Source organism: Larimichthys crocea, chromosome I (genome assembly GCF_000972845.2).
Source record: "Larimichthys crocea isolate SSNF chromosome I, L_crocea_2.0, whole genome shotgun sequence".
Lineage (NCBI taxonomy): Eukaryota > Metazoa > Chordata > Actinopteri > Sciaenidae > Larimichthys > Larimichthys crocea.
This window is the reverse complement of record NC_040011.1, coordinates 11400820-11520314: the sequence shown is the minus strand read 5'-3', so window position 1 is coordinate 11520314 and position 119495 is coordinate 11400820. Positions and strand designations below refer to the sequence as shown.

General features: G+C 43.0%; 2 protein-coding genes and 1 long non-coding RNA gene across 8 annotated transcripts; 2 read left to right on the top strand and 1 right to left on the bottom strand.

Moving 5' to 3' along the window:
• The first annotated feature begins 2448 nt into the window (after positions 1-2448).
• Positions 2449-9554, top strand: g3bp1 (GTPase activating protein (SH3 domain) binding protein 1). Its single transcript, XM_019260972.2, has 12 exons — positions 2449-2608; positions 4928-5044; positions 5152-5233; positions 5496-5669; positions 5758-5848; positions 6023-6116; positions 6256-6502; positions 6591-6695; positions 7028-7145; positions 7498-7623; positions 8005-8114; positions 8298-9554. Exons 2-12 carry the CDS (start codon positions 4950-4952, stop codon positions 8547-8549), a joined length of 1494 nt encoding a protein of 497 aa, XP_019116517.2. The 5' UTR covers positions 2449-2608; positions 4928-4949; the 3' UTR covers positions 8550-9554.
• Positions 9555-19985: 10431 nt separating this feature from the next.
• On the bottom strand, positions 19986-117393 carry glra1 (glycine receptor, alpha 1). 6 transcript variants are annotated; one of them, XM_019260948.2, is made up of 11 exons: positions 117325-117393; positions 94601-94725; positions 94299-94310; positions 85659-85697; positions 66721-66788; positions 55895-56118; positions 50770-50852; positions 50064-50201; positions 39016-39230; positions 35442-35588; positions 19986-22634 (listed from the first exon to the last, which is right to left on the bottom strand). In XM_019260948.2, the coding sequence occupies exons 1-11, from the start codon at positions 117378-117380 to the stop codon at positions 22326-22328; spliced, it is 1416 nt and encodes a 471-aa protein (XP_019116493.1). In that variant the 5' UTR covers positions 117381-117393; the 3' UTR covers positions 19986-22325. The 6 variants fall into 6 exon arrangements, with proteins under 6 accessions (XP_019116493.1, XP_019116494.1, XP_027141159.1 ...); XM_019260949.2 differs by having other exon boundaries at positions 19986-22610; XM_027285358.1 differs by lacking the exon at positions 94299-94310.
• On the top strand, positions 106407-112544 carry LOC113747094 (uncharacterized). Its single transcript, XR_003463334.1, has 3 exons — positions 106407-106527; positions 111981-112126; positions 112470-112544. It is a non-coding gene; the product is annotated as an uncharacterized LOC113747094 (long non-coding RNA).
• Positions 117394-119495: the final 2102 nt, after the last annotated feature.

Genomic DNA, 119495 nt, shown 5'->3' with positions numbered 1-119495 from the left:
ACAAATCATCAGCAGCGTTCAACTCAACCTTCTGCTGTAGCCGTCTCCAGGCTGCAGAGGGCGACATGATGACAGAATTTAAAGTCACAGTTCAGATAGTTTGACAGAGCTGGACTCTGTGCACCGAGGAATCACTTATTGTCCACATTCACTGACTTTTTATGCATTCATACATTGCAGTGTATGAGCAACAACCTCATGTGCAATAATTGTGTATTTGCTTTTACCATTTGCTGTGCAAACACAAGCAGGATGCAGCATTCACTTCTTACGAATACCCCCTGTTTTCTTTGTGTAGCATCTATATTTTGTTTTTGCATTTGTACTTATATTGTGGTTTTATCTTTGTCTATACTGATGCTATGCTATACTTTTACCTATATTAGGAGCAGCACCTCAATGAAACCCCCTGTAATTTGTTTGTGCTTACAGTATGTCCTCTCTCTCTGTCTCTGTCTCTGTCTGTCTCTTTCAGGGTTATGCCTAGTCAAGCATGGTATTGGTTGAAGATGAAGTCACATCTCCCTTTACTGAAATCTCTCTCTCTCTCTCCATCTGTAAACATTCATGTCTCATTAATCATGTTACTAACTAAACTTGTTCCCTGGAGTTTCTGTCTCTGTCGTCCAGCAGGTTCTCGTGGATCGTGGCTGCTGCTGTGGTCCTGCATGACGTCCACTACACATATTACTACTGTCATTATTGCTGCCATATCTCCATCACAGTTTATAGTTAGATGATGATTTGCTGCTGCTGAGCATCTGTGTCTCTCTATCTCTATCACAGGTTCCACTGCTACTGTAATCATTTTATCATTCATTGTAATTCATTGTCATTTTATCAGTCATTGTAATTCATTGTCATTTTATCAGTCATTATAATTCATTGTCATTTTATCATTCATTGTAATTCATTGTCATTTTATCAGTCATTGTAATTGTCGATATGTTTGTGTTGATTTGTTCTGTTCACGTGACATCTATTGCACGTCTGTCCGTCCTGGGAGAGGGATCCCTCCTCTGTGGCTCTTCCTGAGGTTTCTTCCACCTTTTTTCCCTGTTAAAGTAGGTTTTTTGTGGGCAAGTTTTTCCTCACTGGAACGGGTTCTTAAGGCGTGGTCTTAACCTTGTTGGACGGTACTGAACCCCCCAGTTTCATTATGCTATCATCATTCACCGCAACCCTTCTTAGTAAAAAAATAAAATATGATTTTTTTACTGGTGGCACAAAAATGAAAACCTTGCATTAACATCACCCCTTGTTCAAATAACATGTCATTTTTCACACAAAGTCTGTTTCCTTTTCTTAGTGTTTTTATGTCCAGCATCCTCGTGCTCACAAAGATATGTTGTTAAGAATGGTAAAAAATCCAGGGGCTGAGGCTCCACGACCCCTGGACCCGACTCACACGAACCCAGGTAAGAACCACGGTCTAAGGACAGAGGGTGTCACTCCCTGTACAGATTGGAAAGCCTCAGAGGAAAATGGACTTGTGACTTTGGAATATACAAATAAAATCTGATCTATTTGATTAAAAGCTTTCTATTCTCACAATATCTTCTAAAAACGAAGGAGCTGTAGTGCAGCCTAGAAAAGATAGTAAGTGGTCCTTGAGTTGTGATTATTTTGAACATTAGTAGCTTTAATAGTTTATTTTTCTTTAGGTAGTGGGTTTTTCTATAATTTAAAGTTGACAGTATAATAATAATAATAATAATAATATAATATATATTATAATTATATAATAATAAAACAATAACTACACTATTACTACTATATACTACTAATAATATAATAATAATATAACACTACTACTACTCTACTACTAACTACTACTACTAACTACACTACTAACTACTAAATACTAAATAAATAATACAATAACAACACTACTACTACTACGACTACTACTACTACTAATAATAATAATAATAAGTAATAATAATATCTAATAATAATAAATAACAATAACAGATATAATAACTATATCATAATGATGATAATAATAATAATAATAATAATAATAATAATAAAATAATAATAAGAATAATAATGATGATGAGGATAATAATAATAATAATAATAATAATCAATAATAATAATATAAATGATGTGGAGAGTGTTGGGGGACACTAAGTCTGTTAATTTGCATAATCTGATGAGTCACGCGCTCTAATTAAATCACTTTACAGTTCTGTGCCGCCCCCCAGCGCGAGCGAGGCTCCGGTGCAGGTGACAAACAAACCGGCAGACGCCGGCCGGTGAAACCATCGCGCCTTCAGCCGCTTGCTGCGACGTGATTGGCTGCGTGGAGAAGTCCAGGTAGCGGGCACGAGCCCATCGGGATTGGCTGAGCATTTAATTGGACGGTGCTCGCTCGCTCTCGGTGCTTCGACGTGATTGGACGTGCTCGCTCTCGGTGCTTCGACGTGATTGGACGGCTCGCTCCTAAGGGGGAGGAGTGAGGGGCGGGTCGTCAAGTTCGGTTGCGGTAGCTGAAACCGGTAACCGAGCAGTCTCGCGCACGTTGTGAAGCCGCTCGAGGTGATTCAGAGAAATCACTTGATTCTGAAATCAGCGATTTTTTTTTTTGATCGTTGACCCGCAGGTAAGTTAAAATCACGTCAGTCACCGGTTCGAGAAGAATCCGTTACCCGTGTGTGTGTGCGTCATGTTCGGTTGGAGTAACTGGGTCGGCTCCGTCTACGTCCCGGCGCGGCCGTTAGCAGCAGTTAGCCGTTAGCGCCGGAAAAACGTGAATTTAACGTGAATTTAACCGGTTTAAAAGTCTTAATGTGTTAGATATAAACACCGGATGATGTCCCAGGTGTTATTTTGTTGAATTAATTCGGTTTTATTTATTTTCAGCCGCCTGGTTTCAGCTCCAGGAGTTAGCCACCGCCCGTGTTACTCCGTCCCTCGCCTCCTTTCCTCTTTAACCGTCTCCGCTTTTTTTTTCTCCTTGTCTCCTTCCCGCCTTTCCGCGTCGTTTTCCCGAACCGAACCGAGCCAACTTAGCCCGACAGGAGGTGAAACATGTGGCCGTGTGGGGGGGCACCGGCTCGGCCGGGACACGTGTTGTCGCGGCTGCAGCCCGTGTGTGTCCTACTTTGGAGGAGGAGGAGGAGGCCCGGACCGGGTGTGCTCGGTCCAGCTGGCACGGTTCTTAGCCCAGGTTGCCATTTCTAGCCCGGGTTAAATCTGGATGAAACCACACCGACGTGCCGCGGGGCCGCCATGCCCGGTGGGGACGTGCAGGCCGGTCAGGCTCCGTCACTGCGGGGCACGGCGTGGCCTTTGTCTGCGTGCCATGCGTGCTCTCCGCAGTGTAGCATGCCCTTATATGTACTTCTGCTCCGGATGAAGCCGGGCTGAGAGCTCCGTGCCCGGCTACACCTTTTGGAGGTCGGTGGTGGGGGTGGAAGGTGGAGGAGGTGGGGGTGCTCCTCATGTTTGCTGGTTGCTAAGTGTGTGCAAGAACAACAGATGGCTTCAGGTTGTGTGTGTGTGTGTGTGTGTGTGTGTGGACAGGTGTGTCAGACAGCTCGTGCCTCTCTGGTTGCCAGGTGACCATCGTGGTGGATTTGCATGTTTTTAGCTCCACCACCCAGCAACACCTGCCAGAAGAAACTTGGGCGCCCAACTTGTTGCAAGAACGAACCGAGCCCCTTTCCGAATATTCCTGTCCCGTGTAAAGATTCATGTCTTTATACTTGGAGTGCCACAGACAGGCTGGGACAGAGTGAGACGGGCTGGGACAGAGTGAGACAGGCTAGGACGGAGTGAGACAGGCTTGTCGACAGAAGCACAAACGTAAAATATCTCCAGCCTTATCCTTAAATTACTTTTTCCTACGCTCCACACAGTCGTCAGCTTTAATTCAGGTCGGCGTAGTTTTGAGAATCGGACCTGAAACTCGGAGCTGTTAATGTTTTAATGTCCGCACAGGCACGAGGCTGCAGCCACTACATAGAAACATACAGGAAACGAAGAAGGTGGCTGTGTTGGAGCATGCCTGCATACTGATGTGAACACAGTGTTCTCTGCTATAGATAACCTTTCGTGATTGTCCGACCCGACTGTATTGAAACGGACACCGATGTCTGCCTGCAGAGAAACCTGTGAAGAGATCAGACGACAGGACTTTAGATCAGACGACAGGACTTTAGATCAGCTGGAGCTGTTTCAGATGTTTGAAGGACTAAAGGTGTCTAACTCCTGCTGCTCTCGGTGTTTAATGCGTCCTCCTTTCTTTTTCAAAGTGCTCCGGTTCATTTGTGAAGAAGAAAGAGGCGGCCGAGGGCTCAGAGTTGTTGAAGTGGCATTAGAGTGCAGTGACTGTGCAATTCGGGATTTCTGTCCACTCGATATGAAAACAAAACGGCCAGACGTCTGCCGGGTTTGTTTTTCCGAGCCCTGGGCGGGAAGTTTTCACGCCGGTGCACCCAGATGGGTCAGAATCAGCCAGGATCAAAGGCGCCGTCAACACGGGGCCAGATAGAGGAATCCAAACGGAGCCTGTGACGAGAGTCTGATGTTGCGTGCTGATGTGAAATCAGGGAAGGGGGGGGGGCGGTCACGTTTACAGAACCTGATTTACAGCCTGAGCCGTCGGTGTGATTGGATCTGATAAGTTGGATGGATGAGTCATCACAGGAGTGTTCTGGCTTCTGTGAGATGCACGTCGCTGCATGAACGTGTGATATCAGGAGACAGAGACGCATAAAGACAGACTGTGATCCAGCTCGTCGTCACAGCGTCATGAAGCTCGACACGTCGACTGATTATTTAAAATCTAAACAAAACCAGATTCAGAACCGAGCCTGAGCTGAACGCCTCTCTCCGTTATTAGGACAGTCAAGTTACGTAACTTTGTGTTAATGAGGGCACCAGTTTATCTAACCGCTCCCTCCTCCTCCCTCTGCAGAGATTTCCAGTTGACCAAAGAAATGGTGATGGAGAAGCCAAGTGCCCAGCTGGTCGGGCGAGAGTTTGTCCGACAGTATTACACACTCCTGAACCAGGCCCCCGACTACCTGCACAGGTACGACCGTCCTCTGTCCTGATGAATGATTGTTGTGATCTCTGCAGGTGAACGGTTTGAGTCTTTTACATGCTTTTAATATGCAAATGAACCTTTGTTGTGCTCAGGTTCTACGGAAAGAACTCGTCCTACGTGCACGGCGGCCTGGACAACAACGGCAAACCAGTCGAGGCTGTTTATGGACAGTCTGTAAGTATGCTTCACGCAGCTGATAACGGCTCTTCAGAGGTTATTTCCACAGAGCGGCGCTGCACTTAACTCCCACGTACAAACAGAGCATTAAAAAAAAACTACAGAGCTGAGAGGGAACAACTCGTCTCTGTTCTCTGAACTATAACGAGCTTCTAAGACAGAGATGATGAGTTTCTTGGACAAAGCAGGGAACTCCACATGTTTGTGACTGACAGATGATGGTCGGGGATAAACGAAAACTTTGTCTGATCCCCTGCAGGAGATCCATAAGAGGGTGATGGCCCTGAGTTTCCGTGACTGTCACACCAAGATCAGGCACGTGGACGCCCACGCCACCCTGAACGAGGGCGTGGTGGTGCAGGTGATGGGCGAGCTGTCCAACAACATGCAGCCCATGAGGAAGTTCATGCAGACCTTCGTGCTGGCGCCCGAGGTTTGTAGTTCACTCCGCTCGAACCTCTTTAGATTCCTCGTGCGTGTCGGAGGCTCGGTCATTAAAATCTGTTTTGTTTTTCCTCCAGGGTACCGTCGCAAACAAATTCTACGTCCACAACGACGTGTTTCGTTACCAGGATGAGGTGTTCGGTGACTCTGACTCGGAGCCTCCAGAAGGTGAGAAGATGATTGTTGCTTCAGCTTTTCATCTTCAGCTTTCTTTTTATTTCTGAGAGTCGAAGCTGCCGAACGAGCTTTAGGAACCGTTATCATGTTTGGAGGCGCATGAAGATGATGCAGCAGGTGGATGGGATGTTCCATGTCAACATGTTTTTGTTCCTGTGCTTTCAGAGTCCGAGGATGAGGTGGAGGAGCTCGAGGAGAGGGTCACCTCCCCTGACGTGGCTGCTGAGGAGTCCGCTCCCTTCTACGACCCGGTGGCCTGGTAAGGATCACGGCTTTATGTAAATCCTCACCGACCAGCCTGCAACAAATATTTTGAGTTCTTGGTTCAAGTCAAGACGTGGTTTGACACGATGGGATGGAGCGACAGATCCGTGTGTAACGGTCCCGTTCTCTTCCAGTTCAGAGCCGACGGTTCCCGGTGACGATGAGGAAGTTGCAGCGAGTCCAGAACCAGAGCCGGAGGTCGACAAGGAGGTGGAGGCTGCAGTCGTGGAGCTGAAGCAGGAGACGATGCTGGAGACGCAAGCAGACACACACACAGCCGACGACCAGACAGAGAAAAGCCCCACCGCCGCCCCACCCACCGCAGAACCCACCGCCCCGTCCACCGCAGAACCCGCCCCCAGCGCTCCAGAAGAAAACAGGGTATGAACATGAGATGCAGCGTTATGACAGATTAATGGTGAACATGTTGTCCATCAGGCCTAAGTGTCTCCTGCTTCTTGTCCCACAGCCGTTCTCCTGGGCGTCAGTCACCAGTAAGAACCTCCCTCCCAGCGGGGCTGTCCCAGTCTCAGGAATCCCCCCACACGTCGTCAAAGTCACCCCCACAGCACCGGTACGTCTGATACATACGTTAGAGTTTGGTATGACCAGAGTCTGAAGACAAACAAACTAAAGGTGGTGCAGTGGATCTGTTGTTGTGATCGCTCCGCTCTGTTCTCCGTCTCTGTTTAAAGCAGCAGCGAACACGTCTGTTGTTGCTCTTTGCAAAGATGAAGCAGGTGGTGTGAAGTGGAGCCGGCTCTGTAAACTTGGTTTGTTTCCGAGTGCAGATGAAAGTGGCGGGACACAAACACCCCCTGCTGGCTGAACCTGAGCGATGATTAAAGCTGTTTGTTTGAAGTTTCAAACCGGCTCCTCACAAAAACGTGTTGTTGACTCTTTCAGCCCAGAGTGGAGGTGAAGCCCGAGTCCCAGACAACAACACAGAGGCCACAGAGAGACCAGAGGCCGAGGGAACAGAGGCCTGGAGGTCCTCCGCCGGTACACAGAGGACCCAGACCAGGTACACACACAAACTGAGCTAAAACCAAAGACCTGCTGTGACTGCAGGTGTGTTCACGTCTTTGGAAGTGTAGCGTGTGAAGTCACAAACCTCGAGGATGCATCCAGCTTCACTTTGAAGTTCAGATGTTCTGTGAGGTCACAGCAACTGCATTTTAAATCCAGAGCTGGCAGAGATGGAGCTGGAACATGCAGCGGGTGATGTAGTTAGAAATGCCCTGAAGGACGTCCTCAAAGATTCAACGTAACGTCACAGGAGCTGATATTTCTGAATGACGGAGCTTCTGCAAAGTTTGGAAAATGCTTAAGCTGGAACTTTTTTCAAGGTTTGGAATGTTTCTTGTTTGTTTCAGTTCGAGAGGGCGAGCAGGGAGAGTCGGAGGGTCGCAGGGTGGTCAGGTACCCCGACGCTCAGCAGCTCTTCGTGGGCAACGTCCCTCACGATGTGGACAAGACGGAGCTCAAGGAGTTCTTTGAACGTAAGTCGGATCAAACATGGATACAACATTTCTATTTTTAAAAAGGCCAAACTCACAAACCAACAATCTGTGAAGCAGACGTCACGCAATATGTTGAACAGCATTCAAAGACAGATGGAGAGAGTTTGATAAGTCGTGGGTGAATTATATTTAAAATAAGTATAAATGGATTCTGAACAGCTTGAGTGTTAAATTCCGTCTTTAACAGGAAGTGGTTTCTGAAGCTTTGACAGACTTTATTTAAAGAAATCCACGAAGCCGAACACGTCCAAACAATTCAGAACCTGACTGACTACACAGAAGCATACACACCCAAACATTTAGTGCTGTTACCATGGTGCTAAAACGTGTGTTTACTAACGTGTCTCTGTCCATCCGCAGAGTATGGGACAGTCCTGGAGCTGAGGATCAACAGCGGCGGGAAGCTACCAAACTTTGGTTTCGTGGTGTTTGACGACTCTGAACCCGTACAGAAGATCCTCAGCAACAGGGTAACGCAACTTTCCACGTTTCTGTCCGTACGCTGCAACTTTTCTTTGTTCAGAACCAGTTTGCATTTTTAAAATACTCGAGGCAGCTGCTGTTGGACAAACTGATTCTGATGCTTCTGAGTTTCTTGGATTTAATGTGGAAAAGTAACTTTTATTAACGAGTTTTAATCTTTGTCTCTCCAGCCCATCAAGTTCCGAGGAGACGTCCGCCTGAACGTGGAGGAGAAGAAGACCCGGTCGGCCAGGGAGGGCGACAGGCGGGACATGAGGCCACGGGGTCCGGGAGGTCCCGGCGGTCCCAGGGAGCGAATAGGAGGCGGCGGAGGCGGACCCCGAGGTCCCCCCACCCGCGGAGGCATGGCACAGAAACCCAGCTTTGGCTCCGGGCGTGGCGCCGGGCCCAGCGAAGGCCGCTACTCCGCCCAGCGCCAGTGAGGCAGGGGGCGGGCCCACGGCGCTCCAAACCTGAGTTAGATTACTATTCGGATTCAACGTCTGAGTGATTTTTGATTTACCGCAGCAGGAACCAATTGGACAAACCCAAAAATGTAACAAAAGACCCTTCTTCACGTAGCACGTAGGAGCAAACAATCTGTAGGAATGATAAAATTAAAGTCAGAATCTGGGTCGCTGCACGTCCGCGGCCCGATTCCCGACTCCTTCCTCCTCGTTCTTTCTCCATGCGAGCGTACAAAGTGTCTGGAAGGGGTTTCTGTTAGTAACTGATGCAGGTTTGGTCGAGAGATTTCACCGTCGAGTCACGCCAGCTCCTGCTGAATTCAACATCTGTGTCTCATGAAGATGGCTGCCTCCTCTTCCTCCCCTCCCTCCCTTCTTTCTCACCTGCTGCTTTTCGTTTCCCTCTGAGGAATCCAGAATGTCACTCCTTTTTTTTTGTTCTTCCTCCATCTCTTCTTCGTCTCCTCCTCCACCACCACCACCACATGTATTATCTGGACTTTTTATTTTTGTCATTTTTTTTTTTGTTCTCGTTTCGTTTTTCATGCTGAACTTGAATTTATTAAGAAACAAAATCGAAACACGCAAACACATGAAAAAAAAAAGGGTAAATACTACTTGAATTGGGGATTAAAAAACCCAGAGGTTAGGTTTTTTTTCGCGTTCTCTCTCCCTGTTTCTTAAAGGAACGTGTACTTTACTGCTTGGGCAATCCTGTGTATTGCTGCCACCGTTGTATCTAGCGATGGATCTGTCTTATCTTTTTATTCTATCAGGTCAAGAGCTGAACTGTAGTGGTTTTATTTGAGTAATGTTGGCTTGTAATATGTGGATTCACGGACGCGTCTGAATGGAGCATGTATCAAATCATGTTATCAAAAATCCTGTTAGGCTTCTTCTACCGATGCACTTCATTTGTCATCATGTTTAGAATGAACTCACCTGCCGATGAGAGAACTAAATTAAAAGTGATTTACTGTTTTAAACCTTTTGGTCTGTTTCATCTGTTTTTATTCAGTTTTAAGTTTATTAGTGTCACAGTTTATGCCTGTTGACAATTTCAGAGGTTCAAGAGTGGAGAACACAAACACCTTGAGTCATTGGCTGTGAAATGAAGCCAACCACATGAAGTACCAACAAACTGCAGTTCCTCTAACGTCCACCTGAGGCTGGCTCCAGAAGTGAGTCAGTCTCCATAAGTCCCCATGTCCAAATGTCCAACTTCACAGCAGAAATAAACATGTTTACAGCCTGGTACAAAAAACAGTTTTGGTCTCTGTAGCTAATTTCCCCGTTCATGACAACTGTACTGAGGGTGAATTTATATACAACTCACCTGTTCACATTATATTAAGGCTTAAAGTTATGCAGGGTTAAGAGCATGGACGTCTTTGACTGACAGGTGGGTGGATTGTTTGACCAGCCATGCTCCACCTCTTTGCCTATTTTTAGAGCCACCACCCTGAGCACAGCAACAGTTCTTCAGAGACCTGTGGGTGGTGTCATGGATACTACGTCTTAACAAAAACTGAACATTAACAATGTTAGGTGGTGTACTGCAGGTCCACGTTGACTTGTGTGTGGCTGCTTCAGTTTGAGGGTTGTGGTACTGCGTGTTGCATTCACTGACCGTATCATAAGTGGACGAAGCTGCATTCTTTCTAAAGGTCAGCAGGGGGCAGCGCCTTTGGCTGCAACAAGAAGGTAATACATTAAGAGCAGTTTGACTCCAAGCTCAGTGAGATTGGACCTCAGTGAACAGGTTCCTCATGAGTCTGCTTCCAAACAGAATGATGTTCATTTTGTAAATTATGATTCCATTCATAGAAACCTTTAAGTGAGTCTGTCCAGCTCATGAAACCTGGAACAAACTGTTTTCTTCCATCTTAAACTCATTCCTCTTTATAACGGGTCATTCTGTACAAACCGCCCTCTCACAGCGCATCAGAACCGTCCACTTCACAAACTCCTCTGATTGAGATTCAGCAGGTCACGGCTGAGGTCGCTGTCCTGTAACTGAAGCTGACCTTTGACCTCTCTGCCTGAAGGCAGCCAAGAGAGAGAGAGAGAGAGAGAAGACAGATTCCTCCCTGGAGGATCGATACCGGACCAGAAAAGAGACGAATGGCTTCAATAAATCACAAAGCCAGTTTTAATGTGATGGTGTTTCTGCAGAGGCTGCCAGATTACAGAGTGAAGTCGCTTTGCTCCGAGCTGTGGAATCAAAGAAAGAAGAAACGTCTTCTGTCATACACGGAGTTCAGAGAGACATCTCTGGTTACAAAGAGTCTCCAAAGGTTAGAGGAGCTTTTGAAGCACAGTTAGAAAAATACAATGTACGTACATAAATGACTAAATAAAGACATTTCCCTCCTAACGATATTTAGCATTTAATTCTGCTCTAAAGGCCATGTGCTGTGAAATTAACTTGATACTTCAGCTGTTATATTTAAATTTCGTCTTTAAAGAGCTAAAGGGTGCCAACTGTTGCTCAGAGATTAAATATTGAGATGACCAGGCTGTAAACATGTTTATTTCGGCTGTGAAGTTGGACATTTGAACATGGACTGACTCACTTCTGGAGCCAGCCTCAAGTTTGAGGAACGAGCTCCCCACTGACACGAGAAACCACAAATAAAACCATCAAAGTTCAGTCTGAACAGGTGAAGGTGTCCTTGCATGATTCATGTCCTTGTACCTGGTCATATTCAGACTCAGGAGTTCAGCATTTGCCTGTTCGGCATCTTTAATCCCGGCCTGGAGTCTGTAAGAACCAGATTAGAAACGATATTTCTGAACATCTTTTTGGTTTTATTGATTGAGTCTTCTGTATTTGACACATCCTTTTAGATAAGACGTCTCAGATTTAAAGCCGTCTGTCCATCACGTCTCTGCTTTCAGCCGCCTAATGAATGAAAAGCGACTCACAAAGCTCTCAGTAGGTGCATCACATACAGTGCGACATGAATAATGTCTTACTGTGAGCTGAATAACGATCAGCGCTCAGCCCCGTTAGTAAAGCAGCCACGTCTCAGCATGTAGCAGCCACTAAAATCCTGATTTCCCTGACTTAATAGCCCTTCAGGGCATGTTTAAGTTGTACCTCTTCATAGGAAAGCCGCACCTCGAGTAATCATGACAGCCAATGAATACACAATCAGCCCGGCCAAAGTCTGTTTAAATACTGCCACGGATAACAGATATTTACAATGGAAGCTGAGACTTTTCATCCTCGTCACGGCGGAGGGGCTGGAGATGTATGAAAAGAAGCATCCTCACCTGTCACCTCACCAAAACTGATCTGAGATGAGGATTCACGTGAACGATTCAAAGCGAAGGCTTCAGATTATTATAATTCATATTCACACACCAACTCTCCCGTTTGAATTTCAGAGACTTTGTTTGCTGCATTCGGATGAATTCTTCTTTCCAATATGCTCGAGTATTTCTCGAAGGGAGATGATTACAGTCAACTTTGAGTTTCACAGTCAGGGTGATGAATTAATAAACCTATAGATCATTAAAACTGTGTGTGTGTGTGTGTGTGTGTGTGTGTGTGTGTGTGTGTTCGGGTGTTTTCACTGATTACATGAGGTCACCAATTTCCATGAACCAGTAAAAGATAACACAGCAAAACAAACCTAATAGAAAGGCCAGGGAATAAAGTACTAGTGATGGGAAGTTCAGTTCTTTTTAGTGAGCCGGATCATTTGACTCACCAAGAAGAGTCGATTCTTTCGGCTCCTAAGCCTCCTCTTTATGTTACCACTTATACCTTTTATAATCAGCCAAATTTACTGCTGTTATGATCACTTAACTTATTCAATACATCCATGTATCCAATTGTTTTCATTGCGTTTCACTGGGTCTGTTTTCTATCACACTCGTCTATGATCGCTGCTATATCGGACCCTGCTTGGTGGTATGTTTCTCACGTGACTGGTTGCACGGCACGCTCGTGACATTGAGTCACTGCATGCATGGAGCAACCGAAACAAACAATCAAAAACGACTCATGGACGGGAGCTGGCTCTTTGAACCGGCTCGTTCGCTACCGTCACATCACTATCAACCCTGTCATGTCATAAACATTAAGTATGATGCACACCACCACACTCTGCTTTCTGTTTCACTGGAAGTTTTAAAGCTGCATTCTTTCATTTTTTGGCTCGTCCATCTACTGCACATGAACAGACATTAGTTCCACCTGCATCACCAGCTGCTCTCACTGGTCTGCTGTTAGTGTGCAGCGGGCTTATGAGCTAAGACTCATGTTACAGTTATTTGATTCATTGTTAATACATAACACTTTGTGTATGTGGGCGAGGCGATCAGAGCTCTGCTGAGTTCAGGTGTTTGTGTATCAGTGTTGCAATGATGGCTAAGATGAAGTTCAGTGGGTAAAATAATAATAAATAAAAGTCAGATAGCCAACTTTACAGTGTTACATTGCATAGTTTCATTTGGTTTTCCAGACATGAACTGAACATACTGTACAGCAGGGGTTTCCAAACTACAGCCCGCGGGCCACATCCGGCCCGCCTAAACAACTGGAGCGGCCCACTTAACGATCCCAAACAATCCCTCTAAACATGGCCTATTTTTCAAAACTGCATTTTCCTATTATAAAATATCCACACTTAATGGTTAAGCTTGGCATTCGGATTAAAATCTACCTTATTTACGAACTATTTACAGTACCAGCTAATTTTCATCCCCTCACACAATGGTATATTCCGACGTGACTTTGCTCGTGATCAAATTCCGCGCAGTCTGCCCGGGGGATTCGACTCGGTGGGTCAGGGACGGCTGCACGGTGCGGGAGGATCCCCTCGTGGGACCTCGCCCCAGCGCTGGCTGGCCTCCACATGGAAAGGCTCGGGGGCTAAGGTGGCTCACAGCTCCGGCCGCGAGCTTTACAGCGCCCTCCTGCCTGGACCTCGCCACTCCCCGGGCCCGTGGACTTAGTGCTCGCTGCGCCCTCTCCGTGACTGTCGAATCGCAACTTATCGCAACTTTCACTTCCTCCCGCAACAAAATCGCAACAACTTTCACTGCAATTTTTTTGAAAACCTCATGCAACATCAGGGATTTTAGGCCACAACCATTTCAAAAAAGGCCACAAAATCCTGGTGGGACCGATATCATTTCCGGTTATAGACTGACCCCGGACCCCCATCACAGAAAGGCAAGTTGATGTGGCCCGCACCGAAAAAAAGTTTGGGGACCCCTGCTGTACAGTATAATCCGCGACTGCTTTTGTTGACACCTGCTTGATATTTGAATTTGGTCTGGTTGGTCCCAATTCTTTAACAGCCAGTTTATGAACATCACTTCGACGACTGGACGGTGACTCAATGAAATGATGGAGGTGCGGTTGATAGCCGTGGCTGCCATGTTGATCCTGTACGTATGTATCAGTGCGTATGACAAAATCACGCCCATAGAAATGAACTGTAGGATCCAAAATTTAAAAAAAATCAAATAAAATCTCAACATGTCTATGAGAGCGCGTGGGGCGATTTTCAAGCTGACTGATGTCACCCCAAGGGGGCGGGGGAAGTGACATTCAGGCTGCTGATTGGACAATAATATTAAGACTTAGACCAGCAAAATAAACCCATTTTCCATGTGGCTTAAGGAAGGTGGTGCACCATTGCCGCCCCTGGTGTGTGTATATATATATATGTGTGTGTGTGTTTAAGGGTGAGTGTCTCACGCGTCCTCTCAGGATTTAGATTTTCTCGGCTTCACGTGAACTCGGCATGAACTGAAAGTGTGAGGACAGAGCCTGGAGCTTGCTCAAGGAGTCTCAGGAGTGTGTGCAAACACACCATCTGATATTAATGAATACAAACGGTTTGATTTGGACTTAAAGGAACAGAGCAGGTTAAATATGAAACTGAAAAACTGAATTTTGGAGTTCTAGAAATATTTCACATGCATCTTGTGTTCTTAGAGCCGATTAACAGACAGATTCAGCAGCGTGTGATGGACTGGTTTTAACCTGTGATGTAATAGACACACACACACACACACACACACACACACACACACACACAGTAATTCTTGTGTGTTATCAGTATTCAGGAGCGGTGCAGCCCTCCTGCTGTGAACAGACATGTTATTAGTATTCGTGGACCAACATGGCTTCCAGCATGTTCTGGTCCAGCTGGCAGCAAGACCCCAAGCACAGTGTACACACACACACACACACACACACACACACACACACACACACACACTTTTGTACTGTACATGTGAGGAGCCTTATTAAATATGCTGCTCACCTTATCACACGTACAGGTCTGGATATCTTTATGTAACACCACGCAGGCACAGGGCAGAGTCAACAGTCAAAGTATCTTATCATCACTCTCTCATAGTGTACATGCATGTGTTTGATATAAACTCCTTCTGGACACACACACACACACACACACACACACAGAGAGATCTACTTTTGGATTTTGGTTAAACTGGATCATATTTTAATGGAGAAAATCTGTAGCTGCTGTCCAGGTAATGTTAGCTCAGTTTGGTAGCCGGACTGTGAGTGTTGCCAGAGTCTATGGACATAATGTCAGAGGAGGAGAGAGCGAAGAGGACGTTGATGGAGGAAGCTAAGAAGAGTAGATGTGGGACTGACTTGAGCTCGGTGGAATAAAGAGACGGCGAGCTGATCATCAGTAATAAACTCAGGACACATCAGGACCATCGCTGCCCTCTACTGGCTTCAACGCGTCATTTAGATCTTAACTCAAACGTTTCCTTCAGTAAGTCTGTCCTCGTGTACTTGAGTATTAGTATTGATTAGTACAGAGTATGCCGTTTGTCTCTTGATCCCAGAAAGTGATTTAATGTGATGCCGATGTAGAACACGGCCTGCATCTTCATGAGGACACAACACTGTTTAATATTTGTTGCCACAGTCGCTTGTAATTCTGTGTTACTCTGCACTTTTAATATTATTCAGCATCTTGTTAACTCTGCTCCATCAGGATGCTCTGCAGGTAAACCACGCTCACCCTCTGACCACTAACTAACTCAGCAAACCTCCGAGGACTCCTGTTTGTTTTTGATCGTGGTTTTCAACCTGCCTCATAACTACAACAAAAAAACAACATCCATTAAATATGTATAAGAGCGGTCTGCGTGCCTGAGGATGGCTTTTGAGTGAGTGTGTGTGTAATGAATGGCAAAACACGGAAAAACTAACGAAGCTCGGCAAAATAACAAAAGAAAGGGCAAAAAGTTGCAGGAGGTCGGCGCTCAGTGCAGGAAAGAGTGAGCAGAGAGCCGAGCGGCCTCAGGTCTCTTAATGACTTGCACACAGGTGATCCTGATCAGATGATTGACTCCTGATCAAGAACCACAGCACTTTGAGTTAACACTGGATGTAAATGAGACTGCAGTTTTAACTCGATTAACTCTTATGGGGCTCATGTTGTTGTCAGTCCGTAATGTTTTATTGATGGAGCTGAAACAAGTTTAATGACGAGGAAACAAACAGTTCTAACAGTGCAACATGAAGTAAAACTAAAATATTAAAGATGTGACATTCACTTTCAATCTTTTTAATCACAGAAAGAAAAGAGATTCATTCTGAAAATCAAAGCTAAAATCTTTGCTGAGTAAGACGTCATATTTATGCACCTTTATTTAAATTCACAGATTATCTAAAAATGCTGCAAAACCTGGAACGATGCTGGCACCAAAACTTGATTATTCTAACTTAAATCATGTCGGACCTTGACCCTGGAGCCCTGTTCATGCTAAAGGTTGGACCAGATTTGATGAGCTCGGAGTAGCATAGAACCTCTGATGAACACAGACTGTATTTTATCTGCTTGGCACCAAATGACTGAAAGATAAAGTTAGTATCTTCGTTTGCAGCTAAAGAGATAAAGAGTTTTCTCAGGAACTGGTGGAGACCAAAACCGGAGCTAAAAGAAGAGTGCATGCTGGATCAGGTGAGACTCAAGTCGGGAAGGGAAAGATTTTTACGATTCCGATTCCATCATCGATTCTGCTTAACGATTCGATTCTTTATCGATTCTCATTTGGGAAAAAAAAGGAGAACAAACAGTTTGATCAGCATCAACTTTGTTTAGTTAGAAGTATCACGACCTTAGAAAGCCAACAGCGAGGTCAAAAGAGGCCACAGCCTGGATAATAGTAACGATGTGTAACTGTGGCAGGGAGCACATGGCGCTAACATTGTAGGCAGTGTGTTATTTACCTTCTGTAGTAACCGCAGAGCTGCTCATAGCCTGGCTGAGGTTGAGATTCATCTCTCGCCCTGTTGACGTCTTTTTTTGGTAAAATGCAGCCAAACTTTGGAGCGTTTGAACCAAGTGGGTGACATTGTTTACTACTGATTGCACTGCACGTGCAAAACTTGCCTAAGTTACGTGGCGTAATTAGTCGTGCTTGCTGGAATCGAGTGTGCGTAACTTCTTGCAGAAGTTACGTGACGTAATTCCTGCTTTCTGGAACCGATAAGCGAATCGTTAGATAAACTGCCAAACGATTCCATGGAATTGAAACACATTGAATCGGTTCTCGATTCCCATCCCTGGACTCCAGTCGAGATGAAATGTTGCTTTATGGTCTGCTGGATGTGTAAACAGGAAACTGTTTGCCAGTGTGTGTTAACAGTCGGTTTTGAAATGACTTAAAACAGGTGGAAGAAACTGAAACAGAAGATTCAGTGAAGTGGTGCGACTCTTCTCTTGAACAAATGGAGATGGCACACCTGTCAGGGATGTCAGAGAATAAAGACACCCTACAGCGAAGATTTATTTGCAATTTTTAATACTTTTTCTTTAATGATTACACAGATCCTTGAGTCGAGTAACAGAAAGCAGAAGATCCAACTCCAACAACCTTGACAATGTTCAAAAACAGGTAAAGAGATTTTTGTTCAGAAAACCTTTAATCGTTAATAGAATTAGTAGTATGACATATTTCAATAAATATTTAGATATATACAGATACAGCAGAAACGGTACATTCTTTTTTTCTCTTCAAATTGCTTCACATTTTTTTGTACAAGCCAAAATATCTGCCATTGTATTTATATTCATGCAAAATATTGTTTCTCAGATTAATGAAAAATAAAAAGGATTTGCTGAACTTTTCATATATATTTTTTTTCAATCCTGCTTTGATGTGCACTCTCCGATTATAAGCATCATAATGAGCATTTGTAATTTTTGCAAATCAAACAGGGTGCACTTTGTGCCAATACACAATAGAAGCAAGTAAAGCAAAATTAAGGCCATTCCAACTTTGTGCAAAGAAAATAAATAAATAAATAGAATAATCATAATCATAATAATAATAATAATGTTTTCCTTTAGTTCACAGCAGTTCAGGAGTCACTGTATTTTTCCCTCATCCCCCTCAGGGCATCAGATTGTACAATACATACAATAAAATACAAGAGAATCAAACAAAACCCCCCAAAAACCAAGAGAATCATTAATCATCGACAAATCAAACCATGCTACTTTAAAATCCAGTTCAGAACCTAAAGGATTTAGAAACTTCCAAAAGACATCCTTCACTGTTCAGTCCGTATACGCGTCACATCGCACCGTAATGCAATATAAACCCACTATCTATCTCATGTTATGAATCCCTCCCTCCCCCAACCCCCATACAGTATAACAATGATTAATACAATGACGTGAGGCCTATGACAAAGCTCTAAAATGACTATGATACACACAAAACCCACGCCTGAGGAAAAGGGCATGACTCATGTAAGATGGTAGTTGAATGAATGCATGATATGCTTTATAGGTCCTCGTTTTTTTTTGTTTTGTTTTGTTTTTTTTTGCATATTCAACCCCCGTATGGCACGTGAAGATATGTATGTATGGATGACTGCTGTTGGCAAAGACGCTGATGGACCGACTTGTTCCACGTCGCGGTGTCTATGGCACGGAGAGGAAAAAAAAAAGAATCATCATCCTGTAATAATTGGACCGAGCCTGCTCGACAGTCCGGCCATGATCAGAGAGGAGGCGCGGCTACAAACACAGAGACAAAGGTGTTTTTAATCATTACTGCAGCTCTGAAGGGACTCTAGATGTTTGCAATTCTAAAATCTATATTAATTTATTTTGGCATGTCTCTATACCTCTTTAGCATCCACTAAGCTATTAATTATTTATGTTTTAATTGGTCTGTACGGAGACCCTGGAGTCCCAAAAGGATATTTTTACTCGTTGTACGGAGACCCTGGAGTCCCAAAAGGATATTTTTACTCGTATGCACAATTATGAATGACATAAAATGAATTAAAATGTCTAAAAAATCATATTAGTTTGGCCACACTGTCGCTACTCTTTTGCTCTATTTTGCTGCAACATGAGCTTCACGTGTTGGTGGTAGCATGGAAGAAAGGCCACGCAGGAACGCTGTGATCGGGTCAAAAAGTTGCACACAGATTTCCTATAAAGCAAGTTAAAGAGCGTGTTTTGAATCAGTTCACAGTATCACGTCTTGATGCATTATTTATGCAAATGTAGGCAAACGAGTTGGCATCGCTCACTAATTTTTCTCAGAACTTTAACGTAGAAATGTCACCTGGAAAATCTTTAGTCAGTAAAGTTAATTATTATTTGGACTCCATTAAGCTAACGGCTATTAGAAACATTGCAATCTAGAGTTTGATTAAGTCTGTTTGCAGCTGCCTAATTAGTTTTAGCTGGCTAACCTACTCAGAGGGGATAATTATCAGATTTATATAGATTTAGTTATAGATTCCTCTTATCTTATGTCCCTCCAGGCTTTAGCATCCTAAATGTCAGCTGTACATTTAGTAACTGCTGAAACAAACCATGAAACAATCAAACAAAGCATCCTGGGTGATCATGGCGTGTCTGTATCTGGAGTTACTGAATTTGATGCATAGTTTTTGGGACAAAACTCATTTTATGGCACTTTCACTGAAACACGTGTAAAACATGTTGGAATGTGAACAGAAACATGTATGTGCGTGGCATAGCCCTTCGGATCAGTCTTACACACACTGGAGGTCATGAGATGTACTGTTGACTTTGACTGATGGAATGAAACGAATGGAAATTATCTCCTCACGTAAGACACACGGTAAGAACGAGCTCTTCTCGTTTCTACGAGAATAACGAGGTCAGAAAAGTCTCACGTGTCTGTTTTTAAGTTGGTATAAAGGGGATAGGGAGGTGACATCAAATAAAAATAACCAGTTCTCTTTAAAAAATGAGAATATAAGAATGTCGAGGGGAAATGCAGACATATTTCATACCAAAATATGCCTCTCTCTATATATATATATATATTATAATTTTATTTATATATCTTAAGTTAATCTGGCAAACCCAATACTGCATCCGGCAATCATATTAAAAAGACAGACTGAATATAATATCACATCCTTACACTTAGCTCACAACAGCAGCGAAAGGCAATGAGAACTACGACAAACATGACGAATACAAAAATCATATCTTTGGTTTTGCTTCAAAACCAAGTTGGACTGGGACTGACTTCAACATTGTGATGGGAAGAAACTTTCTCTTAAATGATATTTTCATTGAAATCAACAGTTGATTCAGACTGGTACCATGGTAACCATGTTTGTCAAAATAAAACAATTTGAATACTTTTAAATTCACCGGGGTCTTCCAGGACTGCGAGCACTGACTCCACACGATCAACTGAACATGGAATTTGTCTGAGGAGTGAAACATTTCCAACTTTGTCTGAGGCGATTAGTCTTAGTTTTAGTAAAGTGGCTCTCTTTACATTACAACAGCCAGCATGGATCTCTCCATCTTTCATTAATATGCCAAGCTACAGCTTTTGAGTCACTGATACGAGATGATGGAGGGAAAATATGAAATTTCTGCAAAAAAAACAGTTTCCACTTGAATTTCTCTCAAAGTTGTGACTGGCTCAGAGGTTTGGCTCAAACTGTTTGCTGATGATGTACTATAAAACATTTGTCTGTACAGGTTTATCACTTTACCTTCTCCATTCCCTCCATATTCACCAATAAGCTTGAAAGACACTTTAGCAGAGAGGCGAACATTTATGAGATGGACTTGCTAAAAAAGGAGAAAAGAAAAAATCAGAATTGCATAGAGAAGCCTGGCGCAAAGTAAAAGAGACAAAAAGTCACGTGACGTTGTTGATGATCAAATCCCATCCAACATGGCTATGGCAAAATAAATCCTTCTGTTACGCTCCGTGTGCATGGCGACGTTTGCAGCTACAGCTGGTGCATGTGAATGAGATGGAAACAGTTAATTAAGGTGTAACAGGTGCTATAATCTGTATAATTGACTACATACGTCCTCTCAGCTGGGGGGACGGGACAGGTGGGGGTGTTACATTAAGGCGGGGTCAAAAGCATGGAAGCACTAATCAGATGTAAACATATCTGCGGTTCAGTCCCGACGAACAACGAGGAAAAGCAAAAACGAGGATCTACATTTATTTTATTTATTTTTTACTCGTCCTGAATCGATTTGCTCTTTTTCCAGTCGATGAAAACAAACGAATATCTCAGGGATTTAAAAAAAACCCAGAAGAACCCGTCAGATCGATACGACGACTGACGTGGAGCCGCTTCCCTTCCTCGGAGCTGCAGAGCGACATGTTTACTTGGCACGTGAATAAAACCAATAAAAAAACAACAACAGATGCAATATGAAAGAAATCAACGACAGGTAGAGGAACACGTCGACCACAGATAAATGAGACATTTTGTCTCATGATCTTCAGCACTGCTCGTCCAGTGTTTCTTTATTTTTTTTAGATTTTTTAGATTTTTTTGTCCAGTCGTGTGATTGACAGCGGCAGCAGCAAACCTCACGTGTCTCTGCAGTTCAAGGTTTCGTGGTGTTTGGCGGCAGGGTGGGGAGGAGAAAAGCGCTTGAGGAGTGCTCGCAATACACGTTTGAAGCAAATCTAGATATATAGAATGCATGATCCTTGCATCGCTTTATTCAATGGAAGCACCGATCCGCCATCCTTCCTTTATTTATTTCACCTCATCTCCAGATGCCCACCTTTGGAAACAAAGTTCTTTTTTATCCCCCGTTTATGATAGATATATGAGTATATTACACTGCTGTATGCTCCTCACACATCCCCCACCCCGTCCCGACATCACTTTTTCATATAGAATTATATTTCTGTCTTCACACACAAAAAAAAAAGAACCGAAAATCAAATACAAGACTCCCTCGACGTCTTCTTTCTTTCCAGTCCGTCCACTCCCACACAGTTCCTTGGGTGTGCCGGCGAAAGTCTGTGTATACTTTTTCATTTTTCATCTTTTCATTAATATATTGCCACATTCATATATCATGCATTTTACTGCATTGCTATTGCACTGGTCCGGATTATTCAGGAGGTGTAAAGAGACGGGTTGGGGTCGGGGTTTTGAGGGGCGGGAGAGGAGAAGAAAGGGAAAAGAAAGCAATAAATATCTCAAATAATGTTCGAGTAGGTGTGAGGTGGAGTTGAGACGGGGAACGACTGCCACAAAAAGCAACTCATCCTCGACCGAAAGAGGAAGAGGATGAAGAATGAGGACGAGGAAAGGAGGCGTGGTTGGCGTGAAAAAACTGGCAATGATATCTCCTATTGAAGTCATCTCTCCGTTTCCTTCTCTCTGTTTTGTTTCTCTGCATCCTCCTCTTCCCACTGTTCTCGCCCTCCTCTTCCTCCTCCTCCTCCTCTGCCTCTCGACTACTGCTTGTGGATGTCCTCGCTGCGGATGATCTTGTAAGTGATCCAGTAGAAAATGTTAAAAATGAGGAAGACGAGCGGGAAGGCCACGCGGGACACCGTGTCGATGCGCTTGGCCCGGCCGATGAACAGCTTCTTCATCTCCTCGATGCTCTTCTCGGGCGCGGCCGAGGCCGGGGCGTTGTTGTTGTTGCCCTTGATGGCCATGCCGTCTTTGGCCTGCAGGCAGGCGGGGCCCATGCCGTAGCCGGGGAAGCTGAAGCGCCCCTCGCCTGTCTCATCCTCCTGCAACACAGGCCAAGACTCAGGCTGTTAGGAACCAGAGAAAGACGTTACTGTTGGAGGTGTGTGTGTTTGTGAATGAGTGTGTGTGAATGTAAGTGTGAAGGTGTTGGAGGTGTGTGTGTGTGTGTGTGTGTGTGTGAGGTCATTTCAGTTCAGTTAATTACAAAGACATGATGACATGACGTGAAGATGAAACGTGAGAAAAGAACTCGTTTCATTACATGTTTAGTTTCAGGTTAAATTCGCTTCAGCTTCACTTCCTATGAATTAAACAGCACTTAGAAGAATAAGAGCTTAAATCCAATAAATCTTTAATATGAAGCTGGACGCCGAAACATCTCATGTTAGCAGATGGAACATGGACTAAACCAAAAATAATACAGAGCAGGTCTACACCGTACTCAACCATCCCACCATGAACACTAGGCGACAGTGGTGAGGAGAAGCAGCGGCAGAAACCTCGAGCAGAGCCCGGCTCATGCTGGAGTTTATTTTTCTGATGGGTTTGGTTTAATGACTGATTTAATGCTGTAAAAAGGGTTTCACGTCATGATTGACAGCTTGTGACTTTGGCTCCAAATGAAGTCACCAGTGCAACATGGCAATATGTTCTATACAGTCTGTGTTTCCAGCTGGTTCAGTTGTCTTCCACAAGTTGCACCTTTGTTGTACCAACATGCTCAGGAATCACTGGGTCGGATGGGTCAACTCATTAAATCAAAGTGTCCTTAAATGTTCTGTTTCTGTTGAATACATGATACAGCAGCTGTAGATCAGACATGTGAGGAGCTGCAGGGAAGCAGTTTGATGGAGCCGAGTTGTTGTTTAATACAAATAAATCCAAATTTATTTCTAAAATGAATTCTGCTCGAGGTTTCTGCCTGTTCAAATGTTTTCCTCGTGGTCTCTGTAAATAATACTGAGAGGATGGAGAGTGAACTGGACCTGCGAGGACTACGATCTGAAAAACATAAAACATGTTTGTCTTTTCATTCCCGTTAAACCACATTTGAATACTGGACAACGTAAAAGAAAAACTAAAGTGCAGCTTTCCTGTGTCGACATCATAATGTCTACAGTGCTGCTGGTCAAACTCAGCTTTCCAATGGTCAGTTGCAGCTGATTGATTGATTGATTGATTGGTTGGTTTATGGATCTGCAGCAGTTCATCGGATTTATCCACGAGTAACAAACGAGCTTTGAGCGGAGTTATCCGTCGTTTCCCCGGAGCTGAGGCTGATGTTCCTCATCGTTAAACCTGCAGCAAGCGTTCAAACATTTACACTTCCTGCAGACATGAGGAGACTCACAGAGAACCTGAACGACAGATTCAGAAATTATGAGCCGAGCATTGATCACACGGCCGATACCTCCGCTCTGTGAAAGTCATCAATACGAGCTGAAGCCCAAACACAGAGAGTGTTTATCTCACTCCCACATGTCGAGGAGAGTGAGAGAGTGACACGTACCCAAGGTTACGACGAGCACGTGGTGAAATATTGAAAATCCTATCTGCACCGTCACCCTGCCTTTTCATTACGGGAGGCACAATGACTTCCTTATCTGGTGCAGAGACTCCAACACAAACACCGCGATGGGCTGAAAGACACTGAGTGTGTGTGTGTGTGTGTGTGTGTGTGTGTGTGTGTGTGTGAAGGAAAATAACAAAGTGCCCTTCAAAGTTACACCCATGAAATTAGAAATGATCAGACAAAAAGCCCTCCGATGATTCGGCGTCATCTTTTGTTTGGATTCACGTTTTTGATGAAAGATTCACACACACACACACACACACACACACACACACACACGAACGCGACGTGTGTTTTCCCTCCGGGCCGCTGTGGGGAAACCGTATCAGCAGGGGGAATCTTTGCAGTGCATTGTGGGTAAGAAAAAAAAAGGATTTTCAGAGCGATGAACGCAGCGCGGAGCCGGAGGAAGTGTTGGCAGCAGGAGAACTTAACGACTGACGCAAAACCTCTGCAGCAACAACAAATCAAGACTCTGTGCTGTCAGAGCAGCTTCGGCTCACAGCAGAGGGGCAGAATAAATAATCAATACACCAAATTAATCAATAAAGGGACAGAAAAGAAGATTAAACTGGTGTATGTAGCATTCATGTGTGTGTGTGTGTGTGCATGTATGTCAGCCTGTGTGTCAGACCACCAGGTAGCGATCCATTTTTAGCCCCATGTCCCCGTTCTGTCCTTGCATCCACACCAACCCATCTATTACTGTTAATACATGTACACACACACACACACACACACACACACACACACACACACACGGGGTGCCCACACATTAGCCGCGATGCTAGCCGACCTCTGCCCGTCCTTCAGTGACGCTGCTAAACTATTACAGATGCTCTGCTTTATTCTGCCTGCCATGTGATTAATGTGGAGGGCGGAGGGACGTGAGGAGGAGGCGCAATGAGGAGCACAATGGAGGGAGGAGGAGGAGGAGGAGGAGGAGGAGACGTGATGAGGAAAGGAAAGAGAGGAGGAGGAGGAGGAAGGAGGAAGCCCTGCAGCCGGACAGACGCCGCTCAGGGCAAAGAATAAAAAAAACAAATGTACGTCCTTGGATCGGCCACGTGATTCATTACACTCAGGCCTAATTAGAAATTTCCATCTCCATTAACGCGGCAAGGACTGAGTTTGTAGGATGGATGGATGGATGGATGGGTGGTGGATGGATGGATGGATGGATGGATGGATGGGTGGATGGATGGTGGATGGTGGATGGATGGATGGATGGTGGAGAGACAAAGGAGAAAACAGTTTGCCCTTTGCATCAGGCCACATATTTGATCAACACGGCTCAGTTTGACAGTTTGATCTGAGTCTGATGAGCTGAACCGACTCACTGTGAAGGACTTCACCTGACATCGTCATCAACATCTCGCTGTTTGGAAGAAGACCATGAACTCGTGAGGAAAGCGTTTACAGATAAATCAACGAGAAGTCGCTCAGACTCAATCTGACCCGCTGGCCTTTAGAAAGCGTTCAGGTTTAAAACACACTAACTCACTAACTGATGACGACAACACGACCACAGAATAACTTCATTGTTCATGTCTTCCAGCAGGTGGTGCACTAAACTTCAGGTACGTGTTCATAAAGATACAGACGCCACACAGAGGCCATGCATCAACCTGTGATGCTACCTGAGGAAGCAGAAAGCATCTCAGTTCTATTCAGACCTGAAGAGTTGAAAGTTAGTGAGTTCTGTAGACAGAACATGTTTCCCATCACAAGGTAAACATGGAAGATATATTAATAAATGGAAGATTTTACAGTATTTCTTTGGCCAGAGCTGCAGAGGTTTGGACCCTGTCACTGAGACATGGTTCATCTACACTTCCAACATGGATTCAAGCCGGTTCAAAATCGTCCCGTCTCTTTTGTCACGCCAAACGTTGGCGAAATAACCGAGCGGATTGTCTTTGAGGCAGGTAAATGTGGAAACTTTAAAACAGGTGAGAAGAAACTGGAAGAAAGAGAAGTGAGAGAAGACAGGAGGTCAAATAGAAGAGAAAGACAAAGCTGGAAATCCAGAAGGAAAGCAACTAAAAAAAAACATGATGGGAGAGAAGTGTGTGAAAAAATGTGGAGCGAGAAAAATCATCAGAGCGACGGAGGGAGGGAAAGAGATGGAAGGCCGAGAAGAGAGGAAGAGGAAGAGAGGAAGAGGACCTCTTAGCTCGCTCATCCATCACGCTTCCCTCTGACTGAAGCGTTTCTATCTCTGTGATTAATCGAGCAGATTAGCAGGAAGCAGGAAGCAAACTGCGTCAGGTCCGCTGTCCTCCGTCATCTCCTCTGCAAATATTACCCCTGCTTACTTGTTTTGAGCGACCCGCATTTACATAAAACACAATTCAGGAAAGGTGTCAGCCTCAACTAACGCCAGCATCGGTCTCCTCCTGACGGAGGCCGGTAGCAGGAATTCCTCGGCTCGCGTTCCGCTTTATGATTTTCCCCCCCAGAAGCAATTCCAGCCGAGCTGTGGGGAAGGAAATATATTAGAAATTTTCCTCTGCTGATCCATTTTCTGTTGGATTCATCTCAAACAGCCCTCCACGCTTCCCCCCCCTCCGGTTCTGCCCTCTGCCTCTCGCCTCGATTAGGCCATTCGAGGCTTTTTAGGATCTTTCAGTATCAATATGTCAGCGGTGAGTGAGAGGAATGTCTGAGCGGATGCGAGTTCTTTTTCTGCTGTACGGCTGTATCTATAAAGATTTTTGTTGGACGATACTTCACACACGATTCATCCAGAGTGAGCACTCGTGACCGGTTTCATCTGAGTTTATTTCATCTGTGCGGCAGCTGAAGAAAATCACGTGTGCCGAGGAGTCGTGCAGCGAAGAGGACGGAGGAGGCTGCTCTGCTGTCGCGTGACAGAAGCAGATCAGCTGTAACCGGAGGTTATGAAGAAGGTGGTCCACAAAAACATTTGTGTTGACTGCACCATAAAGATGGACGACACTTCTCAGCTTGTGCTCGTGACGTCGTTTGAAACGATCAGACGGTTTCGAGGACCAACACACACACCCGACGACTCCATCAACAACTTATTTCTAGCATCTTCACATATATCAGAGAGGTAGAGTCGCAGAGATGTTGCTGTCTTTATGTTTTTGGTTCTCCATCCAATGCTTCTCTCTCCATTTGTTTCCTCTGGAGCCCCTGGTGGCATTAAAGCATGCTGTGTTAATGTCTCTTGCTCATCAAGCCGCTGACCTGGAATGATTATCCACATGATCTGCTGCACTCTTCCTCTCTCTCTCTCTCTCGCTCTCTCTCTCTTCTCTTTCACTTGCAGCATTTGATCTGAATAACATTTCCGGGGAATCCTCGACACCTTTAGCTTCATGCCTTAAAACCTGACACTTAAATGTCACTCAGGGTTCACTTCAGCCCAGTGTACGGTTAAATTTAGCCTCCACGGAAACACCCCAAAGCATTGCTTTGATTGAGAGTTTGTGAAATAGTGTCACATTCACATTTAAAAGGATAAGCCTGGTGATATTCTGATCGTCAACAAATCCCATTATTTATTATTTATTTGGATATACAGTGTTTGTTAGAATAAATTCACTGGATTTGTTTTCTGTCCTTCAAGGTTATATGTGACATTTAAACCTGTTTACTATGTGAAGACAGCGACTCAAACATCAGTGACCAAACCGGTGGAAACCTGTTTTCAAACTGTTTTTGTCGATGGAGTCTGGTGGGAGCGAGATCGATGTATCAGCTACAGATCTTACTCTGTAACAAAAAGTTGATCTCTGTCGGACACCATTGCAGCTCAATCTGGGAACATTTTTACATCTAACTATTAAAAATAAGTCTGTTTTTTATTTTTCTATATATATAAATATGTTATTTTATTATTACTTTTAGTTTTGTCAAATTACTCTGCACATATTTAACTTCTTTGCACAGGTTTAATTAAAATGCATATCTATCTATCTACTTGTTTGTTTGGGTCTTAGATGCTGGTGCTCTGATGTGACATCTACATAATAAAACCTTTAAACGTACAGTAAAGCTCGAGATGGTTTAGTTTTCTCCTGCATGCATCGTAACGCGACGCTGCACCTCCAGGATCGAGTAGAACGCAGCGTAAACACGAGCGAGTCCTTGAGTGTGAAGGGTCGACCCTCGTCTTGTACAAACACGAACAGCCTGATGCGAATTCATGTTTTAATAACTAATCCGGTAGCTTTTAAGAGCTTAATAAGAGGAAGAGGTCGAAGCATTTCCTCAGCCAACACATCCATAAATATGGATATTAACATAAATATCTGGAAGGTGAGTGATGGAAACATGGAGGGCTTCCTCCGTCTTTCTAATCAGGAACCATCGCGTGTGTTTAGCACGACACTTCACAGCCGACCTGTCGATCTGAAGGTTGAGTTCACCGATCGCTTCTCCAGGCCTCCTAATCCCCGCGCTCTCTTATCTGCCTTTGTTCTCCGAGCTGCCGCACAGCCTGCGAGATCAAGCAGCATGTAGAGCCAACCCCCCTGCCGAAAGACGCCTAATCACAGCTAATGAGCTGATTATAGCCGATCAATCAGGAAGTCGCTTCCCCTAATAAGGCACTGCTGTTGTTAAACAGCGGGACGGCGTCTGCCCCTCAGGACACTTCTACAACTGTACATCCATCCTCCCAGAAGGCCGAGCGTGCCAAAAACAGAACCGGCTGCGGGGGGGAGGAGGCGACTGAAGGCCCGGCGGTCCAGCTTCCTTCATTCCTCGTGTTGTTGAGGTGAAAGAGAAGCCGGGCTTTAGGGAGACAGGAGCCATCACACTCCACAACACATCGTTCCTCACAGATGATTTATTCTAATGAAACCCTTTTTTACTCCTTTGCATCCTGAGCTCCTGGACTCAAGAAGCAGCGCTGGAGACGAGAGGCGGCAACGTTCGACTTTGATTTCTAAAAGAGCCTCTCTCTCTTTTTTCAGTCTGGAGAGCTCGTCTGTGTTAAACAAGCGAGCTGCTGCCAGGCGGGCCTATCCTTCAAGGATGAGTGGCGCTATTGATCCGAGCCCCTCTGCAGTTGTTTGGCTCCCCCAGCAGGGGGGGGTGTCACTCTGCTCTGCCTCTGCTCCCTCTCGCGGGGCTGCAGCATCCATCTGCCTCCCTGCTCGCTCGCTCCGTCTTTCTAATTAGACAGCCTTCTGAAGCAGGTAGCCTCAGTCCGATTGCTCCCGCTCCTTCCCCTCCTCTGTCTCATTCTCTCCGGACTATCAGTGTCACTAACGAATCAATAAAGCATCAGGGTAGAAACCACAGAAATCAGCACAACTGGGACTAACACAACTGCTGCTGCAGCTATACCTGCACTGCAACGACTCAACCTCGACTCCAGCACAGAGAGAGGAGGCCCGAGTGCAGCACTGTGTTCATGTCAGTGCTGCAGTGACTCTGAATTACATATCAGCAGATTTCATCCGAGCGCTCGGATCGATCAGACGCTTTGCGACTATGTTGAAATCCTTGAAAAGCTTCCAGGAAAATCTCAGGGGCGATTCTCCTGCCTTCCTATAAGTCTCATATATGTGCCCTCGCCGCTTGGATGCTCTTAAAGCGGCGCACAAACATCGTAATCGTTGCATAAAAAGCCGTAAAACCCTCGAGGACATTCTTCACTCAGATCACAGAGACTTCTAACTGTACTCAGCTGCGGCTCGTAGCCATTCATCACTGCTGCAGCCACAATCAGAGGAAACAAATGCCTCCAGGGTCGTCTTGCTCTAATCCAATACATCCTTCCATCCTAACGAGGCACTGTGGGCAAAACCATCGTGCGCATACGCTCAATTTTCAGATTTTGCTTCCATGCCAAACAACTAAAGAAGTCAGAATCTGTCACCTGCATGTTTAGTGTTGCACCTGCAGCCGTGTGTCAGGTACAACTGCTCCTCCATCTACTCTGCCTTTCATTGAACGTTGCTTGTATCTTCCGTGATTAGGAACACAAGATTTTTACTAATTGACATGACACATCAGTGTGTAACACGCATCGCTACAACCTCCACACTCCTCTTACTTTCATTCTGGTACACTACTTCTTGCGTTGACACTATATACAGTCTCACATAACCAGATCTCCACAGCACTGTGTCAGCAGCGGAGAAAGGTTGGCTGCATCCATCATCATTCTTGCTATACGGGGGGGGAAAAAATAAAACTTTTTGGCTTGTTTGCATTTCTTTAAACCAATCACGATTGTCTTAGAGCAGGATGCAGCGACGGTGTCCTGACATTTAAACGCCTGCATAAGAGAAGCATTCATGCTGTTAGTGACAAGCCCAGGGTTAGGGTAGGGTAGGTTGCTAGCGTGGAGGTTATCGTGTCCTGTAGTGACATGGATTTTAAAAACGCCAGCAGGCAGATAGAAGGGAGGAATAATGTAGTGCCAGACATGCCTCCACTACCTTTTCCTCTGTTTCCAGAAAGAGGAAGGAGGTGAGCCGGCTGCCTCTGTAGGGTAGTTTACATGTGCTAAAGGCCAGCGGTGACAGTTTCCTCTGCAGCCAGCTGAAACCTGACGGATAGCCCCCTCAGAGCCGTAATGGCGGGCTGTGGATCACATTAGAAGGACCGGCCAGAGAGGTTAATTAAGAACGTGTGACGCCCCGAGGACTGCCTCTCTCCTCTTTCTCGCTGCGTGTCAGCGGGGTTTCACCATCTGCCGGATTTATTTCACAGCGGTGTGAGATTAATGGTGATGATCTCATTGAGGGTGCTCATCGTTTTAATAATGAATTTTATTCTTCTATATTTTATTGTGCTTGAAATAAAGTAGAAAAAAGGACCTGGGGAGCTCGTTTTTAAAACTGCTTTACACTTTTTTAAAATCTTCCCGACATTTATGCAGCAAAATCCTGCTTCAGATGCAAACACCTCCAATTCCTCTCTGTGTTTTCTAAAAGTCCTGCCGAGATCTCCACCGGAAAAAAGAAAGAACGTGTCGCGATGAGACAAGTAACTACATTTAAGCAAGCTTCCAGGTACTTAGTTACTAGTTCCTCCATTTCAGAGGGAAGTGATGAGAAAACATGTGATGAGATTATGAAATGTTCTGGATTATTGTAGATTAAACTACAACAGTCTGTAAAGTCAAATCATCTCCAACTCAACATGTGAATCCACTAACGAAGCGTACACACAGGTAATAATGAATCAGAGTGTGACATTTAAGAGCAGAAATGGAATATAACATTCACAACGTTTTCAGTTGGTTGCAATCCACAACTTCACCACTAGATGCCACCACTAGATGTTTTTACATTGATTAACAATACATTTTAATTAAATCCATTTCTGTGCATTTAAAGACACAGTTTAGTATTTGTTCCTTTAAGTCTTGCCTAACTATAATCAAAGTTTTAAGCATCCAACCTTAAAATGCCCGACACCAAAGCAAACCGTCCTGTGATTAAAAACTTTCCATATCGACTGCTGTATTTTTTAATCATCATATATTTGACACTCTGGATCATATTCTCCCGAGGTCGAGTTTAAACTGTTGTCATTAAATCCTCATGCTTCATTAGGTGTTTCAGCAACATCTCTGTCATCTGAGTGACGCTTACATCAAACCGCCTGACAGCAGCCACATTCATTTTTTAACATGTGTGGCTCCGGTGTGAAAAAGGCAGAAGTAACCGGCTAAGTGTGCGTTCACATACATTTCCTTTCTGCTTCATGTTTTGGATAGAAAAATCCCTGATAAATAAATCATGCAGCGTGACTGCGGAGTCGCCTGACTTCACCTCGAGACAGAAAACACATGTAATGAAGAAATCAAACATAAAACACAGCTCGGGCTTTAGCCCTAAATTCACCTTCAGTTACACAACACGACAAAAAAAACAACCTCCCTGTCAAAAACAAATCATGTTATGTAAGAAAATCTGAGCAGGAATTCACTTATTTCTGTGTTAGCTATAAAAACATTGATAAGGATTCCTCAGTAACAAAAATGCCGTCAGCAGTGAGTCAACTTCATCACATTACGTAACAGGTTGACTAAATTCACCTCCTGCTTTCATCATATGAGCAGAAATAAGAGGAAAAAAAAACTATGTAAAAGGTTCGGCGTGCCAGATGTGGGTCAATCCGGAGCCTGCGGTCCTCCCACTCTCTCTCTCCTCCTGATGTTCAGGCTGAGCGAGCGAGCGAGGAAGGTGGTCGAGGTTAGCGTCTGATTCACCTGAAAGTGCGGCTGCAGCTGGACCTTAATCTGCCTGTTCACCTGCCTCTGCAGCTCAGGGGATTGGGGGATTACAACAAAAGGATTTAAGGTTTATACTTTTTTTATTTTTAGATAGATTCTCTCCACCTCCACTCCGTGATTCCTCTTTTCTGCTTTTATTTACCGCGCCTGATGCAGCAGCAGGTTGTGATTGGTTCTTCTAAATTTTGTTTTCATTTGGATCGTCCAGGTAACGACGATGTTTGTATGAAATGTGGTTCTCAACCCGGGGACGAGTGGTCAAATGATAAATCATCATGAAAGTTATGAAAGAAAACTTTCATGACTTTTTTCAAATCTTTGGTCAATCGAGGTCTATTTAGTAGTTGCTCTGGAGCTTTTGATCACACAACATGATCTTCACACGTCGTTGATGTTGGCTTAAAAGTTGCCGTTCAAACGTGTATGAGGGCCAGACATGAAAGGAAGATTTTAATTAGCATTTTATGATTAAAGTTGTGTCTCCTAAATTGATTTTATGGACTAGACGAGTTGGATTTATTCTTGATATTTTGACTTCCACAATAAATAATCCTCTGATTTATATCTGCGACTAATACTGAAGGTTCAACTTTATTTTTCGACATTACAACTTTATTCTCAAAATGCAAAACACATAAAAAATCTTCTGCATCTCATTTTTTTCCACCTCTTTGGCCTGGCACTAACACATCAGTATTAAATATAAAGTTTTGCTTTGCTGGGTCTCAAATATTCAGATTTCCTGTTTTTCCCATTATGAATAAAACATCTTTGAGTTTGGAAAAGACAAAATAAAAGATGACCTGCAGCCCAAACTCCAACCTAAACCTGCTCTCGGCTCCATCCATCACTCCATCCAAACTGAACCAGTCTAATCCTGGACCGGGCCTTCTGGCACGGCGTCCTCACCTCGCAGCACCTGTCACCTCACTATCCTTGAGAGGACACGATGTCCTCATAAATACAGAAACACACGTTACGTGTTCACACACACAAAAAAACGTGTCAGACTCAATCAAGCAGCTCGGTCCGCGGCGGCAGACACGAACACATGCCCTGCAACGCCCAAATGCACGACAGCGCCCGCGAATGCACTCATGCATGTTCACCGGCTGCAGAGACACAATCTCACCCTGCTCTGACACACACACACACACACACACACACACACACACACACACTGCAGGCTCATTGTAGCATTTCTTGTGGGTGTTTGTGTTTTCTTGCCCTCCACCCACACACAAACACACAAACACACAATCCACCAGCGCTTCAATATTCCCCGCAGGCCTGACAGCTTTACTCCTTATTCAATACGGCAGCCTGGGACGGACAAATCCAAGCAGACAGAATGAATTGATTGATTAAATGCTTCAAAGACAAAGCCAACTAAAGGAAGTATAGACGGGGAATAAAATCCTGATATATCTCTAAATCCTCCGGAGAAATAAAGACGTCATGCTTTGTCATTTTTAGTAAATACATCCACAGAAACTAAACAGAGTGACGTAGTTTCAGGTCTCTACTCTCTCTTCGTTTCTTCAAAAGCACTTTTCTTATGCTGGAGGACAGTTAATAAAAAAACACAAGTTGGTTTTGAGGTGGATATTTTTCTTTTGGACCTCAAAGAGATGCCAAAATAAAGACGGACACAGTTTGTCGATGTTTGAACGCTGCTGAGTGATCAAATTAACGAGTTAAAGGATTTTAATATAGCAGACACCAACACATTCACAATCCATCAGACATCCAGTAATATCAGACTCCATTGAGAAAAACATCAATTTTCTGGCATATGTATGTTAAGACTGTGTCCTTTGGTGGCTTTGAATATAGCGATGCAACAAAACCAAAAAGAAACACTTTCCATAATGTTGTCAGACATTTTAGAACAATCTGAAAACACACTTTTAGTAGAAGGATTACCCGTACTAGACCAGTTTCAAAAACTGTCGTCCCCATTTGTCACTTAGACATGAAACCAACAAAACAAATCTCATCACAATCCATTTAACAGCTTTTCTGTTTCCGAGGTCGAGAACGAACTCTGAACCTTCATCATGTGCTCTGATCGAGAGCTCCTGAACACTCAGATATGACGCTTTTCTTTAAAAGCTCAAGTGCCTTTTGAAAATGTTGCTTGTCTGACAGGTTGTTCAAAAATACATTAAAGACTCGCAGCACACTGATCATGTTACGGGGGCGTAAGAAAAAACAGGTTTCAGTCCTGCTCAGACACACACACACACACACACACCCCCGTGAAAAAGACTCTAACACTCTCGCTGCTGTTTCCTGTAAATGATGCATTTCCACAAACAAAAGTTTTGTAGCGCAGGGCAGAAAGTTCTTTGTTTTTCCTCCTCTTCTACATTGTGAATTCATTATGAGGCTTCGTCTCAGCCTTTAATCATGCTCAATGCTCCTCCCATCAAACATTGATGCCCCGTGTTCCTGCCTGGTGATGAGCGCCGCACGAAGCTAATATCAAACAGGGGGAATGTTTTCCTGAGGGTGGAGGAGAGCGGGTTTTAATCCGAGCTGCATTTGTGTTTACAGAGCCGAACATCACCAGAACCGGAACGACGACCCGGCAAGCTGAAATGTTTTATTCTGTTAAAAGCACGAGGAGCTTCTTCGAATATATTGAAGTGTTTGGGTTTGACCATTGGAAAACAGAGTTTGTCTGGTTACTCCAGGTGTTTCATCACATGTCTAATGCTACATGTCACCTAAAAAGGCATTTTTTGGTGTTTACATGTGTTCTGTCAGGCCCAGCATGCCAGGAGCCAAACCTGGCAACAAGACCGTCTCTGTGCTGGATTCCCTGTTGTCAAACTGGCCCCGGTTGGTCTTCGTTGCCGAGTTTAGTCCCCGGTTGACTGCTGTACAGTCAATGGGGCTTCTATTGCTGCATGGTGGTCGGGCCGTGACGCACACTGCTGTAAATACCAAACACTATCCACGCCAAGCCCCTCCCTCGCTGCCTAGCTGTGAAACATGTAAACAGAAGTGATGGAAAGATGCAGGTGTTTGATTCCATCGCAGGCGCGATGCGAGAGTATTCACCTTCATGTGTCGTCGCCTCCGTCTGAAGCGCAGCAGCTCCTTGTGTTGGCGGGCGATGAAGTTGACGGCGGCGTACTCCAGCAGGGCCGAGAACACAAACAGCAGACACACGGCCATCCAGATATCGATGGCTTTTACGTAGGACACCTGCGAGAGAGAGGTGAGAAAGTGTCAGTGATGAGCCGTGTGGAGGCTTCGCTGCTGCATCCTGACTTCATCATTTGCTTAATCGTCACAGAAGATCCTAATTTGATTCTCAACAAAGCGACTCTAACGAGCAAAGTAATGATGGGAAGAAAATGAAACTGTTTCTCATCACGTCCTCAACTTTTATGATTTCATTCCTTCAGGTTTTGACTGATATAGTTATAGACAGATATATGATCGCTCAGTTGAGGGTTACTGCAGGTTTGAAGGGAAACACTGAGAGGAGAAAAGCTTTACAATTAAAACACTCATTAAAAAGAGCTCCTGACACTTCACCTGGACAGAGTCAGATGTCAAACCACCGCGTTCACAAACACGTGTAACTTTACCTGAAGTTCTAATCACGTTAAGTTTAGATCACAGATTTTAAGACGCGTTGCAGGCAGATGGACAAAAGAGCGTGGTGTGCTGCGAGACGGACAGGGTGAGGACTGTCCACATAACAAGGGCTAAATGAAGTCTGCTTGGATCATTGTCTGATTGCTATCTGCCCGCCAAGCACCATTATTCAAGTGCATTCACCCCGGCCCGTCATTACAGCTCTGCATCCCCGCACGGCCTGACAGGGGCTGGGAGGGATCCCTGTTCTGTCACGGAGAGAGAAAACCCACAATCAGCCGCTTAAGGTCTAATTAAACTCTGACTTTAGATCACTTTCACAAACACGCGCAGTGCTTATCATCGCCGCTCGGCCTGATTGTGATTCAAGCTCGTTTGGCACCGCTTATGAAAACATTTATCTCCTCCCGCCCGCCCCCCCGCAGAGCTGCTGAGAGCCACTGAGGCCGAAACGGTCAACTGGTTCAGTTGGTTTGATGGTCATCCAGGCAGAGAGAGAAGAACACGAAGAGGATTCCTCAGCCCAGTTTACAGATGACAGGCCTCTTTAAAGGCGTTTTGAAGCCGGGGCATTCTTCCATCCTGTGAAATGCTAAAATGGATTTTTAAAGATTTTGCACGCAGAAAACTTCTTTTACCCCCCAACTATCATTTACCTTGAAATGAAACCTTTCTATACAAGCAGAGATTTGCTTTGGAGGTGCTTACAGCCGGGCTGCAGGCCGCCCTCTGCTCTCAAACTGTACTTTTCTTTTTCTTTTTTCTGTTTGTGTTATTTTGGAGTTGTTCGGATCAAAATCAGACGCAGAAAAGAAAATGAGGCAAATGCATTCCAATGATTTCTATGAATCGATTTTAAAGGCCGCCTTTCCTTCCTGGAAACTAAAACCAAACACACCCTCCCTCTGAAAGCTGATTGAAAAGCATTCTGGGAGAGTGAACCACTAAATGAAGTAAATGAAGCAGACGCGCGTTTGGACCCGGTGTCTGTAAACACTTTATTTCCCGGTGTCCTTTATAACTCAGAGACGAGCTGAAACAAGCTTTTGTCTTATTTTGCTCATTCAATTCTTCTTTTATTTTTAAATTTACACAGTCGTAAAAGTCAAAAACAGAGGGAGAAAAAAGCCTGGCGTGATGTGTGATGGGAGGGAGGTGGATGACTCCATCCGCACTGAAAGGTAGACGGCTTCAGGACAGGCTGAGCTCAAACGACCCGAGCCTCAGTCTGCTGGGCCGGGTTCTCCGTTCGCCCGGGTCCTGTGTGAGGCTGAGAGCTTCTGACAGACAAACTGACCAGCGGCGGCCTGCTGAACTGCAGATTCGGTGCCGTTGCTGAGCTCACGCTTCACAGAGCAACGTTCAAAGAAACAGTGGAGGATGCAGCAGCAATACAAGACTGAGCCCAAACTGCTGGTGAGGGGGACTCGACCACATTCCCTCTCTGATACAGCAATAATGTGTCTCTGTGTCTAGGTTTATATTAGGAGCTGTGCAGTACTAACCATCGTCCACACATGTGTCTTCGTTATATTAAATGGCATCGTAAAAGTCTTAAATATACCAGAAATAAGTTTTATTAAAGGACCAGTGTGTCTGCAGATATAAAACACACTGATTCTTGTTATTTCTACCACATTCTCTTAAATAGCGCCCCCTAAATGTGACACACTGCACTAATATTACTTTATGACTTCAACATCTCAAATCTTTCCTCTCCTCTCTCCGTCCTCGTCTCTGTTCTTGCCTCGCCTGACACGGTCCAGCCGTCCTCTGTGGCATGTGAAAAGAGCTGTGTGTGTGTGTGTCTGCTATCAATCACACACATTCAGATGGAGGTGTGTGTGTGTGTGTGTGTGTGTGTGTGAGCAGCATGCCCACCTAAGCTCAGCTGTGCTGTGTGATCATTATTGTGACAGCTGAACTGCGCAGGAATCACGGTTCACTTGTTCAATTTTTAGAGCGCATGAAGCACCACCTAATGTCAACAAACACAGTGTGTGTGTGTGTGTGTGTGTGTGTGTGTGTGTTGGGGATTACAGCTTCCCTGGACATAATTATACAATCCTCCTGGCTCACGCAAAGTCTGACCGTTTTTTTCTGACTTAATCTGAAAATCCCTCACGGCCAAAGATTCCTCTCGGTTTTTAAGTTGTTTGTTCTCATCTTTGTTTCTTTGAACTTCCTCTGTGGACTGTCTCTTCTTCCTGCCCTCCATTCTTTCTGTCTCATCCCTCCATCTGTCTGCCTCCTTTCTGCATTTTCCCTCCACTCTAACATCTAAAATTTGTGAATGAATCTTCTGTCGTGAGCCTTTTCTCTCTGCTCCATTTCTCTCTCTTCTTTTCTGTGTTCATATTTTCAATTTCTTTCTTTGTGTTTTGAACATGAAATGTTAACAATAGGGGTACTGATCATAGATTTAATAAATGCTTCACTGACACAAGATGTAATGCATTAATTAAACAAGATGAATGCTGTATTTGTTCATCGGTTCGCACTAATCTTGATTTATCAAACTCTATGTAAATGTTTTATCTGATGACCGGTTCGATTCAAACCAAAGCTTCATATATTTCTGTGAGAACAGTTTCTGTTCTGCTTTCAGAGGAGTTGAAGTCTGAAATAAACTTTTATGTGAGTGGAATCCAGCGAATCTGATAAATCATATCAGTTCATGTATGAAGTGAGTGTGAAACGATCCCACAAACATTCTCGATACATCCTTCACGTTTAACTAAATCATCATCACCCAAACATCGGCCATCCATGGACTTCATATTTTTCAGACTGTGTGCTTCTCTGCTGTACCTTTGTAGTTTTTAACATTTTGTTGACATTTAAAGAAAGAAAGAATTCATTAAAACTCAGCCAAGTCATCCATGGAATAAAGTTTAACTTCTCCTGAAAGGTTGACACGGTGTTGTTCAGTAGATTTAATAAAGCGCTGACAGAAACACTGTCCAAACACAAATACATAAACTGTATAACAGTTAGATCCAGTCATAGGATCTGACTTTGTGCTCACCTTCGGCAGGGAGGCTCTGGACCCGGAGCTCTGTGTGGTCATGGTCAGCACAGTGGTGATGCCCAGACCCACTCGGGCGGGCGCGGCGTCCATGTTGATCCAGAAGGAAACCCAGGACAGAATGACGATGAGCAGCGAGGGGATGTACATCTGGATCAGGTAGTAGCCCATCTGACGCTCCAGGTGGAAACGAGCCTCGATACAGGTGAATTTACCTGGAGGAGGAGGAGGAGAAGAAGGAGGGGAGAGGAAGGAGATCATTTATTCAACAGGTAACTCAGGAGTTCAGACACAGAAGAAGCCGTGAGAGTAAGAGCCGGTGTTGTCTTTAAGATTCACTGTATGCTTTAAAAAGTTAAATCAGGGTTCACGATGATGTCCTCATTTCATTTTTATTTAAATCTCTTCTGATGTTTAGCAACACAGAGAGTTGGAGGTTATTATTCAGAGATATTCACCGCCCTGTTATATATTCATGGAGCAAATCATTTTGACTCAGTAGGTGTTCTGTTTTTCAACACGCATGTCTCATTTGGTAATGATTGCATTTGCAGCACGAGGTCGATTCCAGGAAAAAGAAATAATAATAATAATAATAATAACGACGTTTAAACTACTTAAAAGCAAAAATGTTCTTTTGTCAGTTTGCCTGAGGCGCTGCAGCTGCATTAGCAGTGAGGAGTGTTTCTGAATTCCCCATTATCTTCATCTGAACAATCACATTTTCTAAACACTGACACGGTCGTGTCCTGTGGGAGAAACTGGTGGAAATGATGAGGAGAACGGTATTCAGGGTCTCGTCTGGGAATCTGGTTGGAAAATGTTGGTACTGAAGTTTTCAGAATGGAGTTCAGAGGTCACTAAAGCCTCAAGGGCGAGCGCTATAGGCTTTAAAGCCAATGTGACAAACTGTGTAATGACAACAAAAGAGTCCGTCACATGACACACACTGGCCAAAAAACAAATTTGACTCGTTTCATTATCAGAACTGGATCCATTCAGTTCGATAACATTTAGAAACTCAAAAAGAGTCTCACCGTTAACTAACCAGAAGTTAGTGCGATGCAGAAGAATACCCAGAAGATGGAAATCAAACTTTTTTTTAGCTTCATGCACCACTGAGCAGCTTCCATAAGAATGAACAGTCTTGTCTCCAGCACTGTAAGTACGACATACATTTTCTATACTGTTGAAGATCAGTGATCAAGATTTTAGATTAAAATAATGTTTTATCTACATTTCAGAATCATAGCACCATTACAGCTTTGAAGGTGATAAATAATTTAACCATATTATCCTTAAACAGAGTTGGTTGGTTCTCAAACAGTGTGTCAAGTTTGATGGTCAGTGCTCTGACCGTCTGTTTGCAGTGGTGTCCCACAGGGCTCCGTGTTTGGCCCACTTCTTTTTACTAATCTTATAAATAATTAGACTAATGCTGATGATACAGCTTAGTCGCTTGCAAAAATCCCAGTTGAGGAAGCTTTTCACATTTTCTTCATGGTCTTTTGTCTTTGTTTTGTCATATGAGGATAAAAAACGCTCTCACAGGAATGATTTGTCCTGGGTATGCTCTCTCCATGCAGGAGATTTGCCTCCATTTTTTATTTCTCTCCATTAAAAAAACAGCAATAACCAACCCCATAGTGTGTGACTACCAACCCCATGCTGAGGATGCTTGTCTGTGTTTTCTGAACAGAATAAGCTTAAGGAGAGGAAGGTCACTCCATTCCTACCATTACACACTGAAAGGGAATCTATTAAGGAAGAACTGAAAGGAAAAAAAGTGTAACAAGCTCGTTCACCTCTAAATAAAATTTAAAAAACGATCCAGAGAGACGAGGAGAGAGCGTAGGGAGGAAGGGGGATCAGAGAAGGGAAGAGCTGCTGGACTGGAAGTGAAAAGGAGGATAAGCCGCACATATGCACCGAAGACAGACTTGACAGCTTTGAGACAACATGTCATCTTCCTTCAGCTCTAAGCCAAAAGTGTAAATCGTGAGCGGAAAATCAGAGAGACACAAATGCTCGGCTTTGCTGAATATCAAACAGAAGCAAACATTTTAAATATTTGGAAACAAACACAGGAGGTGTTTGGGGGATTTATTCTGCCAGTTACTTGTTGCATTAACAGCCCGACGCAGAGGACGGTGCACGAGAGCGATGACACAACAGAAAACGGTGAAATTATCGCTTCATTCTTCTCCGTGGTGCTGCTAAAATATTAATGAGCAAATTCTTTATTTGCATCTTTAAAAATTTTACTGCTGGCACAAGTTTTGTTTTTTGGCTGGCAGGCTGACATTGCTGCATTGCTGCCACATATATTACTGTATAATCACTCGGGGACAGCACATGTAAATTAGCACTGCCCTATACCTCGTGCATATTTATTGTACGCTGCCCCTGTTTTAAATAAACCAATAAAATACTGATTTTTTCTACAATCTACACATAAATTTTAATCTTAGATGAGGTAGGTCACACAAAGACTTCAAACCAGATCTTATTCTGTACGTATAAAAGTCTCACTGTAAGGTAATAATTATTATTACTCATCAAAACAGAGAATTTCAGGCCCCTGAATCAGTACAGAAGCCCTGAACGGACAAACCAAACACTAGCTCTATATGTGGCCTTTGGTGGCCGCCGTAGATTCTCCTAGTAGGTGAAGGTGATGCGATGCCACTAAATCCTTTAAATCACGACGCACGTTCAATTTAAACAAAACTCAAGCGATGAAACCTCGACAGTCTGTGATGACGTGACATTTACAGACTGGCCCCACGTTTTATGGCCGAATGAGGATGATACTCGGCCCTTGACATCGTGCGGTTCGATAATAACCCGAACATTCAGCTCTGCAAACATCGGCGTGTTTAACTGGAAATGTTCCGTCAGAGTCGTGTTTGCCTCTCTCTGGGTTTCAGGGTTTGCTTTTGGTGAAGAACGAAGCTTCAAGCTGAAGAATTTGATTTGTTTAAACTGTGTCAACAGTCCTCGTGCTCAGGTAGAGACAGACTGACATCACTGCTCCAGCACCATCCAGGCTTTGGTGGATGAGATTTCTCCACTCAAACAATCAAGCCTTTCATATCAGCATCTGTTCATGCTTGAACTTGATGTTTTCACCCTGCTGGTGTCGCCACATCTTTAACTTGAATGTTTTGTTTTCTTCATGCCAGCACAGGCTGTGTGTGTAGCAGCTGAAGGTTTGGTGATGTACAGCTGCCTGTTGTCGGCTGCCAGGAGTGCTGTTAGTCCTTGTGAAGGGATGTTTACGCTCGCAGCATGCTGCTTTAAAAAGGAGCAGAGAGATTAGGAGGGATGGAGTCAGACGCCTCCTCCTCCTCCTCCTCATCTCTCTGCTCCTCTCTGCTGTTCTACAACAATATGCTGTATATATATATATACAGTGGCAAAGAGCCAGTCTTTTAAATGTATTTCAGTCTCTGTTTTAGGTGATAACCTGTCACTGCTTTTGGCCAACCCAAACATTGTGTTGTCTGCCCTGTTAGATGTTTTGTGTCAGAGTTTCTGTAGGTGGCGCTCTTTTTATATTCTTTTTATCCAGTAATCTCTCAGTGCTAATGGGAAACACATGCTTTGTTTTGGTTTGACAGATTTTAAAATCAATATTTGGGATGAAAATAAAAATTTAAATATAGAAAATGCTGTAAAAATAGTGTACAGTGTGTGTAACACACACACACAAAACAAAGAGAAAATCTGCAACACAGATAATTTAATTAACACACACAGTGGTGCAGTGGTCTTATTTACATTGCAGTAACAAATGTCCCTGCTTCCCTCTCTGTAATGTAATGAGAGCGCCGGGTTTCATAATAAACCACCAGAGAGCCAGAGAGCGAGATGGCTGACGATCCATTTAATCAAAGAAGATCAATGAAGGCGGCCTCATCAATTAGAGTTAACCCTAAAAGACTGGAGAGGAGAGGAGGAGAGAGGAGAGGAGAGAGAGGAGGAGAGGAGGAGAGAGAGAGAGGAGAGGAGGAGCGAGAGGAGGGGAAGAGGGAGAGAGAGAGAGAGGAGGAGGAGAGGGCAGGGGAAGGAGGAGAGAGAGGAGAGGCGAGAAGGAGAGAGAGAGAGGGGAGAGAGAGAGAGGAGAGAGAGGAGGAGGGAGGGAGAGAGAGAAGGAGAGAAGAGAGAGAGGACGAGGAGGAGGAGACGGGAGAGGAGAGGAGAGGGAGAGGAGAGGAGGAAGGAGAGAGAGGAGAGGAGGGAGAGGAGCGGAGAGAGAGGAGGGAGAGGAGAGGGGAGAGGAGGAGAGGGAGGGAGAGAGAGGGAGAGGAAAGAGAAGAGGAAGGGATGAGAGGAGAGGAGGAGAGAGAGAGTAGGAGGAGGAGAGAGAGAGGAGAGGAGAGCGAGAGGAGCGGAAGGAGCGCGGAGAGCGGTGAGGCGCGCGAGATTGAGGAGAGAGGAGGCGGGCGGATAGAAGAGGGAGAGGAAGAGGAGGACCGGAGCAGAGGACGAGAGTAGGAGGAGAGTGGAGAGAGAGGAGAGAGGAGGAGGAGAGGGAGGAGAGCGGAGCGAGAGAGACGGATAGCGGGAGAGAGAAGAGGAGGTAGAGAGAGAGGAGGAGGGAGAGAGAGAGAGGGGAGAGAGAGCGAGGATGTGAGGGGCGACAAAAGAGGAGAGAGGAGCGAGCGGAATTCGGAGGAAAGGAAAGAAGAGGACGAGGAGCGAGGAGTGCGAGGAGAGTAGGAGAAGGAGAGAGAGGGGAGAGCGAGGAGAGATGAGGAGAGGCGAGGAGAGGAGTGAAGGGGGAGGGGAGAGAGAGCTGAGAGTAGGAGCGGAGAGAGAGGAGAGGAGAGAGAGAGGAGAGGAGAGAGAGGAGAGGAGAGGAGAGGAGAGAGATAAATTTGATGTTAGAGTGGGAGGAGAGAGGGATGAGGAGGAAAAAATAAGAAGACTGGAAGAGGGAGGGAAGAAGCAGGAGGAGGAGGAGGAGGGAGAGAGGAAGAGGAGGAGGAGGAGAGGAAGAGGAGGAGGGAGAGAGGAAGAGGAGGAGGAGGGAGAGAGGAAGAGGAGGAGAGGAAGAGGAGGAGGGAGAGAGGAAGAGGAGGAGGAGAGTCGATGAAGTTGACTTGATTTATAGCTGCGATACACTTCAGAGCTTTTAAGTGCTGTCCATATTTTCCATCTGATAAGAAGATTGAAATTATTCAGCCGGGCCCCTATCTCACTGTGTGTGTGTGTGTGTGTGTGTGTGTGTGTGTGTGCTGTATTTAACACTACACACTCTCTTTCTGGCGTGTACTGAATGGTTTCCAGTCTTACGTGTGTGAGTGCTGTATGTCACACTGAAGTGTCCTTTAAATCCTGTGTGTGTGTGTGTGTGTGTGTGTGTGTCTGGATGGACCGGCCTCTTCTACTCAGCTCTATGTGAAGGTCTAACATAATTTCTGTGATGTTGTTATGGTGAAAACACATTTTAACGTGTCATCTAATATCCCACCTAACCTTGCTGCTGCAGAGGCAGACGAGTCTTAGCCTACAAACTGCATGTTCACAAGGAACCCGTCAATTTTCAAAATAAAATATCCTGTACAGCAAAAAACAAATCTGAGCAAGTTACCAAAGTCTGGAGCCCTGTGGAGATCGATCCAAAACAACATCCTGGACTCAACGTCACAGAGCCAGTGGAGTCAAGGCATAACATGTTAAACTACATGTTAAATAACATGACATAATGTAATAACATAACATAACATGTTAGAGGCTTTGTAATCAGATCCGATTGTGTCCAGACATCACCAGGCTCCCTGCACGGCTTACTGTGGTACGACATTGGTGCCAGTAACTACGTATGCTGATGACACGTCTTTATATCGCAGACAACTTATTTCAGCGCCTGTCCGCGGTCTGTTCAATCTGGTGATGATGTTGTTGTTGTTGTTGTGTTGAGGTTTGAAAAACTTTGAACCTTGCATCTGTAGAAAATCGACTGGAATCGCATTTTGAAACCACCTAAAAATGTAGCTTCACATTTAATTTTTTGCTGTCCAGACTTGCTTACATCAATCTGGATCCAATCTGGATCCGATCTGGATATACCAAAGATCAGTTTTTGGGCAGTCTGTTATGATAATGTTGTTTCAGACACCGGTGGGATGATAAAAACACAACGCAGTCCAGTCTGAGTAATCGATCCGTCAGTCTGAAGGCTCCTCAGACACTCAAATGTTGCACGAAGGTTTATAACACCTAACACTAGCTTCAGGTTCAGGTTAATGTCACGCTGAAGGCTGGGATGGTGTGTGTCTGGGTGTAAACACGCTACAAACATATCAGCAGCCAGAAAACAAGAGCGCGCTGCAATGCAGCAGAAAGCATAATTAGTATTTCACACGGGGCTTTTTCTGCGTGCGTGTCGGGTGGATGGAGGGATGAAAAGAAATGAAAAAGACAACAGTAAGTGAGAAAGAGGAGGAGAGAGAGAGAAATGCTCCCTCTCTCTCTCTTTTGGAGTCACAATAGACTGCAGCTAATAAATCTGAAGAAAAACGACACCTTAATTCCCTCTTAATGCTTGATTGGGAAGCAGTGAGGCGTGTGCACACTCAAACACACACACACACACACACACACACACACACACACACACACACACAGTCACAGAGGAGCATGGCTGCAGAGTAATAGGCCGGAGATGAGAAAGAGGCAGAAAGAGAACGTGATGGAGTTTGGGGGTAAATCGTCCTTGAAGAATCGTGGAGGAAACAAAGAGCCGAGCGAGGTTTGAACTCGCTTTGTCCAGCAGAGGTCGCTGGACTCTGTGGAGCCTTTCAGCCTCTTTTAGCTCATTGTTTTGGTTTGGTTCAGTGTTAACTCACACACTAGCTCTCATTCAGTCAGATTAATGTCAATATTCTGTTCAACCTCATCTACAATATGAACCACCTGATCACAAAGTGCCTTCAACAAAAATAGAAACACAACTCCTTTCACGAGACGAAGGCAAAGCTCTCTCAGATGTTGTTGTGTCTTTCCTCTGCCGACAATAATCCATCCGCCTGACAGATGTGGTGTATCAACAGCATGACTGCGACGATAACAGGCCACTCTGAATGTTTCACACGAGGCTACAGATACCGAGGTCAAACTCTTCAACTCGTCACAAAACCAAAGTGAAAATAGATTAGATTCAACTTTGTCATTACACACGTACAAGTACAGGGTAACGAAATGCAGTTAGCATCTAACCAGAAGTATATGCAGAGTATTAATGTATATATATGTGATGTATGAATTTTTACAGTATATACAGTGTTGTTATGTAAATAGAATATAAACTTACTTTAGCAGAGTCTCTACAACACGCAGCTAATAAATGGACGTTAATAGTTTTCCCTCGTCGCTGTTGACCGGACTAAGAAAGCTGGTTATGTTTAGGTTGTCTTGTGGTTTCCTGTTTTATTTTGTAATTTCCCCCCGCCCTGATTGTTTCCACCTGTTTTGTCCTTTGTACCTGAGAACCAGCTCCTTGCTTCAGCCCGGTCAAGTTCTTTTCTCGTGCTCGTGTCTTGTCAGGTTTTGTATTTTGCTTCGTTACTTTGTCTAGACTTTGTATTTAATAGAGTTTTCCCTCGTAAGAGTGGTTTTTCGTTTGTTATCTTTTTTTAAATCTTCTTGTTAGTAGGTTTTCCCTCTCTGGAGCGGTTTAATAAATAAAATAATAAAAGATTTGTTTATTTTACACTTTGTCTCCCGAGTCATGTGATTGGGTTCAAGCTATTGTTCTAGCCGTGACAACTGTCATGGGGACTGTTGGGTTTCTTCTCTGTACTTATTTTTTGACAACAAATTGATCAATCAGATGATCCACGCATCGTTTATGTTTTTTTTCTATTATTCAGACAGGAAACGCCATAAAAGGAGTCCTGCATGACGTGAGTGAAAACAGACTTCCATGTATTTATACAGCAAAGCTGCAGATTATCACTGTGTCTGATGTGTGTGTGTGTGTGTGTGTATGCAAACATACATGTGTGAGCATGAGGATACAGATGTGTGTATTTATAATGTGTGTGTGTGTGTGTGTGTGTGTGTGGTGCTGAGTCGTGTCAAGGCTTTGCGTCTGGAGGTGGATCGTTCATCTCCTCAGCGGTGACAGCAGACGTCAACCACTGTGTGAGTGATGGCTCTGGATCTGAACTAATCAGCCTGCTGCGCACACACACACACACACACACACACACACACACACACACACACACACACACACACACACACACACACACACACACTCTATGACCAGTGTTTAGAAGATGGATTGAAGCTGTCGTTCTTAGATTTTTTTTCGTTTCCTTGAAAGTTTGTTTGGTGATGGATCGATCTGCTTATGATGTTTAATCTTTGGTTTCATTTCACCTTATAAATACTCTGAGAGTGTCGCTTCCTGTTGGGTGGATGCCGGACGGGACAAAATGCAGGTAAGTGCCATCCAACAAGAGATGGAGAGTCAAAGTCTTTATGTGTCAGTGTGTGTGTCGAATAGTGGATCAAGCTAAAGTTATGTTTTTTTTATGTGTTTCATAGTTTGTTGTAGTTTGCCCGGCGCAGAAAAAAGGTCGTGGGCAGGTAAGTTACAATAAAGATCAAAGTTTTTGATCGTGTTATAAAGCATCAGGTTTAGATGCAGGTCTGTCTGCGTCACCTTTTACAACGCTGTAAATTATTAAAATTTAAATTAATCCTCCCTCATTAACTTGTGATTACATCGAGTTCATGGACCCGTCAAAATAAGATACACTCTGCAGAGCGAGTTGGTGTTAAAATGGTCACTACAGTTATGTTGTGTATGTGGGTGGTGTCATTAAAGTGATTTTCAGAATAAAATCACAATATTTTGAGGAAGTAAATTTCAGAATAAAAGCGTAATATTACAATACAATTGTAACTAACTACTGAAGTGTTGATATGACAAACAAGTCCCAGCATTTCAAGTCAAAAGCCTCAGAAAAAAAATACAGAATTAGATTCCAGAATATGAGGTTGACATGTGAATGAAAGGACAGCTCTCTGTAAATATTATGACATGTTTGAAGGCTGCAGGAATTGATTTTCATGTCTGCTGTGCATATTTTCAGTGAATCATGTATAAAAAAAAAAAACAAATCTCTTGACAGTCTTTGTCAGCTTTCGACTCCAAAACAGATTTTTCTTTCTGCAGTGGAGCGAAAATGAAAATATCCCGAACATGCACGGCTCTATTTGTGTCTTTTCTGTCTCAGGCTGACACACACAAACATTTATATAAATATATATTTAGGTATTTTGTTTTCTCTGGAGTGACTGGCGAGGTGCAGTGGACAGATGGTTTTCAGCCACACTTGGAGGACCTGGAGGGAGAAACAGAGCATGGCGGCCGCCCCCCGTCCTCCCCCGTCCTCCCCCGTCTCTTATTTTCTGATTTCTGCTTCTATGAACTCGTTTCTGTTGTTTTTCATCTTTCTTCTGACATGACTAATGATCTCTCTCCGTCTCTTTTTTTCCTCTTTTACACTTCTAAACTCACCTCTTCCCTTTCCTCTTTACTTTTGTCATCATCTCGGATCTTTTCAGACCATTTTCTCTTTCTATTCTTCTCTTCTCCTTTTTTTTCTCCCCTCTTTCTGCCCAAGAAGTCCTAAAATGTTCACAGAAGTCTTGAATTTTATTCTAATTTCTAGTTTGCAAATACAAAAAAAAAAAGTGAGTGAGTTTGTGTCTGGGACAAACTTTGCAGCCTGCAGTGTTTTTTTCTCTTCACTGAGCCACACTGAAAGTTTCATGACATTGGAGGGAAAGGAAAAATATTCAAGGATATGTATTTCCATTTCAGTGTGCTGTAGTATTCCTCTGTTATTTCCACATTTCACACATTCAAATAAAAATTAAATTCCGCCTCACGCAGACTTTCTCTCGAGGCTCAAATGTTTTTAACATCTCCCTCTCCTAATTTCAAAGAACACGTGCCAGGTCTGAATTTTGATTTATTCTCCCCTCATTAGAGCGATGCATCTCTCTTTCTATCTTGTCTTTATTAACCTCCGCTCTCTCTTTTCTCCATTTCTCTTTATCTTCATAAATCAAAACAAGGTGCAGCTGATGGACAGAGAACGAGGAGGTGATGGAGGAAGATGTTTCCATCGCACACACAGCAGACAGTCCTCTTCTACACTCACATGGCACACTCCTCCCACTGCAACACATATCAAACGCACCCTGTCTGATAGTGGCGGTGTAGTTCTGCTGTCAGTGCTGCTGTTCATGAAGCATTTCAAAATATCCGCCTCCGCTACGTCAGGAGGTAGCAACCACGCCAGCGCTGAATCTACGTCCAGATAATTATCTATTTTCACGTAACCTGGTGTCAGAAAACTGAGACAGTGAATTAATATGATTTCATTTTATTTATGTGACTGAACTGATCTTAATTCGTTATTATGGTATCTTTAGAGGATACACTACAGGTGAGTAAGAAAAGGATTGTTACTCATAGATATCATCGTGAAACTTCCAGAGTTTGGAGAAATTCTATGTTTAAATATGGAAATGAGGCTTTATCTCATTTTTAAAAATGTGCTAATTTGCATACATTTCAGAAATCTGCATCCTGGATGAAGTCAGGTTTAAACAGCCGGAAGAAAAATCTATTTCCTCCATGATTTTATAAATCAAACGTTCCATAAATCAGCCTACCTGATGAATAAAGCCCTCTGTAAAAACCTTCAGAATACAAACAGAGTCTTTAAACTCAAAGATGATTACTGACATTAAGACAATGGATTTTGTATTTCAAGTTTTCTGGAATTTAATTGTTTAAATGTGCAAATTAGGCATTATCTAATGCTACAAACACAAAGTGAAGTCAACACCGACATGTGTCTGAAAGAAGATGCATGAAAAGCAATGTTTCTTCCTGTAGTGTCAGCAGGTCAGCTGAACATGCAAATATGTCTGAATGTTGAGATATAAAACTCAATATTAAGAGAGAATAAAGTCCCTGATGAAGTGGAAACCAAACGTCAACATTTGCTCACCTGTGTTGTAGTGTTTGGTGCAGTAGCGCAGGTCCTTCTCCTCTTTTAGTATGAACTGAGGTAGCGTCAGGCCGTCGGCCACCTGCACGGCTCCCTTCTCATCCCACTCGAATATGAGGTCGTTCATGGTGTAGCCGACTGCAGGACAGAGCAGGAGGTTAGACTGTGTTCATCACTGTGTGGGTCATTTCTTTCATTCTCCTTCCCCCCCGAGGAGCACAGTGATCTTTCTGTTTCTGGTTCGGGGTGCAGGTTCACCCAGTGAGAGGTCCAGCACCCGGCCGGGGGGTTTCTGTGAATGTGATCATTTATATAATCCATATTTAAGCATGCTGTTTCATATTCCATAATATGATTTTTAGGCTGAAAGGTTCGAAATGTTTCTGTGTCAGACAGAGACAGGATGAAGCTTCTTTCTGAGACTTTAACATGTGAAGTGACACGGCGCTTCAGTCAGCGCTGCGTTGTTCTTTCTTTCTTTTATGATCGCTGAGCCGCTGCAGACGTACAGAGCACCTCTGAACTTCAGCTCCAGGTTCTGAGATTCTTCTCACGTCTGCTCAAAGAAAAGGCCACAGAGAAATCCATAACACATCTCCCATCCTGCCAGCTGCTCAGTGACTGATGCTCTCCATGTACCCCTCACTGTGCGTGTGTGTGTGTGTGTGTGTGTGTGTGTGTGTGTGTGTGTTTGTAATTTACTCACAGCTCTCCAGCTGCATGATGCAGGTCTGGACATCCATCGGGAAGTTCTTCAGGTCCATGGGACAGGCCAGGACCAGTGTTATTCTGCAAACACACACACACACACACGCACACACACACACACACACACACACACACACACACACACACACACACACACACACACACACACACACACACATGCAGCGTCTCTTAGTACTAAGAGGATTACTCAGAGCTTTATCAGTGCTGCTCAACCAGCCAGCGCCGGGCCATCCAACTGAACCAGGATGTGCTTGAAATTGATAAAAAATGGATAAATCTATTTATTTATTTATTTATTTATTTTATAAACCAATTTAGCCACTGCTGTTATCCAGACTGATACGAAATAAGCACAACAATAGCTTAAATGACCAACATTAATAAACATTGATAACATATAAACATTGAATTTTATGCTCACATCAAAAGAAAGGAGCAAAATTCACTGCACATCCAAATTTTTGGGGTGAAAGTCAAACTAATGAAATAATAAAAACAAAATTAGATGCCACAGATTTGCTGGTTTAAGATTCTCAGATTCTGTTTTTTATGCAAGCTGAATTAAATATTGATTGTCATTGATTTGAATTAAATATTTTTTGGGTTTTGGACAAACCAAGTTAATGTGAAGACCATCTTCCGTAGAGCTCCATTAAAATCACCACGAACCACACACTGTAGTTTATTGTGACTCGGTCACATACACAGCATCCAGCTGCCACCAAACGCGGATTCATCCACCGCTGAAAATAGTCCCCAACAAATGCACGATTTCCTCTGGTTTGAGTAACGTTTGCTGAAGCTACAGTGATCAAATGTTCAGGAAAATTCTACATTCTTAACTTGCTTTTAAAGATTTATGTAGGAACCAATGGGCTTGGAGATGAGTGACACAAACAGGGTGGGGAAGTAATAAAGTATTAAATGTATAAAGTATTGCGGGACAGATTAACATTGTTGGTATTTTCAGTTAATCAGTTAAAAGATATTAGTTGCAGCCTGACAATACTTTGTCACAATGTAGGGGACTGAGGTTGGAGCTTCACTGCAGACCTCTTCTTCTCTCCTGGGGGACTAACAGGATGAAAACCTGTAGCTGAGCAGGCGTGCACCAACATGGGAATGAATCTTGTTTCATGCAAGGCTGAGCCGTGAAACTCCGAAAATTAAAATGTTCAGGGCAGCCGGTCCCGCGTCGCGGTGACACATTAGTTTTCTGAGTCTCGGGCATCAAAATTAATTACTGCTGTCACATGGAGGGAATGCATCTCTGCAAAAGTCAACTTTCCCACAGGAGTGAATGGAAAAGCTATTTTGTAACTGATATGATGCATTACTGAAATTAAAGACTTTCATTTTAAAATGTGAATAAAACTCATTCTTAGACATTATTCCTGCCCCGGCCTCGCCATTAGACCTCAGTATTCAATGTTAGAGAATGAGTTGCTTTTTGGAGCTGTTGTAATCTAGCCTGTCGTGAAAATGAACCAAAAGATGCATTTTTTAATATATTGTGCCCTCCAGTACTCACACTGTGGTAAATATGTTCAGCTGCACATATGTATTTGTTATGATTACATTACTTATTATCAAAAACTAGCAGGTCCCCAGCAGCAGCTGATATCACTGACTAGTCCAGCAGCAGTCAGCCCAGCTCGGCGTCCACCAAGCTCTCACCAGCCACTTAAAGCCCAGATTTACTCTTGTCTCGTGGCCTATTGCTCAGTCACTTTCTCATTTTCTCTCTTAGCTTCCTCTGTCAATATCCCCTACGGCCTTTTCACCTCTGACATTATGTCCACAGAGGCAGCTCAACCTCCAACACTGGCTCTGCTCCCTGTCAGCATTCCCCTGTGACCCAGGCCTCTTTCTCCTCCTCTTCTTCCCGGTGGTCCAAAACGCCTGTGGTACAAACACTAACCCTCCCCCCTGGTGCTCTGAACTCACAGTTGAGCAGCCCGGCTAACAAACTGAGCTAACCTTGGCTAACAGCAGCTACAGTCGGCACATCAGAGGGAAAACCAGAAAACATTTTCTCCAGAAAATATGATCCAGTTCCACCAGAATCAGTGAAATAGTTGGTGGTGTGTGACTTAAAAAGTTCTGTACTTTGCCCAAAGTTACGTAGTGCAAGAACGATTCACCTGATCACAGGTCAGTGTAGCATCAACGTGATTTAAGAGTTACACAATGTTGCATTACATGCATGATTTTATAACAGCGAGGATATCTGATCAATAAAAGATGTTGCTACTGACTCCCACAGCGCACTAATTGCAAAGCTGTGCTGTGGTAACAAACTGAACTCCGGCTCCGGCTCGGTTTCTGCAGAGCTCCAGCTGTCAGCAGGTTGTCGTGGCGAGCGGGAGGTGATTTCGCTGCACAGTCCTTCTGTTCTGCTCGAACAGGACGCTGCTGCTGCTACAACACACACGTCCACTCCGGCCTGATGTACCAAATAAACTTTGCCGCGTCTGCACATTGTTGTAAGCCCCTGACAGGATGCTGAATATGTATTACACACATGATGTAGCCTCCACAGTTGTCCCACTTTCTCGGGAAACAAGATTCAGCTCTGTGGTTTTTCTGTCCGCTTGCATCGTGACACCTAAACGCCAAATGCTGACAAAGTTAGCGCCTTGCTGTAAACTCAGAGAGTTTGGAGAAGACAACAAAACAATGCCGGGGTTCTTCATTACTTTTTGGGGATACTAATGTTTTTGGAGCACAGGTCCCATGATGCTTTGAGATATTGTTTCAGAGGAGTCAGTCAGAGGATTCAAGTTCTAGGACTGGCCATGTGTCTGTGCTCTTTAGGCGGCTTTATGAAGTCAGGTGACGTAGTATAAAAAGCTCTGGGGAGGAAGTTGTGGTGGATGGATAAGTTAAACTCAGCACTATCACCCAGGAGACTGAGTTTGACTCACCTGTGAGAGCATTTTTAGACTTCTAGACAGGTTTTTATCTCCAGTTCTCAGTCACACTTTGGTTAGGTTTAGGAAAAGTCCTGGCTTGAGTTTAAATATAACCTGTTGGAACTTGTTAGAAAGCTGTTCTGGCAGAAAAATCTGGTGGCTAACTTCAGTCACTCGCTAAGGATGGTGCTTGAATACTGCACAAGGTCTGTCTCAAGCCACGTCTAGCGGGCTACACCTGGAGCGGTGTTTCACGTGACCATATATGTTTACATATTGGCCAGTTGGCACCATTCGTATACCATATTAAGAAGTTCCTGTTTGCATTGCCCTCAGGCAGCTATCACTGTATGATTTTGATACTAAAGAACATTTCTGGATAAATGACAAACATCTTTTTTGATGATTTGTCAGCGGCTTCAGGGATGTATATTCACGATGGATATTGAAGAAGTAGGGTGACTGCAGACTAGATCTAAAAATGTGTATATCATGTCGGTCTGTTCAGGTTATGACTATGACTTACATTAACGAACTTCTTGTTCTTCTTCTGATGGCTGTCTCTTTGTCTCATAACTTGAGAACCACTGCTTTAAGTCCATTTAAAATGGAAATCTGAATAGTACTAGTACTTGAAAAATCAAGACCAATACATAGACAACAGGTCTAAACTAAGTAAAACTAAACCTTCCAAAATAACACATGTGAGTGTTTACGTGTTAACCCTAACCCACGTTTGGGTGACCAGTTCGTCCACCAGTATGTTGTCTATACTTTGTGGTTCCATGACTACATTACACAGTGATAATTCACACAAACACTTCATCAGATGAATGTAAACACATTTCTGGTGAGGTTTCTCAGATTTAATCATCCTAAAATAAGCCATTGGTTTTCTTGACTTGCCCTTTATACACTTCATCTTTCTTTCAGAGATCACAAAGTCCCTGTTTTCCAATATACACCACACATTTTATAATAGAGTTCTTGAAATTAAAGTATCATAGATTTTCTTTTTGATATATCACCCTACAAGCACAAATGGGACCATGTATCAGTTCAGAGCGAGCCCAGCATTTTTTTTTTTTCCAAAGCACAGCAGAAGATTGGACGACGTGCGATTCTGATCGGCCAATCTTGAAAAGTTTCACTTTCATCTTGGAGAGGAGACGCGGCCATCGGTCACGACTCCTCGTCTACAGCTCTACTGTCGAACGATAAGCATCAACAAACAGAGTAAACAACATTTACAAGACCCGCTCCCCCCTCCACCCGCCCGGGGACGGTTTAATATCCCGAGCCGCCTCTTCGCCTCCGAGATCAAGCTGATCAACGGCGGGTTCATTCTGATGGTGTCAAGTTAAAAAATGAAAGCGACAGAAGAGGAGTGCATGGTGCATCCCTTTTTTTTTTTTGACGAAATATATATAAAGGGCCAATCTCGCTCCTCCTCCTGCTGGACATGAAGGTGAAAACTGAGGTTGATAATGGATCGGACTCGCCGCTGGAATACTAACAGGCTGAGTAGATTACCATGGCTGCTGCAGCGCATTCTCATTCGCCCCTGAGCAGAGGCAATAAAAGCAAGGAAGACGAGGAGGAGGAGGCCGGCAGGCTAAAAGGTTCATCGGCGCAAGGAGGCTATAACTCTGACAGCCTTGAATGGGATGTCTTGGAGATACACAAAAAAAAAAAGGGGGGGGGCAGGATAGAGCTCTGGAGGAAATAAAAACCTCCAACTTTGACGCAATAAGAGCACGCCACAGCAGAATGAAGGCCGCTGGAATGCAATAAACAGGAAGTCGGTGCTACTTTCTGTCTCCTATCGTGGATTTATAACGGATTGCTTCAATATAACCTCCAAACTTGCAACGTTTCTCATCCCTTCTGTGACTCAGAACTTTTTCTGTCACTGATTTCTATCTTAAAATGGTCATTGTACCGTCACACAGTTTCAATGCACCGTGTTCCTACAGCTCTCTGGTTGGTCTGGATGTGAATCAAACACATGCAACAGAAATCCTACAGGGTTTGCTGCAAACAGGCATCCTCTAATAATTTCTTAATTGGGAATCCATCTGGTAAAATATGTTTTCTCAGAACCAAACCAAATGAAATGAAAGCTCTAACAAGTATTCATGCTGCAGTAACTACACAGTCTGAAAGCCTCACACTTCCTCCACTCACCGTATGCTGTACAGCACGTTGCCGTTTTTCGAAATGCGCAGCAGCTTGTTGTCGGTGGTGACCTCGTGGAAGTTGGCCCCTTTCTCGTTGGCAAAGAACAAGTCAGGTTTCCAGATGGAGTCCAACATAGAGGGGTCGAGGTCCAGCGAGTCGTCGGGGTACTCGCTGTAGGCCAGCCGAGGGTCGTTCCACTGCTGTCTCAAGAAGATGTTGACTCTGTAGTCCTGAGAGGAGACAGAAAGGAAGGATCACATAGGGAGTTAGAGAGAGAGGGATGGATGGATGATCACACATTTAATTTCACCTTCAGCAACTGACATTGTGCCTGAATTCATTTTTGCAGCATCCAGCTGTTTAAAGTTCAGTTGAGATGAACGTTGAGAACAAGCAAAACAAAGAAACTTTCTCTTCAGCCACAAACACAAACACCCATTCATCCATCCTGATCACGTCTCTAAAGGACAACACACAGCGGGACGTAAGACGGACATCGGAATACCACTACCATCGCTGCAAGGCAACAATAACGACGTCTTGTGGGGTGACATTGCAGGGTATGCTGCTGTTCTGTTTCCCGGCATTGATGTGGAAAGTTTATCACAATAGTTGTTGCACCTTGATGTTTTCCATTGTCCTGTCCTGTGTGAGGGTGTTAATTGCCTTGCGTCAAACGAAACAACCATTTGTGGATCTACAACAATGACACTGCTTCCACCTCACTCTCAACAGTCTCGCTTACAGTATCAAAGTATTACCACTGGGTCAGCGGACCTACTACTAACAATGTTTTTGTGCCTAAAGTGCAACCATTTCACAAGTTTTATTTTGAAAGTCTATACGGCTGTGTCCAGACATGATGCATCGTATTTTGAAGGGTAGGGACGCCGAACACGTGGCAGTGAGAATGTGTTGCTCTGAAGTCTCGAGCAGTAATTAGATCTGTGTAAATAGTTGAAGAGAAAAGATGATGAAACGAGGAAACATCTTGTGACACAACTAATTTGTTGCTGTTTAGTGGTTTTGAAGCCTTATGTCCACATCTACGTCTCCAATGTCTTCACCCAGAGGAGAAGGAATCCAGAATGTATTGCAGCAGCCACTCAAATGACCTGTTTTGCTCTTTGTTGACTTGTAAGATCTTTTAGCTCATACTATACTATCGCTATCATCTCTGCTGCTCTTTCCACACACGACTACCACAGCTAGATTTTTCATTGGAGGTTCCTTCTGAAGCAGGCGAGTCAGGATGGAGAGAAACTACAACAAAACAACCTAAGTTATAAAGCAGAAATCCCAGAAACACCTTGAACAGAAGGATGTGAATTGTATCCGCAGGGAGATGTTCGCTTTAAAAAAAAAAGGAAAGATGAGAGAAAGGAAGGGAAAACTCGTCAAGGGTCACTGCACTGCTGACTCAAGATGCTCCATACGGAGGAGGAACATTTCGACAGATACCAGCAGATGTAGCGATGAAGTGATGGACAGGATTTCGCGGACGGATAAGCAGGTTGTTATGGGTCTTCATCCATATGTCATTTTCTCCTTTATGTGAATGTAAGAGGTTTTACTGATCACGGTGAGTTGTGGCCTCGAGCCATATCTGAGATCTTTCCCCCGCCCCCGCCTGTGAGCCGCTGTGCAGCCTCAGCCTTGAAGAATACAGTCCACACGGCTTTTTGGCTTCTTTTACCCTCTATCCTCATTGTTCTACCTGTTTTTTTTTTTCAGCTTGTATTCGCTGTTCTTTGACGGATAAAACACTTCACAAAAAAAATGGAAGTTGCCAGAAAAAGAGAGATACATAGACAGGCAGATGGATGTGTGGAGAGTTGGTACAAAGCTGGGAGGCAGCTGAAGGTCATTGAGATGCTGCTCTCTCTTTAGTCTTACACAGGGAGATGGAGAGATACAGGGGGGAGACAGTCGGAGGGATAGATCAACAGAAGATAGGAGGCTTTAGAGGGTTCAGGCTGGATGTATACAAGTCACAAAGCCTTCAAATAAGAGTCTGATGGGTTTTGAGGTTGTTGTTGCAATAGGAAGGATGGATTCCTCAGGCACAAAGGATTTACGCCTTTACTTCTATTGCTTGTTGTTGGGCAATTTCATGGCCTCATACTCTTTCTTAAATTTATGATATATTGTATCCTGCCTGCACTGGAATGAGAGTTGGGGATTTAAAATTTGAAAGCATTTTGTTGTTTGTTTGGTGGTCAGAAGACCAGGATGCAATTCTCAAACACAGTGGATAAAGGGATTCAAGGAGATGCTGAACTCTGAAAGCCTAACTCTAGTTAAACAGACACCTGCAGACCAAATATTGCCAAAGTCAGGTGTTTAAAAAACTCAAATAATATCTGTGTTGGTCACCAATATTCCTGTAATCGAGTGCTAAAGAATAACGAGTCATGCTTCATCATCTGATATCAAGAACATCTCTGAGGCTTATTTGGTCCTTTGGTCTTGATATTGATATTTATTCCTATTTTGAAAATAGTAAAACATCCATGAATCCCACAATACGTCTTCTGTGGATATGAAAGTCTAGTGAATGAAGCCGTAGGATTCATATAAAATGGCAAACTCCATTATTGACTCATCGCGTACGGACAGGTCTGCAGTGAAAGCTGCTGATCTTCGCTTTAGTGATCAGGTGTTCAGTTTTGGCCTTAAAAACGTTTCATTCAGCTGGAATCAGAGCCGACTGGAGGTTAAATCCAGAGTGCGGTGTGGAAATGAACCTCCACCATGCAGCTTTAAGACCTTCAGCCTACGCTGTTTAACTGCCAGAGGACGATCAATACATTTCCTACAGGCCTGACTGTATGTGTCTGCGCTCTGCTCTTCTATCTTTGAGTCTTAGAGAGTCTGAACAGTTTGAAGTGAGGAGATCTGAGTCCTCATATCAAAACAAGATGACTCATATCAGAGTTTTTTGATTCTTTTAGGATCAATGTGTGTTTATTAATGAGTCAGACACATTCTGCGTTTGAATGATGAACGTTAAATTAAACTGCAAAGTCATTAGTCATCATTAGTCATTGTTACTGCAAACGCTGGAGTTGGAGTAGTTGGGGAAAAGTTTGTTCTGCTGCAGACTTTTAGGACAAATAATTAGCATTCAAGTCAGTTTGACTCAAACAAATTAGTGTCTCCATTATCAACGGCTTAAATCTTCTAAAGGCAATCAGTCAACTTCTCCGGGATAACACTGTGGTTTTGTTTAATCATCTCAAACTACTTTGTTAATGTTTGCTCAGGAAACTTGCTCTGAAAGCCAAGGCTGTCTGTTGTCAGTCTCTGTTGACCCAACAACCTCTTATCTGAAAGGGTTAGATCAAGTAACAACGTCACACTTCTTCCTGTAGAGAGGGAGCCAAGTCCTCTGAATTTAACTTGGAAGCACAGATCAGTTCATTCCTATGGAAGCTGCTTAATGGCACTTGAAGCCAAAATAGATTTCTGAATATAGAATTATCCCAATCTTTTGCATCGAGCAGTGCATAAAATGCCAAACTGACTTTCTTATCGGACCGATGAGAATGCAGCACTTGTGCTTGGGGCTTGATCTGCAGGAGAAGAACATGTTGCTTGAATGTAAACATTTGTAGTTTGGGGGCTTTTCTTGGGACGACAGTCTCAAGTAATTATTGTTATTATTTGAATTCACTTTTCTGGTGAGAACAGGCATTTTGTCCAGTCTTCCCTCACCTCTTCAAATGGTTGTTTTGAGGGACAGAACCAGAATTGGGTTAAGGTTAGACCGGAATTAAGAATCGATCCCGGCAGAAGATATTAACTGTTGCTCCCTCAGAGCTTTATTGCATAACCTCCATCGCCCGTCCTCCATTCTGTGTTTTAAGAGTCTTTATTCAGCGTGGGGTGGCATTTAGCTCGCTTCTCCATCCCCCTAATTGTCAATTATTGTCAGAATATGGAGCTCAGGCCACTGCGGCCTGGCTGGAACCATCATTAAGCTGCATGGCGTGGCAGAAATGCATCACGCTCACGACATACGGCCATGCCAGCAGCTCCAGCGGGTGGCATTTAAAGGAGCAATCATCTGCGGCGCTGCATGCATGTGAAATACAGTCACATGGTGATCAGTCTCAGCGAGACCTCTGCGACGTTCATCACGGTTTAGAATATCTCACATGAAACAAATGAGTTTGACCTTTCATGAATGAGTCACCTTTTCTTCTGCTCGGGAATATGATAAATACCTTGAAATGGCGCCGAGAGGAGGAGTGTCTGTCGATGGAAAGAGAGGGAACGAGGGAATACAGAGGAGAGGTCCGAGCCCACGCCGGGATCATCAGTCACGAACCCTCCTGCGGTTTGACAGCGGCTCAGAAAGGGCAAAAGTCTAGCGGCAATGGTTTTGATGGGGGCACTAATTATGAAAGCAGTGGTCACATTAATGTTTTACAAATCTAATTGTTGAGAAGTTGCTGAACTCTTTATTTCTCCTTCAGCAGTCTCTTGTACCTGTACCACTTGATGCTTTTACGACTCGTCCCTCTTGCATTAGTTAATTTGTTTACCGCGTAGTGTTTCAATCAGCTAATAAATTACAGTAGCAGTTCATTTTTTAAATTGTGTGTGAGCAAGAATATTAAGAATTTTTAACTCTCTGGGCCTCCGTCAGGGAAATATCATTTTAATTGGTAATTTCCTTAAACCAATCATATTTCCTTTCAACCTTTAAGTCCCCTGTAGTGGTATTTCATGCATGCAAATTAAATGATTCATTTCCTCGAATGGTCTAAAATGTTTCCATTAATTCCATCCAAACACTAGTTTGTTCCCTCAAACTATAAATGCTTTTATATAAACTCAACTCTACATTGGTGCGTCTGTAATTAACTTTGCCTTTTTATTAACTATAACCATGATCTTCTCCAGCTGTTACATTTTTCTTCATAAAATTGACAAAGAACATAATACACAGTTTGCAGAATCTCAAAATACTGATGATCTTTTTCCAATAGTTGCGTCTTTGTATCACGATATACCACTACTGACAATAACCATGAAATACTGATACACATATGATAATCAATAATTAGCACATACAGTGTACATTAGTACATTTGTGGCTCCCACTCTGTGAATTATTTCTGTATATTAATGTCGTCTCTACACTCTTATTTTGATAGTAATTAAAAGGCAAAACACACAATAAAAAAATATTTTTGTTATTGAAATTTTCACAGTAATATTGTTCCTGTGAATTCTTTTGGACATGATAATTGTGTAGTGATAATCTGATATTGTAACAAAACATTTAACAACTCATATAAATTCATTAAGAGAACAAAAAAGAACTGACTGCATGTGATATATTAAAATGTAAATCAAAACCTTTTTAAATTCAATTAAAGGCTGAGACACTAATTTAAGGCTCATCCACATAAATAACAGAGTTCTGAGTTGCATATGTATGGATATTTTTAGTTCATTTGAATTTTCATAATTCAATATATTTGGTTCTTTAATTAATTTTACAAACAAACCTTCCAGAAGATCAGAAAACATTAGTTAATACATATTGCCAAGGTATGTATATGAACTGTTCGATCATCTCTTCTCCACTCAGATCTCAGATCTGTGGCTTTAATTCTTTTCTTTCTTCTTCTTTTTTTTTTTTGGAAAAGCCTGGTCAGCATGCGGATGCCTTCTGGTCCATAAAACCTGAGCTTCATCGGTCAGAGGCTCGTGGCGGCTGCAGATGGATGCACATTAAGTGCATTAAACAGACACGGGGGGGGTGGATGGAGCTGCATTCTAAGATTCAAACGGGCGGAAAGTAATTTGAGGGTGTAAGTTAATGATTTCAGGGAATGATTTAGAGTTTTAGTGATTGGACTCTGAGGTTTATTAAAAAAATGTTGTTGACACTGGAGGCTCGGCCATAAACGCTTCCTCCTCGTGAGGACGGAGGGAAAGTGCTGCAGGTCGTCGGCATATGTGGGACTCCTACAACGTCTGCAGGTTCAGACTTGTGGTTTAATATCCTGACATAAGGCCGTTGGACTGTTAAATGCTTCCCTGAAATTACCATCCACCATCGCCGCGCTGCTATGAAACCATTAGCAGAGGAAACGCTGTACTTACACAATACCAAACTCATTTCAGCATGTATTAAATTCAGGCAGTAAACCACGCATGAAAGACTGCAATCTTCCTCCTCCTCCTCTTCCCCTTCCTTCTTCCAACAACAACAACAACAAAAATCTACAGAAACAGCAGCAGCCATATTCTAATTCCACGCCTGTCATGACATCCTGCCGGTTCCTGGATGCTGCTCAGGTAGGAAGAGGAGGTAGGAGGTTACGGAGGCTCACACATTATGGCAGCACATCTGCTCAGCTCAGACAACGTTACCCTGAGAGAAAGATGCTGTTTTCAATATTTGGCCTCCAAAAGAAGCAGCAGCAGCAGCAGCAGCAGGACTGTGGGATGTCAAATCAATTTTCAACAGCAAACTTCTCCCTGGATTTTAAGGTGATTTTAAAAAAATGACCGTTCAACACCAATGACGCACTTAAACGCGGTTTGTTGGTTATTCAAGAACATGAAGTGGAAAATCGTGGTTTTAGGGACATCTGGGAAAGAAAAGCAAATCTAAATGTGACATGTTGCAGCAATTATACACGCAAAACGTGTTTTCAAAGACAATATTCAAACCTCCGTTTGGGTTAAAAGAAGTTCTGGAATATTGATTATTGCCTAAGCCCTGTGTTTGAAAATGTCCATCCACCCCAAAACTAGATTTGTCCTTTGTTTCTGTCTTTATTGCCCCGTGCTGATACGTTACCTTCATACTTTACTTTTAAAGAATCCTGAGGCCGAACATGACCCGGTACCCTAAAGTGGATTGGCAGGTGTATTACGCACTGTGGCATGAGAGTGATCGAAACTGCTACTATTATCCAACTAATGACCAATACAGTCTGGGACATTGCTCAACATGAAACCAAACAGAACAACCAAGTGTCACGTGAGTCATTAAAATGATCCACGCTTCATGTTTGGTTCAGTCTAGGCAAATAAAAGCTCAAGGAAAGGTAATGGCAGCGGTTACATGAGCTAAGTTGGCCGAACCAAAACAAAGTCACTTCAAACCATCGACCCAAACGTTTGCAGGTAGAACGATATCACCCTCAGAGATACAGACTTTTCCTTTAGGGGACGAGAAACGAGCTGTTTGAAATGGATTATTCCTTTAAGGACGACTACAGCTGTGATAGTGCTGAGCAGAGGACGAGCGATGGAGAGAGGGTTAAAGCTGGAAATACTTACTTACAGCGTAAAGCCTGTTCATAGAGTTTCATAAGGAGGGCGAGAGACTGAATGAATGAGTGGTGAGATAACTGTGTGTGTGTGTGTGGGAGGGAGAGAGAGGGATGACAAAGGGAAATAAAGTGATTGAGGTTTCCGTGTGTGAAGGATAAAGAGTCGGAGAGCTCTACGCTGAGAGAGGTGTAGCACAAGATTCACACATAGTAAAATCTACTGTGACTCCTGCCAAGTCTGATTCATTATATCAGACCTGAAAGATACGATGAAGACGAAGAATCAAAAGCTTTTACGTTCCTCACATTCTGTACAAACACACAGAAAAGAGGGTTTCTGCAAAACACAAACACAAATATATATATATATATATGTATGTATGTGTTTATGTATATGTTTATGACATGTCATCCACCATGTGTCTACAGCAGCCCAGAATGGACAAACTAAACACTGGCTCTCGTGGCCACAGTACTTTCTTCTTTATACAAGGAAGCAGAGGCCGTCCACGGTCAGTGTCACGTTTGGCTTCAGCTACACATTTAAAATGCAGTTTTAATCCAGTTAGCAAGTCTAAATATACAATGTCTGGTTAGACTTTCAAAATAAAGCTTACCGAGAGACTTTTTAGTGATTGTAGTTTTGTTAGGTTCAGGAAAAGATCACGGTTTGGGTAAGTTAAGTTAAGTTACGTTACGTAATTCTATTGGTTCCACATGGAAATGAACCCATCCTCCAGTTTAAAAGTCCTGATATTAAGACATTCATCCACCCTAAACTATACATGTATTCATGTTTTGCTCCCATCAGATACAATAAGAAAGAGACAAATTATTAATCAGTAATATGCACATTTTATCCTTTTCTTTCTTTTATTGATACTTGATCTCTTTATTTCATTTTTAATACTTTATAAATAATAGTCCAGCAGATATGGATGTTTTGGTGCTGTCACCATGATCCATATGTGGTACATGAGTGTGTGTGTGTGTGTGTGTGTGTGTGTGTGTGTGTGTGTGTATAGGATAATCAAAGTGTGTGTGTTTTACAGAGAGGCAGACATAAAGCGAGCGAGGACGGTGTTAGTGTGTGTTCTCAGAAGAAGAGGAAATAAAGGAAACGAGTGAAGGAGTGTCTGTCTGAGTGTGTGTGTGTGTGTGTGTGTGTGTGTGTGTGTGTGAAGGAGAGAGAGAAAGCGTGAGCAAGCAAGCAAGCGGGGCGAGCGCTGAAACAGGAATAAAGCCGTGGACCGCCGGGACTTCAACACGCACTGCGCCATTCTACCGACTCCATCTATCACTGTGTGTGTGTGTGTGTGTGTGTGTGTGTGTGTGTGTGTGTGTTGAAGATGGAGGGATACTGTACTCCGAGCTTAAAGCGAGAGCTGCACAACAAACACCGTCACCACATCCAGAACCCGTCCTCAGCTTCCTTTATTTTCTGCTTTGATAAAAGCTGATAAATCCAAATTATTAATTATTTCACTACTTTGTTTTTGCTTCAGAGAGATCAGAGCAACACTGACCTCAGCAAACTGAGTTTATCCTGCGTTCAAGCACTTGACTGACAGGCTGCGATCAAAGATTTATGCATCATACAACATCTGTGCTTCATCAATATACAGCCTTCTGCAATAATACCTGTGGTATCAGTTAATAAAGTGAGCAGGAATTCACGAAACTGAATCTTGGCCCTTAACAGGGAAATTAAATATAGTTGTGGAAAATATATTTTAGCATCATCTTGACTAAAACAAGCAGATTTCATGCACTTGAATATCTGCTGTTCCTCAGTCATGTGCACACTGATTAAAATAATGAAAGTTTGATACAAATAAATCTCTCTATTTTTTTGTATTATTTTGCATGGATGACAAAACAAAATGTTTATATCTATGTTTGGATATGATACAGTTTGTTTAAATTGTCGCCAATTTCCAGTTAATTCCCATAAATTCCCATATATTTATCATAATTCTAGAATTTTACCAGAAATGTTCCACCCCTTTGCAACCCTACTAATAAAATAATAACGATGAAACAACTTGAAGATGAAATCAGCTTAAAGCTGGTGGAGCAGACGTTAGCTGCTGCTATCACTTTCTCTCTTTTTTTAAATAGTTATCACCCATCTGTCCTTCATCCCTCCTTCATCCCTCCTTCATCCCTCCTTCATCCCTCCTTCTTCTGCCTCCTTCATCCCTCCTCAGTTTTAACGAGGGTCGATTCGTCTCCTGCAGGAGGGAAAACCTGGAATTTGTTCTGCATGACGAGGATCTGCAGCGGGCAGCAGTTTCAATGCAGCGATGCGTGTGTGTGTGTGTGTGTGTGTGTGTGTGTGTGTGTGTGTGAGATCTGGGGCGGTTCAGCTCGGGATATCCTCCCTTCCTCTTCAGGAGTGCCGTTAATACTGCCCCATTTTGCCTCCCTGTGTTTCTTTCTTTTGTTCTATCGGGCTTTAAATACACACACCACATATGATCAACTCCTTTCACCTTTAAAGGCCCGAAAACCAAATTTATTAATCAGCTTTTCAGCACAGAGTCCTATGAACATGCTGTTATCTGTCAAATTTAAAAAGGTTTTATGAGACATTTCTAGATTTGTGTTTTGTTTCTGTGCACCAGTTACAGTTTATTAGCTGAATCTTTTTCATTTTGGGTTGTCATGAATTAAATCTGATCCACTCAGTTCCTATAAATTTGGTTTAAAGAAGCCCCATTATATCAGGGCAGATTTGAATCCTTAAAAACCGTCGATATTTTGTGTGTTTGTAGGGAAAGCTGTTAAAACCAGCACCGAGGAGACGACCTCCGCGTCCTTAATGTGGCTCCGGCCCTGCAGATGGTTCACACAGCTGACAGTCTGGATGCATTTGGTGGATGAAAATATGGTTCATGTATTTTATGGAGCTCAGAGTCATGGGAGCGCTTGGGTTTTTTTTAGCCACGTTCATGAATGACGTGGGTGCTGCTGTCACACTCTGCAGTCCAGTGTTACCATATCTGCCTCTGTGAAGGCTGATGGTTCCGTTATATTAACACTAATGGATTTTCAGTGTAATGAATAAGTGCAAATTCCCCCCCAATGCTTCACCCTCTCCTCCTCTGCCATCGGTCCCAAGCAGGCGTGACAGCAGCGCCGCCACCGTGTTGTTATGCAAATGTCCGCGGCGGCGGTGATGCGCTCTTTCAAATGAAGTGTTTGAAATGGGAGACAGGCTCAATGAGGCGGAGACTTTTCTAAACACTCAGAGGGCAGAAGGCTTTTCATTTTTGAAAAAAAGGAAATAAAAATGAAACTTGAACATCAGTGCCGCCGCCGCCGCCACTGTCATTTCAATTAATCGCATTTTTCAGGGCGAAATTACCCAAGTCGGAATGGAGCCACGATGAGATGTGACATTTTCCATTAACTGCCAAATCATCCACACACACACACACACACACACACAAGTGACAAATAAATAACATCAAAATCTACACGCCGTGCTGTATTACAAAGTGATAGAAGAATAATTGCGCTTACCATTGTTGTTTCAGCGATGGACCCAAAACTGTTGATAAAAATGTTGCAGGTTACGTTTACAGGCGGACCTGCAGAGAGGGGGAAAGACGGAGAGAGAGACGGGAAGAAGTTAGAGTCATTTCATCAGAGAAACACTTTAAGAGAAGAAACAAGTTCAGATCAAATCATCACAGAGTAAGAAAGACTATCTCAGGTTAAACACTGTAGGAACTTTTTCAGAATTGCTCCTGAACTTTTACGTACGTAAAGCTCCGACCCTGATAACGAGGCTAAACTAATGTTTTGTTCTCTTCATGAATCATTCTGATGTTGTGTTTGTGTTCGCTTCACTTGTCGTTCACGTCGATCGAAGAAATGTCAGTTTCAAACACGACACAACACGTTATCACCTCATGTAGTCGTTCCTAACTAGACATCCACTTACACAGAGCGACATCATCATCTCATTCAATCGCTCTCCTTTGAGCTCCAGGTTTGGTCTCCACCAACTCTCTAGAAAAACATATCTACGTTCTTCTTCAGACTTTCTGTCTGTTGTCTGGTGCTGAGAAGGTGAAACAGCTTCCAGCATGTGGCTGACAGATGCAGAGGAGGTGATAACTCCCTGTTGGTTTGACCCCGTTCAGAACCGCTCAGTCATTGTAGAAGTTGAAACACGCATTAATTCAGCTCTGAGATGTATTTCTGTTAGTCGACTTACAAGAAGCCGAGTATCTCCATCACTGTCCTCCCTTTTCGTGAACGTTTTCTAACTTCTAACTTGTAATCTGAATCCTCCTCTGGGCAACGATATGGTTTCACAAATCCAAATATCTGTCGGACAAACTACCTCTCTGCACTTTTAGTTGCATTCTTGATCAGTTTCACCTCCTGTGGGACCATGAAGACCTGAGCTGAGCTCGGCTGTGGATTGTGTGTTTCAGTTTGTGTGTGTGTGGCCGGATATCAGAGCAGACTGCAGGAAGTAAACACAGTGAAAGAAAGAGTCTGGTGAGGTGGGTTCAAACTCAGGCTGAGCTGAATGAATAAGTCTCCGCTCTGGGCTTAAATACTCCGACAGCGTTCGCATTCCTGACAGCGGCAGCAGCTTTTGTTCCAGAGTCGCTGAGAAGGAAAAACGTGTAAACATCTCATTACAACTTTAGAAAACTAGAAATGAGAAAATCAATGTCAGACTTAAAAAAAGCTGTCGCTCAAAGTCGACATGAGTGTGTCATTTCCAAAGAATTCATAATGACAAAGAAACAGTCCCCCTCGCTCTCTCCTCAGAGATAAGACGCTGCGTTCAAGGTTGTTTTCAACTCAGCGACTTGGAGAGAAAGTAAATAGCATTGGAGCCTTTTGCGGCCGCTCCATCGATTCACTGTATTACCAGGTTGTACAAACACAAATGAGATTACTTGGTGGCAGGAGTGGAGTTGCGATGAGGGACAGTCGGGCTCTCGTCTCCGTCAGGCAGTGGACATGATATCGGCTTTAAGAGCTCAGTGACAGGGAGTAACCTCTAAACCTCTGCTCGGAGACGGGTGGTCGCTGGTTTGATGATGACAGAGAATCAATGCACCCGGTAAACTGCAGAATATATTCAATTACAAGACCGAGCAGTGTTCAAATAAACCAGTAACAAGAAAGCCAGTTGTGTCTGGGTAAAGAGTAACCATGAAGCAAAGACAGAAACAAACAGAAAGAAGCTCTCAGCCTGTTTCTGAACGGTAAACGGGTCACACAGTGTTTCCTCATCTGTCTCTGTAGACTAATACCCACTTAATCTACTGTTTGATCCAGCCAACGTTCTGTGGATGAAAACAGCATTATTGTATACAGTCGGTACTTTTCAGTTCATCATAAAAGAGGCTGTTAGAGACTGATGCTTCACCAGAACAGCGGGTCAGTCCCAAAGTGCCACTCTGCACTTTTAATGTACAGGAATGTTTTAAAATCTGCAGAGCAGCAGATTTTAAACTAAATGTTCGTAATCTAATTTTCTGTAATCCACCTTGTGTGTGTGTTTGAAAATCAAGAGTCCACATCATGGTCATATTTTTATGCATGTAACTTAAGGTCACACACACACACACATACACACACACACACACACACACACACACACACACTGTGTTTAATGTCCTTGCCTAAACTCGGTGTCTAATTCCTCTCGCCGGAGGCTGGCTGCGGATGAAGGAAGGGTCTGGATTATTTCGATGGCCAATTACTCCCCCTGTCACAGTCTGAGGACTGCTGGAGGCCACAGGGGAGAAATATCATCTGAGAGTCCTTCACATACATATACACACTGACACACAACAAGCACACACACACACACACACACACACACAAGCACGCAGCTGTGGTTAAGCCATAGAGTAAGATCATGAGGTTGTAGAGTTAGCCGCAGGCGGTCGTTCCCTGTACGTGACTTCCATGTACAGCGTCTAATTAGAACAAACAATAGATTACTCACAGGACTGCGTGAGGAAAACAGGGTGAAGGAATAAAAAATAAAAAAAAGGAAAAGGATATTTAATCAACCAGATTTGCTTCCAGAGCAGCAAATGAAACTGGCTGCAGATGAAATGAGTTTGCTTGATGCAGCTCAGGAGGAATCGCTGCGTGCTGTCGCTGAACGAGGTGAACGAGACAGAGTCAGAGGTTCAATCACCTCAAAGATAACTGATGCTTCAACTGCAGGAAGAACGGATCAGCTGTTTGTGAAGTCTGAAGTCTGACACCGATCTGAATCTGAGGCATGAAACACGATCACACGCATCGCGTACGCAGGTTTTTGTTTTATCAGAATCGGTTACCTCCTGACGAACACACAGATGTTTCTCCAAGTGTCGGTCTTTAGCTGAAATCCCTGAATATATTTGTTCCCTTTAGTTTATTAGATTACCGTTGTACTCCTAACAAAGCACTCTGCCACACACGAGTCTCTCCTCGGAGAGCTCAGACATCCATTTTCAGGTGTGCTGCTGCTTGTACGGTTCATTATTTTTCAGGTTCTGCAGATTTTCAACAAGATTCTTTTAAAAGAAGCAGGTGAATGTGTGTGTGCAACCCGCAGCCACGCTCACTGTGTTCCCTGCCACAACAAATACCATGAATCTCATTAGTGAAAACTGTGCAGAGGCACAAATGATTCTTCATTAAAGTCCATCAAAGATTTGGAATAACAAAAGGTGCCAGTACTCTAAACCAGAAACCCTCATAACATGCAAACTGGGAGCTAAACTGAGCACGAACATGATTAATTTGTGGGAACAAATGTTTGTGATCAAAAATGCATTCATGTGCACGAAGGATCAAAATATCAAAACAAGTTCTGTGCCAAGAAAAGACTGACGGACAAGAGAGAGTCAGCAGACTGAACTACACTGTGAAATATGTCTTTCTGCATAGAAACTGTCAAACCATGACAGGAAAACAGACAAATATTTCATGGCAAAACCATTCGTTTTTACGCTGTATTTTCATGTCAATTATATGGCATTATATCTAAGTTATACCGTATTTATTAAGGTGAATTTCCCGTGAATACAACAGCTTCCTTTGTCTTTCTCTTGAGTCTTGATTAAGCAACTTATGACTGCACCATGTGCACTGAGGCACAACAGGTAAAACATGTTCTTCAATGCACTTGTGATTCTGAGTTTAGGCCTGGAACTTTTCATTTAGTTTAATCTACTATCGCGTTAATTACTGATTTTAATTATATATTGTCTAACTCAAAGCCGCACATCTTTATGTCGAAACACACAAACTGCTTTTAAATACGCCGCTGAATGAACAAACTCGAAGCTTCTTGGTAAATAATCGCTGAATCGACCACTCGACAAAGCGGTGAGAACGAGCTCTGATGTGTCATCAGAGGGTTTATCCATAAAGCAGCTGGTTTCACATCATCACTGTGTTTGGATTGTTTTCAGGAATAACTCAAGTCCTCTGACACGTCTCCTCTGTGTCCTGGCTCCGTGGCAGGAGGGATATCATAATTTATCTTTTCATGACGTCTCCTCAAAGAGGCCAAAAAAACCTGGAGGAGGAAGAGGAGGAGAAGCCAATACCCACTGAAAAACCTCCTCCTCCTCCTCCTCCTCCTCCTCCTCCTCCTCCTCCTCATTCTGCTTCTCCTCTCCTCTCCCCCTCCACAGCGGTTCATTTAATAACCATCCAGAGGAGGAGAGAGAGAGAGACAGTTTCCAATAAAGGCAGAAGACGGGGGTGCAGCAGAAAACGACAGAGAGGAGAAAGAAGCAACAGCTCATTAGCTGTCATGGAGGACAGGCTGGCAGTGTGACTCACAGGCTACACACACACACACACACACACACACACACACACACACACACACACACACACACACACACACACACGTCTCTTTATGAAATTCTCAATCAATCCTTTAAATAACGAAGGACAGCTTCAGTTTATGAAGCAGTCATGAGTCCGTTTGTTTCTATTCGCTGGATGAAGAGACGACAAAGTGTCACTGGCAGATTTCTCAATATTAACTTTGACTTGTTACACACTGTTTGATCCATTTTGGAAAGACTACGAGCTCATTGGACATAGGCCTTGTGCCGTACACTTCCCGTTCCACAATCAGGATTCACATGAACATGAAGGAACTCTGGTCAGCAGAGATCGTGAGACGGAGGGATTTCTTTTTGGATTAGTTAAACTATTGTTTGTTTTTATCACTACCAAAGAAAAATAATCTTAATAAGCATGATGAGAATGACTGATGGACACTGTAATTAAATAATTCGTGGACTGAGCTTCTGGGTCTGTCTTAAATTTGCATTGTTCCTAATAGCCAGCAGGGGGCAGCTCCACTGGTGTCTAAAAGAAGTCAGATTATATTGAGTCTTATGGAGAAATGAGCCTATTCCTCATCTGATTTATGATCTCAGGAAACAGTTTCAACACGAGTTCATGGTCTCAATCTCTACAGCGTGACGTTTATTTTGTAAAGGACGTCTGTGATAAAACAAAGTCAGAAACTCACATCACATCACGTCACTTCTGACTCCAGAAAAGGAAAATAACGACATCATAATGCCAGACTTAAAGCTTCGATGGGTCTGACTGTAGACAGAGAATCACTGAACTGATCCCAGTGCACACCTGTGCCTCGTTACGGTCGCTAAGTAATGATTGGACAATGACTGTTTGGGGGAGGGGTTTAACTAAGTATCTCTTCATTGATGAACACCTGAATCTTTTTCATTTCTCTGTACAAAAGTTTGAGCAGTTTTTGAGATATGAACTGTGAGCAGTTAACGACAGCCCTAAAACCACCACACACACACACACACACACACACAGATGAACATATACCTTAAATGCAAAGACTGTTCACACACACACACACACACACACACACACACACACACACACAGACATTAAAGCATTCATTCTACACACACAAACAATGGAAAACACACACTCAGATACACACATAAACAAACACACACACCATAAATTATATGAAGGAGCATGCACGCGCGCACACACACACACACACACATTAACACTCATTAACATACATCTTTTGCACGGACACACACTGTCTGCACGCCTCATTTGTTTTTAACCTTTAAACGTGTCTTTGTGCTCTGTATGTGTTCAGAGTTTGTCCCTGCAGGCCACCGTACATCGAGTGAACACAGAGCAAACACACAGCTGCATGATTCAAACGGAGATCGGACTAATTTAAAAGTTAATTATAGGATTAACTTTTAATTCTGCTTACTGTAAACACTGTTTCATAAAAAATATGAATTATATTCTGTGAATGTGTGAGATCAGCCAGTGGTACGCACACACTGAGGGGACCAATCAAGTCCAAGCGTTGGAGCTCGAGTCCTGCCGAGGTGGGTCGGCACAAATAAATCCCCTCCACCACACACACGCACACACACACACACTCCACTTTCATTAAAAACAAGTGACAACAGCAATAAAGCAGGATGAAACAAACGGCTGAGCTCGGCCTCTCAGCACTTCAGCTCTGCAGCCTCTGCAGCCTCTCACTAAAGGAATCTTACTGTAAACAGTCCCTGAGCTCTCAGGCTTCGTGTGTGTGATCGTGCCATTAAAACACACTGTCAGGAAGTCTGGATCAACGTGTAATCGCTCCGTAATAAAATCCGTAATATTCTTTGTGTAAGTGGCCTCAGACTGAAGCTACGCCATCTCTTCATTGTGCTGTAAAGCTTTGAGACTTCTCATGATATCCTGATAATTCTTCCTTAATTTCAGGCTTTGCTGAAGTTAAATAAAATAAGTTTTACCAAAAGAGTTTCAACTGTTGATATATCGCAGTCATCTGTAATACACTGTTTCAAGATAAAGCTTTGAAAGACTGAACATTGTGTTTTGACAGGAAGAAGTTTAAACCGACATGTAATCAGTCCTTCAAAATAAAGTAGTAGCATCTCTTTATTGTGCCAGATTTACTGTAAGGCTTTTAAATTTTATCATTTTAATTCTTGAGGGTTTATTTGAATAAAATAACCAAAGGAAGGTTCAAACTGTTGGTACTGATTTCTGTTTTAAAGGGGACAGCTACCATAACTGCTGTGGTCACCAAAATACTTCACGGAGAGCTCATGAAGGAATAATAAAGAATCAAAGAACATAAGAGTGCAGGCTGCCTGTGATGCACATATTAAACTATTGTTTTTTAGCTTTCAGTGTTCGCAGGTCATCATCATCTCCTCAGTCAGAGAGAAAAGAGTTGTTTGGGTCTGAGTAGAGATGGTGTCAGGATGAACCTGCCATGGAAGTGCCTGTAATTGCTTTTTTAATGATTAATAGTTGGGCAGGTTTTGTACTCCTCCCTCAGCAGAGTTGGACTTTTTTTTTTCAGTGTCAACTTAACATCTCAGCCTGGAACCAGCGAGTGAAGGTGTGAGCCTCCGATCGAGACGTAACTGTAGAAAATATTAAGAACGTGGCATATTTTTTGATTCTGCATCTCATCAACGTTCCAACATAACTGGAGCTACTCTTACTACAAATGTGTCCACTCATGGAGCGAAGCATCTAGCAGACAGCAGGTTATGCCACAAACGCCATATGTTAGGATGATATAGCAGATGCATAAAGACTGCAGGGAGCATCGCCGCTGCCAATATAGTTGTGAATCTCAATTGTCCGGTTCATACTCAGAGACGCTTTAGTAATATTTTTCATAAAGGAACGAGCGGAGAAGCATATTCACAGTTTGAGGCGCCTACATCTGCTCATTTCTCCGTCTATTCAGCTCAGCTCGCTAAGCGACGAGCTCGTTACACTGTTTGCACATTTATGAGGACGAATACCAACAAACAGCCAATAACTGTGCCAGCAAAGCCCTCTGCTTCCATTAGAGCCCGTATAATAATGCATCATCGTTGCAGGGGATTTGGCTCCAGGGCAAAATCCAAAAACGACAGCACATTTAGCAGGAAGCATTGCAAAGTTTAAGAGAGGAATCAAAGATCGCTACAGATCTCTAACTAGAAGAAGATACAACACTAATACAAAAAAGTCACTGAGCACGTGACGATCAGTTGATTTTCTTCCGCTTTGTTTCATTTGTGCAGCTTTGCATTAAAAATCAGATTGTGTAGAGCAGTTACTTTAATCATTTGGGCACTTTGAAAACTATCAAATAGTAACAGTGTTTCATTTTAAACATTTGGTATTAAAAAAGCATCAGTATGTTTGTGCGTGTCAGTCTCTCGGGAGGAAAACCAAAACAGCTGCTACATCTGTGAATTCAGAATTTATTTCCAACAAACTGGAGCTGTCGAGTGTCGGAGATCAGTCGAACGACGTGAGAAATAAACACTGATAAAATATCTTAAAGCAAATGGTGAACGAGGTGGGATTATTATTAGACGCTTCACTTGTACAAGTCCGAGAAGTTACATTGTAATTAAACTTTGGGGCATTTTATCTGATCACTTCATTCTCTAATCAGAATGATATTAACTGGATTAACTTGAAACTGCAGCTCCTGGTGTACCTGAATAAGCAGAAAATAATATTTAAGCTCAGCTTGAATCAGCTCCCATGTTTTTACTCCTTCATGGCTCTCATGGACGATCACTCCCAGCGTTGTTTCTTGGTATGACAAAGAGCTGAGCAAAGCATGAAGCAAACAGAGCTCACATTTTTTTAAATCTATAAACAAGCTGCAGTTCTTTGCAGAATAAGAATTGTCCAGAAAGGAGAACCTATCACACAGACAGACATCAAGATGGCGGATCGTTTCTAATATGAGATCCGGGTGAAGCCACCCCGACACCTCGTGCTTTCACGAGTCGGAGAGTGTATAGGTGGAACAGTCGGAGGGTACGCTCCATGATCAGGCCTTAGGAGGGTTGTAAAACACAGGTATCTGGAGGATTGTCCTACCCCTGCTCTCCAATGATTTATTTAACTCTCTCCTTTCCCCATGCCCAATTTGCACTCCTGTAAGTGACACCTCGGTGCTGCAGCGGCGAGGCCGGATTTATTCACAGCAACAAATGGCACGGAGCTAAACAAAGCAAAGGGAGGCGAGGGCAGAAGAAAAGTCGCAGGCTACAAATTATATGGAAAACACTCAATTACACAGCAGCGCCTCTTTCGCAATTGAGCTGCCTTCAGCAGAAAATACTACAATGGCTGCGAGGCATTAAATATTTATAGGGCGTCGTCTGTAGGCTGTACGGTCCGGGGGAGGCAGTTTCACTTTTTATTGAACTAATATATATTACCCACACATGCTCGCGGTAGCTGAAGAACATGGATCATTTTACAAGCAGGACTGAGAGAGAGAGGTGTGAAAGAAAGAAAGAAAGAAAGAAAGAAAGAAAGAAAGAAAGAAAGAAGAGGTTGTTTTTCTTTCCCTATTGCTGTTTTTTTCCACCGTTATGTCCGGACACGACAGCGGAGGAGGTGATCATCGTGTTCTTATCCGCGATGCATAAACATCAGAGCTGAAATGCCGGCGAGAGAAAAGAAGTAGGAAAAAAAAAATACGTTTCCCGGGGAACTTTAAAGAATCATAAATCTCCTGACTCCGTCGTGAAACAGTGAAATAATGAACATTTTATCAAACGCTGAGAGCTTTATGTTCCTGAAACTTACTCTGCTCTACGGATAAAAAAGTTTGCTAAAAGCCGTAAAACTGAAAAAAAAAAAAAGTCTTCAAAGGGAACTCCGGCCACGAACGCTGCAAGTTTATTCTGTCAGGTTTTTGTGTTTTTATGGCGTTTAGAAATTTACTTATTTACTGGAACATTTAAATATCCAGTTCTGATATGGAGCCAAAAGTTTGAGGACGCCTGAATATGACACCAAGATGTTGGTGATAGTTGAACATCTTAATCCAAAAAATCTGGATCTGCATCTGTAAACATTTCCAACAGATGAAGAGGCACAAAAAGACGAAACATGGCAAATAAAAACTGCAGTTCCTCTAACGTCCACTTGAGGCTGGCTCCAGAAGTGAGTCAGTCTCCAGAAGTCCCCATGTCCAAATGTCCAACTTCACAGCAGAAATAAACATGTTTACAGCCTGGTACAAAAAACAGTTTTGGTCTCTGTAGCTAATTTCCCCGTTCATGACAACTGTACTGAGGGTGAATTTATATACAACTCACCTGTTCACATTAAATTAAGGCTTAAAGTTATGCAGGATTAAGAGCGTGGACGTCTTTGCCATCTTTATACTGTGAGTCTAAGATGCTACTGAGATTAGGACCAAAAAGTCCGGATATCTCGCCCTCTATCACATTTTGACTTTTTTGTGAATCTCTAAATTCTGTTCAGAAACGTGTTCACATAGATCCACATATATATTTGATTTTTTCCTCAGATGAACAACCCTTCAAGGATTTTCCCTGACTTTCCGAACATGCCTACAAGCAGGACTACGGGCAGAAAAAAATAAATAAATAAAATGCAGGAGAATAGCTTTCAGTCTTCCTCCTGCTGCTGCTGTTTTATTCAATCTTTTCCCCTCTATTACATTCAGACACGAGTACGGAGGAGGAGATAAACATCAAGGCCGTGAAACGCCGGGAGGGAACAGAAAAGAAAACGCTTGAAGGCGGCAAAACATTAAAGCGCCGTCCGTCTCCTGACGGAGTGAAACAGTATTGAAACAAGACTCCTTCTCTTACTTATGTCTACTTTCTCTAAAGCTGCATCCAGCAGCTGAGAGGCTGTCCTGTTGAATCCCCATGCAGATGCCGCAGCTCTCCTTTGAGTGCTGCATCCCTCTTCATTCACGCAGACAGCTCTCATTATTCTCCCACATATGAAGGCATATACCTGAGCTCCTCCTATAGCACTGTAAACTCTGCTCGGCTCTAAGCGAGGACGTAAACAGTGCGGTTGATCAGCGGCAAAGAAAAAAGAAAAAAAAGAAAACACACTTCCTGTCACATTTTAATTGGAGTGGTGAGATGAGGAATGGCGTTTCCTCCTGCAGACATATTCAACCATCCATCATCGCCTTTTTCCACGCGGTGAACTTTAGGGAAAAACTTCATTTTCCTCCCCAGCGGAGGTGAAGGAGGAGAAATGCCATTATGATATGTTTTACTCCTCCTCTTGCCTCATCGCTCCCTCACCTCCTCTCTCTCTCTCTCTGAGTCTTTCTCCCTCTCATTGTCACTCTGCCTCTCACCTCCTCTGTCATTCGTATTCTCTCCTTCAGCCACGGGGCGTTCAACTTTCATTATGAGATGAAATGTATTCAAAGTGGGAGAGGGGAGGATGGAGAGATGGATGGATGCATGGCATCCTGGTCAGAAATCACCTGAGGCCGTGTGTGTGTGTGTGTGTGTGTGTGTGTGTGTGTGTGTGTCTATGCATATTTACTTCAAATTGGCATTCATGCCTGCGAGCATTTCACCGTGACGGTGTGTGTGTGTGTGTGTGTGTGTCCTCTCTGTTTACACACATTATTCTAACACACACATGCATTAATCAGGAGCCCGAGCAGCATATCTCTCTCTATTTACATGTATATATGTACACAACTCTAAAAATGAATGATAAGGCTGGTTAATACATTTTTAATGTCATCAAATCTATGATGTGATATATCTCCTTCTGTGCCGTAGATCAGTAATCACAACCTTTTTCCTTAAGGGACCCTTCCTATCAGAAAATAAACTGTCTAAGTGACATATGCTATGAATATTTCATATTATATTCAATACATAACCAAAAAGAACAACTGATACAATTACCCTAAATAATGAACGCAATAACCACTTTTCAACCTTTGTGCCAAACAACGACTGAATTTTAAGTTTCCAGATATTTTCTGTATTATTTGTTTTTTTTGGGATTTGAACAACAAACTTGTTATTTCTAGTTGATTATACATTTGGGATTTGAACAACAAACTTGTTATTTCTAGTTGATTATACACAAATTAAAGTGTTATATTCTGCAAACACAGGCCCGTGAATCTTACACACAGAACAGTTCATATCTTAATTAATTATGAAAACTCCTTGTCGACCGTAAATCTTTTGAACAAACGCCTAAAATCAAGAAAGCCTCGTGACCCCCAAGCCAAGCTTTGGCGACCACTTAACTGGATCAGGACCCCCAGGTTGGGAACCAACACTGCCATTAGAGCTCCAGTGTTGCATTGGGTGACATGTTCCTTCATTATGAATGCACGCACACACACACACACACACACACACACACACACACACACACACACACACTCGCTCGAGCACCGAATGTGCAATAATCCGCCGTGACGGTGCCAGGCTGTTTTTAGGAAACTACTGAAACTGAAACTTGAAATCTGTGAGGAGCTGAGAGTCACAGACAGGAAGAAGAAGATTAACTCAAGGACTTCCTTTTCATGGAAATTATGTGACAATAAGAAAAATATCAGCCTCAGACTTTAAAACCCACTCAGATGAATTCTATTAACGTCTTAAGATTTCCATAGATACCAAGAACTGTGCAGGAAAAGAGTAAATCTATCTACTTTAAGTCCAAAGTTTCACCATGAACAGCTGAACTCACAGAGTCCAAACCCCTGAACATCAGGACTGACCTGATCTGTACATTTAAAGACAGTGAATAAGAATCACTACAAGACTCCACAGGATCCAGGATGCAAAATAGAGACACGTATCCTCACATGTCCTGGAAATAAGTTAAAACTTTATCGGTGATCAATGTTGAGGATTCCTAAAGAGATTATTGGGATCCTCCGTTCATCTATAACAGCCTCATTATGCGACATATCTGATCTAATGTCCCTCTTGCAGAAGGAAGGGGACGGGTTTGAGAAAATATCAATAAATATATTGTTCAGGTCCAACTGTCATTCAGAAGTGAATCCTCTGAAATCTTGCTGATCCATGTGATCTAACAGTCAGCATGAAGGACGGCGGAGGAGCTTCCACAGCCGTGCACATTTGACCAATTGTCTGAAAATATTTTCTGCAACACACGGTAATGAACCAAGGCTCCAGTGAATTGGTAAGCAGGACCTTCCAGGCTTTTCCAGGCCAGGTTTTGAGTGACGGGCGGACATGACAGGATGGCAGCTTCCTGACTGCAGAGGGACAGAAATCAATAGACGCTCTATGGAGGCAGAGTGACTGGAGCTTTATTCACTGGATTAATGCAAGGTAGTGATGCTGTAAAGAGTGTGTGTGTGTGTGTGTGTGTGTGTGAGTGTGAGAGAAAGAGAGAGAGATTTTTAAAAAGTACATAATAAAAATGTTTGTATTTGCACACGTTCCTGTGTGTGTGTGTGTCTGTGTGTGTGTGTGTGTGTGTTTGTTTGTTTGATCCTTCCTGTTTGTTGTTTGCATGTTTGTTTGCTCGACCATGTGTTTGTGCAGATGGATTGTTTGCAGTGTGTGTGTGTGTGTGTGTGTGTATCCGATGGTCATCCACTCAATAAATCAGTGTGTGATTTAAAAGTGTGTCGTGATGCTCCGCCGTTCGCCGCTCAATGCTTTTAATCATCTTGAGAGGAAGGTAGATCGTCATGTGAGATTAATGGACACACACACACACACACACACACACACACACACACACACACACACACACACACACACCTTATCCCTCTCGCACACACTTCTTTTTAGCATAACTGATGAAACAGGTCGATTCAATATGATCGTGCCTCTTTTTTGTTTTACTAATAATCTAATAATCTAATTTATTTTTCAGTTGACTCTGCACATGATAAGAGAGCATAATAAATTGATTGATTGGTTTGTATAACACAAAGAAATGTTAATCTGAACATCAGCTGAGCTCTGTGTGTTTATGTGTCACGGCTCTGACACTGTGTTCATGTGTTGTTTTGCACACACATACACAGTTAGTGTGTGTGGATCTGGTCTCAGATTGTCTCTCTTCCCTCTTCTGGACTTCTGACCTCTAAAGATGGAGGTCTGATCTGACGACAGAAGCTTCCAGCTTGAATTCAAATCTGTATTTCTAGTGTTAAACTGATCACACACACACACACACCACACTCGCTGGATGTTACAAACAGGATTAGCATCGTTAGATGCTTTGGTTTCATCTCTTTTTCTCTCAGTATCCTTAAAACATTATGAGCAGTGCTCCAGGTACAGCTCTCTTTACACTCTCAGAAAAACTGGTTCTTGATGAGTTCTCTGGACGTTCTTTGGGGATCTGAATGTTGTTCCCCTCTTCATTGTTGCTCTTTGATTACATAAACTTCATCTGTAGCCCTTACAATTGTTATTTTTAGCATTTTTTTAAAATCTTTTGTATGAATGTTTAAAAAACATGCTGAAAAAATGAGAAACTCTCTTTATGATGGGAATAAAAAGAGTATCGATGTGGCCATTTATAGCATCTTATTGATTCTGTGTGCATGAAGACATTTTCCGAGCCCTCCCCGAGGATCCTGAGCTGGATGAGCAGTCAATGCTGGCCTCCTTTAAGCACCACAACAATATTTCTCTATCTTCACGTCTTAACCTGACCAGACTGTAACTGTATAGAGGTGCAGAGGAACATTCGTATCAGGCATTGACCTGTTTTGTCGTGTGGGCACGAGGATTTGTTTGAATTTCTTCAGCTGAGGAAATCCCTGCAATCACACACACACACACACACACAAGTGTTTCCTTTGCAGCCACATTATACTCTTTAAAATAGGCCACTTGGAGGGGCATTAATCTGTGCAGGGGGGATATTCTGCTTTACATTCTCTAAACCCAGCTCCAGCCTGCAGTAATCATTTTGCAGTGTTGGCTTTCTGCAGCACTGTGCAATCACATTATAAAGGTGTTCTCCATGAGACAGGCCACTTGGATAAGCATAAATCTACATAGCAGCAGATTTTTCTGCTCTCAATAAAAAAGTAAAATAACCGCAATATGCTCCGACCTGCAGTCGTCACATTAAAGTGTCACCGCTCTAAAGCACTATGCAATCATATTACAAAGCCGTCCACCATGAAACCGGGCACTTGGATAAGCATAAATCTACAGAGACAGATTGAATCCTCGGGCCTCTTGCACGGCACCGAGGGGGGAAGTGGAGCCCGGGATCTGTTAGCAGACAAATATCCCGTGGCCTAACATTAATCTGCATAAAGCGCCGGTGCGAGGAGGTGAGTTGTGTGTAATATGTGCCGAACATCTCGCAACAGAAGGAGCCGAGCAGAGCCTCTAATCAGGAGGAACGGCTGCTGCCGGCGGCGCTCGTGTCGAGGCTTCAGGCCCTGACCTGCTGACTGATTCTGCTGAACACACTGGAAGCGAAATCTCTTCTCTTCCCCCCCAGTCCTCTCTCTCTCTCTCTGTGTCCTCGTTCCTATCTTTTCTCTCCCCTCCCTCCTACGTCTTGTCCTCGATGATGGCCTCCTCTCCCCGTCGAGTGTGTGCTCTGCTTTAGGTCTGTATACGTTTGTTTGATTCATTCTCTCTTTCCTGCCTTCACCTTTTCTCTCCTTTCTTTCTTCATTATTTCCTTTCCTTATCCGTCCTCTGATGTCCTTTCTTCTCCTTTATTGTCCTTTAACTCAGTTTGTTTTAATTTGATTTTCTCTTTTCTTTTTCCTTCATTAACCTTTTCTCTTCCTTTCCTCGTCTCCCATCCCCCCTTTTCTTCTCTCTGCTTGCATATTACATCTTTCCTCTCGTCCTTCCACATAATCTTTTCCCCTTCACGTCTCCTCTGCTGCTGCTCTCTTCTTCTAAAACATTTCTACCAAAGAAGTCTGAAGATGACGACTTGTCCTTAAAATGAGCGCGATCGTTTGTCAGTAACTATCATTACAAGTCAAAGACTAAGAGTCAAAGCACAGACAGGAAATGCAACACTCCAATCATGAACAGAACAAACCAACGAGCTTTAAATCTCCATCATGCCAAATCCTTTATGATAAGCTGTGAGCTGTTTCTTACAGAGAGCATGTTATTATCGATATTTATCAAAGATTTGCATCACTACATCATGAGTCTTCAATGTTTTTCAGACAGCAGGGACCCTCTGCTGTGCACATACACTGAACCTCCTCTGTGGCGTCAGCTTCATTTAAACCAGAGGTAACAATGTCTAAATAAATCCAACAATATTAAAGGGCCGGTCGTTTCAGTAGATTTATATTGGCACATCATCAATACAGCCCAAAACTTTATTTCTTTACATTCTCATCTTAAAATCGTTGACTGTAAAGTGTCGTTGTGCATGTGAATTTTCATCACTCTAAAGTGCAGCCATATTTTAACGAGGAAACTGAGGCATGTCACTATAAACATCGCATTGTGGTGATTTCATATTTCCTGATAACGCCTCAAACCGCCGTGAGAAATATTCTATAATGACGTGAAGATTGGCGTTCCTTCCTCTCTAACACGTCTCTGAACTTCTCATGCTATTATTCTCCCGCCTGCTATTTGAACATTAAAATGAGAAATAATTTCTTATTAGCTCTGCATTTTGTCTCCGCCTGTGTGGAGCCGCTGGGTAAGTTATGCACGGCAGCAGCCTGGAGGCAGACGGGCTGCTAATATAAGAACGTGCTCTCCTGTGAAGCTGACAGTATTGGCCAGCAGAAAAAGCTCGGGAGGTAATTGGGGTCTTTAGTCTGCAAACCAACAGAGTCTCTCTCAGTAGCATTAGTCACCCAGAGTAATCAGACACAAAAGGATCATATCTGCAGCGCTGCGGATAAAGACGCTGCTGAAGTTGAATTTTTTTGTTTTAATCTTCTTAAGACGGAGCAGCCCAGGTCAGCTTTTAGAGTGCCGGGGTCTCCATTGTTTCCTCGGCACTGTTGTTCTAATCATTAAGAAATCTTCTGTTAGCAGGAAACATGAAAACAGGTTTTCTAACTGTGTCTGACAGCGTCGCACACAAAGATCGGCCCGTGCATCACCTCTGCTGTTCGCTCCATCACCAACAGTGACTGTCTGGAAAGTCCTGCAGCACTAATAGCAGGACTGTGTGTTTGTGTGTGTGTGTGTGTGTGTGTGTGTGTGTGTGTGTTCTCCCATGCCTTCCTCTCAGTGCATGTGAATCAGGGCCATATACTCGTTAGTTACGACTGACAGGAGCTGCTGTGTGTGAAAGGACGTTAGCATGTTAAGCTAATGGGGCAACTGAGATTCTTCAACACGAAACAAACGAAAGGACGAGTGACAGCCCGTGACGTGGTACCACTGTGTACTGGATTATAATGTACTGTAGTATAGTAGTATTCTAATGTATTGTAGTACATTATTCTGTACTGTAATATAGTAGTATTATAATGTATTGTAGGACATTATAATGTACTGTAATATAGTATCTTATACTGTACTCTAGTACTACGTTCTAATGCACTGTTCTGTACTCTGTAGTCTACTGGATTATAATGTACTGTAGTATATTATTATGCATTCTAATGTACTGTATACTCTCTATTCATATTATAATGTACTGTACTGTTATATTATACTGTATTTTATTTTACTTGACTGTACTATAATGTACTATACTACACTATACTGTAGTCTACTATACTGTACTATTCTATGCTATACTGTAATATATTACACTACACCATCCTCTATATTACACTATACCATAGTATACCAGTATAGTATACTATACTATACTATACTATACTATACTATACTATACTATACTACACTACACCACAGTGCACTACGCTACACTATACAATGCAATACAATCTACAATCTACACTATACCATACTATACTATACCATACTACACTAATACTATGCTGTAGTATATTATAGACTATTCACTACTATACTATACTATACTATACTATACTATACTATACTATACTACACCACAGTACACTACGCTATACTATACTATACTATACTATACTATACTATACTATACTATACTATACTATACCACAGTACAACAATCTACACTATACTACTATACTATACTATACTATACTATACTATACTATACTATACTAATACTAAACTATACTACACTATACTAATACTATGCTGTGGTATATTATACTAGACTATTCACAGTACCTCAGTACACTATACTGCTGCACTGCCCTTTACTGTTTTGTACTACACTACCGTACTGTATTCATACTGTTTAGTACATACTATACCAAACTATGCTATATTACGCAACAGACTACACTATACAATACAGTGCATGAAGTGCTATACTTTACTGTACTACACTGAACACACTATACTGTACTATACCGCACTATATGATACTGTGTCGACCTACTGTGTACTTTAGTACTCCATAAGATAAATGACACTTCATGTAAACAAAGTCGCTCCTTCGTGTGCTCGCAGAGTTTGGAGCGTTGCCCAGAAGATGTTCTGTGTGGCGCTGTGGGCCGCTCAGCTCGTTTCTCTGCACAACTCTGAGGACCCAGAATGCAATTTTGGGTAAAACATTTGAACTCAGCGAAGGTTGTGCTGACTCAGGATCTGTGTTAATGTTAGCTCCCAGCTGTCAGGCTCAGTAGCTGATAGGTGACACAAAGGGTTACAGTTGTTAACAACACTATATACATTTTACTACACACTACAGCTACTTCACCTACATTTGTCCTGCGTGCTGCATCATAAACATCTACTATTGCACTATATATACTCCTGCTAAAGCAGCTTGTATAACACTGACACTGTCAGTCTATATTTATAATTAGACTTCATTGCAGCTGCACCAGGAGATGCCCGGTGTCATATATGTGTCTTATTTATTTATTTATTTATTTATTTATTTATTTATTTATTTATCTATCTACAGTAAAAATAGATTTACACATCAGCCTTAAGCACTAAAGAAGCTAAAGATTAAAGCAGTTTTTTAAAGTTTCCTGACCAGCAGAGTGATGTAGATGTGGGGCCAAGTTAAAAAAGAGCTGAGTGTCTGGATTTACCTTCATGAGGCTGACAAATGCAATAGTTTCTCAGAAAAGCCCGGAGAGCACTGACAGATTTATGGTCAGGAAAACAGGCGGACCTGAGTCTGAGCCAGAAAAAGCTGAATGTTTGCTGTTCTTTCAACATGTTTCAACACTAATGAAACAATTGTGCATGGTATTAAGAGAGAAGAATGTCTGTGTCAACATAATGAATTAAGTCAAGCTTGAAATATTGCTGATGTTTGACAAATATGTTATAGTTTTTGCTTAATTTGCTCCTGTCAGCAGATGTTCTACACAGTCAGATTTGGACCATTTTGATTGACATAACTTACATAACAATACATGGCAATCTGTGAAACCAAAAAAAAAAAAAAAAAAAAGAAGAAGAAGAAGAAGAAGGCATTTCCCTAACGTTCGTAGTCTTCTCAACATTTGGAAAATGCCTCATCATCGCATGAGACAAACACAAAACCATGGTCAGGGAAGAAAAGAAGAAGAAGAAAAAAGAAAGGGAGAAAAAAAAAGAAAAGGAAAGTACCTTTCTTGTGAGTAGCTTCATTTTTGGAGCCTTTGGGGTCTAATAAAAAAAAGATCAGAATTAAACACAGCATATTCTAACAACACGTTACCAACTATACGTTGTTTGTCCTCGTTAAGGAAAACAACCGCTTTGTCTATCAAGGAGCGAACAAGACAGCAAGGCTCGATTATCTAAGGTGTCGCACTGCTGCCAACACTCAGCGTGGGTGAGTGTGTGGCAGTGGGGGAGACTTAGGGGGAGGAGGGCAAGGGAGGAGGAGAGGGCAACATACTGTGAAAGAGGCAATAGCAGGAAGGAGGGATGCACGAGTCTGTAAGAGAGGACACAATCTACTGCCATACTGCAGCGGGCAGGAGAGGAGAAGGCGATGCACTGAGATGGAGGAGGAGGAGGAGGAAGGGTTGCAATGCAGTTCTGTCAAGAGGAGCTGAAGTAAGGCTAGCACAATGCACTACAGGAGATGCAAGAGGCCAGAGAGAAAGAGGAGGAGGAGGAGGAGGAGGAGGGCGGGGAGAATGCAAAGACTACATGTCAAACTGGCTTCCTTTCAGATTTTTATTTTTCAGCCTTTGAGGAAATTACACTTTTATTTTGGTGTCTTTAGTGCGACAGGTTGGTGGTGAGTTGCAAATTCCAGAACAACTTCCAAAATGAAATGAACCCGTCCAGTAACAAAGTACTCAGAATGGATTCTTTGTCCCCTCGCAATGATTTCACTCCCGCTACAGAAAATGGAGCTGTAACCCCGACAGGAACGGATAAATGATCTCCAGGATCTGAAATGAAACTCTTTCTTCAAATGGGCGCCGTTAATTCGAAGTCGTTTAGCTGAAATGGAGCCCGTCGGGATGACAAAAAGTTCGACAAAAAAATGTAAATCTTCAACCTCTTCAGAACGGGACACATCATTTCAGTCATACCACAGAAAAGGGAACTTTTCGTCTCCACAGAGGTTGATTCATCATGGAAAAATGCTGACCCGCTAATGTCGAAGCTACGGCCGCACGATTCATTGTTTCACAGTGACGAGGCCTTTTCCCCCGTTCACTCTGCGAAGATCAGCAACTTATCGGATTCATCTAGAAAGTTCAGGCGAGTACGAAAAGCAAAAGATTGTACAGATACTCCAGCAACAACCAGCAACAACCCCGCAAAGAAAATACACTAACATGACTGCCGCACATACCCAAGTGTCTCAGAGATTTTCAATTAAAACTCGTCTCCAGGATGCAGAATCCTCACGTAAAGGCCACGCCATGTACAGCTCGTTCTGACCTTCAAACATCTAATGCCTTATGAGCAAACAATAATAACATCTGTGCAAATATATTTCTTTGCAATTAATTCTGAGCAGAAGTTCGAAATGTCACCACGTAGCCTTTGATTTTCCCGCTACATACAGAGGAGTTTTCTTTTTTTTGCTCCTTTCATGGCTCAGATTTGTTGATTGATGTCCTATTCTGCCTCCGAACCGCATTGAACTGAGTAAACCGGGCCTGGCCTCCTTTGCTGTACTTGACAACTGCCATTGTGAGGGATTGCGACTACGCCGAGTAGAAGTCTGGGAGCGATATTGTAATCTGTCATTGTCAGTCCCGGAAAAAAAAAAGAAAGAAAGGAAACGGCTCCTAAGATAGATGGAAAGTATTCGTCGTGACCATGAACTGTTGTAGACAGGTGACTTAAACTTTATAATCTGCCTGAATCCATGAAAGGCAATTTTTCCTCCCTCCTCCGTGCACGGCAATCTCTCTGTGTCAGGGCTAAGCCCGGGCTTAGCCCCGCGGCCAGGCAGCCTGTCGAACATCTGAGCACCTGATCCTGGCATTAAAACACACACAGCAGCTTTGGTTTTTTTGGGGGGGCGAGCTTTGCTTTGCTTTGCTTTGCTGGCAGCGGGGATCTCATAACGCGAGCTAATTAGTAGCGCTGTGCAGAATCAATTCTCCGGGCTTTGCAGGGTGGAGGTGTAAAAACCCAAACTAAAGAAGCCTCGCCTTTGTGTTGGAATACAAAGGTGTGTTTTTTTTGTTAAATGAGTACAGGGATTTTCCCTCAGAGTGTTTTTTCCTCCCTCTCTCTTCGCTGCCTGCATCAGTGGGCGATTAGACACGTCTGCCATGTCGAGGCTGGAAACAGGCCGGCTCACCGCCTCCCTGATTATGTCACAGCGGTAAACAATTATGCGTCAACCTCTCCATCAGGCCTTTTTAGACTGATACGGGCTTAAACCTCTTTTTTTTTTTTTTCTTATTCCTCGAGCTGGTAATTAGAGGTGTGATGGGATTCCACAGGAGGACTGAGCGGCCTTTTATAAAGCAGTATTCCCCCCTCATGAACTTGTTAGGCATGGACCAGTGGACTGCAGAGGGGAGGAAGACAGAGTAATGTAGCTGTCAACTGTTCTTACACAGCCCAGATTAGCTTTGCATCGCCGCGAGCAGACGAGGCTTTTTTACTATCTTTAGATCAAGAGGAAACAATGATGATGTGAGGTATTTATAGCAAACAGAGAGAGACTCATTCACTCTGACAACGTGGCTCATTAGACACTGCTCTGATCATTATTGCAGGTTTTGGCTGCAGACGTCTTTGCTCGCCCACCCTCCTCCCATCACTCTCGTACCCTCGTACGTCTGGCCGCCTTTCTGCCATTACCCCTGTTCAATATTCCTCTCTTCGCTGCCCTTGCCGTTCCGCCTCCTCCCGCTAGACGTTGAAGCGCGATCGATATTTTTGCCATAACTCAGGGGGGAGTCACCTCTGCGACAACATTAAAATTCCTCGCTCCGTCCCCACACTCATCCGAAATTTCCTGGCTTGGCAAAGGAAAGGGCCATTACCTAGAATACTAAAAGAGCCACGAGAGCGTCCTCTGGGCAGGGACGTGCCGACGCTGGCAGCAGGTTTCTGTGTCTGCATCCTCGTAGAAAAGTAGTTCTTGAAATAATAAATATTACAGCTGCTTGTTCATGTCTGCTGGAAGTGTTATACATAACTGAGCGATGCTGTGGCCCGCTGGGAACTGTGTTAGCACCAGTATTCTGCTGCTAAGCTACTGGAAACACAGTGTGAGGCCCTGGGTTGCACTTTTTGCCATCTGCAGTTCTTTCCAATCTCCTGTCGTAAGCAGATCCAAGTCGGTTAGCCATTTTGCAAATGCCACCATCCCTCCCTTTCTTCACCCTCCCTCCATCCCTCCCATTCGTCCTCCCCCCCACCCGCAGCCGTTCCTCCATCCCACGCTCATTACCTTATGCCCATTAATCCCATTAAGTAGCCATTAAACAAGTGCTGATAACACCAAATGAACGTCAAGCTCCGACAGCTAATAACTACAGTCCCACCTCGGCACGTTCAACCCTGGCAAGGAGAAAAAAAGGAGATGCAGAGAGGAACAAGGGGGTGGGTGAGGGGGCAGTACAACAAAGTGTAGTACAGGATAGTGTAGTAACAAGTACTCCAGCTGTGGAGAAAGAGAAAGAGGAAAGAGAGGAGGAGGAGGACAAAGGAGGAAGCCAAACGTAAATATACTGCCGTACTTTGTATATTTACTCATGTCTAAGAAAGAAGGCGTCATTCAGCTCAGAAGCAAAGTGACACAGTGCTGGATTCTGTTTTTGTTACACTGATCATCACCGGGATTTCAGAGCAGAGTGGAGGAGGGAGCTTTGCCGAACCAACCGTGGGAGCAGCATCTGAAAAGAGCCCGAGCTCAGGCGGCGACCATTCAAGATGAAACCCTGATGAATTAGGCCCTGATGCACGCTGAGTTTAAGCTCGGCGACGCGTTCAGGGTCTCTTGAGTCCTCTCTCACAGAGGGTACAAAGATGGAGGCGGAGATAGCCGGCTCACTAGCAGCCCGTCCTGGGTTGAGTTTAAAACCAGAAGCTCGCTCGCGGTCGGCTTTGAGTGATGAGGAAGGACAAGGTTATGGCGGAGAGGGAGAGGCGAGTCGCAGCTGTAGTCTGCACCATTCATCACGCGCACACACTCTCTCATTCCAAACACACAAACACACCTCGCTATCTCTATCACACACTCATACACGCTCATTTATCAGCACAGCGCCATGTGGCCATTCGTTACGAGGGGGCCGGTTGATCAGACGGGTCTGCAGTTGGAGTTCTACATCTCCCCGTCCTCGCCGCTGCTGCCCGCTCAGCTGGTCGACTGAGTCAAAGTCCAATTTGTTTCAGGAATCAGCAGGATCAGTAAACAAGGATTGAATACAGAGGAGGCCCGAGGAGGAGAGGAGGGGAGGAAGGAAGGAAGGAAGGTCAGAGGAGAGAGGAGAGGAGAAGATGCATGGGGTGATCACCGTACTAACGACCTTGTCTTTCATCCATGCAAGAGGAAAATAGAAACGACTAGACGGTGAAAAACGCTTCAGGAGGGATGAAGGATGGAGGAAAGAAAAAGACAGAAGGAGGAAACAAATAATGATCTAATGAATGAATGGCTGCATAGACAGATTAAAAATGACTTGATCACAATGAGAGGAAAGATTTATGGGAAAGTATCACAAAGCAAAGGAGACAGCAGCAATGAAGAAGAGAAAAATGGGACTGAGGACAAAAAAAGGAATCAAAACATGAACAAGTCGATGAGCGAGCGACAGAGGGAAGGAGTCGATGAAGAAAAGAGAGAACGGGAGGAAAGAAATGTCAATAAAAGAAGGAGAAAGCAGGACGAGAGAATGAAAGAAGGGATGAACTCGGATTATAAATGGCTTGTTCCGAATGTGTCAGGAGTGTTTGCTCTCCTTTCTCACCGATGGAGGAAGAACCTGCTAAATCAATCCGAAGCCTTTTGCCCACGTGGTGGACGTGGTGGACGTGGAAGACGCGGTGGACGCGGTGGACGTGGTGGACGTGGTGGACCCCCCGGTCATGATCAGTGTAATTTCCTCTCATGCTGACACATTTGTAGCTTCTGGGCAAATCTCATCTCTTCCCTTTTCCCTCCCCACGCCCTCGTACACATAAAAAAATAAAATAAATTAGCGCGGTTGGTGCTGAGATTTGATGAGGTGTGTGTGTGTGTGTGTGTGTGTGTGTGTGTGTGTGTGTGCGTAAAAACTGTGTGTGGGCGGAAAGAGAAGAGCAATCATCTTGCATTTAACAAAACTAGCTGCACTTATGCTGTTACCGTTTAACATTCCGCATTCCGGCCACATGCCGGGAATCCTTAACCGGTCTACAGGTCTAAACATGCCGACATTCCAGGAGAGGCTCCTTGAACTTGAAGTTTTCCATGTTCCAGCCGACATAACAGGCCTTTTACTCTTTTATTGTTATATGTTGTGATCTTTGGAAACAGTGGAGGTTCATAGAGGCCGTTTGACATCGCATTGAATCCCACGGCGAAGTGTCGGAAAGACGGGTGGCACCTACGCAAGTTTTCTACAGGTGACACTAACTAGTTAGTGAGTGAGTTAGAGATCTCGAATCACTAGAAAGTAAGTTTACTACGCATTTACAATGGCGAGCTAAGTAATTAGCTTTGACAAGTTGGGTCACAAGTTGTGTTTCCATCGACACATTTCAAAGTGTCGCATTAGAAATGTTTGATGGAAACAGCAGAATTCAAAAAACACTTTGTCAGTTTCACCAGAAAGTTTTCACACATTTAACTCACAATTTCCCTGCAGGGATTAATGACGTACTTCTGATCACTGATTAGCTGTTTCCTCATTCATCATCACATCCATGATTTGATGTATCCTTCCTCATATTTACACATAACTGACATCTTTCCATCCTGTTTTCTGTTTGTTTGTCCCCGGCAGAGCTTCCACTGCTGGTCTTTTAATTTCATCATCTTATTTGTGCGCTCTTCTGGTTTTCCCACTTGGTAATTGGCGCCGTCTACGGCTTATCTCATGAGCTCCTGACATTCGTTGGGAACGAGCATTTATTTCCAATTTGGTTAAAATTTATGCTACATGTGGAAAGAAGCATCGCCTCAAAACCTGTGAATTTACTCGGCTCATTAGCCAGTTAGTCTGCGAGCGACTTCGGTTACTAAGTCGTGAGGTTTCTTGCTGGTACAGGTGCCACTGTTATTCCCGATTTCCTCATTTCTTTCTAAATTAATTTTTTAAAAACCTGGTGACGTCAAACTGCCTTGATGAACCTCCATAATTGTTGCATTTTAGAAGGAGCTCCATAAACCCACAGTTCAAACACACAGTCCAATATCCCAACAGCTCTTATTGTTTCATTATTATCCCTGTAGCAAACTCGTCCTCTAACACGAGGCTGTGCAGGGAGTGCACGCCTCCATTTTTCCTCACTGACTCCCTCTCATGCACTTTTTTGTTCCTTGTTTCCCTCCCAGAGTTTATTAAGGAGCAGAGCTGTCAAGCTGTTTATTTCATGAATGTGATTAATGCGGTGGCGTAGTTAGCTGGTAGGGGACACACACACACACACACACACACACACACACAAGAAAAAAGAAAAAAGAGAGAAACTGCATGAATGAGCGAGTCGCAGAGCTCACGCTATGCCACTCTGTCGACCTGACAGCCACGACAGAGTCTGGAAATTCACATCGGGTCCTGTCTGCTAACAAAGGCCCCCTGACACAATTAGCTTAGCAGATTACATAAAAGATGTGCTCCTCCTCCTGAGTGTGTACATCTTCATCACAGACTGAAGCCAAAGAACAAGAAAAAGAAAATATAACACCTGTTTAGGAACATTCATTCTCTTTTAAAGGCTCGCTGACGTCAGCTGGAGGATTATCATCATCTGCATGTCGAACGAACTGCCAAAGAGTACTTTCATCTGCATTCAACTTTTTTTAATGTATTTTTTTAATACATCACATTAGAAGAATGGGAAAAAACATAAAAGCTATAAATTCAAATAACTGTCACGTCGGCCTGTTTAAATCCTGATTTGTAAAGGTCAATGCAGCACTAGTCGCAGTAAATCACACTGGACTGTTGCCAACCAGAGCTGAGGGGAAATCAAATTTAAAAAATAGAAAATGGACTCACGACGATGCCTCAGATAAAAAAAAAAAAACACACACGAACAAATTCTTGGCAGGTCAGGAAAGGCCGAGCAGCTTCAGCTGTTTTGCAGCCGCGGCAGGTTTAATAATACACACTTAGTCACGGTAAAACCCCTCCAACCCTCCCCAAGTCTATCTCGCATGAGCTGAGATATCCCACTTACAAAGATCACCATATAATGGGTTATGCCATTATGGGCTCAGCAAAAAAATAAAAATAAATAAGCTCCATGGCAGCATTCATCAACATAAGCTGTGGTTCACTGCTGCACATTCTAGCAGTCTGTTTCCCTGTGTGTTCAGTGTACAAAATATTAGGATGCCTATCAATTACACCTGGTAAATCTGCAGCAACAAATGAAGAGGATAAGGTATGCAGACGGCCAATCAGTAACGAGGTACAGTACGTCATCCCTCCAGGTTTTATCAGCTCCAGCGGTCAAGGTTCACAGGGATACTGTCAGGCCTCTGTGACGTCTAACCCTCTGTGTCGGCTGTTGGGTTTCACCAAAATCAGACCAGCAATGTACGAAAGTTTTACATTTAAGGATCATCAACGCTGAATCAAATGTTCCCGAACCAAAGGGTCGCAATTGTAGAGTTAAAATTTGAATGAAGATTTGAATATTTTATCTTAAATGTTGTCTCGCAGATACCACTGCTCTGATTTTAATAAAACTTGGAGGGAAAATCATCCATGTACCTCTCCCTACTGATCCAACCAACGTCCATATCCGGTCTACAACAGCAGAATAAGCTTCGCATTCACAGATCGTGTGGTGGCGATATATACCCGCATGGAAGTTTAAAAGAAATGCAGGTATGTGATAAAATAACTTGTAAAAAAAGGGATTTTGATAGTTGAATAACAGAGACTATACTTTAGGGTGTAGCTGTATGCATAGGAAGGTGGAATATCATAAGGGTACTAATATTTTGTACACTCAGAACACACAAATGACCTGACGAGTTAAACATACGGCAATAGAAATTACTCACATCCATTCTGGAAACTAAGATATGTCAGTGTTTAACATGCAACAAGGCTCAAATGTAACATCTTATGCTAATAATCAGTGATATCAATTCATGTTGGAAAAAAAAAACACAGTGAAACTCAACAGGCCAAATTTATGTCCGTTCCAATTATTTCAAAAATGTATTTATATATTTTTAGACTTGTTGTATAATTCATACACTTATATGAATATGCAGGGTTGCCCCAGTTTTCTAATGTGAACTTATTACTGTCCAGACTGTGAATGTGAAAAAGTTTAATATAGAAACCTCTGACATGTATCTTTATGGGGGCTACCATTCAGGGAGAGGTTACTAAATATTGTGTTATTGTCATCGGCTTTGTGGGAGAGAGGCACATTACCTTGACCACCAATACAAGCACTCAGGATACTGTGTGGATACCAAGGAATGTAGCAAACTAGCAGCATGATAACTAAAGATCCTAAAATGTCTTAATGTTGCTTCACAGTCTGATTGGGGCTGAGTGCAGGGACAGGGGTTGTAAAAAAAAACCAGAAAGGGTCTCTGGATCTAACACCTGAATCAGTCTAACTCTTGTCTTTAGCATGTTGAGCAATGGGCAGAATTACCTTTGTTGTACACTGCAAAGGGCAAATGAAAGAGATCGACAGATTGAGAACAACCAAAAACAGTGAGATGATTAAACACAAAGCAACAGAATTTTAGCAACATCTATATATTTATATTTATAGCAATGTTTCTTCTTCTCAAATGAATACAAACCTTCATCGGTGATAACCTTGGCTAAACCCTTAAAGAGGTATTTAGAGAAGGTCATGAAATGCAGAAACAACACATTACCAGGTCTTTTCAGGATAATGTTTGGCTACATTCCCGTCTTATCCGACTGAGTCTTGGTGGCAGCTCCTACCTTTGAAATTCGGTCGAATTCTGGCGTCGTAACCCGAAACTTTGCCCATGAGTTTGTCCAGGAACTCGGAGGGCGGCATCGGGGAGGCAGCTTTCCTCGCCGCAGCTTCTTTCGACGCTGCCAAGCTGGAAAACAGAAAAAAACAAAAACAAAAAAAAAAAAGGACCAAATTTGGTTAGAGAAAGTTGCAAAAGGGAGAGACGGTGAGTGATGTATGCAACGCTGTGATCGGACTGTAATGAGAAAGAGAACTTTTGACAGGCAGAAAGATGAATGTGAGATTGGATTGTAGTCACAATACATCAACAGTCTTTGTGCGAATTGTTTAGTTTCACATCCAAGAGATTTATCATCCACAACAGCAGCCTGGCAGTGTTACAAGCACCCAAGGGTTAAAGGTCACGGCAGCCTGACAACAGACTGATATAAACTGGACTGAACTTTCTGGAGTTTAAAACAACCTCGATACAGATTAAAGAACTGATGAAATATGCACCTGAAGTCCTGGAAATCACAGATCACTGCTGAGTCATCATCACAGCTTCATTCGACAACACCCATCGCGTCAAATCAATCTCCGTAACTGATAGACTGATCATTGCTCAGCAGTCAACACTGATCCCTTAATGTCCCGCCCATACATCACTTAAAAGGAAACAATGACACTACTTCAGCCGACTTATTGATTAACATAGTGATGAAGAACAAACAGAAGGATGTTCTTGTAATGAGGGAAAAAGGTCAGGGTCTATTGATGGGTGAACGAAACATGTGACTTTGACACCAGAGAGCAAAACATGAACCCTAACCAAACTGTTTGAGTGAGTACAAGTTGTTTATTCTTTAGGAGTAGTACCGTTTTCTATGATCCATGAAGATTCAACATTCAGCTGATCTGAGAAAGAGCTGGTTGGTTTGGATGGTTGAGGACGTTTGCATGTGACTGGCAAGTGTTGAAATCAGGACGTTTACCCAGAAAAGAACAGGACTACACGTTTATGTCTTTAACTCCCATTATCGACTTTATGTTAATGTCTGAAGTAATTCAATATATGTTAATAGCACATTTCCACCTTGATTTGATTTGATATTGAATCATACTGTGAAGGATCATCAAAAGTAGAGGAGGTAGTTGTGCAAAAAGTGCAAGTTTGCACTAGAACAAACTAGTATGGTAATAAAATCAGCAAGTACAAAATGAGGATGCTTTTCAGACGTTAATAATAATTATTTTATGCCGTCTGTACACTAAAACTAAATGGTATGTTGTCATAAAAGATTTAAATGCACTGCAAACCTAGGACTTATTTTGTAGGTATCAAGCTTTAAATGCTAAATTTAAATTCATTCACTCTCTTTATTCCCGGAGCTGTCCACACCAGGCATTCATGAAATGAATTTGCCATTGTTACATCATCATGTAATTTAATTGACTTTAATCTAATTTAATTTAAAAAAGTCAACAATTAAAAGTCAACGTTTACAGTCCGTGCTGTAACGTAGTTATTCAAACTAATGCTCTAATTCACTTAACCAGCTCTGTGTCCTGCTGAGTGCCACATTGATTTTACAATAAGGCCGTGGTATTTGCACAGTTGACTTCTTTACCTTATTAAGCCCATCACGCTCATTAGATGCTCTCTGCATAATGTCAAATCCCCAGTACGGCCTTTAGCCTTCAAATGTACAATGGCCCCAGCGCTAACAGTCAATAACACTCAGACACACAGATGATGGATCGAGCCAAAGTGTCCTGCGTCCCTGAAAGTCTTTGCTAAAGAAACATTTTGAAAAACCAGCTCACACACATACATGAGCATGAATAAGAAGATGGGAGCTCGCTAATTGGCTACATGGTTATCAGACACACATGAAATATACACGACTTATCGGGTACAGTAAATGTCAATGTCAACTCCAAATGCAGCAGGGTTCATTCAATCATCTATCGGTTTACCAAGAACTATTGATCACTGATCATCACCATCACACACAGCTCTTGAACTTGAACAATTCCTGATATTGAAGCGATGGCACAACAACAAAGTTAAAGAAAACAGACAGATACCACGATCATACCAATGCAGTACACGTATCCAAAGCTATGCAGGGTGTCATTCAGGTCAGGGTATCCATTGAAGGTTCTCGTAGAACTGGACTAGTTTAGTTTCTAGATGTTCCACCCTTCATCTTTAGTTCTGACTGATTGGTGCTCCCAGGTATTTACCTCTGTAACACACTGCCATTGCCTACGATAACCTTCAATGCAAAGCAACGCAGCTTGTGCATGCCCATGCATGTGCATGATTACAAAACCAGATCTGCTTCAATTTCCAGCTCATTACAAAGATAAAAGTTCCCACGACTCACTCCAGATTTTCTTCTGTTTTCTATTTCCTGTGTGTTTGAGGCTGTCTTGCCACCTTTAAACACAATAGTATAAGAGCTGTCTCTAAGTCAACAGTTTGACCTGTTGGGTCAGATGTTTTATTTTGGATTTGGAACAGAAATGTCTTGACTTTTTGAAAAAATACCTCAAATCTTCCAAAATTCCTTCATTTTATTCGCTTTCTGAAAATGTCCTTGCTTACAAACATGTCCTGAATTTCTAATCCTGGACTCACTTTACCCAAAAAACTGTCTTGTCTTTCAAAAGATGCCCTTATTTTCAAAAAAAAAAAAAAAAAAAGTCCTGACTTTTTTTTAATTGTCCTGATTTTTCTACAATGTCCTCAGACTCGAGGTCTAAATCTTAACTAGGTCCTCACATTGACAGTAAGCACACACACACTCTCACTGTCATGCTTACTTTCCCTCAAGTTCATCCCGTTGGATTAATATTTTATAAAATATCTCAATATTTAAAGTCATTTGTTTTTGTTTGTAACATTCAGGTTATTTCTGAAAACGATCTTTCGCGGTTTGTTTTTGTTCCGACTCATGCTGACTCACTTCATTCACTGGGATTATCACTTATTGATGCTGCTTTTAGTTCTTGTGCTGCACGCTGTATGAACATTGGAAAGAGACGAGTCTTGGGATTTGAAATGAAACGCTTCGCCGTTTGACTTAGATTGAAAGTGAACCGGCGGTGACTTCATTGCGAGCGAGGACTGAACTGACCCGTGGCCTCGCGGTGGAACTGCATTAGCGGCCACTTGTAGTGCAGTTTGTATTTGATTGCATCGTTTCTCGCCTTCTGCGCCTGGAGAAAGAGCGTGGACAGCAGTGTCATCCGGGCTATAAATAAGCTGCTGTACTGACCCAATTCATTTGACTACAGCTTCACAATGAGCTTTGAAACCAGTGAGACACGGGAGGAACTTTGTCTTTCAGTCTAATCCTAATGATCAGAAATGGAATTAAAATTATATGAAAACTATTGATAAATTATTTGCATTGGATTGAATAAAGCCAGGTTTAAAAATCTTGTTTCACATTTTTACAGATTCATTTTCTCCATAAATCACTAAATTCTGTCACCAGTCATAAAAAAAAAATCAATTTGTCTTTTAGTAAAAAATGTTGATGTAAATCAGGCTATGAATAATATCTGAACAATCCCTTTGTGGGATCAAACCGGGAGGTTTTCTGTATTTGATTTGATGGATTTGTGGCTCGAAGTCTGAGAGTTTTTTATTTTTCTTAAAGATATGCACTGTGAAATTCACTACGGGTGAATAGGGTCAAAATTGAAAGTCATAGATATCGCCATGGATTTTCACTCGTTGATTACTCACAATAAGACAATTTAGTCTAATTAATCTGAATTGTAGGTTTAAGTATGTAAATCAGTCAAAATGAAGTAAATGTGGATTTGGGGTGTTTTCTTTCCACTAGTCTGAAAGACGACACGTTATGCAACAAAATCTCAAAATTTACCAGGGCATAAAAAAAGCTGTATTGAATTTAGCACACAGTGAATAAATAAATGATCCTTATTAAAGGATGGAAATCAGTACAAGGCCAAAACAGCTTATTTTAAATTCAGCCTGCAAAGACGCGTTAGTCATTCACTCTGCTAATAAAAATCCTCTTTGAACATTTGTCATCAAACTGTATAAATATGGATGAAACATTTATTCAAGGTCTCTAATGGGAACCTTTCCTGCCATGCATGTTTTATTTTGGTTCTGGCTGAGCCAAACTCTTACAGTCATGAGAAGTTATGGTTATGAGGAATAATTTATTTTGGTGCTGGAACATTTTCACTTTGCAGTGTACTCAGGCGTCCGGTGAAGCAGCAGCAGCAGCAGCAGCAGTCAGGCCTCAGCCATCAGGACCGCTTCCTCTCAACGTATCAATGATTGAAACACAGACAGAAGTTGAATCAGAGTGGAACAACGTGAACCGGATCCAACTTTTCCCTTTTTCTTTACTCAAGTTTTTACACTGCAAACAGCATCTGACCTTTCTTGACCTTCCATAAATTTGAGAAAGAGTTTGAGGTGGTGAAAGTGCGAATGCTGATGAGTGCGGGGGAGGAGAGCGTGGCTGCATTAATCGCTCATAAATTAAAATGACAGACGATACAGTCGATCGCACTTAAATTTTCACCTTCTAAATGTAAAACCGCTAAGCGTGACTTTCAATATGGTAAAATCAGGACGCGCGGCATGATAAATAGCGCCATTAGCAATTCATAAACACGTAATGCAGTCAGCACTGTCGCTTTATCAGGAAACTGCTGATCGGAATCGCAGTCTGCCGGGAGAAAATGGGAATTATGGAGCGGCTGTGATCGGAAGACAAAAATCAAACGGGACAAATGCCTTGTTAGCTCCCGTCTCATGGTGTGTTTGTGTACACACACACACACACACACAAAAAAATGGTGCAAAAATACACACACATTAATACTCATGTATGCACACACACACACATCGACCTTCCAAGCAGCTCGCCCTCATCAGTGAAAACCATCGGAAAACAAATCATGCAGGGCAGCAAGGAGACAGAGAGAGGAGGGTGAAGGAGGATGACGTGTGTGTGTGTGTGTGTGTGTGTGTGTGTGTGTGTGTGTGAAGAAGAGGAGGAGGAGGAGGAGGAGACCAATAAATGAAGTTTGGCTGCTGTCTCTGACCAACGCTGTTACCAGCCGGGTCACCCTGTCTGTCAGGTCATTGGCCGAGCTGCCTGCAGTGTCACATGACCTCCTCAACACACACACACACACACACACACACACACACACACACACACACACAGCTACTAATGACGGACCCAGCCATGCAGTCTCTGTCTGTCTGCGGCGTTAAACGGTGACAACGTTGATGATGTTATAAACGGTCATAAATCATCAGACTGATAATGAAGTTATAACGATCAGGGTGTCGGTGACGGCGCTGAAAACAAGTTAACCAAACATAAATAACATAAATATCGCCGTCATGCTTCCATGTCTCATGAATGATGATGATGACGTCGAGGTACAGTCACCAAACCTGAAGCGTGAAACGTGATATCAGCCAACGCTGCATGAACACATTCACTAAATGTGAACAACAGATTAAACATGTGTGTGTGTGCGGAACGTGGAAAAGGTCACCACCACGTCGACAGTTTTTCAGCCTCTTTTGGCTCATTGTGTTGGCGCACCGTGCTTCAGTCTCATCAAACTGATTTCTAGCTGCGTCCGTCAAACAGACTCACGGCTCACGAGCTTTCCTGCCCGGTAACGGTCCACACGGAGAGAGAGTGCATCTGTCTACGCCTTGCATTTAATACATTCTACTATAGTACTATAAGAGAGATGAACACACAGTATTCTATAGATATAGAATATGCAGTGAAAGGTGTTTACATTATGACTATGAACATTTTAGCTGAGAACTGCCTGTGTCATGCAAAGAATCAAATATTATTTTAAGTGTGAAAATTATATTGACTTAATATTTTTGTCTCCTGATATTTGAGACTAAATACAGATTAAAAAGTCTTTGAACCATACGTGTTAAATATATCTGACTTGCGTCTATATTGGGTGAAATTACTGTCCGTGTTTTATATTATGAATAAGCAGAAACTTCACAGATTTTACGACTATTTACTATTTTATATATGACTGCACTGTGTGGTAACGCAAAACAACACGAGTCCAGGAACAGCTGATGTTATGAGTGAAAAAAAAAAAACATTCACCAGGTGGTTAGAAAAATATTTTAAACACAAATAATGAGATTTATGTATAGTACCAATAAACTCAATGTGCTTGCACTGCACAGTAGTGTAGTAGTAGCCAGGTTTATGCATTCAGTATTAATAAAGCCAACAGTGAAAATGAATGCAGTCATTGAATTTATTAGTACTGTTACATAAATATTAATACTTGCTGCACATTAAATTTATTTATATTAAAACTATGTCGTTCAAATGGATGGAAGTTTTATAATATTAGAAATCTCTGTATATGGTATACATACAGATTTATAGGTGTATATATCAATGTGTTAGTAGCTCAAAAACATTTTGAACATGCCACAATAACAGCAAAAATCTCACATGCTGTTTAAAACGAGCTGATGTTTTTCTAATTTTATTTGAGTGAATAAACGGCGTCTCACACTGCGTCCACAGCTGACAGATGAGGCCGCGCTGCCTCTGTCTGTCTCGGCTGTAAAAGCACGACGCTGGCGCTGATGATGGTGTAACGATCATTAATCATAACAAGCGTAATTATATTAGAACCGTCGTGACTGATGATGTTGATGATCGGACTGAAACTCATCGATCATCAGATCATCACGCCGCAGTGCTTCAGTGTCACCATGATGGAGGCATGTTCTGTTGATTACTTATTTCTATATCTATTTATTATATATCTTGGGAAGTCATGAAACACGAGCAGAGATCTCATCTTTAGGAAGAGAGGTTTCTTTTTTCTGTAAGTATTTATTCTTTGTTCTGTCTTTATCGAGTACATCCAGGCCTGGCACACAGCACTTCACAGAGAGGACAGATACAGTCTGAGGGACTGAATGACAAATAGTCTTGTAGTGTGAGGGGGTCTGACTCAGTCTGCTGCCTCATGATTCAGTCTGAGCCCACTGGAAAACGGACAAATGTGGAACAAATAATAATTTCTTCACCAGAAAAAACAGCAGCAACAGTCCAGCAGCTTCTAGTGATCCATATTTATGTTTGTTGTTAGTGAGTACGGGTATTTATTAAATAATAAAAAGCGTCAAAGTCCTCGTAAGCCGGAAACATACGCAGACTTTCCCCAAGAAGTCAACGTTGGCGCAACCTTTTTTTACATAACCCTACACCTAACGTCCTGACCCTGTTTCAACCTAAACCACAATCTTTACCAAACCGCCAGGATTTTACAACATCAACCAAACGACGACGGAGGCCCAGCAGACAAATCTTTTTTCTTGGGATGGTGATGGAAAAGTCACGTTGTTCATCCAACCATTGCAAATGAATGTTCCTCACATCAAACCCAAAAAGGTCAGAGTTTGGGGCATGGGTTGGCTGTTATTGAATGATCAACAGTTTTCTTTGGGAGCGCTCATATATGTAGTTCTGGGTCATCGACGTGTTAGATAAACATGTTGATAGAGGCACGCTTCAGGCCAATCATGACTGGGATTTATGGCGGTTTTTAAACATTTGTGGCCTTTCACAGTCTGATATTTTGACCTTTAGTTGCTGACTTCCCATCTGAGATGTGGATAATTTCTCAAATGCCAGCGCACAGAGTCGGCATTCGTCACAGTCAAAGTCTCGTCACAGTCAAGCCAGAGGTGTCCGACATGTCACATTTGAGAAACAGTTTGGAGATGGCGCTCCGCTGAGCTCTAACAATAAAAGATTTAGGACATTTTAAACTTTTAAAATTCACGTGTCAGCACAGACACCATCAGCGCTGTCACTGTCACAACAGTTACAGGTCGCACAAATCAGAGGTGCAAGAAGAATCACAGGACAGATGTTCAAAGAAAATAGAAATTCAGTGACAGAGGAGAGACAACTAACTCTTTCTGAAAGCTTATTGACACGTGTGTCCTCAAATTTGAGATAATTTGATTTGATTATATGAAATTTAAATGCCAAAATAGTTTATTATAATTTCTACCACGACAACTTAAAATACATAAAGTTCTGTCAGTACTCATCACATGTAACTGTTGCAGCAGTTATCTGTTAAAAGCATTTAGCCATTTTCTTTATGAAAGCAGAGTCGACGGTACATTTTGTGTCAGCACACTCGTCGTCCTTGTCGTGGTGACAGAAGGTCACATTTCTGCTGGCCAGCGCTGCACTTTATGTCGTCACTCCTCTAAAATTAAAACCTAATATTGATTTTAGTTTTTTTGGCTCTCACGTGTGATACGACCTGATCTTTGAGACTAAAAACTAAGATTACAAAGACTGAACTCTAGTTTTAGTGACAAAGTCTAAATCTGTTTTTCTTCCATGTATATGTAAAATATTCGACTTCTATATTGGTGGAATTACTGTCAAAGTTTTATATTGTGGGTTATTTTTACTTTTATATATTATTGGACTGTGTGGATACATAAAGCAACACAATCCAGCTGATTGAATCAGTTCTGACAATGAAACTTCAAACTTTCTCTGACTTTAAAATCCACGTTTCTCTGTACGTTCAACAACTCATGCTTGCCAACAGGCATAAACTACATTTTCCATAATTATCATCTCAAACTGAAAGATCTGGTACTGAATTTAAATTACAGTCTGTGTAAAGGTAGAATAAATAAATGTTCTGAGTTCATCAGACCAAAGAAGAAAGTGTTATTAACCACCCAGCCAAATTTGAATGAATTAAAATATCAACAACTTTATGAAATTAGGCGTCAAAATCAGGTAAAAATGAATTCTCAGCTCCAGGACTGTGGGGGCGTGGCTTCAGCATGTGGGGCGTGGCTTCAGCATGTGGGGGCGTGTCCTCTGAAGGCGCTGAAGCCACGCCACACCGTTGTGAAGCGACTGAAACGAGTCAGATGAGTTCAGAAAATGACATGACTAACATTGAAACACTCTGAGCTGAGATGATTTCATCTCTGTCTCTCTGCTCAGGGTGACCTCAGCGTGTCATCGAGCCACCCTTTAAGGACCGCCCACAAAATCCTGAGACTGAAAACTGGTGAAAAACTGTCTGAACCTCTAACTCCACATTTCACTAATATATAATTTTCACGTGTTTTCAGCAACTATTTTCCAACATATTTAATGTGTTTGAAAGAAATCTCTGAATTGACTTTACCTGGACTCAAAATCAAAATTTAGATAACTTGTGTGGAAGTATTTTTTCATCAGTGGAAAACGTGCTGAGTGATTTAATTTCACAATATTATATGAGATCAATAATGGAAAATAAAACTGTACTTCTTGTGCATATTTTATGGTTTTAGTTGTAAATCTCGTCGACAGTGTGACTGAGCCTCAAACACTTTCTCAGTCAGTTTGTTATCTCAGTTTTAGGGACACGCCGTCACACAGAAAGCAGCTCTGAAAACTACAATTGTAACTAAATGACATTTATTAAAATCATGCAGAGCATGATTGTGTTAACTGTGAAAATAACAACAGCGACCACAGAAATCAAATCGAGCACGTTTCCGTGAGTGATTACCCCGTTACGATAATTGTCTGTTTAACTGCTCTCTCTCGTTGAGGTCACACGGGTGACTGATGAGAGCGAGTGAAGTGAAGTCAATTGATGATGACGACGCTTGTCAATAGCTTATCAGAGCCTGACAAACTCAGGTGTCAAGTGGAGAATCGGCGTGGACGACCTGGAGGGACGCGAGCACCTCTACAGCGTCAATAATCCGATAATGGACCTCTGATGGCGTCTCCTAAAACTGCAGAGCTCACACGCTCCGAGTCGAGGCTGATCAATGCGACGACATCAGGTTTTTTTTTTTTAGGCCCATCACACTTCATCCAATTCTTTTCTCTGCGACAGCAAATTAGGTGGATCAGAGATTATCTCGGCACCAATAATTCCTGCAGCGACGTGACGAATCTGAGCCTAATCCTCTTTACAGCGACGACAAGTGGGAGTGTGATAGGATCAAAACAATACAAAACAAATGTGTCTTGTTCGGCACGGCGCTCTCTCCGTTGAGACGACACAATAAAAGCACGAGACCCGTGTGAATGGCCTCTTAAATTAGCATTGAACAAACACACTGCTGGGCTGATGACGGTGCAATCAGATTAGTCACAGACTGGGATTACACCAGTGTGTCCTCGACACAAAGATAATTTCCCCCGGACAACACTTTGAGCTGAATTACACTGACACTGTGAAATTCAGAAAGAAAGGAGCGGATTTCTATCTGTAGCCTTTAACTGTTCGACGACCCCGGGGACTTGCTCTTGAACCCTATTTTTGACCCTTGACCTTGTCTTCACACTTCCCATCGAGTACAGTACAGTGAGCCGACACATCACAGCTTCATTATATCAGGCGTTCTGAGCTTTCTTCACATTAACTGACTAGAACTACGTGACAAACAGAAAAGCGGAGGTTGGTGAATCGAATCAAGAATGTTGCTTCCTTCGTCTCGACCGACGGACTTCAGTTGCTCTGAGCGGCTCCACACAGTATCTACAATCCCTGAATAAACAAAGGTTAAATGAAATCAATGGACGGTCCGCAGGGGAGGGAATGAGCAGTGTATCAGCTTACATCTGGACTCTGTCCGGCTGAAACCCTCAGCGGGCCGAGCTCACAGGACCCACACAAGTGTCAGTCTTCTACCGAGGGAACTGCAGTTAAAGCCGCCTGAATCCGGCGGGGGTTTTGTTCCCTGATTCGTCTCAGTTTGTGTTTAGAGGGACTCCTGTGAGTGTGGTCAGACCAGAACTATCAAGGCAAATGTTCCTGACACTGTGACAGGAATTTAAAGTGGGGAGCAGTTGGAAGTCATGTGACTTTTGGTTCTAAACCCGGGCCTGGTTGTACCAAATATCTACCTACTGTACACCTGTAACTTAAATATGATACACAGGTTCACTAATGCAGCCAACATAACTTACTTTCAGTCTGACACAGGACATGAACAGCTGTGAGTTTGTTTGACCTCCTCACACGTTCTACTACGTCACCTGGCAGCGACATCTGATGATCTGGGAGTGAGTTGTGGTCGTGTGTGAGTCAGCTTGACACCTTTTTACCAGGTTAGATGTTTTTCAGTAATAACCGCCTCTGATTTCTAAATATTCATGAGCTAAAGATCTGCCAGGTGTCTGATCCATTTGCATGAATGCTTGGCTTATAGATCAGATTTTTTTAAACCCGCTTTTAATATTATTGCAAACAGTTCACATCATAAATGTGGCTGGCTCAGTTTCCATGAATAAACCAGTTAACAGAATATTCTCCCTCCTACTCTGACTGACTGCAGATCAGTTCTCACACAGGAGAAAGAAACAGAGCTCCTGCAGTGAGTAATAATATCTGTGCAAAAGACAGCGACTGCAAACAACTACAGGACTGCATGGAGCATAATAAAGCCCAGGCGGTGGAAACAGACGTCTGCACCGTCCTCTGTTTGGTTTTTCACTTGATTTCTCACCTAAAGGGACAATGTCTCCAGCTGTGGCTACCCAGGAGACGTCTCTTCCAATAAAATCTTCATAATGCTGAGTCTGTGGCTCGTGGAGGTTCAGACAGAGTGTGACAGCTTCAACGCTCTGGCAGCTACCATCAACAAAGGAACAGTAGCTGGAGCGAACCTATACACCTGCAGGGAACGCACAGGTGTGTCTAATAACATCATCACCTTGTGATTTTAGGAGGAGCAACGCTTTGTGGCACCAAGTTCGCTCCTCTCCTGATATTTATATTTATGCAGCTCTGTGAATTAATTTATTTAGAGCACGGTTGACTTGTTTCTGTCACGTTTGAATGAAATGCTGAAGAAGATGTGAAGATACACAGGCAGGTAAGCAGGACGCTGCAGGCTGAATAATAACCTTCTGAATTAGGTTAATAAATCCCTTCATGCACATGTATGAGCTGCTGTACACTGCGAGGGTTTGGGGTTTGAATCCCACCCGCTGTGTTAAAAACGCAGTCATGGTGCTGCTGAAGCTCTCTGGAGTCACCAACTACAATAAGTTTGATATTAAAGTTTCCAAAATTGAAAAAGCTTTGAAATGCAACTTGAAGTCTATATTTAAATTTCCAAACAGCAGAAATGTTTCAGTCCCAGCGGGCAGCAGCTCGCGCGGAGATGATTCCTCAGCATGTTTCATATTTGAACCAAATTAAAACATTTGACAACATCTGCAAACAAGTAAAGACATAAAGTGCCTGGAAATAATTTCATTAGTCACTATTGTGATTCTGAATTCTCGTTTTTTTATTTGACGTCATATTTCAGTTCTTCTTTATAGGTTTGATTATTTTAAATGTGTCTAATAACATTATCACCTTGTGATTTTAGAGGCCAGAATCATAAAGCTTTGCCCTCTTAAGAACGCTTTCTCTCCTGATATTCATATTTATCCAACTCTGTGAATTAAGGGTTTATTTAGACCAAAGCAGACCGCTGAAACAGTGACGGTTACTTGTTGAATGGTAAATGAAGTCTGGTGGCACGGACGTTACATAAAAATGATCTTCCTCTCTCACGTAAACGTTGGTCTCTTTAGAGAATGTTGCAGAATGTTTTCAGACTCTTCCTGAGTCAGTCAGCGGCGCTTTGACGGATTCAGCTTCAGTCAGCGGCTGCAGCACTCTCACTCAATGCTGGACCAATTTTAAAAATTGCCATTCCCATTAGTCACAAAAAAAACAAAACAATAGGACCCAGGTTGGAAAACCTTAGTTACTCTTAAAGTCTCAACAGTGCTTTTGAACTCAGGTGGTATTCAGAGTGCTTTCATTGCTCTCCAGTATGTAGACACACACGCTGTAATAGACTGGAATGGGGCCACAGTGGATTGAAGTGTTTCACCATCGACCGACGTAAACGGCACACAAACACCGACGTGGTGCAAAGCCATCCAAGGCCTTTCCATCTGCTTTGGTTGATAATCTTCCCCCTGAGCTTCCTGTTCTCTGGGTTTCTATGATCAAAGTTCAGATTTGCTTTAATTATTTCAAATCAATGCTGGCCGTGGCTACTTCGGAGACCCGTGTCCAATGCTGAGGCAGCAGAGGAGAAGAAAAAAACAGCTGAGTGTGCCGGTGTCTAATATGCACACAGCGAGGAAGAAGAGGAAAAGCGAGGCTGAGGCCGAGGTGTGGGCTAATGCAAGGCTCCGATCATTAGCCCTAAGTGTTCCTCATTATGTTCCTAAAGCCTCTGAAGACCTGAATCCCTAATTGATCTCATCCTGGCATTTAGTAACACTCAGAAAAGCAAAGGGCCGCTCGGCCCGGCCAACACTCGCTCATCACTTCAAATGAAGGCCTGATACTCGGATGGCTGAGCTGCGTCACACACTCCACTGCTCCAGCAACACCAGGAAAAAAAAAAAATTCACATTTCCACATTCGCAGGGCAAAAAGTCAAAGTCCCTGAGGATGTTGTTTTTTAAAGGCGTTGTGGTCCATTCCACTGAACTGTTTGCAGAGCAGATTATCAGGTAAACACTCACTTGGGCTTTAATGTTTGCGGTTGCTGCAGAGGTTGGTGTTGGCCTGTGTTTCTGCTCCTGCAGGCTGCGCTGCCAACGTTTCCAACACGCTGCAAACTCAGTTGTTTTTCTGTTTCCAAATCTGCTTCCTCACCCAGAATGTGCTGGAAAAACGTCCACATAGAGTCGGCTCGCTCGCGTGAATCACACGGCGACTTTTTCCTGATATTTATCATGAAAATCAATGAAGGAATTTAATTAAAATGTGCCAGGCTGCACTGGGCCAGTATTAACTCGTATTTCTTCTCACTGCATACAGCTCTCTATGAAATACTAGAGCGCGTTCATAATCCAGCGTTTCTCTGGACGGTTGTACTCTTTGAACATTTATCCGAACTCCATTCACAGAGAAAGGGGCAGACGTGTTGATGGATGCAGTATTAGTTCTTCCTGGGACTGAACCTGAGACCTTCCAGTAACTTAAATCAGATCAGTCTGAGTCCTGCTGTCATCTCCAAAGGTTAAACTATCTTTCTTCTGTTTTGTTCTGTTGAAACAGTCTCAGCGTTTAGCTGAATCTCTGAGGCACGCCGTGAACTTTGTGAGACGTCACTGAAACTTTGATAAAAAAGGTTCATAAATGAAGATACACAGGCAGGTAAGCAGGACGATGCAGGCTGAATAATAACCTTCTGAATTAGGTTAATAAATCCCTTCATGCACATGTATGAGCTGCTGTACACTGCGAGGGTTTGGGGTTTGAATCCCACCCGCTGTGTTAAAAACATCATGGTGCTGCTGAAGCTCTCTGGAGTCACCAACTACAATAAGTTTGATATTAAAGTTTCTAAAATTGAAAAAGCTTTGAAATGCAACTTGAAGTCTATATTTAAATTTCCAAACAGCAGAAATGTTTCAGTCCCAGCGGGCAGCAGCTCGCGCGGAGATGATTCCTCAGCATGTTTCATATTTTAACCAAATGAAAACATTTGATAACATCTGCAAACAAGTAAAGACATAAAGTGCCTGGAAATAATTTCATTAGTCACTATTGTGATTCTGAATTCTCGTTATATTTCAGTTCTTCTTTATAGGTTTGATTATTTTAAATTTGTAAACAATATTTCACAGAAGATTATCAATCGAGGAAATACTGTAAATGTATAAATGCCAATGTCAGTATAAACATGTTTTTTTAGTTTTTCTGAATCGATTATTGAAGGCGAAAATAAATACAAAACGAGAGGAGAAATTAGAACTATAAGAGTGGTTTAAATTATAATTAGGATTAAAAGGGAAATTATCTAACACATTACATTGTAGAATTTAAAGAACTTGGCTGATTAAAACTGAAATTCTTTCATCCTCGATGTGAATAACGACATGCTTGTTCTGGACACGTCATACTGAAAAACAACAGTGATCGTTAATCTGCAGAGCCGGTTCTGACTCTTCGTTGCATCTTGTATGAAACGTTTGTAAATCTCTGACAGTACGACAGCGACAGCATCATTTTTTATGTATTCATAAAGTCCTTAATGGGAACTTGCCGTCATATATCAGCTCCTTATTACAATGACAGACAAATGCTCAAAGTCCAACATGCACAGACTGAACTTTAAGTTTTTGTTCTGCTCACACTCATTAAAACTGGCACCTGTACGTTAATTAATCAAAGCATGATTCCACTCTTGAATGAACTGTTGTTGTCTGCTGGTTTGTTTTCTTGTTAATTATTTTTCGTGTGTATTTATTCTTGACGTTGCGTTACTGAGGATGGATGAATTCGAACACCGTGGAAACTTTTCCTCTTCCTAAACAGCTTCGGTGTCTGTCCGTCCTCGGAGCCAGCTCCACTTTAATCACAGAAATGCACCGTGGCTCCAAACATTTCCAGGAACTCACCTTCACTGCGACTGAGTTACAGCGCTGAGAGAGGCATTGATAATATAGTCTGTTATTTATGGTGCAAATCTGTCTCTGTCTGCTAATCAATAATGTATTATCATACATCAAGTTTTGGAAATGAACCTGCCCAGAAGTTAATTATTGTAGAGATGGTAGCAAACTCCAGCAGAGCAGTCGATTGTTTTTCATTAGAGGACTTGGAGAAATTGATTACGGAAAAAAATATATATGTTATGATTTGTTATGATGGGAGATGTGAGTGATAAATATCTGCCAGGTACCTGCAGAACAAATGAAACAGCTTGAGGGCAGCTTCATAAATAACGCCGGCGCTTTAATTTGGCTGAACCGGGAGTGTATGCTTCCTGACACTGATGATTTCTGAGAGGGGCAGCTGGCGGCGCTGCGAGCTCAACTCGTCTTTCTGTAGTGTCCTTGAGCAACGCCATAAATCCTGGACGGCTTCAGAGGTTCACTGATCTCTGAACTCTGAACTCTGAGCCCGGGCTGTTATCGTTTAATACAGGAGGATCAGAGGAGGATTACTGATGTTTGAATTAATAGAAACAATTTAAATCAACTCAAGATTTTCTGTTCACAAAGTAAAACCCTCAGATCTGTTTATAATCCTGTTATCGTCAATCTGTGATTCTTAATAAACCCTCAACGTTATTATCTAATCAAACATTAGAAAGAACTGTTGAACTTGTTGAACACATTGGCTACAACTTATTATTTTTTTCTATTTCTTCTATACAGATTAGATGTTTTTGATTTTATCATTTTTATATTTAATTCAGTTTATTTATTTTGTGCCAAATCATAACAGAAGTTATGTCTTTCCATACTGAGCAGGTCTAATCTGTGCTCTGCATAATAATATCTAAAGAGACCAAACAATTCCCACCATGAGCAAGCAGAAAATTAAGAGACACAACCGACTGAAAAGTAAAAATGCAAAACTTTAAGAAAAACATGTGTCATGTCAAAGATTTGCATGTCAGCCTTCTTGTTAATTAATAACCTGAATATTTTCTTTAAGGTCAAAAACAGATTTCGAGGCTCTGTCGAACTGTTTTTACTCACAGGGCATCATAAAATCTATTTCTATATAAAACAGCTGTGAGGTATTATATCACTCTCCAAACAAACTCCCTGCAGGATTTAGATTGTGATATCTGTTCCCGATGTTCTGCTGATATTTGAGCTTCCAGTTATTTTTATTTAACTTTATAATCTATATTTTCAGTTTGCTTCTAACATTTCATTATTTCGTGAGTTTCCCAGAATGCTGTTTATCAACTCGACCTGGGCCGCGTTGCATTCTGGTGACTGTAGTGAAGTATTTTCAACAAAGCATATCATGGTGACGTAAACACACTGAGTTATTCTGCAGATATTGTTTGTATTATTTGTATTTTTCTGTTTTCAGTAGCTCGTATTCATCAGAGCTGTTCTTTAGTCAGAGTTTTTTCTTTTGTAAGGCCAAACTCAAGTCTTCATTAGCGAGTGAGTCAAATATAAATCTTTGTTTCTGACATCGCTGAGTCATCTGAGACTGTCACCTTAACGTGAATTCACATGGAATGTTTTTAGTCTTACTGTAAGTTAACACAGTTTTCTCTGGTCTCGTCTGAAAATCCTGGATTACGCCTGACATTGATGTGCAATCATTCATAATCAACTTTTTAATTGTTTTTTTTTAATCTTTCTATCTGTCGTGTTTTCTCAGAGGTAAATGTATCACAGTCAGTCAGGGCTGACTCCAGTCTGCAGTGTGGACTGTGCAGCTTTGGTATCCACAATAACTCCGACATGAAGAGCAGTGACAGAGCTCCTGTATTCCCCGGTGAGAACGGCACCACAGAAGAAAATCTTTTTTTTTTCTTATGTTGAGCTTCAGGTTCGACCTCGCACTTCACAAAAACAACCCGAACAGAGACTCAAGGTCCAAACCTGCGACGACGTGCCTCTAAATCCTGATGACAGGCAACACAGAGTCACAACACTGATACAGCTAATGAACGCCCAAGTGAAATATCACTCAAGGTAACATGACGTTCCATTAAGTCATTCTGTTACAGCCTGACCGTCTAACCTTTTATTTAATGAACACACTGCCCAGACATTCAGGCTTTTCTAAGTCGCTCTGTTCTCAGTCGGTTGCTGCCGGTTCAGAATGTGGACTTTTATTTAATATCAAGACTCGACAGCGTCTGACATCCGCAGCTTCTTTACGTAAAATCATTTAACAAAGCAGACGACTGACCTTCTCTAAATCGCCAAATTTCAACATCAATTTATTTCACGAACAGGTAGAGTCGGATTTAATTTACCCTGTGATGTGAGGAAAGGTGTGTGTGTGTGTGTGTGTGTGTGTGTGTGTGTGTAGAGATGCCCACATGCAGCTGTGTTTTTCAAGGCCAGCCCAAGGTTACTTCCCAGCAGCAGCAGCAGCAGCAGACAGGTAAATGGCTGCAAGAAAACCTGAATATTCACCTCGCTAATAAAAAATTATAGATTGCATTATCCTTATAGATCCTGCATACATTTTCTCCCTGACTGGCTACTTCATGGTGTTGCATGTCTGTGAAAGTGGCGTCCATTTTTCAGCCCCAGAGGTGAAAATGTTTGGATTACGTGTTTATATGGACTGCACGCCGTTTCCACTTGAAGGAATCGAGACTTTTATTGAATATAGAAATCTATAGAGGAAAAGGTCACCCTGTGCACGCTGCAATCGGGCGAAGATGAATAGTTTGCATACTGAGGGGCTGTTGCACGCCTGTGTGCATAGTAACGATCTGTGCAAGCACCCGGAAACGAGAGAGGCGATCAATCTGTGTTATCACACGGAGGCGGATGTGAAATGAGCAAAGCGCCTGATCAAGAAAGAGGAAAATAACGTTTGTTTGTGTCTCCGGAGAAGCTGAGAAAGCCGGAGATGTTTTATTTGTCGCAGTGGAACTGCGGCAAATAAAGCTGTAAAAACACAGAGCGACGCCGCAAATCACCTCCGACGCCGGCCGGCTTTTTTTTCCCTTAATAAACAAGGCGTGAACAGAAAAGCCTGCACAACTGCGGCATAATAAAGTCAGCACGTAACTGTATCTAAATCAGTGAATACAGATTTCCCTCGAGAGGAGTTTGTGGCAAACTGTACATGTGCTCCAGTTTTAGCAGGACACCTCTTTTCCTGAAACTCGAACGCGTTCAGTGCAAATAACACAAAGTCGAAGCCTCAGATGTTTGTGCACGTGAATGAACATCTACAGATATGCACACACACACACACACTGCAGATGAAAACCTTTCTGTACTAACCGCAAAAATTCTGCTGTTCCAACAACCTCCCGCCCGCCTGCTAGGAAAGCAATACAGAGATGCCAATGGCCGTTCGAAGGCCTGTCAATCATTCCGACTGACTGATTGGTATTCCCTGATGGTCGCTGTTTGTGCGTTGGCATTCTCTAAACGGAACGCTGACCGCCTTGATTAATCATCGCCGGGCCTCGGCGGTCGATGAGAGTGGGCGCCGTGCTGGAGGCCCGAGGAACATGTCGTGTTCACCTCGTGCACTTCAAGTCTGTTCCTCTGCTGCAGCTCAGAGAGAAACCATAAGTCAGCCACAGCGGAGGTTCTGAGCTCACCACCACTGTCTGCTGCTGCGACCTCCGGGTGGAGTTACACATCTATCAAAGGAAAAGCATGGTAGCAAAAAATAGCCCACATGCTAATGGACCAACCTGTTCCGAGGAAAGATTACTTTGCTAAAATCTGCTGCGGTGACAAATGTGTTCGCATTAAAACCCTTCAGGGAGCAGCAGGAAGTGGTCGCTTTGAATTAGCAGCAATTTAACACATCGGATGAATCTGCATCCTGATTACCGATTCATTATTTTTTCCAGCTCCAACTAAAAGCTCAAGACAGACAGTGAATGTCTTTACTTCACCTTCACACTGCACTGAATAAATAAACGATTGTCATTATTCTTCTTTCAAATTTACAAGATTTAATAAAAGAAAGTTGCTGATGTCTGATGGTGACAGCTCATTTCTAAAAGATTTCTAAAACACTTTTTTTTGGGGGGGTGAGAGGAAGGGAATAACTTCACTGCTTTTGAATCCAACATAATGGATGTTTCTCTACATCACATTCGGAGTCTGTGGTGCTCTTTCCCCATCAACTCGTCCAGTGATGTGACAGCAGAATAAAAGAGTTTCTTAGTCGACCATAGAGGTCAACAGTTTGAAATATGGTTCTTCGTTTTGTTCCAAAAAGTTTGTAAGTAGAAGTTGAGATGTGCTGGCGACCCTTCTTGGAAGAATTCGAGTTTCCTGCAGGTCTAATCTCGATTCTCGGCTCTCCTCTCCTGATACTTTGGTGATGAACAGTAGCAGGGACGATAGAGAGAGAGAGAGGGGAGCGATATGTGCGAGCATTAAATGTGTATTCATCAGGTCTGGCCCTGGCCATTGACAGGCTAATCAATGTTTAGTAATAAGGCTGAATGTGGAATGAGGTGTGGGGGGTCTGGGTCGGAACGGAGGGGAAAGAGATATCAATTAAGCAGGGAGCTGCAGAGTCCAGGCCTGAGGAGCTGAGACGGCAATATCCCGACTCTGGTTCATTAACTAAACAGTGTGTGCTGAATGCAAAAACTCCCTCCACCACCCCCACCTCTCCAGCACCACCACCCCTATCCCAACTGTAAACGGCTGCCTCATTCAATGGAAGTGAGGGAGTCTCTGCAGCAGGTAGAAAAACGCCTTTGATAGTTCACATAATGAAATACCTCCGAGGCTGAGCAGGGAAATAATATCCCACACGTGACGCAATAAAGTGAAACGTGCAAAGGCGCCTGCAGGTTCGGAATGCAAAGCAGCGCCCGAACGCATTAGCAAAAAATTAGATTGTGACATATTTGAATGGAAAAGGCGTTCAGTGTGAACTGGGAGACAGCAGGTGAGCGAACAGGCTCAGGCACAGTTTGTTTGCAATGTGGAAAAGAAGCAAATCTGGAGGATTTGTCTAAAAAATGGAAAGTTTATGGTTCTTTTTCTGATTTTAGGCTTTTTTTATTTCTTCACAACACGACTTTATCTTCTGTATTTATTCATTTGCATATGGAAGTGTCGAAATCTCAAGACAACTTAAAGACTCGTCTCAGTCTCAGAGACAAAGCGGACTCTGGATTTTAGTTTGAGACCAGTCAAGACTACAAACTTCAGGGATATCACTAAATTGCCTGACTTGTTTTTTAAGTGTGTGGGAAGGAGAGATCAGCTAAATCTAAAGTCTGAAAGAACACAGAGGTTAGAGAATACTGCGAGGTGACGCTTCATGAGATGACTCAATGTAGGAACCTTCACCCAAAGAGTCTTTGTGAATATTAAGTACCCAAGTATGCTACATACTGTCTAGTCTTGGTCTTGACTGGGGCTCAACCCCTCAAAGTGGTCTTGGTTTAGGATTTGGTCTAAAGTACATTAAAGCATCACTCGGCTAAAAGTCATTTATTTATTACTGAACTTTCATAAAGTTTGACGACTCGACTGATCAAAAGTGCAGCAGGCGCCTCGACATAGTGACTTTCACAGCGAATCCTACAGTTCCCATAATGCACCTCAATTAAAATCCCACCTCCCTGCCAAACATGTGCATCTATCAAACTCAAAAAAAAGTCAAAGAGCTGAGAAAAATCCAGACTGACCCGTCAGGATGAATTTAAACAGCAGGCTGAATCCTGTGATGAGTAACCGACATTTAACGATTAAAATGAGCCATTAAATAAATATTAAATACCTTTAATACTCACATCTATATCTGATATTCAGCACGCAGCTTACAGCTTCCATCGCTCTGTCTCAATCATCGTGCACAAACAGAAGTTAGCATGAAGATTCTGACTTTATAAAATGAATCAACCCCAAACCTGCTGATCCCAGGACAGCCATTTAAACCTGCAAAGGGCAGTGACACCTAACGCTTTCTCACTCTTTATTAAATGCTTTCACCTTGTCGACGATGCATCAGACGTCCCCTCAGTGGCCTGAAGCCAAAAACCTCCTGAATCAAAACTATCCACCGCTCAGTCCAGACGCCGTCTGTCCTTTGATGAAGTCGTGTTTGATCATTCTGTTCAGGCTTACTAAGAAGAACCCATCAGCCCCTTTTGGTCACAGCGGATGTTGACACAATCGACAATGTTCACCATCGAGGAATCTGCTTAACACAAGTTCATTCAAAAGCAACCGACTGACGGTCACGTCCTGCTCGTTTGTCACCAACGAAACAACGACTGCGACTTCAGGTTTCAGCCTCTGTCTGACATTAACACGAGGATTTGGCTGCTAGACACCAGAGCATGTAGGAGAGGGCCGTGATGAATAGGCAACTTTGGAGGCAGGAAGTGGGGGGGGGAGTAAAATGTTGCTTCCAGCGGGGAGGAATGACCTCAAAATCTACGTGGGTACACCAGGGAGGGGACGGAAAGGGAACAATGTGCTGGAGCTGCTGGCAAAAGAAAGAACTACCTCGAGTGTGACACACACTAAATAAAACAGTGAAGCTGTTTTCTTTCTCGCTGGTGTTTCTTGGGGGAGGCAGCTTGATGTACAACCAGTGCAGCAGCAGCAGCAGCAGCAGCAGAATGAATTGTTGTTAATCAATTAATGGATTGCTTGTAATGAAAGAAGAAACCTTCAAACAGCTGATTGTCTTCCTGAGGAATTAAACAAATGAGATGCGGGAAAGAAAAGTGAAGCAGACGCTGAGGAATCTGTCACAGTTTCACAGTTTTGGGATGAAAAACAACAACATCAGCACATGTCCACGTCTTACTGCCAACAGCTTCCACAGCCATAGATCATCCGAGCATCACATGTTTCAGAGTTTCTCTGTCCTCATGCCTGTTGACAGTCTGGAGAAAGAAAGCTCCTCATAAACGCACAGCGCCCACTAGTGGTCGCTGTCATCTCCCCCCAACAACACATGCAATCTAATCCTGCCTGGATTCAATGCGACTTAAATCCACTCACTAGTAACGTGCACATGAGCATCAACACACACACACACACACACGCACAGGTAACTTTCACCTGGATTCATTCTTTTTTCGAGACTTTTTTTTTTCATGCACGTCCCAAATGTCTTTAAAAGCAATACAAATGCTCATTCAAACGTCATCAAAGCCAAATTACGCACACACACACACTCGTGAAGTCCATTTCATGCCTCTGCTTACCTGATAAACACTACCGTTTCCCACAAATAGATCCCCAGCGCGTTTAGTCGGCACATTTTTGCCAGTCTCATTTTTGTTTGGTAGGGAAGTGTGAGAGGGGGGGTGGGGGTGAGGGGGTGTAAGGGGGTGAGGAGGAGGAGAAGGAGGAGAGGGTGTGAAGGTGTTGCTGAAAAAAAAAGGGGAAGGAGGGGAGGAGGAGAGAAGGAAGGAAGGGGGGGTCACACTTTTGAGAGGATGAATTCCCCTCCAGAAAAAAAAAGAGAAAAGAAAAAGAAAAATCCTTTCAGTGGTGGAAAAGGAGGAGGAAAAGGAGGAGAGGAGGGGAGGAGGGGGGTGTATGGGGATGGTTTGTGACCTCCAAGGTGAGTCAAAATGTTTTTTTGTTGTTGTTGTTGTTGTTTTTTGTGCGTGTTTCAGATCCCGGAGTCTCCGGTGTTGAGCCGCGGGATGCTCATGACCTCACCGGCCGTGAAATCATCATCATCATGCTTGTGTCCTGCTCTCACGCCTCCCGGTGCCGCCGCCGCCGCCACCCGTGGAGGAGACAAGACCAAAAAAAAAAAAACACACAAAAAAAATCCACCAAAATCCAGCCCGAGGTTCGTGTTCAGGACCACGGACAGAGGCACGCACAGAGGCACGCGCAGACACCGGCGGGGCTTGCGGGGAGGAAGCGCGCGTCCAGGTTTTGGCACGAAGGGGGGCAGAGAGGAGGAGGAGGAGAGAGAGAGAAAGAGAGAGGTAGATAGATAGAGAGGGGGTAGAAGGGGGGTGAGGGGGGTCTCCAGAGGAAGGTTAGCCGCTCGCGGGCTGCTGTTAATTGACACAATTACACCCAATTATTCTTCAGTCCGGTCTGAGATCCACAGCGGTTAAAGGGGAAATAAGACATATTCCTTCAGAGTCACGGGGCTGGGTTTTTCTTTTTTTGGGGGGGTCGCGTTGTCTCACTCTCTCTGGAGGTCTGGCAAACTGTGCATGTGTTATATATCCCCTAGATTCCACTCACGGAACCGGACCCACGCAGAGGAATGCTGTCTCACATGCACCCCAGAGGCAGCCGGAGCGGCGCTCTGGATCCGTGCGTATCGGCTGTTGCGGGAGTCCCGGCGCTGCTGCCGCTGCTGCTGCTGCTGCTGCTGAGAGAAGGAGGTCTGCAGGTAGAACAAGTCTGCCTCCTTTTCTTCTTCTCCCTCTCCTTCTTCTTCACCTCCTCCTGCTGCTGCTGCTGCTGCTGTCTCTCCCTCTTCCTCTCGTACTTCTCTCCCAGGGGCGAGTAGTAGTAGTAGTTGTACTTGGCGCTGAAGCAGCACGGCTCAGCTACTCCCATTGTCTGGTGGTGGTCAAGTTGGAGACGCACCGGCGGCCGCTGCTGCGCTCCGCATCCGCTCCCATCCGGGCACCGTTTCCGTTAGACAGACAAAAAAAACACAAAAAAAACAGAACCGAATCCCCAGAGGAGAAGTGACAGGGTTAGAATAACGTAGACAGCTGATGTGGACCCTCTTCCATGGCACGCAGAGCGGCAGTGACAGTGGCTCCTGCCCGGCGCACACACACACACACGCGGAGGAACAGTGCAGGCAGCTCGGTGCGCTCCGACACTGGATTTTCTTGCTGCAGTCATTTAGCAAACTCCACAAAACGCACCTCGCAGTGGACAGACACGCCCACAGGACGCTGCCATTGGCCAGCCCGGTCCTGGAGCACGTCACCGATTGGCCGGTGGAGGTGTCAGTAGCAGGACGTGACCGCTGCCCCTCACTCAGAGCCCCCCGAGGAGGAAAAAAGAAACACTGGAATAAGAAGTTATTGAAGAGTTTAGATCTTACACTGGTATCATAATCACCAAGCTTCACATCTGAAAACACAATGAAGAGAAATAAAACCAATAAAACAAGATAAAAAATAAGAAAAATAAGTGAAAGTCTCAGCGTCATATAAACCGGTGGTGGGATGTGCATAGAAAATCTGTTTTTATGTTGTATGATGATGGTGTATGATCTATTTATGTATTTATTTCCTTGGAGGGACAATAAATATATTATAAGTGAAAATCAGGAAACCAGAAGTTGGTTACGCTTTATTTGGACAGTCCACCTACAGTTTAGTTTAAAGATTCTGTTGAAATATTACAAATACTCATATAAACCAGCTGCAGGCAAACTAGC

Coding starts and splice junctions, on each gene's coding strand:
- g3bp1 (XM_019260972.2), top strand. CDS start 4,950: ATGGTGATGGAGAAGCCAAGTGCCCAGCTGGTCGGGCGAGAGTTTGTC. Junction 5,670..5,757: donor CCTTCGTGCTGGCGCCCGAG/GTTTGTAGTTCA, acceptor TTTTTCCTCCAG/GGTACCGTCGCAAACAAATT. Junction 7,624..8,004: donor GCTCAAGGAGTTCTTTGAAC/GTAAGTCGGATC, acceptor GTCCATCCGCAG/AGTATGGGACAGTCCTGGAG.
- glra1 (XM_019260948.2), bottom strand. CDS start 117,380: ATGTGCCGACTAAACGCGCTGGGGATCTATTTGTGGGAAACGGTAGTG. Junction 56,119..66,720: donor CCATCGCTGAAACAACAATG/GTAAGCGCAATT, acceptor GTCTCCTCTCAG/GACTACAGAGTCAACATCTT. Junction 39,231..50,063: donor CACCAAACACTACAACACAG/GTGAGCAAATGT, acceptor CTCCTCCTCCAG/GTAAATTCACCTGTATCGAG.